Source organism: Lepisosteus oculatus, chromosome 3 (genome assembly GCF_040954835.1).
Source record: "Lepisosteus oculatus isolate fLepOcu1 chromosome 3, fLepOcu1.hap2, whole genome shotgun sequence".
Lineage (NCBI taxonomy): Eukaryota > Metazoa > Chordata > Actinopteri > Semionotiformes > Lepisosteidae > Lepisosteus > Lepisosteus oculatus.
Window position 1 is genome coordinate 22,349,715 of NC_090698.1, and position 121,896 is coordinate 22,471,610.

The 121,896-nt window shown below is 35.3% G+C and overlaps 3 protein-coding genes and 1 long non-coding RNA gene across 6 annotated transcripts; 1 reads left to right on the top strand and 3 right to left on the bottom strand.

The window, feature by feature from the left end:
- Positions 1-45,925: 45,925 nt before the first annotated feature.
- On the bottom strand, positions 45,926-50,080 carry dmrt2a (doublesex and mab-3 related transcription factor 2a). The gene is made up of 4 exons (XM_006627124.3): positions 49,824-50,080; positions 49,083-49,511; positions 48,324-48,426; positions 45,926-47,364 (listed from the first exon to the last, which is right to left on the bottom strand). The coding sequence occupies exons 2-4, from the start codon at positions 49,431-49,433 to the stop codon at positions 46,304-46,306; spliced, it is 1,515 nt and encodes a 504-aa protein (XP_006627187.2). The 5' UTR covers positions 49,434-49,511; positions 49,824-50,080; the 3' UTR covers positions 45,926-46,303.
- A 13,993-nt stretch (positions 50,081-64,073) lies between these two features.
- On the bottom strand, positions 64,074-69,976 carry dmrt3a (doublesex and mab-3 related transcription factor 3a). 2 transcript variants are annotated; one of them, XM_015339176.2, is made up of 3 exons: positions 69,800-69,976; positions 68,721-69,291; positions 64,074-65,429 (listed from the first exon to the last, which is right to left on the bottom strand). In XM_015339176.2, the coding sequence occupies exons 2-3, from the start codon at positions 69,112-69,114 to the stop codon at positions 64,465-64,467; spliced, it is 1,359 nt and encodes a 452-aa protein (XP_015194662.1). In that variant the 5' UTR covers positions 69,115-69,291; positions 69,800-69,976; the 3' UTR covers positions 64,074-64,464. The 2 variants fall into 2 exon arrangements, with proteins under 2 accessions (XP_015194662.1, XP_006627186.1); XM_006627123.3 differs by lacking the exon at positions 69,800-69,976 and having other exon boundaries at positions 68,721-69,791.
- A 9,117-nt stretch (positions 69,977-79,093) lies between these two features.
- On the bottom strand, positions 79,094-117,275 carry dmrt1 (doublesex and mab-3 related transcription factor 1). 2 transcript variants are annotated; one of them, XM_015338674.2, is made up of 5 exons: positions 116,805-117,275; positions 114,170-114,353; positions 106,987-107,201; positions 95,299-95,470; positions 79,094-80,971 (listed from the first exon to the last, which is right to left on the bottom strand). In XM_015338674.2, exons 1-5 carry the CDS (start codon positions 117,102-117,104, stop codon positions 80,820-80,822), a joined length of 1,023 nt encoding a protein of 340 aa, XP_015194160.2. In that variant the 5' UTR covers positions 117,105-117,275; the 3' UTR covers positions 79,094-80,819. The 2 variants fall into 2 exon arrangements, with proteins under 2 accessions (XP_015194160.2, XP_015194169.2); XM_015338683.2 differs by having other exon boundaries at positions 79,096-80,971; positions 107,041-107,201; positions 116,805-117,264.
- LOC138237711 (uncharacterized) lies at positions 116,952-119,462 on the top strand. Its single transcript, XR_011189058.1, has 3 exons — positions 116,952-117,081; positions 117,214-117,307; positions 118,997-119,462. It is a non-coding gene; the product is annotated as an uncharacterized lncRNA (long non-coding RNA).
- Positions 119,463-121,896: the final 2,434 nt, after the last annotated feature.

Consider the following 121,896-nt stretch of genomic DNA (forward strand, 5'->3'; position numbering starts at 1 on the left):
TCTCCTTTCTCAATGGCAAATGAGGCATGTTGCTTTTATAATGTCACTCAAACACCTACTGATGGGGCTCTGGGTGAGGTCAGTTGGAAGCAATTTAGGTTGATCTGCCCATTCACCTCTTTACAGCTTTTACAGATTAAACTTGCCTGCTGAAGAGATGGGTCTGGCTAAACACTTAAGTGCATGTTCCCTCATCTGCCTTCAGTTTGAATTAATTTTCATGTAGGTTGCAGAGCTGAATGCACTGAGTGTGAGCAGCTTAAAGGAAAGGAAAAACTAAACTGGCCACTAAACCAAGAAGAGAATATTTGAGAGAAATATCCTCAGTGTTCTGATATTTGGTTCTGACTGTAGAAAAACAACAAATTACATCAAAAGAGTCTGGAAATACTCCAAACCTCTTCAGACGTACAGTATATGTCTTTTTGACTCAACACTCTTTTGAATGTAAAAATGTTCAAAAAAGCATTTTAATCACAAACCATTACATTGCAGATGTAATCAAGACAGTGGAGAATGCCACATTTGGCAAGCCAGAAAAAATTTGGTGATGACCATCAGAAAGATCTCAGCAACAGAAGCTGGACTTTGGAAATACAATACAAAGTGCTCTCTCACTCTCACCTCTAGCACTGTCTAGCTACATGGGAAGGTAGTTGTGCTGCAAATCCAAATATAAGGAAAACACCATGTATAAGCAATTTGTTCAGTAAAACTCACAACTCTCCCAATTATCTGCTGTACATCCCAGTGTTCACGAATTACTGGAACCTAACGTATTTCTAGACATGACTTGAACCGGAACGTACAAGGTGAGGAGTTTTTAAAGTGGAATTTTTGGTAATCTGCCACCCAACATGCCATCCTACATGATTAATGAAGATTATTAAGTACAGAACTCAAAGGATTAAAAAATGAATGATAATGCTTTATGGGTCCTTAAAAGCTTGTGCTTAAAGTATTGTATTTCACAGACATGGCATCTGAAATCATTCAAATCCATTTGTTTATCCTCTTCCATTTTATTTTTCATGGCTATCCCATGTTGTACAGACTTTATAGCATGCCAAGACAAGCAATATATTGTGTGTTTTAGATAAAGCCTTCTTATAAATGATTTCTAAACTCTTTTGCAGTATGACTGTACTAAGATACTTGATAAGTGAAGAATATTGTGTTTGCTATCAGTTGGATGCTTGATTGTCTGATGTGAAATGTCAGAATAAAGTTAGGTAATAAGAGCATAAAAATAAGTAGCATATAAAACTCCAGAAATTGTCCACAAAATCAATTAAATGCAAAAATAGGTTATTCAAATAACTTCTCGAGATGTGAGTGACATATTGTTTCACTAATTATTAGCAACCTGACAACCTGGCATTACAGGTTTAGAAAAAATAATTAGAAAAATAAAATTAGAAAAAATAATTCTAAAATAACAATGTATCTGCTAGAAATATAACGAGTAGTCATAAAGATGTGAACTGGAACTTCAAAAAATAATGCCTTACTAACATTTATAGCCATGATATGGTAATGCTACCTCAGGATAATAACCCAACAAAACCTGATGAAAGATGTGAATTAACTGCTGTTTTAACTCAATGACTATTAACTATTAAAGTTTACTAGATGTGTTCCTTTCTATTCAAAGATAAAATAGTTTTAAAAAAATAATGTATGGTTTAAGTTAATAATTTGTGCATTATTTTAGATTTTTCTTGATATTAAAGTGCATAAACACGCTTTTATGTGGACAATGCAATCAGTATTCTACTTTATAGAGACTGGAGGATCAGTTACAAAGTACCAGGAGATATACATTTTTTTGTTTTTTGGATGTCTTGCTTGAATGGCCTGCTACAGATCACGCCACAGCATTTTAATGGAATTGAGATCAGGACTCTGACTTGGCCATTCTAAAATATGGAATTTATTCTGTTTGAGCCACTCTGTTGTTGATTTACTCCTGTGTTTTGGATCATTGTCATGTTGCATCACCCAACTTCTTTTGAGTTTCAGATCACAGACAGATGCCCTGACATTCTGCTGTAGACTTTCCTGATACAACTTGGAATTAATTGGTCCCTCACTGATTAAAAGCAGTCCAGGCCGTAAAGCAGCAAAGCAGCCCCACACCATCATACTCCCTCCACCATGCTTCATTGATGGGATGAGGTTTTGGTGTTGGTATGCAGTGTTTTGTTTTCTCCAAACATAACGCTGTGTACATTTACCAAAAAGTTCAACTTTTGTCTCATCTGTGCACAGAACAATGAATCAGTAGTGCTGTGGAACATCCAGGTGGTCTTTAGCAAACTTGAGAGGGGGAGCAACCTTTTTTGGAGAGCAGTGGTTTCCTACATGGTAACCTCCCATGAACCCCATGAACACTCTTGTTCAGGGTTTTTCTTATGGTAGACTCATGAACACAGACGTTATCAAGTGCAAGAGATGCCTGCAGATCCTTAGCTGTCACCCTAGGGTTCTTTGTCACCTGTTTGAGGATTGTACAGTGTGCCCTTGTACTGATTTCGTAGGACACCCACTCCTAGGGAGAGTAGTAACAGTGCTGAATTTCTTCCATTTGTAAACTATCTGCCTGACTGTGGACTGATGGAGGTCTTTAGAAATCCTTTTGTAACCCTTTCTAGTCTTATGAGCTTCAACAACTCTTCTTCTGAAATCCTCTAAAATCAATTTTGATCGAGCGATATTGCACTTCAACAGAATTCTGTTGTGAAGAGCAAGTAACCAAAGCTGTGTGATTTTTTATTTGGTGGGGCAGCTCAAACCCACACCTGAATTGATTGGAACACCTGACTCATTGATTGGAATACCTGACTCTAATTACCCTCTTTTCAAGATGTCATTATCCTGGAGGTTCACATACTTTTTCCATCAATGACCTTGATTGTTTAAACTATTTGTTCAATGAAGAAATGACAATATAAATAAGTCTTCATTTATTATTATGACTTAGATGAAGATCTGATCACATTTCTGGAGCCATTCATGCAGAAATCCAGATAATTCCAAAGGGTTCACAAACGTTTTCTCACAACTGTATATGTTTTTGCTTTGTATTTTGCTATTTGTAATACCTTAAAAACTATGATGGATTTATACAAACTCATCAGTAAATCTGTTCACTATTCAAATTAAGTTTCTTTAACATAAAATTAAATCATCTTTTTAAAAACAAATTATCTCTGTGCTAGTTTTGTAAAAGCATTAAATGACAAATAGAGTGAACCTTACTGATCCATTGAAGTTACGAGCAAAACACTGCTCATTTCTTTGTTGGTTAAAACATATCTTCTATGCTGAGAAAATAAGGTTCCAACAAAGCCTGTCAAATTACATTGTTCCATAAAACATCAATTATGAGCAATCAACAGCGTTTTCTACTGTAGCAGTTAAGAGTGGTCTTCTTCTACTTAAAAATTTTTCAAAACTTCTTTTAAGTTCCTAGAAGAGCTTTGAAGACCAGATGCTTGGAATTGCAATGGAAATTGAAGCACTCATCAAGTTCATCCATCTTGAAGGAAATCAAGGTGATAGCAGAGACAAGGATTATAAATATACTAAGGATATTTTCATCACAGCCTAGGAGTCAGATAGTCTATCATGTTTAATCTAGTCCAACAGTGACAACAGATGGTTACCAGTTTTAGCTTGATATTTTTTGGTTTCATTATTGCATTTTCACTAGTTCGCTTAATAGCCATGAATAGCATCTACATATTGAGGTATATTGCAAATATATGACAAAACGCCAAAAACTACAGAAAAATTAATGACAGCAAAAATAGTCTATATTGACATATAACATTATTATTTACTTTCTAATATTATTTACTCTCTAATCAAACATATTTTTATTATTGATTATTGTATTCGCTTCTCAAGCAACTATTCTATGTTATGGAGTACAGTATATAGAACAGGTTTAGTTAACTGTGAACTTAAAAACCATCCTCTATTGTCCATTCTCTTGATACTCGTGCTAGATATTAGAGGGTAATTGAGGTAAGCCAATCCAATGGGGCATAAGTAACAAAAGGCAGTAAAATAAAATAAAAAACAGGATCATACACAAAGACACTTATTTCTCTGGAATAAGTTCTAGTGTGGCTTGCAAGTGGAAAGATAAAATTGGTTATTTTATATGCAGTAATAGTATGTAAGCTATATAAGGTAGTATATAAAGTATTAAATAAGGGAGTAGTTGTTAGTCATACTGTGTATGTGTACAATAAGAAATACATAATAATAAGTTGATTTGGAAAACTGCCAAGACAAAAATAATGACTAATAATAAAAGGGATGACATGAACATGTTAACAGCAAGTGTAAGAGGCTTTGGTAATTATACAGAAATACAAGATGCTCAGGATGACCATAGTATGGAATTTTATTTTTAATATTAATTTGATTAAGCCATTAGCAAGCATATTTTGACAAATTATCTGTTTTTTTGGAAAGGCAATGAAATTTGCTTTGTTTTGCATCTCTGCAACCCTCAGAGTTGGGGAAGTTTTCGGTGGTGGAGGTTGTATAACAATAGATATAAAAAGAAAATGGTGAACTGCCACAACTTTCAGTGTTTTAAAATAAAAAAGTTGTCATGAAACATGTACAACTTAACATAAAACTCATATAGGCCTATACTACAAAGACATATTTCCTGCTATAAAATAACAGAAAAATGAAACAGATTTTGTGAGTTTGTGAAACAGCATGATAAAAGCAGCTGTCTTCATATTTTAATATAGAAACAAAAAATGATTAATAACATTAAGAAATCAAGGATTTGAAGTGCAGGCAAAACTAAGTAAAATTTAGATTAGATTAGATTCCCTTGTCTTTATGGGGGAAAATGTCAAGTAGCTTATGTGAGGTCTCTGTGCAACCACATGGTGGTTAATTGATGGTTTCTGATCATATATCCATAACTAGCACATGTGGTCAACTCTACCCATGACATCTAAAAAAGCAGTCTATCTGTCATTATATTAGAAAAATGGTTCTCTTCTTATGTTTCATATCGTACCTCTATAAATATAAGAACTGCGATTTGAAAAGATTTAGTTACTGAATAACACCCCTTATACTATTAGATCAAATTAATACATCTGTGAATTAATCACATATGGTTGGTAGTTTTACATTAGCTTTTGTTATCTTTGTGTAAAAGACTTTTTAAGACAGACAAACATGGGGACATTAAAACTGCAGAGCCCCAGCTCTCTGAAGCAACACCTCCGAGAGGAAAAAATAAACTTATCATACAGGCTTGCATCAAGGTTGTCTTCATTTAACCCTAGAGGAGCAATATCCTAAATTCTAGAGTGAGTATTCAATGAATGTTTACAGCTAATGGAAGTATTAAGGAAGATTATCCTTCCCCCGAATTCCCATGAAATTTGTAAATATTTCCTTCATTTGTTCTCCATCCGCAATTAGTTTTGGTCAGGCTGATCAAAGGTCTGATCGGCCTGTTGCATGTGAACCACCATTCCTCGCAATGACATCCACAAAGCAGAATGAAATATGAAATATCAAGTTTCCACGGATGTATGAACTTGTAAAAAATCTGAAAGAATAGGAGGATTTTCACACTGGGTAATGTGAAACATTTGGTGCGGATTGTAGGCCTCTGAAGAGGAAAAACGAGAGCCAAAATCCGCCTGGCAGTAAAACAGAAGCAGGCAAAAGTTAAAACAACAGCAGTCAGTGAAACCTATTGATTTAGATGTCATTATGGTCCCTGCTATACAAGATAGCTATTCCCTCTTGGGAGACTAATTTTGCTAACAGATTCACTAGCATGGCAAGTCTTACCATGGAAAAATGAAACAGATTTTCTTTCATTTATGAACTCTCCATTGATAAATTTACAAGCTTCACCAACAGATTACTACTTCATTTCAGTTCTTTCTCTTCATGTCACTTCATTTCAATTTCTTTCAGTCTCTTTCACACAAAGGATTTTTGACAACAGAGTTAGAGAAGCATAGGTTAAAAATAATCTTTTGTCTGAACAAACTAAATTCAGATTCTTGTCAGTTCCAAACGATTGGTATTGACTTACTTAAGATGTTGGTATGCCAGCAGTCCATTCATATGAAAAGATGATTTGATATAGTCTTAGTTATCAAATGAGTTCCCAAAGGTAATACTCTACATGATTCCGCTACAAGTAAATCTTGGCAAACTCTGATAATCAGAAGCAACAAAAATATTTGATTATCATAGAATAAACTAAAACAACAGATACAATATGAGCAAATTCAAAACTTTTGAAAGACACTTTTACTCTATTATAAGTAATTATAGAAATTTTCTCTCTGTATATATGTAAGTACTGTATATATTCAGCAATATATTTCATATTATTTCCAGAATTAAATTGCATCACAAAGTCCATATAATTAAGGCATTATCTGTTTTATTTGTTTAGTAACTTTTTGGAAAAGGGTAAAATAAAATGGCTGTTCTAAAAAGTACCACTAGTCAATGCAATGATATTCAATCATTGTGACAAAATCACAAAATGTTTGTATTTGAAATATTTTTTTACCTAAAAAATATGTTGTGTTATACAAACATACATGTTCCATGAAATGTGATCCTAAGAAATATGTCAGATGTGATCCTTGCCTAAAACATTGGACTTCAGTAGCTTAGTCTGTCTGTATAATACATACTACATTTAAGGTTTGTATTATGTATTTCTTCTGATCTGAACAAAGGGCTTAAAATTATAGAAGCACAGACTTCAGTTCAGCTGAATTAGTGTATCTGAACCAAATGGTTCACTTAATCATCCCGCTTAAATTGAAAGTAAATGTGGTGTAGGATTACTTAAGGTCTGCCTACTTCATCTTCTGTAAACAGCACACTAAACCAGACCAGTAAAAATGAACAGGCCTGATTTCACTCAGATGTTTGCTCTCCCAGCAAAATGAAGTAGCTGATGTTGTAGCAAACTGTGTTGACCAAGACAGGTGCTAGCAGTAATTAACCTCAATGACTGAATACTTGGGTCTTCAAAAGCTGTGTAAGCAAATAAATAGCTGTCAGTTAAAGTAGCAGGACACATAACACACAAGCTCAAGCAGCAATGTGTAACAGAAGCTGGGGTCTCTTTATCTCTTTTGCAGGCCACTCTTCGGGAGTGCAAAGCATCATTGACGAAAAGGCCTTTGTGAGTAATACAGTGTGTTTTAATTGCTTCCTATGTTTTCACCATCTGTTGCACTTCATCGGGGGAGGTGTGGAGGGGGTCATGAGTTTGAAGAATCAATGTGAAAGGAAAACTTTAAGACAGTTCAGTGGCTAACTTCACGGGACTCAGTCAGAACAGTTAATATTACAAAGAGTTTGCAAATCACTTCCTTTAACATCAGTCTTAAAGTTAAGAAAATATGATAAAGCCTCCATAAATTTTATGTCACTGTCATCTGTGCTAGGTGCATTTTCATCTTCTAATCATCCTTTAGGCTTTAGGCTTTTTGTTAGAAAATCATTGGGAAACAATTGCAATAAGCTGTTCAAAATTCATGAAATTATTGAAAAGAAACATTTTTGTACAGTTCATACAGCAGGCATAAGAATTAAGTCTTATTTCACATAATTTATTTAAAATGAATTAAAAGGCTATCTAATGAGGGGGATTCAGTTTCAATTGCATTATTTGACACTTTCCATGTGTTGGACTTATGTAAAAAATATATTTTGTTGATTTACAGTAAATCTGAAAAGCAAAACATGCATTTCTAAAAATCCACATTACATTACATTAAGTAATTCTGGACATGAAGAATTTCATTTGAAGTCAGGTGTGATTTTTAAAATTATTTTTCTTTATATTATGTGAATAAACCTGAATAATTACCAAATTACTACTTTTAAGCAAGAAATTCTGCCTATAATATGTAAACTATATATCTCTGACCCGCAGTGGCCTGGCAAAGAAACTGAAATAAAAATACCAATCAAGTGTTCGATTTACATCTGGAATTCCAAGTATTACTGCCAAGTGAGTTAAAATAGATAAAATTAGTTTCATGGCAGATCTTCAACATCTATAGTTTTTTTAACCACCTGTTCCTGGGGCATTTCTGGTTTCTTGGATAGCTGATATTAATGGACAGATGTTGAAGTGGACAAGTAAGAAAATAAAAGACACGGAACACTTTTCAAACCAGAAATATGTTCAGAGTGTCTATGGGAGAGAACAATAATATCAATCTTCTTATCATTGTAATGTAATAGTTCACTAACATTTTGAGATCTCTAAACTAACAAATATCAACTTTTTTTTAAATGATAAATTTATAAATGTTGTAAGAAGGTGAGACTGATATCTATTTAGGAATGCAAAATATCAATAAATCTGGGGATTATAGTGAAGAAAAAATGTGCAAAGGATTGTTTTTGTACTTCTTTCTCTTTACGAGGTGTACACAGACTTTTGTACACTATCAAGAATACATGTAGTGTTCCTGCTTCTTTTATTCATTTTATTCATTTTTTTTCATTGTTCATTTTAAGTTTCAGGTTTCAATTTTCAAGTAATTTTGTTATTTTTGATGAGTCAGAAGATGACTAGAGTACAGTATATTATATAGGGAAAAAAACATGGAACCTTGTTGTCATTATTGTGCCTTTTATTTCCACCTTCAATAAACGATGATTAAAGTATATCAGGTGTCCAGTCCATGACAATTAGTAATTGTTTTTAACTGAAAATTAGAGGCCATTTGGATATTGTGAGTGTGATATCTTGATTCTTTTCAGCAAGTATAAACATTTTCTTAATATTTTTTTCTGAGAGTTTTGGCAGTATCTCAGTACACTTCCAAACCATTAGTCAGCTCGGACATGTCTAAAAACCTTTTCACAGCACATAATTAAAAAAGTGAAACCTGACTCCTCTTCTGAAAACCAAAAACATAAAACACAATAGGGAATCAATATCCACATAATGCTTCACTAGGTGCAAGTTATGCCAAGAAACACTTAGTAAAATACAGCTACTGCCAGATTTTAAGTAAACTGCAGATCAAGGTTTGATTTGATATGAAGTCCTTTTTTTTCTTGAAGAAGTTGTTGCACCTCAAACAAGCAGACAGACCTTCTTTCAAATGCTTAATACAATTGCTACATGGTAGCCCAGGAGAAGAATGGAATCTTTTGGTTTTTGCTTATTGTTACATCCATTCATTTGACTTCATTGCCAACATAAAACAGCAATTGCTCATCCCAAGTCTTCAGTCAAATTGCAATTCTTTTCTTCATTAAAAATATTTAAGACTAAAGGCTCTTTAGCACATTCTTTTCTGGCACACTTCTGCTACTCACTCCTACCTGCTATTTTTCCCGAGACAATTTAATCTTATTTATTACCTCAAGGCTAAAACATCTAAAAAATAAACTGTCACTAGTTATGGCCATGAGAGAATTTATGAATCCTTATTTATTCCCTTATTTCTATAACAAGGTCTAGGACCATGCAGTCAATGTTTCCCTTCTGAAAGTTTACCATAGTAATTCTGAAGGTAATTTCATATTTTTATGCGGGTTGCCTCAGTATCTTACATAATACAACACAATACAACATATTATAAATCTATTATTGTTATTTACAGAAATAGGGTATGAAAATACCATGATTTATGTACTACACTAAGATGTACTGTAACTACTGAGAATTTGTTTTAAGGCAGTAAAATACAGTACTTTATTTCCTTAGTTAAAAACCCAAATGGTGGGTGACATAAATATATGACAGCATAAATATATTTGATTGCTTTGTTAAAACTTTTATTTGTATTGCAAGATACATATACATACTTGTACTGTGTATTATTGAGTGAAACTGGTAAAAACATTCTGATGCAAGTGATATGGAGTAGACAATTACCTTTCATAAAATCACTCATCTACCATTTTACTTCAGAATTAAATGGAAATGACCTTTCATGTACTACTTTTTACTGGTCAAATGTGTGACAATTATATGCATTAAACCAAAACATGATATTGTATATTCAAACCAGCTGTTTGCATGTTTCTACTTTATCCTCTGATGCATTTAATGGTACACTGGAAGCCTCTCAGAACAATTCTGTTTCATTGACATTAAGCTAAATTAAGTAAATGACTTATTTTAAAGTAATGTTGTATTACCTGATCTTATACGGTAAGATTTTAATTTTTACAAGTGTAGATACAGACAGGGAATCTGTCTTTTTGAAAATCATCTTGAATACTTCCTGTCCACTGTTTCCTTTTATAAAAAATAATTGCGACATACCTGCTGAAGTGCAAGCACTTTGCAAGTTCTGATAATACAAATCAAGCATGCAAACTCCCACTAATATCTTACAATGTTTTCAAGAATAACATAAAGAATAAGCCAGAAAAAGGCAGTCTATGATTATATCATAGTAGAATATCAGTATTTTTGGTGTTGTAGTTGAAAATGATGTGTCATCATAGACATATTTACTACAGAAGGTAAAGTTTCAAAGTTGGTCTGCAGTAACAATAATGAGAAGGACAGGCCCAAACACCCACCAGTCCCTACCACCAGGGTATACAGTATATACAGGCCTGTAGACCAATATTTCCTGGTATTCATCCTGCTAACCCCCCTCCACCATTTCCAGTGCAATACCCAGCACCTCTTCCTCTGTAGTCCTTGTTATATTGGGGAAAAAGAAATCTTCCAGCTTCCAGGGCCAGGTGGTCTTCCTTCAAATTGAGCAGAATTAAGCCAAAACATAGTGTAAGTAAAGTTCTGTCAACATGTGCTGTACTTGTCAATATGTACTGTAGTTCACCGAAGGCCTACAGTACCTGCTACTAAATCCACATTTTTCTACTGTGAACTATCATCTGTTTAATTCTTATAGACCATTAAAAATCTAAGAATTAGTATATACCAGTAAAATCACAATAACTTTTATATATTTTGTTCATTTATCTGTCTATTCTTGGCCTAACTATTATTTAAATACAGACCTTTTTCTATGGGTATCTCAAGTAATATAAATTAATATGTTAAATTATATAGCTAGAATTTAAGGCTGGATTTGTTTTAAAGTAATCCATCTTACAATATATGAGGAAAAATAGGAGGTCTCTCTGATTGTGATAACTATGAAAACCAATCTTTTTGTTCCCACTTCAATTTGTAGGCGATGCATGGATATCTGTTTATATGATCAGCTTGCTTCATGTCATTTCAGGTTGTGTATGAGGGCAGGTGGGTGGCACATTTAACCACAGGACTTTCAAGACACTCCCAGTAATTTCTCACACTCCATTTACAGTACAAAGATCATGATCTGTGGCAGGCTAACGTGTCCTTTACTGAATGCAGGAATCGGGCTTTTCCAATAGACTCTCAATGTAGTTTTCTGAATTACAATTCCATAGCTCAAGAATTTACCATACATTCATTTTAATGTAACATATACTGTAAATCTATTTGAAAAATGAAAATGGTTTAATAGACTGTCCTATATTACACAAAGAAATGATTCATATTGCATCCAGTTAGAAGAGCCACCAGCAACCTCTGATATCTCACATCCTTTGCTTGTAAATCAATAGGAAATAACTTGCTCCTCTGCACAGCTCAGGAATATTTTTTTATTAATGCTGATACTTAGCTTTAGCTTAGCTTACTGACTAGTAAACTTGTGCAATGTCATGTTCAAGAGTCCCTGAAGACAAGAAAACAAAGACAGGAATTTTCCAATCTATCTTGAAAAGCAACATTGTAAAACAATTTTATTAAATCTTGTTGTTGTTTTTTTTTAATTTCTTAAATCTGCTGTTTAATATATGCTGTTTATCAGTGCTACAGTTATTCAACTTTATTGGTATTTCATTAACATGACATCATCTATAGGGGATGTAGATGAATCTTGGAGAATCTTGTAGAATCTTGGAGAGAGAACATGATGACCTTAACTTGTACTAGTGCAATAACTGAGCATTTAACTATGCATATTTCTATGCTTACAAAGTTTATTGTTCCTCTGTTTGTGAGGAATTCTGTGGGATATGACTACACCTGCTCTGGAATGTTAATGAAAATCCTTAAAGATCTGAAAATCTCTCTTTTGTTACTGGGAAGAAGCAAAGCATTAAAATATGATGAAGCACTCTGATGATCCAAAATGAAGTATTCACCTATGTGAATATTAGAAACACTGCCAAATAAAAATATCCTTGAAGACAAATATATTTTGTTGCCACAGTAACTCAAGAACCTTTGGCTATGATTTAGCTGTAACATGCTGGACCTGGCTTGTCTTTAAATCTGCCTGATCCAAAACAGGCAGTGCTGTTGGCTTTTGAGTTTTCCCTAGTGTATAGTATTGGAAGAAGCAGTCTGTGAACAACTGCTTCAGCATTTGTCATCTTAAGCTTACAAACGAAACTGTAAAGAATTAATCTGTTTGTTGTAGTTTTCAGCATAAATCAGATGACTCATTCTAACAGGACTGTTTGTCATTGTTTGTGCTTAGCTGTTAACAAGGCTGGATAGTTATTTAATCTGTTTTTTTTGTACCAAAAATAAGTAAAAACAAAATTGGAATACCAGATACAATTCTGATACAATTATGATACAGTTAAGATACAATTAATCCCCCATTAAGGGAAACTCTAACAGAATGTAGAATACAATAATGTAAACTATACAGTAAATATCAAAGGAGCTGCAATGAACTCAACAAAGGAACCTATGAAGATGTTTATGTTTTTTTTTACATTAACTTATTAATTTCCTTCTAAGAGTAGTAATAAAGAAGGCAAAGAAAATGTATGGATGGGTAATAAAACATCCTAGGCTTTGAATTGGAATTAAGTTATGTTGAAATAAATTGATTTATCCATTGGTACATCTCCATCCATTTTAAAAACTCATTTTAATCAAGCTAAAAAGCTAAAACCTAACTAAAACCTTTCTTAAGATGTGGTCTCAGATCATTTGGGCTAAAGAAAACTGGTTCGGTTAGGGGTTTTTTTGTACAGTGTAAACTTGCTGCACTCTTTTGCAGAGGAACCATACTGGAAAATCAGGAAGTGGAGGTGCTCTTTAAATTATATGGAAAATACAAGAAGGAAACATACTAGAAAATGAGGAAGTGTAGGTGCTGTTTCACCTACATGGAAAATACAAGCAGGATATATGTAAGATGAAATGGCAGTAACACAGCTGTGCAACAGAGGAGGTCCTGGACATTGAGTAATCGCTTCCTTTAATGTAATGAAAAATGCCAAATATCAATTTCTAATGTCTAATTTGTTCTCTAATCAATTAACACAATCATAACTAATATGTTTGTACAGCCTCATACAAAATGCATTGACTTACATTGCTGGATTGCTACTGTATGTCCACCAGTATCCCAGGATGCATTGTTTGTTGTCATGTGATCTGACAAATGCCTTTCTAACTGCAACGTAAATTCAAAAGGAACTTAGTCCATAGAAATGTTGAACTGAACCAGAAAAAACATCTAAGTCCTCTTTGGAATGGACTGAGTTGTTTTACAACACTTATCTACACAGAATTCTGAAGTTTGAGAACGAATGACCTTACCATGATGCAGAAGCAGGTATACCAGCTAAGAGGCAGTGTGGATGGTCTCATTTCCATATTTTAAAAAGGGTAGATTTAGTCCCATTATTATGTAAAGTCTGTGATTTTTGACAGTAAGTAAACCAAACTCTGTCACTGGATACTGGCAAAAGAAAAGAAAAGAACAGCGATATCCAGTCTAATCAGTTGAACTCAGTAATCCTCAGCTAAGTTTGACTACTTTGGGGAAGGCTTCATTCAAACATTTTTTTTTTCATTTTTGTGGAAAATCCCAAACTATTACCCATAAGGAGAACTTAGATATCAGAATATTTATTGGCACATTTATTTTATAGTCACATGAGATTTCAGTATGAAGGAATTTGCAGTTTCATTTCTTCATTGTGACACATTGTTTAAATAGTATATAAATTGCCTGTATTATAACATTGCCATATGCCTGTCAAACATAGTCCATCTTTCATGCTACACTTTCATGTATTTTCCCACTAGATAGAATTATGAGGACAAGCAGATGCATTGGTCCAGAGGCACAAGGGATGTTCATTTTTTTTTCTTCAGCCAACACAAGAACATGGAATAAGGGCAGGGGTGGTGTTTGTGTAGCTAGAAACATGAGATCTACTTTTATGCTCAGTATTGTAACACAAGATTTTGGGAGACAGTGCAAGCTTTTACATGAGAGACATAAAATTAATTCCTTTTTCCTTGTTCCATTAACACTTTGTATCTGGATACGTTGTCTCAGATTCTATTTCTTAATTAACACATATCCAAGTGTTTTTTGCTTACCAAAACAATATTGAAAATTATCAGTCATCCACACACACTGGCACTACATACTACTTTTTTTTCTTTTTTTCTTTTATTTTCATTCCATATGCTTCACTGGTCTTTTTACTCTTTTGTACAGTAGTTAATCACATAACAAAACCCTTCTTATGCATCTGTAGTTACATTGTGTGGCCAACATTTGTTGAAACAGTTGAACAACAGTTGAGACTACACTATATATTCTGTAATTACAGGATAGGTGATTCCTCAGAACACAGGGTGCTATTTTCCCTGTTCATTTTTTCATACAGCATATACAGTGTATAGTATAGATTTCCGGTGATTATTAAAGGGGCTGTAGTCGGACTCTACCTACCATAGTGAAAACACCTCAAGATTAAAGAATAATTCAAAATGTGTACATGCCCAGTCTCTTTCGTCAAGCCTATCCAAAAGACTACAGGAGAAAAACGGAGAGGGAAAGTGTCAGAACTGTGACACAAATGCACTGTCAAGAATGCATGTACCATTAACTATGTAAAATAATTTGAAAGAAAGTTGATAACTCTTAGTATAAACAGGTTTTAAAATGTTTATCTCTGAAGCATTGACACATGGCAGTAAGATGTTATTTTGTTTGAAGCTTTTTTTTGTCCAAAACTGACATTATGGCTTTTGGACCAGGATTCTCTGCACATCTGTAAGCCAGCGGAAATACCAAAATCTTGCATGCTTCTTTGATTGTTACATTTAAGATATCATGTGTGCTACCAGCTCAGCTGCTGCAAAGCATTAAACTCAGTAACTCCGAGCTTGTAAAATACTCTTGGAAATACTATAGACAAGGAGAGCAGAAGATGAGGATTCCACATGGTTATCCTAGGAGATGATAAACAAAGGGATAAGGTGATACAGTTTAAGTGATATATTGACCACATGTGGGCTTGACAAAAAAGTGAAATCCTTTCTATTGATTTATTCTTAGCATTAAAGGCTAGTGTATCCAAGAACAAGTTTAGTTCAGTAGATCAAATCACCCAACATACTTTATAGATTTTTTTTAGTTATCAGAATAAAAACACTTGCTTGTTAAATACAATAGTGGATGGACAGAGGTCAACACAGTCTTTTTTTAAAGACTTCCAGAAACTAAGAATACCTCCAGCAGAGATTAATGCAGAAGTTTATATATTCCAATCTACATTCCAGACTCTGTCCAGTTTTATAGTCTTTAGAACATTCCTTTAGAATTGCAACCCCTTATGGAAATAGTTGCATCATTCTTGCCAGGTTAGCTTAAACTGTCCATATCTGAAGTAATTTGTTTAACTAAATAAGTGCCATATTATAGGTTTGAAAAGCACATTTAAATGTCTTAAATGTTAAATGTCTTTTAGTGACCAAAGGAAATAATGTGTATATGTCAGTTTTCATTTTATTAAGTTTATCTTTAACATTGTTCTGGGCTACAGATTTCTAAGTATACCAGTATATTCACTTCAAGCACTACAATCAAACATATTGCTATATAGAGACAATAATAGAATCTGCAGTATCCTCTATATTCTAGTTTGCATTGTCTGAGTGAACACAATTCTGGAAAATCCTCACTGGCACAATAGTTTAAAAACTGATCAAAGTGAATGGGAAAGAATAATGGGAGGTAATAAATCCTGGTACGCACAGTTTTTCAAGGTGTGGGAAATTAAGGTGAGTTTTTAGAGATATGTAATCTGGAAAATAAAATTAAAACAAAAGCATACTGAAAATCAGTGTGCTAGTTTTAACTTGCTGAGATCTTTTACTTGTTTATAGTGAAAGCAGCAACAAGCACCTCAAGATGTTGTGCTGGTTTACAAAATGATGCCCTCTCTTCGTTTTTTACTAATTAAGGCCACAAATCTAGGTGGTAATAACAAAAAAGGGTAGTAGTTACCAAGAAACCCACCTGAAATCAAAGTCAATTACTCTGTTCTGATATGGGCTCTTAGTGCTAATGCCAATCTGACCACATCGCTGAAACAAATGAATGAGTCAATGCTACCACAGTCCACCAAATGTACACTATAAGTCAGTATAACTGGATGACCTTGGAAAGCCACAGCTCTGATGTATTCCATGATGAGGATCTATAGCCATCATGAAATACAAAAGCAAATCCTTGACAAGTTTATGACTTTTGTTGGTGTCAGATTTCACCTTTACTTTTGTTATCATGGGCTCTAAGATCCTAAAATATATTTTAAACTTACTGTATTAAAATCAGCTCACAATCAACAATGTACTGTATATTTAACAAAATTATATATTAATTCTATATATATATATGAAGGCCATCCCTGCTGCTGTGTCTGGTGCTCATCATTTACATTTGTTCACAATATCATGGACCTGTGGGCCAAGACCTACAATGTATCACATACGAAGGAAGGCCTCTGACTGTGTGAGGAGGGCATCTCTCTTCTTCCTACAGAGTCCTCAGCAGTTTAACAACTTATACCCCACCAGGGGATACCACACCAAAAGGACAAACAAACTCAAGAGATACATTAGAAGAATCAAATGACTGTTTACAAGAGGAGCTGGACAGGACACTTTGTGTGGGAGGAACATACTGACATAGCACTGGAAAAACTGCAATATTAAACTTCTTTTTCATAGGCAGTCACTTCTTTGCAGAAGCGACAACTAAAGAGTAGTAATTTTCTTATGATTGTTTTTTAAACTAATAGTCATAGTGTTTCATGTCTTTAATAGGCCAACTCTGGAGGTTCTTTAACCCAAAACAAAATGCATCACAAGTGCCTCAGTGTTTAAATCACTGTTTTATGGACCGTTTTTTTAATTTAAAATATTCTTTTAACAAAGCTTGTGAAGCTTGCAACTATTTACCTCCATCTTTCCACCATTTCAGATATTTTCAGCAAGAAACAAAAGTTCATTGAGTTTTGGGACCATATCCTAGCAAAGTTAAATTCAGCAGGCTCGTTGACAAAAATCAGGTTATTTTTATTCCAAGTTCATTGCTATTACATACAATAAATTAAGCCAGGTGCATTTTTATTCTAGAATATATATATAACACAACACAGGCCATCAGTTGTGTTTACAGTACAAGACATACAGTAACAGTGTAGTTAAATATGGCTTTTTGTCTTCCAAATGAGGCTAAGACTCCAAAAAATACCTTTGAAGAGGGCAACATGATGAAATAATTCATCCAAAGACCTAACATAGCAGAATTATTTATTAATAAGAGGAGTCCAAAGAGCAGTGGTTCAGAATGTGTTATACTGTAGGTATAGTTAGATCAATAACTGTTGAACTGCCCCAAATAAACCTGTAATTAGTTAAAGTGGATTAATAAGAACTGAGTTGGAAAGAAAACTTGCAGACACAGCAGGACTGGAGATGGGCACCCCTAAAATGATTCCATCATCAAACATAAAGGTTAGAGATGTAAATGATGCAGAACAAAAATGGAGTGGTTGATAAAGAGCATACGTTTTGCTTTTCAATGATTTATCTGAGTATCATGTCAAGACTTGCATTTCCAATGATCTCAGGTTAATGTTAGGTGCATTATATTCCCATTTACATCACCTTCTTATGGAAAGGATTATCTGCTTTGGTCTATGGGGATTTAAGGTGCTTATAATGTTGTAAGTCTATACGGCAATGTACAGTTTTCTAAAGTTTAAATCTCCATGAATTGTGAGATATATAGTTTCATACAAAGACAGATATACAGTATTGCAGGATAGTTCTTTAATTTCATAAATGACACTCCAGTCAAATAACTCTAAATTTGTATAAAATCTGAGGTTTTTCTCTGTTGATAGATGAGGATATCATTTTAACAAATTTTACACTGAATACCATGAAGGAAAAAGACTATTTTTGCAAAGCAGTTGGAAGATATGCTATATAGAATTACACTTTACACAACAAAAAATAAATAAAAAATATATTTTACACATCACATTGAAATATTGTTTATCTGCTTGTGAAATGTTATTTTAAAATGCATTGCTATATTACTCAGTTTAATTACATATGTAAATCTTGCTGTTTTATTTAATTGTACTTGAAAGTCTTTTTCACAGAAAGTTAACACTGTGGATAAGTGCAATAATATTCAATTAATATTCAATGTATTTTGCACAGTAAGATCTTTTTGGGAGGGAAGCTTGTTTAAGATTTTATTATTGGCTTCAGGAAAACATTCTAAAACAAGATTCACATTGGTTACTCGCAACAAAAAAGAAAATTAATGCCATTGCTGGCTTTGCAATAAAAAAATATACAGCATAAATGCAGTACCTCTTGTATTGCAGTTTACAAATACCACGAAGTAGAAATAACACTATGATGTTAAAACCATGCAGTTATATGCATTGCATTTATACAGTATTTGTTGCACAATCTTTGTTATATATTACAGTATATATAACAAAGGGCGGAGTGGTGGCTTTGTGGTTAGGGATCTCCACCTGTGGCTGGAAGGTTGCTGGTTCAAATCCTGTGGCCAGCAGAGGAATCCTATTCTGTTGGCTCCTGTGCAAGGCCCTTAACCCCAACTGCTTCAGGGGTGCTGTACAATGGCTGACCCTGCACTCTGACCCCCAGCTTCTCTCCCTGTTAGTGTGTCTCATGGAGAGCAAGCTGGGGTATGTGAAAAGATGAATTCCTAATGCAAGAAAATTGTTTATGGCCAATAAAGTGATCTTAATATATAATTGGTGATATACTGTACACCTTTGTAAGAAGAAAAAAATGTGTTTTTACTTTTCTGCATGGAATCAACCTCTGCATGTTTCTTTGCAGCCCACAAATTTACACTTATCCCCATTCTAAACTCCATATCCATCCAAACATTTTATAAAACCTTTATTCAATAAAGAGTCATGGCTGATCTGGAGCCTATCCCGGTAAGCAATGGGTACAAGGCAGGACTGGACACCACTCCATCAAAGGGAACACACCCAAGAAACTGAACCCATGGAACCAGCGAGGCAGCAATGAGCTTCCGTGTTGTCCTTCTAACCTGTATAAGACATTATTATATACAGTATATATTCTTAACATACAATATTCACCTTCCTAGACAAACTAACTAGTACCTTCAAAGAGCTTGCAACATTAACGATACAGGGCTTTCCCATTTTTGTTATGGGGGTTGTTACTGTCAGCACAAATGGAGGTACAATATTGTATTGCTGTAATACATCTAAATAATGAAAAGGCAGTTACAAATCTGCATCACCAGCTCATCTTGAGATATCTTCCTCCAAAAAGGACAGGCATGCTAAGGAAGTTCCTCCACACCATACCACTGACGTCACCAAACATTATGAAGCTCTATAGCTCTGCCTGGACAGTGTAACAATGGTCACAAGGGTCACACGCCATTGGCCCATCACTCATGCAAAATAAAGGCAGGGAGATCTGGTTACAATTAGCCTCTTTCCAGGTGTGAAAGAAACTTTACAATGGCTTTTTAGATTATTTTGATGTCAGGCCCCTGCTGAGCTCAGGGGGTGTCCTACAGAAGTATGTCTGGCTGAGTGAAGGGAGGAGCCCTGGCCTTCTCTTCATGCCAGAGCAGTGCTCATCTCCAGCAATATTCACACTGTGGCCAAATACAGCAGCTGGTGTTAAATGTTAAAGTTAGCACAAAAGAATGAGAAGTTATCCTCCCCGTAAATAGAAATCACTCAAGGAATCCTAGAAAGGGCCCAGTTTTTATATTTTGTGTTGTTTTTGTGAAATACACTCTTTGAAGAGACCTTAAGTGAAGCATTCTATGATTAGGATTTTTAGAAGCAGAATTGACATTAATGCATATATCGTTCATAAAATATGTTAATGTGCATCATCTAACTCCCTCCTGCAGATCTTAATTGGAATGACTGACCAAAGAGGAAGGTGCCATGTGAGTTTGGCACTACGCCTGATGATGATGCAAACTTACGAGTTGTTGTTGCATATTATGTTCAGCTCATTGAGGACCTGGAAACTTTACAAAACACTACTCAGAACATAAGCAACAAAACTATCAGACCAGGAGAGCCTGAATAAAACACAATTGTTCCCAAAAGTCTTGCACTATTAGAGAAGTTTTGTGATACTCTCAAACTTTTTATTTTACCTGAACACTGAAATTAATCAGTAAGACATTTGTTATTGAAACTGTAATATGAGGCCATGTTCAGTGTAGCAGCTACAAGGTACAGGTAATCAGAATTGTTTATCCCAATCAATTCTAAACTACTGATTCCCAAGTCCTGACACCAGTCCAGTGGTAGACCTAACTTCAGTGAAATGAAAAGCAACAGAGCTTTTCCCTTTCCCTGCTCATCCTTTCCCTGGATGGCCTCTTGGCACAGTGCCCATTGAACCATTATTCATATTCTTCTTGAAAATTACTTCAAATGAATATATTCTTAGCACTGGGGGTGAGATGTATTTGCCTGACTGTGGCCAAATAAGCATAGGGTAAGAAACAGGTGATCTAAGGATATTTTTGATGATTTGCTCTGATAAATTAACTTTATGGTAAATCATTTGGACCACACTAATACAGAATAAACATTTAATAGTGACCAGATATTCTTAGAGGGACAGAGGGGAAAAACAAGAACAAGAGACAAAAAGAAGAGAATGAATTTTATCATTATCCATCATCTTTAGAATAGGGAAATTCTAATATTTCACATGGGTAAAAAGAGGAAGGTATCACTTAATTGCAACCACACGCTATGTATTTAATTTTAACCACAAAAAGAGAAGGGCAAGAAATCAAAAGTAATCATAAGCAGAGTTGTCTTCTGTGACAACCAAAAACAGTATCACTCACAACTCCCTGTTGCATATCCAGATTTAACCACAATTTGATACTAGAAGAAAACAAGATAAATTGGAACTTATCAAAATCAGAGTTGTCCTCTGTGGCAGCCAAATGGCATCATTCTATGCCGCAGGAACAGGATTCTCGTCCACACAGAGTGAATGATAATGAACAACATAGTTCAGAGATCGGCAACTTTTCAGGAGGGCGTGACACGAGTTAGTACATGCACTTGTTTTTGCAGATGTGTGTGCCATTGATTCTTTATTAATGTCACTAGTAACCCTACTTACATTTTGATTAATAAACATTTAAGATAAAAAATTCAGTAATATCTGAAATATAGATCATTGCCTTTGCTTTTCCTAATTTAAATCTCCAACCTTGGGCTCCTTGCTTGATAGTCTAAGCAGCATGCAAGCCTGTTAGTGTTCAGTTGTCAAGGGGCTATGGGAGGGACAAAGAACTGACTTCATGTGTGAAAATACCTGATTCAAATGTTGAGAGCAGTGAAAATGCTATTTTCTTCAAACAGTCAAATTTCACTGGCACTTCCATAAGGTCATGCAAAGTTTTCAATAGCCTCCAGAAGTGTATTTCACCAATCCCCAAACTTCGAGTCCCTTAAGTCTGAGCACAATTATTCAAATAGCTACATTTCAAAGTCATTGGAACATCCTGAAATCTTACAGAAAACTCTGATGCCACTTCTCACATGTACACTCCAAACTCAGCAACATGGATTGTGGAATGTTTTGAACGTTCTTCAAGATAGTGGAAATTGCAGAAAGTTGAGATATCAGTGTCCCAAGACAAGTGGCAAGTTTTGCAAAGAAATGCCTTCCAGGTGTGAAAGACAAACATTAGTTTTCCAACCCATTTTTCAACATGCATTTTGGGATAGTATTAACCTTTTACTGACAAAAAGATATCAATAGCATCAAGACAGTCCACAAAGCAAAGCCAAACCCTTCCCACAGCTTAGCCAACAAACACTGCTGGGAAGTGGAAATCCTTGTATGCTTCGTCCATCTCCTGAAGCAGATTTTGAAACTGTTTGTGTGTCTAGGCAGATTGAGCAACATGAAAATTCATTATTTTCACCACTGTAGTCTTCACATTATTCAAGAGGAAGTGTAATCCCAATTTTTTAGGCTGGTTATTAAATCTCAGTAACAAAATAAATTAACTGATTATGTAGAAAAAATGTACAAATTTTAAATAAACCACAAAGTGATGAACTTTGTGGAAGTACTGTAGGTCACTATTGGTCTCACAAACCAATGGTCACACCAGGGGTGAGAGTGAGAAGTCTTGCAAATTAAGGCGTGAAGCAGCCCTTCCTGCTCACTAGTCACTATAATGACTAATGTAATACAATTTACAAGTGAAGTAAAGGTAAAAGGCGACATTTCACCACAGAATGCTCCAATGTGGTCTGCATGGAGAGTTAACAAGTAGTATTTGTCGGCAATAAAGTCTCTAACAGCAATACACTTAATTGTGAAAAATGTTATCAATGGCATCCATTGCAAGTTTTTCTATGAAAACAACAGGTTAGCCCAACTTAAAAAAAATGCAACATATGAACAAAGTAAATCTATTTTTTTCCTATGCTGAAAAGTATACATTGTGTAGCATGCTCTGTGAACAGTGATAGAACAGTCAAGCAAAGATTTTATTTTGTTCTAACTAATATCTTTGTGGGTATTTTATTGCACATTCCACTTCCACTTCATATACCTTAAAAATCCCTTTAAAAATGTGTGCCAATAACAGTACATGTGCTGAAGGTCGTCTACCTCTAGCTTTGAGGCTTGAATGTTAGCAAACACTGTTTATCGCATCGCGAAAGAAAATCGCCATAAAAGAAGCGAAACTTGTCATTTTCGTTCCTAGTCAATAAGGAAATGGAGGGACCAGGATCCAGTGAAGAAGTATCCACTGGAGTTAGTGGGAAACATTATTATCTTCCAACCCCTCAGGCAGGCTGACACAGTCAGCTTTTACAGTAACATTTTCTTACCTCATTAAGCTTGTCTTGAAATTAGTTGACCAACAGGGGACAGTAGTGTCTCTAGAGCTCTCTGGTCAACATTTGTCCTACCCCGCCACAAATAATAATGTGTTGGGCAATGACAGCTTGCCTAATCACCAGTGTCAGCTGCTTCTGTAGAGACACTTATTTGGATGCTTCCTGAATGTAGCATCTAAGAAGTCTCTTTCTTTTTAGATGTCATATTAAGTTAAGGACTAATAAAGTGAAGGTTCTTTATGATGAAAATGCTGAAATCAAGTTAAATGGGATGTAAAAACAACCATTTCATCATATTATTACATAATTTTCAATAATCAACTATCATACCCAATTCAGGGTCATAGTGGCCTGTAGCCTATCCTGGGAAACATTTAGTGCAAGGCAGGGTACACCCTGGGTAGTCCATCAGAGTGTGCACATCTCATGATCTCAAATTGTCGTAGAATAAAGTATAGTTATGTGTCATTGTTAAAAACAATGCTGGCGGTGGTGGTTGAGTGCCGTCGAGTCAGTATTGATCCTATGGACAGTTCCACCGTCACTATCCATAGAGTTTTCAGGGCAAGATATGGAAGAAGATTGGCAGGCCTTTCTTCCACGCAGATACCACCAACACCACCACCCCCATACTGCAGCTGCCCAGTATGGGTTGTTAGAGAACCTTGCGCCCAACATGAACATGAACCCACTACCCTGAGACCTTGAGTAAAGAACATAATCAACGCTTTCACAAAGATGTGAGATTTACTGCAATTCATGTTAAAATATGAATAATTCCACTTTTTGGCTTTGCTGACATTTTTCTGTGAAATATTTGAATACCTTTTATTTTTCAGATGTAGTTGTTTTACTTAAAAAGAAGATTCTATCTCCTCAGGTTTATGCTTTCAATTATTCTGCCCTATACTCCTGATAAAAGATAAATCTTGTGTGGTAAAGAACAAACAGTTGGCTCTCAGTTAAGAATGCAATCTGAAAACATACCTGTAACAGCTAACTGTGGCCACTTTTAAACTCTTGTTTAGTTTAGTGATACTATTGCCCCGTGATGCCCTCTTACCTGTTTATCAAAACATTGTTTGTGATCATGCCATGGTAGCACCATCAGAAATATATTTATTGGCACTTTAGCACTAGTAGAACAGGTTGGTCTTGAAAACAATGTCAAAGGATGTCAATGTGAAGGGGATACGTAGTAGTAATCATGCTGATATTTCACTTTGAAAGAAGCTATCAGTATAGACCTGAATGGGGAGGAAAAGGTTTTATTATTTCCTTTGAAATCTTTATTCCAGTTTATAAGGATCCTGTGTGTGTGTCGTATACAATTCCCTTATACTATATACTAAATCTTTCAGGCAGAAGCTTTTAAAACTTCAAATGTACCAATATCTACTTACACACGACATGATATCCCACTACATGGCTCTTTCCTGTTTCCTCCCTTCCAGAAGATGTGGATTTCAAACAATTTTCCACAGATCCAACAAGGAACCTGCATACAGTAAAATTGTTTCCTGACTTTTCAATCTAGACAAGTGAAAATCCTGCTTTATAGGAAACTGTCAAATTTAAATACAATTTATTAGGTTCCCTTAGCTTTTTATTTTTGTTTAACAATTCTTAATGGCAATATTATTTTAAGTTTAAGTATAAGTTAAGAATGATAATTCAGTTTTTTTTATATGCTCACCCATTTTGGAATCATTAATCGTGTCTAATTATTTCTCAGGTCACAAGGTCCCCTGTACTCACATAAAGAAAAGCAGTAAAAGCAAACAAGCTCTTTTTACTCATTCACTCTTGGAACTGTTCATCTTTTGATTAACATGCTGCTAACTCTGTAGGAGAGACGTGTCCTTCACTGATATCACCCCAAGCTTGTAGGCAATGGGAAAGTCACAGGAGATGACAGCTCTAGTTGTCTAATTCCAACCAAACAGTATGAAGCCAAATCTCCACAGACATTTTGGGAATCCTGCTCACACTCTGCTAGTGACCAGACCGAGACTCAAACCCTGCACCTGAAGTGAGCACCCTTTATCAGTGAGATAGTGAAACATCTTTAACCACAAGTTTGATGCTGGTAGCCAAAAACCGTTATTCAGAAAAAAAGTGATTGCGTTAGTTTGCATGCACATGTTGTTTTAGACATTTTTAAGGTGTTTGCTGTATATCTTCATACATAAGAAGAGCAGAATAGCAAGGGAGGTGGCTACAAAGAATCTAAGACAACAATAAATACTATTGCATTCTGTCCCCCGGAAGTGAACTGCCAAAACCAATTTCCTAACATTTCCCCCCTCCCCCCATCTCTCCCCCTGTAAAAAGGGAGGTGGACAGCATGCCTCATGGAGTGAGTGCTATGTTCCATCTCACCCTCTGACTAGCACACACCTGTTAATGGTTAAAGGCAATAAACCCCTGTGAGCAATGTAACCCCTCTCCACTCCACCTATACACTCTGAGGGAAAAAGGGAGACTGCTAGGTTGGTGTCAGTGAAGCAGGATTGTCTTCGCCTACATCCAGAAGTCATGCATGGAAGAAGACATGAAGATGGACAAACTCCAGTATTGACGGTTAGTGGCAGAAGTGAAGCATGGGCAGGAGAAATGCCACCCACCTGAATGACAATAATAACAGAGTTCAGATAGTGTAACAGCGTAGTCTGGGCAGGATCTTCATCAAAAATGACAAAGGAGATATCCAGTAGGTTGGACAGAAAGAACCAGAGTGATTCGCTATCCTTTTCGCATCGAAATAATGCTGAGCACATATCGCCAGTCAGTGGGATGTGTCTGGCACAATTCCCACTTGAATATGGTGACACTAACTACAAAAGATTCCAGTAGGGGCTGAAGAGTCTTGAGCAAAGCAGGGAGCCTCGGGTAATGAGGACTCTCAGCTCGACATTACATCAGACAAGGTCTGTGGGAGACCTTAAGGGTCAGGTCTGAGCTGGCTGTGAGTCTGGAAGGCTGGCCAGCAGACGATAATGTCCAGCATGTGCTCCTGGAGCTTCCCCTTGCTTTGGAGGCAGGGGGAACACTCTGGGGCTGAGAAACTGGCTTGAATGCCACATCTGTTTTTTCTGGGTGAGAAGTTCAGAGTTTACGCAGCAGGCCTGTACCACCCTGTGCATACTCTCTACTCACGGTTTCCAAGGGAGACCTAGGAAGAGCTAACCACCCATCACTTTACCTTAAGTTCTGTCCCTCTTAGTCTAAGACATCATTTCTGGCTGTTTGCACCAGTTGGCCTGTAAGAGCACTTCAGAAAGTATGTGATGTGGAGGAAGTCTTCAGGGAGCCAGACTCCTGATGCATCCTGGCTACGAAGGCCCAAGTGTGCATCACTCTACATCCATGCACCTGTCCCTGCCTGCTATTTTCTCCACTCTGCAGACACTCTAAGAGAAAAAGGGAGATCACTTCAAATTTTAGAATCCAGTAGCATTTTTCAAGTTCTTTGTTTAGAATAACACAAAAAAGTGTGGAAGACAAACAAGCACAGAATAAACCTGAAAATAAATTAGCAATGATTGTCTGAAAGGTTTAAAACATTAATAAATGCTTTACTTCTGAGTATTTTCACTAATAAACAATGCTTAATATTTAGATCTTTCTTTACAAATTCAATATATGTTTTACATGATGTATAATGATCTGTAAGGATTTTTTTTTTCTATACAAGTTTATGATATACTGTATGTTCGTTGTGCTCTATTGTCCTGAGCTCTGTTGCAGCTCACAGTATATATGAGACAGTATTCTGATTGAAATTTAAATATATAGATCTTTTCTTTTCAAATAAACCTGGGGTTACACATGAGAAGTACAGTAATATAGAATACAAAAGTTACACTTTATATACACCACCATTTTTGATTTGTGGTGATTAAAATGAATCTTTGAAACAAAACTATCTCTGGCCCGGAAGTTGATTCATTCACGACACTTAATTGAATCCACATTGGTGAAGAAGTTGACCAACGTACTGTAACGATGTAACTAGCAACACATTTGGCTGGAAAAGTAAACATATGTTCTGGAAGTAATACTGTATAATAATATTGTATTTAACTACCACAGAGGGTTCAGAAAGGGGTTACCAGTGTTTCCTAGGGTTTGTTAAATTGTTCAACATGAAAAACTTCAGGGTGATTATTACCATAAATATATAACTTTAAGTATTTAATATAAAATATTCCCTTATGTCAGACTAATAATCACCCTTTCAGAAAGGTGCCTTGGAGGATCATATATTGTGCACAGAACATAAATCTTTCATTCCATTACTGTAATATGTACAGCTTTTCCTCTTAAATGAAGCCTTGTGCTACCCAGCCCAAAGCAGCTGAATAACACATGTTGGACCCCCTGCCGATTTTCAAAGAGCCTCTTGATAAATTTCTACAGCACAAGTATTTTATGAGACACTTAAATACAAAAACATATATTTTGAAACTGTGCAAAAATGCACACAAAATTGCTTTCTCTGTCCATGCAGCAAAGGTGTATCTTTGTAGTGTTTTAAAACATTGATGGTTTTTATACATCTTATTCACAGATTGGGAATATTTTATTACAAAGCACATCCTTGACTTCCTTTACTAGTCATGAACTACTTTCTTCATATAAAGGGGTAAGGGGTGAAGTACATAATGTATTCCAGCAATACGATAATATGATGAATTTGGTAGCAGACTACAAAGAACTGTCCCACAGGTGAAACTTTTTTCATGATTAGTTGCTTTTCCTAAATGGCTGTTGCAATAGAATTCGAATACCATATTTCACACAGCGTAACTTCTGTTAAACTTGTATCTCCCATTCTTTAAATAGCTAAAATATACAATTTTTACTAAACATCTTTTTTCATTTATCCATAAGCAGAAAGCCTCTTAGTCCTGACATGTTTCACAACTCGGAATGTGTCCCAGAAGCACAGCACGCAACATTAGATTAACACGAGGATGGGGTGCCAGTCCATCACAGGACCCCCACACGAGCACACGGGGAGAATTTAAAGACACCAGTTAACCCAGCCAGCATGCTTTTGTAATTTTGTGGAGCATACAACCTCCACTCATAGGTCTAGTCCAGGATCAAAACATTAAAGACCTGTGAGATAGTAATGCTACCCAACATGCCCTGTTTTTTTGTCAGTTTTCTTTCATTCAGAACCTATAGTGCTTGAATTTGATCACCAATGTAACAAGGTATGAAAATGTATTTTATCAAGGACACACCTTAAATCTACACCCATATACTACATACAGTAAAACTTTTTTTTTTCAATTTAGCATATCCAGTGGCCAAATGAAGAGAGAACTGAATTACTGTATTAGAGGGAAAATAATGAGCCTCGAAAGTATTATATGTTTTAGACACACATAATCTGAATGCAATTGTGTGTGAAATGTAAGTAATTTACTTTTTAAGGACTCAAGATGGAAAAGTAAAATCTAAATTCTTAGGACATAGAAAAGCAAAAGGTGCTGTTCTTATAAAAATGACAATAACAAACCTTTCTTTACAACATCATGACACCATCCTTTGCATGATAGCATCATATTTATACCAAGTAATATTAATAACAAAATTTGTTGTTTCAGATTTCACCTGATGACCACAACAACACAGGTGGTAGCAAATGCAGATGAAAGCTGATATTCATGTGAAAGTGCTGTCTCAGGTATTGTTCATATGTTACTTCAGTTAGCAGTTAGCATTTGGGCTAGAGTCTGCAAATATTTAGCTTGAGTTTATCATTGTAAAATTGTAAATGGTTTTTTAATAATATCAATGAAAAATGTCAACAAAGAGAGCAATGACTCCAGGCCAAGGTAATATTCATTCCCACAAAGTAGATCAACCCTTTTTAAAGCTTGAGGCATGTCTGTGAATATTTGCTATATTCTGTATATAATCCACACCAAACTGTGAAATGTTTATCTAATGTCAGAGTTTCATTAATATCCAAACACTAGGAAATTATGCTACAAAGACTAATAATTTGTCTTTGTTCAATTGAATAGATTTAGCGTGTTTGTAAAATCGGATTTATCAAAACATTTACAATGTACAATGTATGCTCACACCTGAAGAAGGCTCCATGGCTGAAACATTGTGTTTTCTTTCTTTTTTTCAGCATGGAATAAACCTATTACTTGTTCCTTTGTAGCCTACGCATTCTGATGCAGCTACCCACCTGAACATTTACCATGTATGCTTTACTTCAATAGTGCATCAAGTAATTATGGATAGAATTACTGAATAATCAAAATGAAATGGTAACTGCTTCAACTTACAGCTCACATTTACAGCCCGGACTCTAGTAAAAAATAGACAATACCAAGACATACAAGGGTCTGAAGGATTAAGCTCTAAAACTCTTCAGTCAAATATTTCAATTACAACACAATTCTCTGAAAAAGGCAAGAGGGAATACATTTAAAAAGCAATTTGGTTAAAAAATATTCCTCCATGAAATGTGAAAGCATTCGTGTTTTTGCACATTCTGGCATTCCTGTCTTTACAGCGATTGACTTGCACTTGTTTTATTTTTGATGACCCCAGTCTCTTTATCTATCACAGATAAAAAAATATCATATAGAGTTCAGGTATGCTTGTACAAAATATGAAGGCAACTGCTTGTACTGTAGGTATTTCATTTTGAGATAAATAGGTACATTATGTAAATATATTTAAAAAATAATAATGAGTGCATACGTAATTCCCATACTGTACAACACTGTATAAAGAACAAATAGCTAACAGTCCTGGAAAGTGAGTTAATACTCTTTGTAACTTCACCTCTTAGTGTCTAGGCTGTAATGAACCTCTCACATACTAAATATGTTTGTCATGGGCATTTGTAAGATTCTTCCATTCCAGGCATTCAAATTTAGGGTAACCTTTGAATGTTTTTTTAAATCATGTGGCATGCACTAATCTATTGCACAAACGTTCTCCATCAGCATGGCACTACTTGCTGGTTAACTGTCAGAAGAAATACCACCTGTAGGCAATGAGTAATGTATGGGTGACGGCTCTCTGCACTCTGTTTTTGGATATGGTATGGATTAGTTTAGTAACAGCCTTCTTCATATTGTTTGAGGCAGGTCTTTGTCCTAAGTTATATCGCATACAAAGTGACAGGGCATCACACCTAAGTCACTTTTTCATGCTGAAGCTTTCAGAAGATGAATTAGATACAGTTCACAAATCAAGATATTTATTGGTGAATGATACACCTTAAAAGATACAGAAATCCCATAGGGCTATGAAATATTTTATACATCTGCTTGAGTTTTACAAAGGCCCTAAAAGCCATCTGATTCATTTTACTGTGTATTATGTTGTTGGAACAGCTATCTTAATAACAGCAGAAATTGTGCTTTAGTCGATCAAATATGATGACTAATGCAAATAACTATGTTTTTAAATAATGACTACTCAGTAAATGTGGTTTTTAAATAATCAAAAATAGATTCAAAACTCGACTGTTGAACATTCCTGTATTTGAAGGGTTGAGACAAAAAATAAATGTACCAATTTTATAAATGCATTACTTTACCAGAAACTGGTTGCTGACATTAGATAACCTTAATAGACTGTTACTTGTTCCATAACCAAATAGACAAATTGTATTTTGCAGGTTAATAAATGTATGAAAGTTTGACACATTTGATATATTTCACATTCAATGTATGTATGGATCAAAAATCCATATATAACTTGTATATGAAAGATATCAGATTTTCAAATTCTGGAGAAAGTTAATCCAGTCCACTTCCGCCCTCCTACTGTAAGGAAACATACAACAGTTCTTGCTTCCTCAGTTGCTTGATTAAGTTCATGCCTAACCCTGAGTCCACCTCATCTTCCCATCTTGCAGCTCCCTGGCTCATTCTTCATCAAATGAGTTTCTGACAGCCCTATCCTTACAAACAGTTGTCATTTTCCTTTGCCAGTTCAGTTACACTTGTAAGGGTCACTGTTAAAATCCATACGTCTTCTCTGGTTTCATTACACTTTTGGCTGAACTACTGAAATTGTATTATAGACCTTATTTTAGAATTAATATGTGTATTTACTCACCTTTATGTAACCTAAGAAAAATAGATGCAATGAACAGAAGTCGAATGTTTTAAGCACTTCAATGTACAGTATACAGTGTATTGTGTCTTGTAAGGGTATCCGCCAAATATTTCCTTCTATATATTTTTTAATTACAAATACAGTATGCATATTTTTAAAGTGAATATTTTTTATTTAGTAATCTGCGACTGACTGAGAAAAAACAATCCGTTCTGGCATATGAATACTAATGTATCCATGATCAGTTTGTTAAGGTTTTGAATTATCTGCCAGACTCAGTGCTGAAATCATCAAGGGTCTCTTGCAGACACTGTAAGCAAGTAAGCTACAGTATTTCTAGCTATAGGCTTTTTAAAACTTACAGCAATGTAGTTTTTGTGCCTATTTTTTTCTCAATCCAAGAATGATACTTTGTCCTAAGCAATTCCACATGCGTTCGCAGGAGCACTCTTAAACAAGAGTCTATGTGGTATGATCTTTTATGGCATTGTCTGTCTTACATACTGTACCTGTGAAGAAGTCTGCCTCATTTTGGTGGTTTTAGCTAACATTAACCTGTTATCATAGACAGGTGTCAAAAATGCAGATGTCCCGGTCATGCAACATTCCTAACATCCATTTTATTCAATGTTATAATGTGTAAAACATTAAATGTTATTCTTTAATTCCTTGTGCTGACCAGTGAGGTCTTGGCTTTTCAGACTACTGTTTTCTGAATAGTTCTATAATGAATGTATAAAATTGAGATATATTTACACAAAGTTAATTGTTTAATTTCCATCTTATTCCTCAGAAATACTATAATGTGTTTAACCTTCATCTAAGAAGTTACCCTCAAAAACAAAGGAATATTTTCTGAAGAATGAGAAAACATCTTAATGTCTAACAACAAATAGACATACTTTGAGAGGAGAAGTTTGTAGCAATGAATGGCTTTAAACAGGAATAAACTGGATCCAAAGATCAACAGAAAAGTGCTCTCAGTTAAATCAGCAGTTTAACTGTTTATTGTCAACAGAGAAGTGGTCTCCATTAGAGTGGGATATTTCAGCAAGCTAAACTTTCTACTCACTTCAACTACTTTATTTTTGTTTTAGACAATGCTTGTGTTTTATATAACATGGAGGGGAAAAAATGAAAATTGAATCAATCCATCTTCTGTAGCAAAATGATGAATATAACAACAAATACACAGATATGCTATGAGAGAATTATTCTGTATTGATGATATCAACTTGAAATGTTCCAGAACTTTTCATTTCATCAGTGATTGGGCATTTTACCATGTAACTCAATGATCCTGGAACTCTTTTCCAAAGATTGTTAAGATTATTTGTACTGCAAGCCTATGTCACATTTGAAACTATTTTAACAAAAACAGTTATTGCTTTAAAATCTTCAGTATCCATATCAATTATTTTTTGTCTGTTAAAATATTAATTTAAATCATGTCTTCTTGTCCTGTTTTTATAAACTATATAAACTCTAGATTATTGTTCAATTATTATTGGACATTTTGGTAAAGAAAATCACGTCTTGGAGCAATTAGTCATTATGTGTGTCATTCCACCATTCATTTTGCAGGTTGTGTAGTTATTTTGTGGGATGTCTGCCCTGTCCATCTATCCTTTAGAACGCAGCACTCAGGCCTTGCAGTGTGACTCATTTGTACATCTGTATCTCATTTCCTTGAACAAAGGATCTCAAGTGTAAGTCCAATCTGCCCTCTTCTCACGCTATATTGCTATGTTGAGAAATCTGAGTTTTCTCAGAACCTCAGACTACCCCAATTTTTAATAATACAGAACTATTAATACTAGCTTAAAATATTAGATTTAATTTTTACAGTGTAAATATGCCTGTCTTCTGTGTTTATCTCTATGCTTACTTTAATTATTCTGTTTCACTTTTTTGGTATCAGGCATGCACTTAAGCCAGGATGTCACAGTGTTAGAGACACAAGACTGGATGGGCTGTATAATGTGATCAAGACGGACACAAGGGGTTTTTCATTATGGAAATAAAGGGTTTGTCTTAAAGTGGAAAGAGTTTTGGTATCAAGCTCTCACCAGGAGACACGTCTCCCATCATCTTTCTCCACCCCTTTCAAGGTGGTCTGTAAATGTTGAGCCAGGAGTGGGGTAATTTTCAGAGGAGGGTGAAATTTTTCAGTATTCAATTACTGTTTTGTACTTCGGTTCTACGGTTCAAACAACAATACAATAATTAGCAAACAATTCAATTCTATCAATTTTTGTCAGCTTTTCCACTGAGATTTGTCTGTACTTTAGCTGTCCATTTTTATCTCAGTCTTGACTAACTTAGCAGACCCTGCTGGTAAGAAACAGTACCATAATATGGTACTGCCACCACCATGCTTAACGGTAGGGATGGTGTTGACTAGGTATTGTGCACTATAGGGTTTGTGCCAGGCATAATATTTTTCATTTAAACCAAAACATTCCGATTTTGGTTTGTCTGACCACAGAAACGTTTCCCACTTGTTTGGAGTAACACTCAAATGCTTTGTTGAGTGACTGGGGTATTGTTGACTCACAATATTTTTTTCCCATCTCATTCACTGAACTTAAATAAAGTAAATCTTTCAAAGTTGCCAATCTATTTCCTAATTGTCTAGCTGTGCAGTGTGGAGGGGCAGCCTGATCTAAGCAGTGTCTAGGCAGTATAGCTTCCAATTATTTGATGATAATAATAATAATAATAATAATAATAATAATTGCTTACACTTATATAGCGCTATTCTGGACACTCCACTCAAAGCGCTTTACAGGTAATGGGAACTCCCCTCCACCACCACCAATGTGCAGCATCCACCTGGATGATCATCTTCACTGTGCTCAAAGACATTTTAACTGTCTTTGAACTTGTACATACTCTTCTCCTACTCTGTGCTTATCTACAGCTTTATTCTTGAATTGTCTTGAAAGCTGCTTAGTCTTCATGGTTAATTCTTTGCCTCAAGTGTATTACCTAATTGAGGATCCTTAAAGAGACAGGTAAATTTATTCTGAAATCATGTGAACCAATGTTATTGCCTTGTTATTAACAGTGGCTGTTCAACTAATGTTAGGAATTGTCAGCTGAACAAATTTAGGTTTGTCACTGTAAATGGGAGAAATAATTACACAACAAATACATTTTGTTTTTGATTTTTTCACTAGTTTTTACTGACATTTATCTTCACTTTTAAAAGTGTTCAAAAGTCTTCAAATTTTAATTAGCATATTCCCTTGTTATACATAATTTCCAATTCAACAAAACCGGACATAATGAGTAGGAGGTGAGTACTTTTGCAAAGCGTACATATAATTTTTACTCACACAATAACTTGAGTTACCTGTAAATCTCAGAAATACTTCTTTTTTGACAGTTTTAAATTTGACAAACAACTAGCTACACATTGCCTCAAGGCTTGACATTTTTATTTTTAACATTTTGCTAGACATAGATGAAGTTAGGTTTAAAGTTAGGCATTAGGTATTAAAAATTTTTCTAAACATTGATGAAGTAAAGCATGCTTTCAGCACAAGAGCTATCTTGCAAGTTGGTGCAGAAACCAAAGGGCATCGCTTTTGTACTTAATGTTCCAAATGATGCATCTGACATGTTAAAGAAACATGAGAAGATAAGTGAAAACCAGTTTAGTAAAATGTTATTGTACAGGAAACAATCTGTGTTTATGAGGATATGTGAGCAATAACAAAAGCTGAATTTACTAAACACAGCTTAAGTGTCACAGTGGAAACTGTCCAGTCTGGTTTCCTCCAAGGTCAAAACACTGTGGTTCGCTTTGCTGGATGTGAGCTGATATCTCTGGCTGTGAGTATATGGGGGCACACAGTACATAAACTTGTCACATATAAATAGATGGGTCAGTCTGGAAAAACACCTGTTTCTTTTGTATAACTGTTTTATGCTCATAACAATTAGGAAAATTGATTGCACTGCTTTTTTAGATGAATTTTTTATTTGTTGAACACACAAGTCATATTTCTGAATTCGCAGCATACTCATGGACCTGAGCAGCAACAATCGTCTTTTTATTCTGAAAGCAGCCTATTGTTTAGTTAGGTTTAAAGTAAGATCCAAAGTGGTCAATTAGAGTTCTGACAGTATAGCTCCAACAGCATGTATATTGCTAATTTGGCAAGTTTGTGAAAGGATAGAACATCTGACAAAACAATAGTACACTTACACATTGTGTGGACAAGATCAACAATCTCAGTTTTCAGGTTTGCAGCAATTGTTTGGCACACAATATGTATGAGTTGAGTTGTGAGCATACATGTTAGTATATATCAGCTTTCATGGCGATTAGTTAGTAAAGGTCTCACAAATATTTTTATACCAGAACTGGATTTCAGTCTTTAAAGGGGATTCCTGAATTACTAATGTCTCCCATACAACTCTGTATATGTGTCAAGTGCCAATTCAATTGACTAACTGTTTGTGTGAAACTGTGGAGCCAGCAGGTTTAACAGTAAATACTGCTAATTCATCCCTACTGTGTAGTTATATCACAGTACTGGAAAAATGATCTGCTGACACAACTCTCATAGGGTGGGAGGTTTAAGAGTATTTACCAATATTCTGGCAAATTGTCAAAAGCCATTTGGCAAAATTGTTCAATGCCATCTGAATCAATGGTCTTACTTAATCACTTATCACTCAACTTGGAATGTCATGGATCAGTCTTCTGATATACCTGTCAGTGACATTTGGCAATGTGCTGTCCATAATATCAAAACATAACCAGTTCACATTCCTCCCTCCAAAGACTTTTGCACAAGAAGATCCTGGTGTTTTCCTTTTCTTTCTCATTAACTGACATGTAATCCCTACTTCTCTCTTTTCTGCCTTCACCTGATCTGTCATCAAGGCACTGTTTTCTCTAGCTGCACTGGGAACACCACCATATTTCTCAGCAGGCCAGTCTGTGAAGGACAGGAGAAGAGATCAAAGAGCCACAAACAGAGCAGATGTCAAGTAGCCTCTCTAGGCCTATCCTTAACCCCTGACTGAGGGTTTTTGGCCACTGAAGAGAAATCAGCCAGCGGGAAGCAAGGAGCTCTTTGAAAAACGTTGCAGTGTTTACTTTTAAAATTCTGCTCTGTTCCGTAGCCAATTACTGCTTCTCTAACCATTAATTCCCTGAGTGATACCTGGGTCGTGACCCCAAATCCTACTTGACTTGTTAAAAAAAGTATGGTTGCCCTATACAGCCACTAGTATAAAATCTATGTTTTAATTTATCATTAATATTTATTTTGTTAGCAAACAGGGCTTTTGAAGATGAAAAGAAATAACATTTTGCCTAAAAGTGAGATTCAGATTTATAATATTGGAAAGATTTGATCTGGTCAGACTACCTTCCAATGTCTTCCACACAGATTTTCACTGCAGTTGTCTCTCTCTATACTTATCTCAACATAAAAGTATTCTGGACACAGTTTGCATAGCATTTTGCTATGGAATGGAAATGAATTTGGCCAAGATGTGGATAAACACAAAATTGTCATTGTAAATCAGGTCAGGTACAGCAGAGTACAGATGTCAAATCTCAAGTTTTACACAACCTTAAATACGTGTAAAATGTGAATCAATTCCTGTTTGTATTATAATTGAATCACTCTAATATAATAATATTATTATTATTATAAATAGCACAAATTTATGCAAAATACATAGTTAATTTTGTTATTCTATATTTCTGTTGCTTATTCTAAAATTAAGTTTGGAAAGCTCACATTATACAGAACCTTTTCTTGTTTCATAATTATCTACTGTATGTGAAACTGGGTTCACACAAACTTTCCATAAGATTTGCATGTTCTAGGTGAAAACCAAATATCATTAAATGCATCAGTGGCAACAAATGTTAGTTTTGTGTCCTGATTATGATGTGGTACTATCAAAAAAAAGAAAATGTTTCTCATCACATGTTTAAAATGTAAGATAATACTGAGATGACAGTTGGAGAACAAATTCAATTTTAAAATGTAATACAATTAAGGTTTCTGACAGAAAGTAAACTTCATCTGAATCTCAAATGCCATACCAAGGTCAAGAGCTTTTAAATATGTACAGGAAACACAAAGCCATCTAGATCTTTGTTGCAAAACATTTTACAAATATTTACATTGGCATTACCAATTGTTTCAAATGCTCTATCAAGGATATGGTAAAACATATTCAAATGTAAACAAAATTTATTTTATTAGTTAATTTAAAGAATGCAAATGGTTCATTTCTATCTATTCTTCTTTAATTATATTATGCAGTCCACTAGCATTTTTACAAACTGAATTTTTTTATGGAAATGAATGCAGTAGTGAAAATCTGGTTTAAAACTATGCGTACAGTATGTCATTTTCTTAAGAGGTACAAACTGGGAGTTGGGCAGTTATTTCCTTGTTTGCAATACAATTTCAATAAACCATGCAAACTCATTGCTTCTTATTCTTCACAATGGAGCGATATTGCCGGAAACACAATACAGGTGCTAATGACATAAACTTGTTCTGCTGACAATGTTTTGCTTCGCTGCTCACCAGTGAAACTGACAAGAATGGAGGCTTGAGAATTAGCACATTTGCAGATCAGGAAACCTAAAGGGTATTTGTAGGACCCTTATCAGTTAAATCATCTGTCAACTCAGCAAACGTGGTAATTAAATGCCATATGCCTGCCAAAAGATTCCATGCTACACATTTCTTATTATATTACAAGTTGTAGTTCAGGAATGTGTGCTTTGGCTTCTTTAAACATAAAAAAATGCTGGTTGGGAAGTCAAGCTCAACAAGCATAGCTGACTGAATGAATGGAAACCTTACCCTGTTTTCACACTTCATGATTTACCATTCTAAATACATATGAACCATTTGTTTAAGAGCCAAAATTATTTTTAACTTTTAAGCACGTTTTGGTCTGATACAGAACATACTGTATATGATAAACGTAAAACAAATTTCAATATTTTAAGTACTGTACAATTTCAATTAAAGAAATCCTTATATGGTACTCATAACTTCAGTGATCTTTGATAATTATTCTGCTTTAAATGCAGAATACCTTGACCTGCCCTCCCAGAACCAAGTGCAACCTCTCTATTACTTGAAAGACTTACTTGAAATAATTACCTAAACGACTAGTTTTTTCAAAACATGTTTGTTTTGAAAAAACCTAGTTGTGTAATTGGGAAAACTGATCAGAAACAAACCTAGAAAGACATTTTCTTCTCAATGGAGTCTGAATAACCCAGGGTTTTAAGTGTTGGCTATAAAACCAGAGAATATCAAAAACGCCTACCCCACGAAAATTATGTAAAAGTCAAAACTGGTACACGGGAATTTCTCTAGCAATGGATATTAGTTAATTCTGGTAATGGACAAACTGCTATTTGATTTTGAATATTTTTAATGAAATGTATTATTTAAAGTAAATATACATTTCAAACTAAAAAGAAGTCCTAATTTAGAGTGAACTAGTGTAATTATACCTGAGGATGATTTGCACATACAGGCGTGAAGTTAAAATATACAGAGAGTACAACACAGTAAGAAGGCTGATATTTGCCTTGGCAAACTAAAATATTCAGCTCTTATGTTACTAGTTTTAAATGTAAAACAACATGTTACAAAAAAACTGAAAACGTGGCTCTTGCCTCAGGTTGTTGAAACCTCATTGCTAAATACATCTACAAACCTCCAACATAATACTCTTTGACTGGATCAAATGAAAATTAGTGTTCCGCTTTATTTGGTGCATGCACTTTAATAATTCCAGAAAGTAGAAAAAGTTGGCACTAACTGTCTTCATTTTATCCTGAAATTATGATTCTCAACAACTCAGCTCAAAATTAGATTGTCAGTACAGATCATTGATAATGCTCACTGTGGGAAAGACAGGGTAGCAGGACTTGAACTTGCAATTACAGAACAGGTGAAGAGTTAAGAACTGCAGAGTATTGCAAAAATCTTCATCCTGCAGCATTGTTTCCATTATTCCAATTACCATAAACTGACAGCATATCAGATATCACTGTTTGCCTCAAGTAGGCATAGTAGCAGTGCGACAATTCAACGCAACCTCTTTTTAAATTTAGATGTGCATGTCTAAATTATGAAGGATCACATGAATTATGATCATGAAGGATCACATATACATGGATATATTATATAAACACGGAACACTTAGCAAATAAATAAAAATAATTTGGTTTGAGGTAAATAAATCATGAAAGGCAATATCCACAACATTACATGGTGAAGCTTTAATTTTTGTTAACATTTTAATCAGCACTGTCATTTTGGTTAATTTTGGTTAAAACATATTAAAATCGCATAACCTGTTTGTGGACCGGCTGGGGAAAGTCTTCAGGAAACCTGAATGACAGTTACAGCTAAGACAACTTAGTGAGCTTGAAACCTTCTGTGTAAAATCTGAAGCTAGTTGCCCACCTGTCTTCATGAGACATTTGTCACCAGCCCATTGCTTCACTGCCTTAAAAGCAGTGTTTTATTCATGTATGTTGAGTACTCTGCTAGATCCCTAGAACATATGCCTAGAACACCTAGAATTTAGGGATTGTAGCATTTCTAGTGGTGGCAGGTATTGCAGTAATAAAAACAAGAAAAACAGCAGAGTTATAAATACTCTTAGCAACAATAATCCCAAACTAAAAAAAGGTTTGTGGTATTATTTGTACAGTATTTATATATTTTTTAAGGCTAGCTGGGTTAGCACTTTTGCTAAGCTGTAATTTAAAATAATATAAGGTACATGTGTTGCTTCAAATCCAGACGGTTTTATTACTCAGTGTTACTAAGAATCAGAAAGCAGTCTACTTTTAACAGCAATTCATATAGTTATTCATGATAATTATTTTTAATATAGTTTGATAAAAAATATCAAAGGCAAACATGTCCAAGTATTGTACATACCTTTCATATATGTGATATTAACAAAGAACTAAACATATTCAGTAAATGAAATAATAAATCATTAATAACATCTGGGGGAAAGATCTCTATACTGCTTGTAGAGATATTAGGGGTAATATGACTATTCTGAGTCACTTTACAATACTTTCTGTCTAAAAAATGTTATAGAAGTGTACCGTTTTACCATCAATATCACTATGTATAATAATGGTGATGTTAAAGAAACACACATGGAGAAAAAAGTTAATATTAAATATTACTATAACATTTCTACCATCCATTTTCTGAATGTGTGGGAACTGATTGCCTGATGCAAAGAAAAGTCACTGGTTATGAGAGAAATTGCTAAATACTGATGATAAATTGTGCAATTCAGTACTCTTTGCAAACATGTTAAATCTGACACTTTGGGAATAGATGCTGTCTTTGCGCTGATGCGATCAGCAGATACTTATCAAATCCTCTGAACATTTACTCAGTTTCTACAAATCCTTCCATCATTTGTCCCTTGACCAAGTTTATAATATTTATCCTTTGTTCTAGATTATTTTTTTCTTTCAAACCATCAATCAATTAATTTTACATCAGCTGCATATAGTACAAAGTAATTTTAGAAGAGCTGAAGGCTAAATCATTTGTTTAACAATATGTAGGCTGGTCAACCAAAACCTATTTTAAAAAACAGACAAAAATAAAAACACTGTTGTAAAGCAGGTTCTAAAATATATATTTTTTTTATTTCATGAGGTATATGTAAAATTTGTCATTATATACTTACTGAGCTACATACATTTTTAAATAAAATTACTTGGTTACATAAATGAAAGTTTAAAAATATCGTTGCAACCTAAGTCTTATTTTGCCTCCATCATGGTATAAATATAAAACCTTCAATTGCTGTTACTACTTTATTTGCTGTAGGAAATTGGTTATTCTACAGCAAGTAAGATCACGTTTTGTTCCAATCAACTGACATACTGTATAGCACTTCCTTAAGAATACCTTTCTGTCATGGTTTGTAAGTCAACATGGAAATTTGGAAAAGTCATACCAACAAGCCTTTGATCCAATAAAACCTGAGTCCACTTCATACTGGAAGAGTAAATACAGAGTTAATAATAAAGGAACAAGTAATAGGTTTATTCCATGCTGAAAATAAGAAGAAAGAAAACACAACGTTTCGACCATTGAGCTTTCTTCAGGTGTGAGAAAGACAAGACGGTGAAGAAAGACATGGCAGCCTACACATGCTGACATAGCTACCCACCTGTAAATAATAAAGGAGAATGGGACTATGTGTAAAAATAATATTAAACCAGGGTTATTCAATGTGTAATGTTAAGGACTTTGTATATCCTCCCCATGTTTGAGGGAGTTTCCTCCAGGTGCTGGTTTCCTTCCACAGACCAAAGACATTCTGGTAAGTTAATTGGCTTCTGGGAAAACTGGCCCTGGTGTGAGTGTGTGTCTGTCTGTCTTTGTGTCTGTGGTCTGTCTGCACAATGATGGACTAGTATCCCATCCAGGGTGTACCCTGCATTGCGCCCATTGCTTGCCAGGATAGGCTCCAGTTCCTCCATGACCCTGAATTGGATGAAGCGGTTAGAATATGGATGGATGAAGAAATGGAAAGCTGGGTGTTGCAAACTTCATGCATGTAATTCTCTAAAGGGCATCTAGTCAAAGAATCTCCAGTTCCGGTTCTAGGGGTCCATAGTGTCTGCTTGTGTCTGTAAAGCACAAGCATTTGATGATGTGGGAGAAGTGTTGAATGGTCCATTTATGCCAATATGAGATGATTCAGGTTGTTAAGAGATGAGGTGGAAGGGAAATCAGAAGACACCAAGGAGAAGGAGAAGAATGGTGTTAAACTGTGTTAGTGTGTTCTGAGCTCTGTAATGTACAGTTTCTGAATCTTGGTCTCCATATCCCCAGTATTCACTAGGACTCATTCTAACTGAATTATCATTCACTTAACTTTAATATAATGACTAATATATGCTTTCTTCTAACAAATAATTTTCTGAATCAGACTTTTTCGTTCTTATCTACCAAAAACCATAGACGTCAAGAAACCTACAGAATTGTACAGGTGAAAACATTCAAAAAGGTCTAATGAAACAAGTTAATTTTTTAATTGCAGTAGTTGAGTAAATGAAAGCAGGAGATACTTGAGTTACAAAAACCAGGATAGACAACTCCAGGTCTAATAGTCTAATATAAATGTAAGATTTTAACCAATTATATAAAATACAGATGCATAAGAAAACATACTTAGCAAGTCTTGCGAGATCTAGCTGTTGATTCACATCATCAACAGGCTGGTTATGCTGACCATCTGTACTGTATATTTAAATTTTCTGGAAGTTGAATAATTCACGAATTCCATGGCATGTGTTAAAGAAGGTATGCAAGGAGTGAAAACAATGTGCTCAATGGATTCCAAACACAATGGCTCAGTACAGATACCTTCGGTGAATTGTGTATTGTGATACCAAAAATAACCCATGACATTTCAATTAGACTACAGCTGATCTTAAAGTTTTACTTCATGTTCCGTCCCCCCAAAAATTAATATCTGTATACAGTACATAATGTTTTTTTTAAATAAAAATGTTTACCGTTTCAGAAATATTATTATTCATAAGTCTTAAAATCACGTCTAATTTTATTTTGTGTACTGTGGTTTTAATCTATCGTAAAATGTTCGGAGATTATTGTTTTTAAATGTGCTTTATAAAATAGAACTTGGAGAACAAGTGCAATTGACATTGTAACGACTGGATCACATTTTTTACATTGACAGGTACATATCTTAAATTACCAATACAAATATTTTTTGCTGCTGTCGGCTTGTTTTCCCCATTTTCTTTTACATTTAATGTAAAAGCGAATCAATTGGTCTGCAGACTTTCAATCACTGAGAATTGCTCTGTAGATATTCTACTACAGTAACAAAGTATAATGCATAATGCATGTACTGTACATAAAAGTTTGCGTGGCGGAGCTACAAGGGTAAAAGGAGACAGCTCATAGCCATTTCTAAATCCAGTGTTTGGTAAATACTCAGTTCACAAAATGGACGGTTTCCAAGAACACCTGCCGTTGATTCTCAGTTAGGACCAATTCGATCTAGATTGGAATTAGGTAAGCAAACAAGGTGATGACAATACAAAGTAAAGAATATGAAGATTTAGATTAGTCTGAGAGCGAGCTACACTGACATCTACTTCTTAAAACCAAATTAGACCAGAACTCTTCTATTACTATCACTTTATTTCTGAAAACATGGAAATTGCTTATAAACATTTAATAACAATCTGATTGTTAAAGTGTTTTCAGGTACAGTAGGCATACTGCTTGTTAAAATAATAACTCCAACAGAACCAGATCAGAGTTAATCAGAGTTAGATCTCTCTGAGCGCAAATATTATCCGTAATCCGATGCACTCAGCATCAGTATGTGTAATATGATTTAGCATATGCGTCCCAAAATTTTTATTGTTTATCTTTTCCAGGTGTGGTGTTTATAAAGATTTCAAAATAGTTTTATGGTTTTAACTGGTAGATGCGTTTACCCGAATAACGTCTTTAAAAAAGTACAGCAGTTACAACCAAAGAGTAAAAGAAAGAACCGGATTACTTATAGAAAATGTATGTAGATACTCATATAAATTGCCACATATGTGACTCTGATGGTTCCCAGATATTTCTACTATATTTTGTATATTTTGTTTCATAATGAAGAATGTATCCTACAGTATGTGTCGTGGTACAGTAATTACTAAACAGAACAAAGTAATAAAATAACGTTGACTTTTACCATTTCATAAGTTCTAGGGTGTTTAATGTATTTTGTGTACCAAATCAATTTTCTTTCATTGTGACCGTTCCGAATAAATCACGCCATGAATTGCTTCATTAATTTCAACTTCATGCGTTGCATACTCGAATGCGATTCTATACATAAATACATTTCAGATTTCAGTCCAGAAGTATTTTCCTTCCCTTGATTTAAGTATTACTGGTTTTGGTTTTATTTTAACTCTGTTTCTATTGTTGTTGTTGTTGTTGTTGTTGTTGTTGTTGTTGTTGTTGTTGTTGTTGTAAAAACGATGCAACCATTTAGAAAACGTTTGCTTTCATAAAACAAATTTGCCAGAGCCAAATAAGCCGAATCGTGTAAAACGAGACACAGCAAGGACACAACACCAAAAAGTTTAATATGCATTTAACTATTATAACAGAAACAATATACTTGCTTTCATCTTTCACTTTTTATGAGATCTTTACTTTTCCATATATATTACTGTCGTTATTTAGCTGTTTAAAATACATTAGTTACGGATGCATATCTTCATATGCAAATATTTTTGTTTGTTATTTTGTTTGTTGTACTTGCTAAAGTATGAAAGGAAACACTTAACGTCTGCTTTTAAATCGGTGAGGTCACCTCTGTTAACAATTAGCAGTTGTTGATTTGATCGTATTACTCATCGTTTTCTGTGTTTATTTTTGGTTGCTTCTCTTTTAAACTTACCATTGGTCGATTCTGTTAGCACGTAAAAAACAGAGAATGTGCCAATTACGATTACAGAAGTGCTTAACATATCATCCACTAAGCTTTTGCCTCACCAGTCCCTCACATACAATTAAGAGATGATGATGCTTATTACTAATTCCATAAGGGGAAATCCCAACAGTATTATTCTGAACAGATTGTAGATTTATTTTACAATAATTACAAAATTAAAAATAATTGATATTAATAAAAAAGGCAGTAATTAATATGAAACCCCTCCTCTAGAGAGTAATGAATACACTTTGGTAAATTATGATCTAGTGAGCAAGTAATATCTGGTAATGGTCTGCTAATTGCCTTAGACAGAAAGCTTTGTTGTAAAATAAACATAAAAACCTGAACACTAGTTATAATGGAAAAAAAGTGGAATCTTGAATACTGTGTATGGTAAACAGTACTATCATATCCCATCCTGTATTAACTAAAATAGAAAGTACAGAAGTTATAAAACTAAAATATCTTTCTAGATAGTCACTGCTTGCTTCAAGAAATATCCATCATAAGAGGCAGGCAACCTTGGCATTTCCCTTTAAAGTCCTCATTTCAACCAATCCAGAATTAAGTAATCCTTAGCATAAGGTCAGTTAATTAATTCAACTGAAATAATTGAAATACTGTTTAAATAGAATGAAAAGAAATTGTATAGATTTGAAAGACCAAGGCAGCCTTTTTCTGTCCTAGATTACCTTCTGTCCTAGATCCGTGGCTTCTGTTGTACAGTATAGAATAATATTCGTTGTTTATACAGAGTTGAAGAAAAAACACTTCAAAACACCTGGAGTTTAAACTTCACATTATTTATGAATAATGCATTGTATTTTTGCTATTGATTAAATAATACCGGACTCTTCCTGTAAAATGTTTTACTGCAATAAAAATGCTTGCATTAAAAAAAAACTTTCTTATCCATGTATTCCACTCATATGAACATAACCACCAACATTGAAAATCATCACCATGAAAACATTAGTCATGGATGTATTTCATAATTAAAAAGTTTATTGTTACTTTATAATTGCATTGTAGGTCATGAAACATTACAATTTAAAGCAACATAAGTCATTATTACACTTAAATATACTCATTATGTTGAAGTCATAGTCAACATGCTTATATATTTACAGCACAATATTTACACCTCTGGTTTGGGGAAGCTGACAAGTTGATAAAAATGCAATTGATTTTCAAGTAAAATTGTACTTTAAAACAATGTATTATATACTTTTAATTTAGGTCAGCTAAATTTGCAACCTTGCTTTTGACATTGGCTTTTTAATCCAGTTTTTCCAACTACTGAAATGAATATATGTCTAAATGTGACCGTTCAATTGAAAACCACCTGAAATTAATGCATCAGCTACTGTGATGTGCGGTTTACTGCAGGTGAAGGCCTCTTCAGAATGGATTCAACCGAAAAGGACAGAGACTCACTGGATGAAAACTTTGAACCCACTTGTTTGGATGTCAAGTCTCTTGCATATCTGTCCACATTTTTGAAGCTCTGGTTTTCTTTGACTGCACTCTCCCTGCATTTCCTAGCAGCATCTTCAAAACGTTCTTTGTAGCAGGGAGCTTTTGACTCAGGGCCTGCCTTTTCACTGAGAGTTTGCTGAATCAGGGAGTGGAAGGAGTTTAATTTCATTGAGAGGGCATGCTTGGCACTGTCTTTGCTGAGTTTATTCAGGACGTGCTCTTGACTCGTGGATGACGAGCCGTTGGTGAACGCTTGTCCGAAGCTTCTCTTGGGGGGAGAGAATGCTGACTGCTCCCGAGAACCATGAGTGAGGCCCGGAAGTTCTGTCTGCAATCGCTGAAGATCACATGGCTCTGGTGCCACCCGGGAACCTTCCAGTTTGGCAGCTGCCAGAACTGGATCTGGTGAGTGGCTCTCAGATGCTGGCATCATTTTCGGATCCCAGACTGCACCCGGTTTCATGTTCTGGACGGCCGTCGCGTTTAGGAGGCACTGCTGGTAAAGCAGAGCGTCACTAATGTTGCTGCATTTCGGCCACATCATGAACCGCGGCGACAATGGATATTGCCTGTAGGTGGTTGCCACGCTGACATTGGATGAAATCAGCTCCACGTTTCCTGACCCGGTGTACTGCATTGACAGGTCAAGGCAATTGGGGAGATAACCGCAAATCTCTTTGGGCGGTGCCTCCACTTGCCCTGCGGCGAAGGCCGATTTGTAGGAGTTGTATTCTGCTGCGTGAACCATGGCGCTGGGCAGAAATAGAGACGCGGCCGTCGCCTGGCTGGACTCCATCAGCTCACGCTCTTTGTACTCCCGCTCCAGCATGATGGTCTCCAGCTCTTTGTCAGCAAAAGCCCTCCTCTTCCTCATTCGGTCACTGAGAGGAGGAGGCAGAGACGGGTTTCCTCCTAAAAAAGGGTCTGTTTGAACGGGACGGTAACCTGCCAGAGAAATGAACTCAAGTGAGAAACTTGACAACAGTTCTGATTGGCACACCAGATACAACAATTACAACAAATTGGGATTTGCAGGTTGCTTTGCACACTCAGTGTGACACCTGCCACATAATAGGTAAAAAGATTACATATTTCATTTCAGCACTGCTGTTTAACAGCCATCAATATCTACAAAGACAGATTTGTCATATAACGTACAAACTTGTCATGACCAATCCCTTTGAGTCTTATTTCTTACCAACCCAAATCCACAAACCATTTAGGATTTTTTTTCTAATTAAGCATTTGATAGTGTTTTAGTTCTAATTTTTTCTCAAATTTAAAATGTGTCCTTTATGTGTCAAAGGGTGTAAATAATTCAGCTATACATTTGTAATTGAAATACAATTGAAACCAAGCATCTAACTTATACAGATTAATATATTTTCATGAATTCATTTTCATATTAGTTTTAATGCTTTTCAAAACACATTTTTAGAACAGTACCAAAGCATTACAAATGATTCACTGATTAGACAGCGGAGCTCTGTATTTCAAGCAATGGTCTTTTTCGTTCATCTTAGAAACATGAACAGAAGTGTAGTGTGCTTACAGTTACATTGTCCAAAGAAGAACCATTTACAATTGTGACAGAAAGGGAGAGAGATCCCAGCAAAGCTATTGAAAGGAGACATAAGGGAAAACAGAATTAGAAAAGAATAGAAAAGTGAGAGTAAAGATGTCAAAGGTGTAGACCCATTTATAAACTGCTCCTCCTCTTAAAATACTCAAGGGGATTTGATAAGTTGAATTGAAAATACATTTTTCATCATACATAAAACAAGAATATACTGTACCACTACAGCAGTATGTCAATTATATACAAAGTATAACTAAATAAGTTACTGTATCCATGACTTGTGTAAATATGAGTATAAGGTGTATGCAATTTACAAGGCTCTTACCTTCTAGAATACTTTTGGCCAGCATGCTAGAAGGTCTAAGGTGTCTTTGATAAACAGCCCTGCATTCAGTTGGAATCTGTTTTCCTGCAATGCCTTTCTTGTCCTGTAATAATAAACACATTGCAATGTCTTGTATTAACAGCATGATTTTCAAAATTGTACAAATTGCTAAATTGAATAGATCTAATTAAAGCCGAGTTTATGCGCCTAAACTGTATTATGAAGGTTCAACGGATAAAAACAAGAAACATTTTGCGTTTATTTGTTCATAAAATAACATATCCATCGAACCATATCAAGTCATTTCTTATATGATATCACATTTCACACGTTCGACCCCCTTAATATCTTCAGAAACAAAAAAATGAGGTCGGGACCTTACATTTTGCAAGATTGTTAAATATTTAACATTGAAATTTGTCTTACATTGTGCAGCAGTCTGTTTTCGATGTTCGACTTTTTAAATAAAAGATTACAATTTTTAAAAAGCAGTGAACTTTGAAATCCATATCAGGTCGTCGTTTTTGAGCTTCAACAGGGGAATAAAAAACTATGATCTCCGATCACATAAAGTGATTGATTTTGATTATCAGCGAATTGTTGGGGGTAATCAAAATGTTCTTAGCCATTTACCTTTTTGGAAATTTAAATTTGGTAGTTTTGATCCAGAAAACTAAACAGACCAATAAGCTCCAACATATCCTATGGTCTATACACCAAAATTAATGAACTCGTATAGAGAAAAGCCAACACGCGTACCTCCGTCGCCTGTTGCCTCCTCAGTGCGACCTGCGCTGCCATGACTCGTTGTCTCTCCACAACCAGCAGGCAGTTGGCACACTGACAGTCCCGCCACCTACAGAACCTCTTGTGGCCCTTGAGACACGAAACCACTCCGTGATTCCTGCAGCGGGCACACTTCGGGGTCCGGCTGAGTTTCCTCTGATCGCCCGATGCTTGAGTTATCGGACTACATTTCTCGTTGTCTTTGCCGCTCTCTTCTTCGTCCCCTGCGCCGGACAAGGCGCAGCCAAATTCGGCTTGGTCGTCGCTTTCCGTTTCCAAACTCTCTACGTCTATCTCAAGTTCTGGAACCAGAAGGTCCGTCATGTCTACAGGGTTTTTTCTCCAAAAGCAGATGGCCCAAAGCCGTGGTCAGTCTGACAGCTGAGATGCGTTTCGTTTTGTCTATTAAAACAGAGCGTAGGAAACACTATCGGTCAGTAACAAATCAGTACCTGAATGCATATCACTTACAATGTATATTTTAAATACAGTACCGTTGCTATTTACAGTGTGAAGTTGCAAAGGATAAGTGCAGGTACAGTATGACATTTTGATGCGTATCACTTTGCTCAGCGCCTAAATTAAAACTATGGAAACGAAACAATCAGTTTGTTAAAACTGTGTCATCAAAATACTTATATGTTCATATGTTAATCTGAGTCACGTATTTAAGTTTAGTATTTCTAAATACACAAGATCAAAACATCAGCTTACCTTGAGGTGTCCAGGGGCTACGAAATTCCCGAGCTACGAAATCCAATTTATTTGCTTATTCAGTAGGTTCTCGGAAGTACAGATAACGAAGTAAAGGACATTAAATCATTTGCTAAGTACTTACAGAGAAGGTTATATTAATATGTCTTTTAGAACTGAACGGATTAACTCCATTAAGTCAAATTAACTTTGACAATTCGATCACCACTAGATGTTCAAAGATGTCATTTGGCAATCAACTGAAGTCTTCACTAGAATGAGCGACTAAGCACCACCTCTATTATCTACTCAGGAATACTCTAACTTTGTTATGATTGGCCGCCTTTCAATGTGTCCGCCCTGATTGGGTAAGTCGCTCTCATACTGTAGATAGAGTGAGGTTACAATTAAAAATACAAGGAAGTAATTAATTAACGCTTTATGTCATACCCCAGGACATTCTAGGGCAATGTTTGTATCTGGTTCATCGCATATAGCTTAAAACTAAATAAGTTATTAGTGTTGGCTAGTGGGAGGTATTATCATTAAAAATGTAAATGAGAAACCAGGAAACGTTTTTTTTTAAAAACTGGCAGAAATATATTACATTCAACCAAACTCTTAATTATTCAAGAACATGGAAATTTACTATTTTTTAATCTGTTAAATATTCTATAAGGAGCACAACCTTTTTTTAGTCTGCAACTATACATGAGAAGTGTTTTTCCTTGCTCTATTAACACTAATTTACTCTTCATTACACTAAAAAGAACTGTTTCCCACATTGAAAGACTATAATACTCTTATCTGCTGTATTTTAATAGCATGTAAGCATGTAAGCAGTCTACTTTAAGTAGACGTAGGTTTGGCTTATGCAGCCTTCATTTTTATTTTCACATTTTATCATAGTCATAGACCTACTTGTACGTGGCATGCAGCACGTGTTTTTTTTTTAAAAAAAGCATAATAATATAAAAACGAATTCGTATTCAAATCAGTGCCTACAGATGCAAACTTTTGTCAGGCTTTTCATGAGGATTCAAATTTCTTAAGCGACAGCGATGTTACAGGTGTAATTAATGCTACGCGGCTACATAAAGTACTTCGAGATAATTCTAAATAAAGCATGTTTGGTTTAACAAAATACCTATGTAAATAAAATGATTCAGGTTACTTCTGGCGAAACGTTTCTGCGCACTTATTTCTATTGTAAAAGAAAATATAAGTGCGGTATTGTGGAATACCGGTGATCTTAAACTTCGTAAATCGTAAATGGGTTACCGCGCCACAATAGCAGTGTTTTGTGATGGTTTATCCCATCTGTATTATTCTAAATCTGATTTTAGGCATAGTTAAATTGACTCCTGAAATATTGAAAGGGGGGCGGAGTGGCGCTACCGTGTAGTGAGCAAATAAATGTTTATAAAAAAAATTTCCTTCTGAAAATTGTTTTAATTTTGTGGTATTGATAGAATAATATCAAACAAAATATTAAGCGCACAAATTATACCTAGACTGATAATAAGAATTTAAATACAGGATAGTATTGACAATAAAGGCGCTAAATAATTTATCAGCAGCAAGTTCTCAAACTACATTACCACGAAAGATTTCTACAAAAATAAGATTGTGATTTCGAGGCGAAACATTGTTTTTCAAAGAAAGTTATAAAATAACTTTTAAAATACCATTATACCATCTAGAATATGTTGGTAGTAAAGTTTGGTAGATATAAAGGCCATTGGAATTGTTTATTATTGCTTCGCTTATCAGTGTTTATCCACAGTCAAGCGTACCTCTTTAAACTAAGGCATTTACAAAGTGTTTTAAAATAAAGATTGCATTCGCTTATCAAGTTTACACAACAAATGTGGTGATAAAAACACGGTCAGTATGTATGAGGGTATACTAAACAAAACTGTCAATTTGTCCTGCCTGACCTCGTGAGTGTAATACAGTATAAACAACGTCAAAATACAATGGGATTGCTAATACTGCCACACGGAGATTATGGGTCGCTAGCTCTTGTTTCAATTACAAGCATGACTAAAGGTGAATGCCCGCGGAATTTGAGCGTTTTCCCCTTGGGAAAATATTGGAAAGGGTGGGGCAAGGCCATGAAGATATTCTGTTGGGAAAAAGAAGTGCTCTCCGGGTTGTAAACTGACACCAAACAATAAGGAAAGACACAGTGTGCCACTGTGCCACTAGTAAATCACAAAACATATCAATTTTGTTTACTCTAACCCCGGGAATTATTTAGTTTATTAATCGATTTTGAATGTGTTAAAGGAACCTTTCAAAGCATTTTATCTTTTGACCAGATTGCCAATGTTTGTAAAAAGAAGGTGACTTTCTAGACAAGATCGACACCCTAATAAATGCAAACTTCAAACACCTTATTGGCATGGCCGATGAATTACAGTGTTGCCAAAGCAGTAACAATTAGCTACACACTTACATGCCTTTAGTACGTAGTATTACTGAGTGGCTCACTTTCTGTTCTTCAGACTGTGACAGGACATTACAGTTAAGCATATTTACAGATTCACAAGTGAATTTTAGAATTTAAAAAAAAAGCTGGGAATAAACCCACATAAAAAAATCGTTAGAGTATGATGAAACAAAATGATACTTTTCATTGTAGACAAAGGGATTTCAAAGCTCAGATTTCATAAACGAACGAAATGTACTATTGGGATGTCCAGCTCCGAAAAGATGGCCAATAGATATACAGTAACGCACAATACAAATACTGTAGAAGTCACCTTGACCTTCAGTATAACGCCGTTGGTTTTTTTTGCGCCACTCTTATTTGATGGTAGTGACCCTCTTTGCGAGACACCCATTGTATTTTAAGAGCATCCATTAAGCGTGCTAATTGGTTGCTGTACATTTTAATGTAATTCCCCTAGTTTCTGATTGTATGAGCGTTTTTGAATTAATACTTTCAAAACAAACATGGAATATCAGATTCTTGTAAGAAGAATGGATGGGACACCATAACTGTTATGTCAGTAATAAATGTATTGATACGTGTAACAGTTCTGTTATTAAACTTTTGTTTTCTCATTACCGTAAATGTTTTTATTTTTAATTTCACTGAAAACATTTGTTAAATTTACTTTTTTAAAACAAAAATAGAAGTTTTACTTACAGGTAAATGGTTACAAAAATAGGTCATTTTCTATATACTCCAAAACCACAATTCTGGCATTATTGACAAAATAATCTTCTATAACTCGATTAAACCACTCGAGAGGTAATGTAGTATAAGCCGATAAGAGCGGCAGACAGCACAGAAATGCAATAGCGCAATAAATGGACAATATTTAAACGATCACGTAGTCATTTTTTTAAAGTGGCACATCACAACAATTGGAAAAATGGCTATGGACCAGACACATACGAAAAAGAAAAAAAAATCTACATTCTACAACTTAATAAAATATTTAAAGTATTACTAAACCATTTTGTGTACTGCAGAGAATATTGTATTCTGCTTCAAACACCGTTCACTCAAGTGAAAAGCATAAGTTCAAATTTCCGAAAAGGGCCTTTAAAAATTGTGTACACAATATGTACCACCTTTAGAATGAGCAAGTACACGTCTATCATACGTTTAATGTTATTATAAATAAAAAAACCGTTGCTAAATGAAAAAGGTCAGTTGTGAATTACGTGCGTTCCATTGTCCTTTATTTGTGTATAAATCGCATTGTATGTGGGACCTGTTTTAGTGGTGTGTGTGTGTCTCTAACATGTGGTGAAGACTTCAAGTCTGCAGGTGCACGTTTGTCACTTTCTCTTCCTTGTTAATTTATTAGCATGGTTACGGCCACAGCTACCCAAAGTGCTATCCCGGGTGCAATTTCCAGATAAAGAATGCTTTGATCCTGCCCTGTTACTCCCTATCCAGAACAGATTAGATTGCCAAACAAGAGAGAACCGCGTGTCTCGGTTTGTGAGATGTAACCACTTGATAGAAAAAAAAAATCTTGTCTTCTTTAGTCAGAAAACAGCAGAACGTTGCTTAAAAACGCCAAGAGGTAAAATGTAATTAATATGTTTTGTGTAAAATGACTTCTTATATGTCAAATAAAAATACGTCTTCCACACATAAATCACGTATGATTTCCTGAAAAAACTTTACTACTACTACTACTACTACTACTACTACTACTACTACTATTATTATTATTATTATTATTATTATTATTATTATTATTATTATTGTTGTTGTTTGGATTTATGGTAATTTTCAGACAGGTTAATTGATCGTTTCTTTTTGTAAACGTCTGTTTTAAAAGGTTAATACCTCTTTATGAACTTGAGATGTTTTATGTTCTTTCATAGGATTCATGGGCTTTCGAAGGTTTCTAGATTTCAGATGTAATTTAATGTAAAGTTTGTCTTTCTTGCTTGTACGAGCTTTATTGTTTTTCTAATTGATCCTTTGAACATTTGAAAATCGTTGCTTGTTGTATAGCTACTGGATATTCTTATTTTGTTGTGTTTCCGTCATATGTGAGTCGTAATAATGAGTAATCCGATCTGTGCAATATTGGACATGATTTGTGGGACCTGTTATGTTAATTAGCAATAGAGACATGATGGACTGGTAACACGTGTACATTAACTGAGTGTTTATCCGCTCATAATTTGTTCCCCATTTGATACCCACAGACACCATGTGGTTTGTTGACTCAGAGGAAGACATTTAGGTGTAGTGTGAGAAACTGTGAAAAACAAGCACTGAAAATGCTAGGTTAATGAGTATCTTGTCTGTGTTACACTTTACTGAGTATAACTTTCATAAGCCCCAACAACGAATGTGGTATTCTATTACTAGTGTGTATATCACAATAATAATTAAATCATCGATAAATTGTACTACCAAATAAAAAGGTTTCTTTTTTTAAGAGTTATAGTACAATAATTTGGGAGGCGCGGACTCATTTTAATCAAATAGATTTTCCTTCCGCCAAAAAATATTACTATTTACTGGTGGAATTTGTATTTTAATTTCGAAAACCTACATTCCAGGTTTCGAAATGATTTTAATTTTGCGTTATTCCAACGGTATTTTCCATATATGATTTTAGTAGATAGGTTTCATTTCGATATATTGCATTTAATCTGAAAAAAAGGCGTGATTCAACCATTAGTGTTCATGCAGTATATATTATATTAAATCATTTTTCAGTGTAAGCATTAAAGCAGACAATGGTCATTACTGAATGATTTTCCGAGGGAATAGAATATACTGGATGGGTTGTTTTTTCAAAGTGTAAACAATATTAGTACGTCCGTACTGTAATATTGTATTATTACTCCTTTCATACTGTAAAGCTTTTACAAAGAGTAAATGATTTGTCTGACTTCTCATTGATAATTTGACGAAAACTGTCCAAAAAATCCAGGAGTAGCTATTTGTATCCTGTCCCAAATGGACCCGAAATCAAAACATTTGGATGGCGTTCAGATTTAAATCTGTCTAAAGATCTGTTTTAGCCACAGTGGACAGAGGAATGGAAAATGGATGTAGTCAGGTTTTGATTAACTTGCTCCTGTTGGATTCCACTCTAGAATGTTCCATCGTGGGCTCTGGGCCTTCCATGAAATAAACTGGCAAAAAAAAATGTTTTCAAGGTAGTAGCGTGCTGTTTATAAAGACTGTATTAGGAAGACAGAAATAAAGAATGGTTTCACTCTGATGTCTTATCAATGGACATAAAGTTGTGATCTTTTATGGTCGTCAGCATTTTATTTTCTCAGGAATTGCTATTATTATAACAATTGTGATGCTTGTTATATATCACACAAAATTGGTAGGACATCTGCATCTTATATGAAGTTATTTTTTGTCTCTCAGAAAACAGTTTTCATTTTAAGATTATGTTGATTATGATAAATACACACTACCTTCGTTAATCGTGAACTGTCATTTTGAAAAGACTTTAAGTGCTCATGAGTGTGTTTTGGTGCTATTTTTTTAAGTCTGGCTTGTCATTGGTCTTTGGTGTGGTACAAGTCCAAATAATACACGGATTTAAATGCATTCATAGTCCACAACGTTAATTGCTAGGAAAATTGTATGTTCATCAGTAAGTGTCTTTAAGAGACGTATGTGTATGAATGATAGTAACACATACAGTAAGTATTATAATGAGGCATGTCTGAAGTGTTAGTACAGTATCTATTACTATCATATTTTGAAGGAAGAAATCATTGTTATGAACAAACTCTTATCACAGACAAAATAGTACTGCTCTATTAATGTAACAATTTTTTTTCTTTTTTTACCACATTTAACTCAATGTTGGTAATCTGAGCTGCATTAAAATTCTGAAGACAACTTTTAAGGAACATCGCCTCTGTTGTAGGATTCTGGAGACTTGTTCAGCTGCCCTGACAGAAAGTTTTGTGAACATGTTTTAACAGTGCAAACACTGTGGACAGTAGGGCAGTGGTTCTCAGGCATGATTCTACAGGGATCACTGTGTCTGCTTGTTTTCTGTTCCAGCTGGGTTCTAAATCGTCAGTATTAATTGATGCCTCTAATTGCTCTGCTTGCTTGATTTGACATTTGGTTTTCCTCACTAAGTTCTTAGTTTCAATAATACCCAACTTTAAGCAATTTCAAGAACTTTGACAGTCTCTTCTCAATATACAGTCCTTATCCAATTGAACATCTGAATTGAAATTTAAAATTTCTCTCAAACAGAAATTTGAAATCAATTAGCCTGTAATTAAGATCTTGTCTGCATCAGGCAAAAGACAGATTGGTCTCCCAGGACTTGGGTTTGGAACACATTTAGAGTATATGACTTAAATTTTCACCATTGAAATAAAAAATAAGAGAGAAAAAACATTGTTCTGCATGTATTCTTCAGTAGAAGAACATTTTTACTTAAGCAGGGCTATCCAATCCTAGTCTTGCAGGACCAAAGCATCTGTAGAGCACCTAAATCACCTCATTACTGGCTTAATTGGACCAATTAAGTGACTTCTAGCTTTTCAAATATTGTAGCTTTAAATAGACCTTAAAACTCTGACACACCTGTGCTTTAGGACAAGTATTGAACAGCTCTGACCTACAACTTTACTTTCATTTTTTTTCATTTTAAAGAGATCTATAAAATCTGATGGACAGCAGCCATTGAGGATCAGAGTTGGGTACCTCTGCTGTATGTACTCTGTCATAATATTTTACATTTACATCAAAAGGACAATAACTGGAATGTTAAACCATCTGTCCTAATAGTTAGAATTCTAAAGTGTGTACAACTGTGTATTTTTGTTCATCTTTTTAACTTAAATAACCTCATTGCATATAGACAGCAACTTCTCTGACTGCATAGATTTAAGACACAATGGTTACTATGGAAAAACTAAAGAACCTGTAGTTGTAATAACACTTTTTCTGGTCTGCTTTTGAGAAAATAATACACAATATTGAAGTCAGGTACCTTTTCTCCATCACAAGTGACTGTGCAAAAAAAGATGCTTATTGCATTTCTGGCTTAAAAATGAATATTTTAACTAGTTAGAAGACTGTTTAAAGATGGTCAAATGTTGCATACGAATTGTGAGATTTTTTTCTTTTTAATGGCAAAATATCAGTTTCTGCTGTCAAAGATATGTCCTTAACCTGCATCAGCCTTTGAGCTTATTTTGTCTTAATTTAAAGTACATGTAATTTATGTTACATTTAATGTAACATTACATTACTATGTACTGGGCACATATTTGAATCTACCACTAGATGGGGCAATAAGATCATTTTTTCTTTCATCTCTATATGAAAAAAAGTCTTAATTTTGTTTTATTTTTATAATAATAATAATAATAATAATAATAATAATAATAATTGCTTACACTTATAAAGCGCTTTTCTGGACACTCCACTCAAAGCGCTTTACAGGTAATGGGGACTCCCCTCCACCACCACCAATGTGCAGCATCCACCTGGATGATGCGACAGCAGCCATAGTGTGCCAGAACGCTCACCACACATCAGCTATCAGTGTTGAGGAGAGCAGAGTAATGAAGCCAATTCATAGATGGAGATTATTAGGAGGCCATGATTGGTAAAGCCCAATGGGAAATTTGGCCAGGACGCTGGGGTTACACCCCTACTCTTTTCAAGAAACGCCCTGGGATTTTTAATGACCACAGAGAGTGTTACTGTATATGTATTTTTTTTCCTTGTACAGCACCTTGAGATTTACTTTAAAAGGTCCAAAATAATAATGAAAATGTAAATAGCAAGGCCTTTTGTTAAATCAGTTGTAATGTTTTCCTCATAATATAAGGTGAATTCTGAAAAATCCAGTTCAGTGACCTTGGAGTTAAAATGAATACTAGACCATGCTTCTGCATCAGTGGCCTTAAAGAGATTACTGTTATCAAAGAGAAGAGGGCTGAGGACCAGTCAATGGGAGACATTATAGGAGACTGAAAAAGAAATAGAACTTGTATTGTACATTGCCAGAAGATCATGGGAATTCATCTCTAACCCCAAGCAGCAAGTAATTTCAACAACTAAAACTAAAACAACATGTGAGACCTAAAACTTTACAGAAGAAAATCAGGTGTTATTGTAAGAAATTAAAATTAACTTTTGAAACAGACGTTTATGGGAAGTTCAAATTCTAATCTAGCTCCACTCTTCCACTCTTCTGTTTATCGCCTATCTCATTGCCTTTGCACATCTTTCTCATCCTGATCTTCACCCTGACATCATTAAAGTGAGGGGGTACGGTTCTTTCAGCCTCGTCAATACTCCCAGGCTGCTGTTCCCCCAGCCAGGCAACTTATTCCAAAGATTTTGTCTCTGCATCACATTAATTAGGATTTGACGAAATTACTGAAAAGCTAACTAGCTAAAAGGCATTCTGAGAGAGTTGTGAGGCTGGCCCGTACTTGTAGTTGGTGTTAGGATGAAATGTTTCATAACAGATGGGTAGAAGGATAGCTGATTTTTAGGAGAAATTAAAGAGTGTGGGTGCAAAAAACATCAGATTAGGGAGGTTAGAAGTGCCAAATGTATACTGGAACAATCAAAGTCTTTGAAGGATTAAATAAATCTGGAATTTACAGGAGCTCTTCATGGAGGAATGGATTGGGAACAACATAACCGGAATAGATTTTAATTTTAGAATGGAAACCCGGGAATGGAAAATGTAATGCAATCTGTTTTATCTTTGAATAAAGGTGGATGACAATACCAGTTACCAGTGAAATTCCTGCTGGAGGTGGGGAACTCTTTACCAGGGTTTAAGAAAGTAATTAGGGCACTGTTCTAGCACAGAAGTCCGTACAGTTCCCGTCTCTCATGCCCCTGCCATCCTCCTCTCTGCAACAGTTTTTAAAACACAGTCAAAGTCAAATAACACTCATTAACATCCACTATTGGTTTATGAAATATTATATACTCAATCCTTTGGTAGTGATTCTCAGATTTGAATTTCCAGGGTCACAGTACATTGTGGATTAGTCATATTAGTAAGCAGTACTGTAGTTTTCCTCATTAATAACATGGAAATGTAACTGTAGCTGAACTGGTCACCCGCTTGAAGAGGTTCTTACACAAGCTGCATGAGGAACAGTAAGTATATAAAGATCTCCACCTGCTGGATTTTCACAGCCAATCTTTTGAGCTAAGAAGAAAAACTATTTATTGTGATCTCCACGTTATTAGTCGTCCAGCCATTAGTCTTATAATTCTTGTTTTAGTATTGCTTAAATCTCATTATTTCACACTATGCACATGCGTTTCTTCCATTATTGGATGTATTGTCCACCTTCTCCTCCTCCTCCATTTTGGCTTCCTGCCCTCTTGTATCAGCTGATGAGGCTGGACAGATACACAACTCCTCTCAAATTCTGTTTTATCATAGCAATCCTCCTTGAACCAACTTTGTCAACACAAATTTATATGTTCCCATTATTGGAAGGAGGTCAACTTTTTTGGCAGCTATTTTGAGAGGTGATCTACTGTGATGACTGTTTTCAAATTCAAACTACCAGTACATTTTCACAGCTACAGTCGTTAGATCATTTTCATGTTGATGCAAAGCCTCTTGTCACTGCTAATCCCATTTTATATTGTATACAGTCCAGTATTCCACAACATATGGTAACAATAGACTTTTTTATTTTGCCTCACCCTCCGTCCCAAAAAAATAAACAGCATTAAAAAAATAAGTGTTTTGCATTTCCCCGACCAACTGCTACATAAACTATTGACTTTACAAATAAAATCCATATTAAAAGCGCATTGGGTGCATAGCCAGCCTTGACCCCTAGGGGACGCCATACGCACGTATTTCACAATTTAGCTGTGAAAAAAGGGCCAGACAGAAATTATTGTAAATTCTTAATCAAAAACTGCATTCATTAAATTTATCTGGTACAAATAAAGGAATTATTTTAACAAGAAATAAAACAGTGCTGCAGGCAGATTCTTTACCAGGGTTTGATAAAAAAGCACACTTGTTTACTTAAGGTGAAGAATCTAACACAGATATTTCATTCTTTAATTTCTTTAGAGAACAGCACTATTTTGTGTTTTTAGAGTCTTTAAGAAATTTAAGAAATCCTCCTGTAATTTTTTATAATTCCAACAGTGTTTACACATTATAATTAGAATATTAAGTATGCAAAGTATGATGAATCCTGGGCATTCAGTAATAGTTTGAATGTTTAACCAAAATAAAAGATATAACATTTTATGCAAATTGTTTCTGTTAGAAATTCTTATCAGGGTCTTCAGGACAAAAAAAATGTTCCTTCTCCCATTTTAATTCTGGTTTTAAAGAATACATGCTCCCTAGCACTGAACACTGTAGTTTAACCTTTCATATTGAGGAGGATTTATTTCAGAGGACCTAGGAGGCTAACTGGAAACCAGCCACTGCTACTGTGTCATACATGATGTAGAATTACTTTATCAGGATAAGATTCCAAAAGTTGTGTGATAAGGAAAACCAATATCAGCAGCAGGCTTGAAAAATTCAGCAGCCTATACAGTATGTATTCAGAATATATTTGATATTTACACAAAACAACTTACTAGCATCTACAGATCTACAGATGTTCTGACCATAATGTTTCCATTGCAGGATCTGATAGCTAGGAAACATCAATGAAGCATTATAAAGACAGTCCCCAAAGAGCAGTATAGGGAATTGAGTTAAATCATTTATTTCTCATCTGCAGCATGGATTAACTCACCTCTTACATACAAACTCATCTGACCAAAGAACATGCAGCTGATTCTGTTGCCTGTGTTGGGCTCATTTTTGTAGTTTGTTTGCATATAAGCAGGTTTGTTTCTCCAGGTTAACAGCCTTTAAATCTGCCTTTATTTTGCCATCTTCAGTCTGAAAAGGTGGTTCCATCTGCTTCCTAAAGCTGAAAAGGTAGCAGCACAGCTTAGACGTTGATTTTATATCAGACCCTTTTAAAGATAGGCTTAAAAATGTCCACCTTAATAGTCTGAATTGCATCAATTTGGAATTCAGTTTTTAATCATTTTATGGACTGAAATTTTGGTAAATTATTTGTGTAAGTAGGATCTGATCCTTACTAATAATTACATGCAAGTTTCACCAAAATTCGATTGTTAGCAGATTTTTTGTTATTTAAAATAAAAAAAAACATGTTTTTTACACTTTTGTTCCACATCAGAACTCAGAGGCAAGCTTTTTCCTGATCAGCACTAGGATAGGAAGAGCTTCAGCTGTTATACTGTTATATTTGTATTAAAAATCTATTTGGCATTGTTTGACAAGAGTAGGGATGTTAACCCCAGTGTCCTGGCTAAATTCCACTTCAGGTTTGCTCAGTTTGACCTACCTAAAGTTTTGCCTTGCAATTGGTAAATTACTTCTCACTTCTCAAATTGCTGGCACAGAATGGCTGCAATGCGACACAACAGAAATCACTCTTCCAATATTTAAAGAGCTTTAAGGTAAAAGAGAGCTTTGCAAACATAAATGATTATTAATTATCTTTATTATAACTGTTATCTATAAAGTGCAATTCATGAAACTCAAACTGTTAGCCAACTTTTCAACATGTAACAACTCAAAACAAAATTATATTCAGTTGTTCAAACTTCAAAGGTATTAACAAAGTTGACCATATGCACCTCTCCAGATTCAACAGTGAAATATGAATTAGAGGATACAACGAGAAGCTAATGGGATGTGTATTTCTGTCTGAGAGCTGGAGGTACTTCCTTACGCAAAGAGTTGTTGATGTCTGGAACAAGCTTCCCAGCCATGTCGTCAAAGCCGATACCATCAATGGCTGGATAAAATATTTGGATCAGTTAGGTACTATATCCCGAATAAGCTAGTTCAGAGAAATGACCTCATTTTGTTTTTTCTGTTCTTAAATAAGAAAACATTAAATAATTCAGTTCTCTAAACTAAAGTTTATTTTCACCACCCTGGTACTGTAAATTCCATGATCATTATGATTAGAAGAAACATGTTTGACACTTGGATAGTTTCCAAACTATATTCAGATACACTGTGGTTTTCTATGGAATTTAAGCAATGAAAGAAAGGCAATAAACTGTGAAAAAAGTATTAAAATGCATTGTGTTTTGTAAAATGAGTATAGCAATCAACAAAAGTGTTCATAGCCAGCAATAATTCTGCTGAACATTGGCATAAATTCCTTGCACATTTCATAATTAAAATGTCCATCACTTTATGGATTACAATAACAAATTGAATAGTATTTCTTGTAATAACAGATTGTGATTTCACTACCTCTAAGAACAGTACTTTTTTTGTTGGTGATCAGGTTTCAAAACAGGTCTACACATATTTCTCTGAAATATGTTGTTTTGTAATGCATGTCTCTAAAACTATTTAGCAAGCAAAAAATACTTCAGATAAACAATTGAACAGATTCATTATTTTTTAGCAATCAAAGAACCATCAATAAAAGCAAGGATAAAGCTTGCATTGTAACTTTTATGTGCTCCCATTCAATACTCAACAGCTTGATCACACAAAAAGACCAAACAAGTTTCTTAATGTTTTCATATTTGTATTTAAGGGATAAAATGGCAATTTAAGTAGCTAAAATGGATATTTTACATATGAAATAATTCATCTGTACCCCCTTTCACACTGGTGAATTGCTGGGTATGATTGTGGGGGGATTTTGCTGTAACATACTGTAGTGGCTTTTATCCATCCATTAATCCATCCTTCTGTCCAGTATTAGAATTCCATTTGTGCTGGTGATGATTGCTGCAATACAGAGCCTAACCAAGAAACATAAGGACACAAGGCAGAACTCAGACAATAAGACTACTCTTTTTGTGGGCAGAATACCAGAGCCACAGAGAAGAGGGACAATTTAGAACAGTCAATCAAACCTAGCTAGCAAGTCTATGGGAGGTGGGAGGAATTCAGAATACTTATGATAAACCCATGTAAACATCTGTAATTGCCTAAAGACTTAACCACAGGTTTGCATTGATCTCAGGACCCAAGACCTGTGAGGCAGCAGAGCTAACTCCTATTTCAATGTGCAGCATCGGCAGAATCTAATTTTCATTATTTCCCATACAAGGACTTAACAGGCTAGGCAATGCTTAGTTCCTAAAATGTGATATCAGCTTTGAGGAGCTACATGCATTGAAAGTTGTTTCAGAAGAATTTTTTAAGATTAAGGGGTCAACCTGTACCTGTTCTCTCAATATGAAAAGGCTATAATGAAATAAATAATGTATCATATAATGAAACACGTCCGTGCTAATTCAGTAGCTCATGAAGTCCAGATTTAGAATTTAAGAAACAATTATATTTCTTAAAAAGCTTTGCTGTTGGAGACAAATGCAGAATAACAATATTTGTCAACTTGAAATGTTGATTAAATACTCATGTTGGATTATATGGATATAAATAATTTTTGTGAACAGGGTAAGCATTCACCTAAATCATGTAATAAGAAAGTAAATGCATTTTCTATTTTGAAAAACCCATTTGGTTGAAAGTTACTACAATTCTAATCTTCAGCTAAATTTCACGGTACAGTCAGATGAGTTAAAGTGTCTTAAAATGAAAAAGAATCAACTGTTTTCTAGATTGTTTTTAAAGGAATCTTTAAGTTTCTTACATACTATACATACATTTAAATGCAAAAGGGAACTCAGTGGGGACAGCACATATTTTTATGTGCATTTGATTTTTTCCAGTTTTACACAAATGCAACAGGTATAAAAGAAAGACACAAAAGTAAATCATTACAGTGGTTTATTTGGTCTACTCTCGACATGCTACAATTTGGTCATTTCTACTTCTGGGGACATATTCACAGTAAATTTCATGCAGCCTGGTTATACATATTGACATCCACAGACATAATGTATTTTTTTTTCATTATCAGATGTTTATATCCATCTGGTATAATTGTCCAGTCAAGGAGAAGTAGGCTACTTACTACTGATGAACAAACACATTTGATCAATATGAAATACATTACCTTATGCTGAGATTTTTTTAAAAATTCACATTTTACAACAGAATCACCTTTCATGATTCTTTGTTTATTAAGGAATCCAAATAAATGCTATCTTTAGCACAATCTGGCACCTCAAGTGCCCATATTTGTAAGATTGACTGACTATTTAAGTTGAGGAATTTAAGATTCTAGAGTCTGAGGAGTCTGATCTTTCATCATAGTCCTCGTCTGCATAAATGGCCTGTTTAGGAACGACTGGGCAGGTGTCCTCCTGAATTGTAATCCTGTGGTCTTCAGAAGGGCGTGTGGGAAGAACTGGGGAACTTCTGAAGACGCTACCAGAAGCACTGGCGAACGGAGAGACGTACTGGGATCGGAGCTGGTACTGCTGCTGCAAAGTCATGGTATTCCACAAAGTCACGTCATTGTGAACGAAGGGATTGGCTTGGCTCCTGGTCAGAGAATTTCTCAGCATTAACGGATAGCGAGGTGGCTGAGGGAATGGGTGCTGAAGAGGCATGGCTAACGGGCTGGGAACCATATTGTTGGAGTCGGTGGAAAACCTTAAAGAATCTGGCACCCTAAACGCAGACCCCACGGACCACTTGGAAGACGACACAGGATAGGATCCCAACGTGTGTTCAAAGAGCTGCCCGTTAGAGGGTAAAACAAGAGCTTCAGGCGCTTCAGTGGAAGACCTTTCAGAGTTCGGTGTGGACCTACTGGAGAGAAGCACTTCTATGGCTCCCACCAAATCACCCCCACACCCTTTCAGAATCAACTCTAGAACTGCCGGCTTGTGACTAGGGAATATTTTCTTTAGTACTTCAATGGGGGGTCTGTTTGCCTTCAAATTGAAAGGGAGGGACACTGACCCAGACAAACCTTCAATCACGAGGTTTTGCTCTCCATGATATTTAGGACTGTCTGCTTTGGTTTCGGGATCATCGCTGCTTTTCTGTAAGGTGTAGTGGCTTTCATCCGGCACTGGGGTGACTTCTGGTGTTTCTGGTGTGTAGCGAGGGTTGGACTTGGGGATGTCAGGTGAACCTGTCTGGTCCTGGTCTTTGTCACTGCTGGTGCCCCCACTGTCTGCTTCAACCTGCTCACTTGGAAGCTCATCATCTGGATCTAGAAAACCAAAGAAAGTATGGATTGGTGAGATTCATTCATACGGCTAAAAGGAAAGAATCTGAATGATGAAAAAAAATATTATCACATAAAATCAGTAAATAAAAGTTCTGGCACTCAACACTGTCTCAGATAATTAAAAAAGAGCAAAGAAAAAACCTAAAGCAAAAAAACACAACAATATGTATGATAAAGGTGGTTAAGAATTATATAAAAGATGACAAGAAAAAATATATTAAAATATGTATAAAAATAAAGAGATTCCCAGTCCAAATTCAATTAACTAATTTATGTACCTCTTTTTATTGTATATATTGTAATAGTGTATGTGAATATGAGCTTATTCTGCCATCTTTATTTAAAGAAGGCAATTTGTAATTTGTTTCATACAGTAGTACACAAATAATGTAACTAGATAACCTTTCATACTAATGACTCAGCCTCACATTGATACTAACTTTGCAAAGGCACATACAGTACTGGAAAGGAAGCTCCTTTACATACGAGGTTAAAAGACTTTTGGAGTTATTTCTGTCAAACGGAAGGTAATTATTAATATCCATCAGAAACCAGGACAATGAGGCTAGCGCAGGAGTCAGGAGATAAACTTGAAGAAAAAAAGATGTGTTCATTGAGGCATGGATAATCTAGTAATTAAGCCTTAAGTTTGGAAATATTAGTCTAAAACAGAATTTCAAAACTATTTTAATTTTTGGACCAATATAATTTGAAGTAATACCATTATGATTTTAATTATGCAAGTACATGCTTGCCTTGTTTTCACAATTAAATACACAAGTATTCAGATTCTGTAAAAAATTCAGGAATAAAAAAGAAAGGAAAACTTGAACTTGATTCAAACTGTTATGGAGCACTATCATTTTATAAACAAATAGCACCTACAGATAACTACTGTACAGCTTTTGAGATACTTTATCTTCTATGAATTGTTCTCTATATGAAAAATTTATATTGGTTTGGAGTGCTGTACAGTTGTTATTTGTTTATCCTGACTTATAAAGTGTTAGAGCATTTAGACAATATCATAAAAAATAAAGCATGCCAAGTCTCCCACACTTTCGAACTGTATCTGGTAAGGCAAATCCATATAAATCTCTTCATTTCACTAGTGAAATGCAACATTCAAGCAATAGGTTATCAAACTGTCCAAGTACTCTTGATTTATGAAGATTTACTTATTTTTCTAAAAAGCTGTTAACAGAAAGTGCTGACTGGCTGGCAGTGAAGAATTTCTCATCAATGCATTTTGACCATATTTTGTAAACAGATTGCCTGTTGCTTGGTAACATTTCACTTGAGTTTGACCTTTCCCAAAAGTTATTGCTATTACATTCGATTTACACTGTCCGCCCTTGATTACTGTAATCTTTTAAACTATAAAGTTCATTCATCAGAATGAAATCAGTTTGATGGAAATTCAATATCAATTCCTTTTGGTACATTGTTTGGCCCTACCTGTCCCTCCCTATCAATACTTGTGGTTTATATAAATAAAACTAAGAATGTACACTTAAACCATAAACAATATTTTTGTGAGAATAAAAAAGGATGAACAGAAAACCCAAATGGTTTAGTATAGGCACAGTTTATTTGCAGGTTTAAATAATTACCTACAGTAATAATATTTTCTACAAGCTGTATTCTGCATTCAGAACATTTGTATATGTTTTAAACAAATATTTCAAACATTTTACTGAGCAATTATTATGGAGACATTTAAGCTTGCAGTAAATATACATAAATTCTGAAAATATGATCATGATCATGTATTTCCAAGCCCTGAAGTTCACATATTGCACAATACATGTGATATATTTAGAATATTCCCAAATTGAATGTAGTTAAAAAAAATAATCTTCCATTCCCATAACATTATTTTTGTCACTATATTTAATTATATCCAATTAAACTTAAAACGTGAATATATCGTGTATTATACTATTTTTCATATGTTGTGAAAACACACATAACGGACATCAATATTTAATTTTCAATTAATACTTTACTTTACATCTGCTATTATCAGGTACAATTAAAATGTTAAATGCCACACGAGACAAATATTAACGAATTGTATGGTACACGGCAAGCAAACGTGTATTAGCCGCAACATTCTTATCAACAAGGAACAATATTTCAACTAATACAGGGCTGGTTACACGTTTTGATTACTGTCCAAATTCATTCTTATACTAACAATAAACTGCATTTGTATTAAAACTTCCTGATACTATAAGTATTTTCTGTATAATGGAAGTGGACACAAGTCACATAAAACATAACTGAAATAAACACGCACTTTTTATTTCACTAATAACTTTATAAATATAGAGTGCATTAAAACATATTCTATAGAAAATGAAGCGCCTATTTATAAATAGATTCGGTTTTAAGCTAGCATGTTTTGTCGTTAATTTTTTTATTTTTCGAATGCCAATACAATTGAAAACCGGCAACCAAGAGCAACACAACAAATACAACAAAAGCCTTAGTTCTGTTCAAGTCATCGAATACACTTTTATCAATCGAAATCATTATGAAAATAGTAAGAAAATGCTAAAATTATTAAGTGTTATTAATTGTTGATTTAACAGTTATAAAGTTCACTCTTCATTTCTTTAGTTTACTTGAATAAAAAATATATTAAAGCCCATTTGACATATACAAACATAAAAATAATGTTTTAAACTAGAACTGGAAGCCTCGAGCTAAACGAAAGATATAAAATGATCCTACAAAGTGTGACAGCCTCACAATTTCAAATGTATTTTCTGTTAATTCTATGATCAGATAACAGGGGCATATAGAAACTGGATATTTTAAATTGAAGCGTTTACAGCTTTAGCTCAGTTGGACAGTAATACAGTTTATCGTCCCTTTCTAGGCCTACTGCATACAGTATATGGGCGTGCGTACTGTTTGCTTAACTGAAAATGACAGTTAGGATGGTATTAAAATGCCTGTGAAAATGCTCCAGCAATAACGGTAATATACTTTTTATATGACAGGCTAGTGCTTAACATTAAAACCAAATGTTAATTAAATGAAACACTAAAGAAAACATAACAAAGAGTCATATGAAAAGTCCTAAGACTTATTTTTTTTAAAAACCGTCATCACATTCATTAAAACAATAAAAAAACCTTTTAGACTACTAATTATAATAATAGCATTTTCGTTAAATGTCAGGGGAAATATAATTTCAAATATTTTTGGTGTATTTTTCTTGAAAGCGAAGATCCATAGTAAAATATCGTGCGGCAGTCTTACCAGCTGCAGGCTGCCCGTTCCCAGGTTGATCCGAAGTCCATCTTATGCCAATCTCCCCAGTTCTTGGCGGTGGCCCTTGGTTACTTTCCCCGGTGACAGGTGCGTTGAGTCCCGGTAGCGTTCTTAATGATTCTGGAATCAGACTTTCTAAACTCTCGTTCGCCTGCTGCCTTCTGAGGGCTACCTGTGCCGCCATCACCCGTTGCCTCTCGATGATCAGGATACATTTTTCACAGGTACAGTCTTTAAAGCGACAGTAGCGCTTGTGCCCCTTTAACCAGGACAGGACTCCATGGTTCCTGCATCGAGCGCACTTGGGAGTCCTTTGAAGAGGTGCTCTTGGCTGAGAGACTGGACCCCCCATGTAGAGGTAGGGTGAACCGTAGCCATTCATTTTTCTCACAAGGCAAATGTGGTTTTTTTGCCTTAAATTCTACGAGCGTAAGTGCATCTGATAAGCCGTCAGTAGATCGTAGCTGCTACTCGAAGATCAAGGTGCTATGCTGTTAAAAGAACGCCAGCTATACAGGGGATAAGAGGAGTTGACTCCCATATGAAGATCCACCTTTCCCTGGCAATAAAGATGTGCATCAAAGAAGATTGACATGCATTAATGGAAGCAATTAGCCAAATACTATCTCTCACACTACTGACAGTGATCCTGGGTAAAAGCACATTGTTATGGCACTTTTAAGCGCTCTTCTCGAAATTTTAGTGTATGTACACTATATAGTTCATTAAGTCAAATTGTTGACAGAAGTTTAAGGCTTTATCGTGCGAGTTTTCAAGTAATACAAGGAGTATTCAATAATAGGTTATGGCATTTTTTGCTCCACTGCTTAAAAAATCTTGCAGGTTAATGTACCGTTTCTCCATTTCTCTTGTTGTATTTTGTGTAATGGCACCTGCTCAACCATTACGTCTTAATGAAACCCTTTTTTGCCGCCCCCGGAGCGTTTACATTTTGCTCTTTTATAGAAAAAAAAAAACAGTTCTTTATAACGCCGCGCAAGACATAAACAGATTGATTAAAGCACAGCAAAAGAAAATTCCTCTGTGTGTTATGTCAGGTTACGTACCTCTGAAGGATGTTGCCGGTGAATGTTTTAGCATTCGATATTTTTACAGCAGAATTAATGAGCAAATTAAATCTTCTCTGCAGGTCTCAACAGAAGTGCAGTTTCAGGTGAACCTAAAGAAGGGGTTTGAATTGAGCATGCGTATTTGAACCAAGGCTGAATTGAAACTACTTTTTTTCTTACCTGTTATTCTAGCCAAGTCATGTGCAACAAACTTTGAAAAGGACCTGGAAACGGGTCTTTCAAGTGCAATTTATTTTCCTCTACAGAACTAAAAATTAGCTCATTCAAATGCATATTAAAGAGATTTTGACCACTGCTTGCTACCAAGGGGTAGAGGAAGTGTGCAAATTACATGAACTTTTGGAACATACTGTACACTGTACGCCTTAGTGTACTGTGCATTGCACTTCAGGTTGCGGAAAGACCACTCGTTTACTAATAATCCGAGCTAATTGATTTCTGACACTTGAGTAAAGAGAATTTTAGAAAACAATATACAGAAGTATCGAAATTATTAAACTTAGTCGACAATTACTATTTCATTCTTATGAATAATATCTGTTAATCCTTTTCATATATGTTTAAAGTCCATATGATTGTAAAATGTGTGTTCTTCTGCATTGCATGAATGCTCTCAAACACAGTTGGTCAATAACAAAATAATTTTTTAAATCATCTTTTCAGGTCTGATATGCTTCTGCAGATATTAGTCACGCTGAGACTAGCAAAGTGTATTTAATGTGCGTCTGTGTAAGAGATTGTGTCAGGGCATTTAGCTTAGCTAAATAATCAAATTTATGAAAAAACATGTATGCAATACCAATACTTTAATACCATCTACATAAGGATAATTTTTTACTTCTCTTCCTTTTTAAAACGCATATTTATTAACACAAATTTATATACTTCCATTAAAATATATTACTATTACAAATAAATGCACCTTCTATTAGAAGAGATTCCATTAGGTGGGATGCTTAAGACCGATCTTTAAAAACGTCAGTTTTTTCATAATTCCAAAAATGCGGATGGGTGAAAACTCGTCTGTGTTTCAGATACACTGTAGACTGCACCATCTCAGAAAGGAATTATACAAATCTGTTAGGCTTAGTACAGCATTTATACTAGATTTCTCTGATATCAATTAAACATTTCTTCTGAGGTATGCATAAGACCTCAATAAATTGAGTTCACATTTTATTATTTAACTTGTTCCCTTAATCTCTTAACTGCTTGATAGAAGGTTTCTGCCTCCTCTTCTATGTGACAGCATGTCTGTTCGAAACTCGGGTAAGTGGTTAGGATGCTAAAATGTCCCCTGCCTGAGTGCCCATTGAAACACAACACCGGACACCCCCGAGTCCCATTTCTACCCTTAAAAGGGTTTATTCAAGCAAATAATGGGATCCCAGCAGAAAGCCTTTCAGAACAGGGGGCCATGGTAAACTTCACCACATGAACTCCGTTTCCAGGGCTATTAAGCTTTTAATTGGAAAATAGCAGAGGAAATTTCAAGGTGACTATAATGCGCTTGCAGTTTGTGCAGAGCGAGTAAATTTGAAGATACTGGATGTGGGAGTCACTGGTGTATGTGTTCAGACCGGTAATGCATAATGAAATTATTTATGTTTTATGTCACTGTTTGTAGAGTGTATAAAAAACATACATAAAATTCTGTTCCCTGCGAAAGGTGACAGAACACTGTTGTACGATTTTTGCGACTATGTCTTAAATATTTACACTTGAGTAAAATTCCATTACTATTCACTCTTAAATGTGCTTGATTAAATATTTAATAAACTTAGAGGACAATGAAGCACCTCTGTTAAAAACATAATTTTGTTTTACCATTGAAATGATTATAAGGATGAATTATATTATAATACTTATTTACTGAGCAATTAAACCATTCTTTGACAGGGCAATCTTCGTTTTCTTAGTTCTTAAAAATAAAAATACTGTTTTCAGAATGCAACGTACTATTTTGTGACAAGTAACATATTGTAAATTATTTTTATTTTCCTCTCAGTTTTGTTTTTGTATTATGCAGTTATAATTTAGCAATTAGGTAGTAAAACCTGATAATTGGGCAGCCTCTGCTCACAAACCACCTGATGTGTACAAAAAATTACTAGATTATTAAGGCTTCAAAGGCAACTAATACTGAGTGAACACAGTCCTCAACAGAGGGAATGTGGCAATACAGGTGGTGACATCAGAATGGGTCTTGATCAGGAACACTGTTTTGTAGCAGAATGTAGAACATATTATTTTAAGGATATAAAATTTATATTTTAAAATTATAAAACGAACATTTTAAGGATTATAAGCATCATATCACATATACAATTAACGTCCTTAACATACTGTATGTTCATTTGCTTTATGTGGTAGAGTACAGTGTTTGTGGGCTCAGCTTTTTATATATTTTCAATATTTTGTAATATTTTAAATCATTCACTCTTGTATATACTGTATTGGATTATGTCAACATGCATTTGTGGAAAAAAAGACTAAAAAGATTAAAATAATTGTTTTTCAAGACAGAACCAATGAAACTTTGGCTCATGTTTGCACTTTCAGATAAGTGATGGAGAGAGTCATCAAAGTCTTGCCGTAAAGGCCATACCGACCATTACCTTAACATCTTGACAATGTTACTGGCTAATGATACTCAATATTGTACTGATGTCATTCTATTTGAAATAAACAATACAACGTATTGAAGTGTTCTTTATTTTGTTCTCCATTTTGTTGATAGCACTCTACACGATTTAACAATACTACTTTGCAAAATACAAGCTATTTAACCATAATAATAAATTATTAATTGTCCAGTTAAGATTTTACTGTAATTTAATTGAAAATCCCAGAGAAAAATAGTCTTGATTGTTCTCCATACAAACCAAGCAAAAAAAAAAACAACACCTTGTGCATATGGAGTCTGAATTCCACTGATGTTCAAGGTGCTTAACATCTAATTTGATATGTGTGGAGACCTATCAAATTTGGCTTTAAGCTGCAGGATGGTGTCAGAATTAAATGACCTAGAATTCCTGATCACATTGTAAAATGGTAAGGTTAAACAAAGAGCAATTATTAAAATCCCCACAGCAGTTCAATAACAGAACCCACATATTCTACTTTTCCATATATACATTTCTGCCTTTTTAAAAAAACAAAACTTGTACACCTGCAATATAAAATGAAATGAAACATGGTTTAAGGATCAATCTTATAGGCCCAGGTGGGCAAATAAGGGGGAAATCATTGTAGCATTTTATGTGGTGATAGCTGCCACTGCCTCCTCTGTGCTATATCATATTGGCAAACAAAGCCCTGATGCTATTAGTATACAGTAGCTGATGGTTACTTCAAAGAATATAATTGTACACTACATATTTGCTCAAGCACGTTTCTATTCTGTCTTTTGCTGCAAAACGTTTCCCCATCCTGAAAGGCAGAATCACCAGCCATAACCCCCATATTCCTCTGACTCAGAAGCAAGGTACTAACAAATGTGCAATGAGATACCCACGCTAAAAGCACAATGCTGTCATTGGTTATTTTCAGCATGATTCAAAAACATTTATGTAAGTACAAATCTATTAAACAATTTACTGCTGGTTTTCTGCTTTACTTCAGATAAGCAGAGGGTAATTTTGAACTCAGCAGATCAGAGTTCTCCAGGAATTTATGGTGCCTTTTATTACAGTAGGCAAAGAGTAAATGATCTCGAGATTATTTCAGGGATGTATTCTAATTAAAAAGTGTAATACTGTATTATTTTGAAATAGGAAAAGGTTGGCATTAAAATATATATTCACTAAATAAAACACATTTAATGCCACTAGGCAATTGTTGTGCCCTTTTATATTAATTAGAGTGAACATTACAGATTGAAATTTCAGTACTTTAAATTATTACTCAAAACATTTCTGGGTTTGGAAACTTAAATATATTAAAATTATGCAAGGCATCCGGTTGCAGGGTATATTTATAATTGTCAGAAAACAATCTGAATCAAAATGTGATTTTTTTTTATTATTGTGTTGGATGACCAGTAGACTGCCTTTATCCTCCCAAAGAAGGAGTTTTTAAAGGTATTTAATGATATCCTCAAAACATACTATAGAAAGAAAATTCATTTCATTTTCTGAATCTATTGGAGTCTTTGACATTCATATTAACGTAATATGTTAAAAAATACAATATGTGCAATAAAGTTCACAAAACTTGGAAAATACTGAATTTGAATAAATCCTTTCACACATTGAACAATGAAATATTTTGTTCTCTTTAATTTTCTGCTGCAATAAATAAGTATTTTGTTAGACTATGTGAGCATCATTAGATTTTTACAGAATTTCAGATGACTATCAGATCTACTCAACTCAATCAAAGAATTCAGTCAATCTTTTACAGGTCAGTCCAGTATATTGATCCTATTCTTCAGAAATTCTGTTGCTGATTTAGCAATGTGCTCTGGACTATTGCCATGCTGATTATGTAACTATATTTAATACTGTAAGTCTATGACTAATACAGATGAGGTTACATAGGTGCATAGATTCAGGTGCATATTTTGCAACGTTTCTACATTTGTTTTTGTAATAATCCAAAAGTTTCCAGGCTCTAAAGCACTAGAGATTTAAAATCATCCATCTTCATACTGAAAGAATATTGATGAAAAACCTATTGGACTATGTATATTTTGGCAAATTGTATCGACTTTGTTCACTGTTGTCTCATCAATAGGCTTTCATACCTATTGACATTCTCCAGTTTCCAAATATCTTTATAGTCTTTCTTATGCTTTTATTTATGCTATTAGTATTTTCATTTAGCAAATCTTCAACCATTTTTATTAACCAACAAATATAATATGATTTATAGTCTCCTAGATCCAGGGATTTATTTTCTTGTGCTTGCCAATAACTAATTCCCTGCCACATTGTACATGTTTGTCTTTGCTGTCGTATTGCAGTTTACATTATGCAGTCCATTACGTAATTTTTTTTCCTTCCATTTTTAAAACTGCTTGTTTAAAAACTGAGTAGTCACGTATCTTCATACTGGATATTCTGAGTCAGATAAATCTTTAAACATATGGCAAAACTGTGGATTATAAAAAGTGTCAACCAAGATGGAGGCCTGCTATCTTCATGCAAAACCTTTGTCATTTTTTTTTCTTTTTATGAACTGCTGCACCAATTAAATTGAATCTGGGTAGGCTTAATTTCACTTAGACATCCTTCAGAATTTAATCTCCAAATTGCAGCAATACTTTATACACCCACAATAGATCAGCAGTTGCTCTGTGAAGGGGGCCATACTTGTATAATTTAGCCAATTAACTGCAAATGTGGTACAGCAGTTATTCTAATCACAAGGGCAAAAACGTTGGTAAAATGAAGTTCCTACATAAACCAGGATGGCCAACTGTCTGTTATTTTGTCCTAAACTTGGTAAGTATGTACTTAACATATGATGATCCTGAATAAACCTCAACAACTGTCTGATCTTCATTTTGTTTCTAAAATTCGATCTATTATTGTCTCAAGAACTGAATCATCAATGACAATCTGAATTTTGACACTCATATCGACTTCAGAATCACACCTCACAAGTTGCAGCAATATTTTATACATCCATACTGGATCAACAAAACACTGCTCTTTTTTTAAAAAAAAAACATTGGCTCAATTAAATCCAAACTTTAGGAAGGTGTCATTGTAGTAACAGTACTATTAACATGGTGTCAATGGGACTCTTGCAGACACCAAAATACACCGAGAGCCATCTCACTGCTTCAAGCTTCCTCCATTTATTCTCAAAAGCCAAACTGCTGCTGTGATAGTTACAGACCATTGGGCCAATTTGATCTAATCTTCATATTATTAGTTTCAGCAATTCATTCACACTTACAGTATAAACTAAGTAGATAGGAATTTTCTTGAAGGCCTTCAAAACTGCATGCATTTTTCCTTTTATTTTATATTACTGTATAAAACTATACATATAAGCTTGATTTACAGTATGCATGATTTCCAAGAGAAAACAAAAGCTTTTGTGTTTGACTTGTTTGCTTTTAAATTAAATACCTATAGAAAAGCGTCTATAGCTTTCAGTGATTACAAGATCCAAGATTGATAATACCCAGTAAACAAAATTATTTTAAAAATTCCCCGAGAGGTGGTGCATAGCTTCTAAGAGTTCTGCTGAAGTTATGGTTGCCATGAGCTTGGCTCTTCCTGCGACTTCCTGGATGGCTTCAGACAGCAGATGATGGTAGCTGTCACGATATTAGTCCCCCCTCCTTAATAATAATAATAATAATAATAAACTTTATTTTATATAGCGCCTTTAAAGGTGGCTTCTCAAAGCGCTTTACAGGATGACAATAACAATAAATAAGAAGACTACAACAATAAATAAGAAAATTTCACAAGACAGGACATAATTATAATTACAACAATACAACAATAACAATAGAGGAGACCGTGGAAGATGGTATTAAGAAGAGCAGAGGGGTGAAGAATGGAACCAGTTAAGTAAAGGCTTTACTGAAGAAGAAAGTTTTGAGTCTGGATTTGACCCCTTAAGGGTGCTCCAGCCCTTTCTCTTAAGACTTCATTCTCTGCACCTGTTTCCCATTCCCTGCCCACCTTAAAAGCCAGGCGCTGACGCTCTTCCGGGCTCTGCGTCTGATTTCCATATCGTGCGAGTCCGGGACCTGGAAGCGCCTGGTCCCGTTAAGGTTTTAATCTCGGTTCCCGTACCCGTTCCCCGTCCGCCGGTTCCGACCCGGCCTGCGTAGTTTTTAATTCTCTGTTCTGATGGATCTCCTGGTTTTGGACTTACCCTTGCGTTTTGGATTTTCCCTAAGGACTACTCTTGGATTGTTCGCCTCGGCCACACCTCCACCGTGCACTAGCGCACCTTGGACACGCCCCCTCGTCTTCAGCCCCGTTTTCCTGCATGACGTTTCCCTAGTGTTTCCCCACTCCGTCGGACTGTGTCGTCCGCATAGGGTCCGGAAAGAACTGATCGTTACAGGTAGCGAGGGATACAGCACTCTTGCATTTGGCGCTTCCCTTCATGTAAAAAGGTGTGAAGCTTGCAGGAAGATTTTGCAATCTGCACTACTACCTTTTGGGGCTCAACGTGGAGCCGAAATCAGAACATTAGATCTGGAAGCACTGACAAAGACACTTCCCTGTTCAGAAGTTCTGTGCAAGTAACTGCTTTGTCAGATTTGCTCAAACCAGTTTATTTTCAGAGTACTGCACTCCAGACTACCCACAGTCACTGACTGGCTTTGATATATAAGACTTCCATCAGATCTTTCATATCCTCTCCTTCGTTCAATCTACTAACTACATCCTTCTTTACAGTATTAACTTTTAAATTCTGCATTTGTGTTATAGGGTCCCATTCACTTTGTTGAGGGTTATCCAAACTATCAGGTTATGGTCAGGTTTTCGTTCTGTCAGTCAGGTGAGTTAAACCAATAAATCAGCCTAATTCAAATTGCGTCTCTACTCCATCTACATTCAAATTTGACTGATCTGGTTATGGATGCCCTCATACTAAAATGATGTTGGTTGGTGCCTGAGCCACTGCTGTACAGCCACCTGGATCTCCTTGTCATCTGATTTAAATTCAAATGAGATCTGAGTTATAAGCCTGGTAAGGTAACTGTTCAAAGCCAAGCTCTTCCATGCACTGCTCTGTGACTTCTCATCTTACTTTTTCACATTGTAATAATAATGTCTCATACCACTATAAGCGACCTTCTTCCTAAGAGCAGGTTTATACAGAGAAGGAACATTCTGAGCTCTGGGCTGGCAATGAAATTCAGATTGTACCACAGGAATACGTCAATGGACAACCACCATTGTTTTATTACAAGGGCAGTATAACCTTATGAAACAGTGGCAGAAGTGTTCAGATGTGTAAGAGGACTACCGCAGCGTCCAGATTACTTTATTTCAAATTCCATCCAAAGTCTTACATTTATTATTACATACTGTACATACATTATTTCTTTGCCCATTTCTTAGTCTTTTTTAGATCATCTAAAAATACTGATCATCATGTATTGTCCTAATTTCATAATGGATGTTCACCAAATTAAACTAATTCCAAGAGATACGAAATGACTCAGAATACTTCACAGAAGATAGTAAGATAAGAAAAGTAATGTATCTATAGAGAGTGGGAATATTCAGACATAATCATAACATCAGCAACAGAAATGTAAAACGTTTTTTAAGCTTAGAGGAATTTGCATTTACAACATCACCTAGAGTGTCCATGTATATAGCAGGGCATTTCTATGAGCAATTTACTTTGTTCTCATGTCCTGGAATTTGAACCAATGACCCGCTGGCCCTAAGCCCAAACCTAGTTTTCCATGATTCTGTCCCCTTACACAATGCTCAGGAAATACACAGAAACTAAAAATTGACAAGTAAGCTGTCATGGATCTATGAACACAAAGGAAAATTACAGTGTTTTCAGTTTAAAATATCAAATCTAACTACAAAAATAGTCCTAAAATGGGATGTGATAATCCCTTACTGTAATGCACACTTTAACTTTATAGCATCGCCTTATACAGCTAACAAGGTTGTCCAACAAGCTTGAAGATGACAAAAACATCTCAAGGGTATATTTCAGCTCTAAAATGCTCAGGTAGGTTATTTGTAAATGTAAACACATCTCTGCTACAGACCAGTGAAGGACTGACTTTCAAAGCTGTGGAGGTCTGTGCAGCCAAACCAGGACACCACCATGTTTGTAAGGGTCCTGCTTTGTAGCTTTATGAGGGTGATTTTGTTCCCTTCTCTTGCCATTCAGTAACTGTCATTCATTGCCTTCCTGGAAGAACCTGAAGTCAAATACTATGGAGAGAAGAGCAACAGCCTTGGTACCTATCCTTGTGAGACTCAAATTTTACATTAGCCATCTAACCCATGCAGCTCCTCTTATTGATACCGCTGTAACCTCTACAGAAGCCAAATCAGAATCCAGCTCCTTGGAGCATTATTCATTCGCACACCCTTAGCTTTTAAAAATCAATGGCTACAGGTTACTTTGTCAAAATCTTTCTAAAAAATAATCAATCAATAATATTGTAAGCCCTACAGGTGTCATACATTTTTGAATATTCTCCAAACAATTAAAAGACATTTGTTCAGCAACACCTCTCACTATAGTGTTGATGATCTTTAGTTGGAGTATTAATAAACTGGAACTGTATCATGCTTATTGGTCCATAATTCTGGATTCCATCATTTTACATTATATACATGCTAAACCTTAAGAGACTTCACTATAATGATACTATACTTTCTACTTATATCTGCAGGATTCTACTCATTTTCATATTAATTGAATGCAAATAATCCCCAATAGATATATCCCTGATCAACATTTAGACAAAGATACAAAAAAAGTTCACACCTCTGAATTCTGGAATGCAATTGTTTATCATTACTGCACCAGCCTTGGCGAAGTCTGTTTTAACTATAACCCACAATCCATGATTCATAGTGTGATCGAGGAAAAAAAAAACCCACTGACACTTTCTTCTAGTCTTGTACAGAACACAGGAACAGCAACAGAAAGATGCAGCTCTGCAGCAGCAGCAGCAGCATGCTGACAACTGTGATAAAATGGTCTTCCTTAACTAAACTCGTAAAGCACAGGGCAATAAAACTCAATCTTCTGTAAAATCCAATTAAGTCATTATCTGACTGATTGTATCTTTAATTGAAAACAGAAGTGACAGTAAATTTCTGTGATATATCAGGATCAATCGATACTGCTGTACGATTCAGTCTCAAGAAGTGATTTATAATGTCAAACCTATATAGGTAACTCCACATTATTCTCTCTAAAACCACTGGTGGATGAAATTAAGAGTAAGTGCATTTAATAAAAAACAAGATGGTCAGGTTATTGATTACAACAGATGGGGCGAAATCAAATGGATGTTTTCAAAGCACAGAGCGAAGAAAATACAAGTAATTTTCTTTTTCTATTTCATACTGCACTCCCTAAACACATATAGTGAAATTCAGTCATCAATAACATTTTTATTTCCATAAACTTGGTAGCTACAATAAACAGATGAGTTTTCCAAATTACTTTTTACACTTCTTTATTAAAACATAACTATTAAACCAGTCTTGTAACACACAATCACATATTAATCATAGTAAAACACTTCCATTTGGAACTGCAATCACCTCTGCTTTATTCTGAATTCAACATAGAACAAAGAGAAATTCTGTTAAAATGTTTAATTAAAATAACATCCATATATTCAGGCTTACTGTCATAGCTTACATTTAAAACTGCTGAATTTATCATCAGAAAGGGTTGGGCTCAATTACCATACCATTCGATGAAAAACTAGGAAGGTATGATTATAAGGTTTGCACATCTGAATCACTCACAGCAGTTGGAAAAAGAACAGCAATATGAACAAAATATTCCCAATAATAAAGAACAGAAAATATACTAGCAAACAAATGAAAAAGGCCCATCTGACAATCGCATATATAGAAAACAAACTCAAAAGAAGATTTAAAAGGAATGCTATTTTTGTCTATTAAACTTGTAATTAAATGCAATTTCCATACACTGCCACAGTTCACAAATAGCTGAATTTCTCATTAAATGTGTTGAACCGAGTTTCCATACCTTCTTAATTAGGAACGTAATTTTAAAGGTTCACATCAGCAATAAACAGAACATTAGCAAAGTACAATAATGGAGACAATATCTACTTTCATGCATTCATCTGTCAAAGGCAGACCTAAACAAACAAGAGAACTCTCAAAAGGACTTCTGTACTGTAACAGGCAACAAGGCAACATGCTGAATGAAGTTTATTTAAACAACCTGCTACAATGATTTACGACTTTTCCAGATCAAAGAGATGAGGGTTCCAGATAACTCCAGTTCAGAACTGTGGTAGCTCTCCTGGCTACAACCTCACACATCACTTGCTGGCTCCCTCTAGGATGGAATCCGCTGTAAAGGCACCAGACTCTGAGCTGGTCTCACACTCTTGTTTGGCATTTTCAGAGCCCATCAGTGAGCTGTTGGACAGGTAGGTCAGCCCCATATCCTGGCTAGTGGATGGCAGAAAAACTTTCAAAAGAGAAAACAAACAAGGCAGATGTTTTAATTTGAAATGTTTTTTTTTTACAATCCAATTACAAAATCCCGTAATTTTGCTTGATTACTTTTTACATGACAACATATTAAAAATTAAATACAGGCGTTTTTTTAGCTGCATATTTCAGCATCAGCGTTTAGCTCAGTATTGATATGCAGATGAGAAACAAAAAAGGAAATGCAGTATCTTTAATGTAAATTGCTTACCATAAACCTTAAAATGACTAGGCAAAAAAAAAGAAACCTCTGCCTTACCTTTCATTAGGAAAATGGATCTTACCTTTCATTTACTCATTGCTATACTTTTGACCTTGACAATCAAACCATCTTAGAAAGTGGATGAGACCATGTATACTGTAAGCTACAACTAGTATTACTCACAAAGTAGTGACTATGCACACTGTATGAATGACTATCTCAACAAATGATGCAACTCTGGACCTTGTTAAATGCAAATACTGTGGATTTAACTGTATGAGTCACAACTGTTAAATAACGTTCTATGGAGTGAGACAGGTCTTTCTAAAGAGTGTTCCTGATCAAAAATAAGACTTTGAGGTAAAGATTCAGTTATTCAGTTAATCTAAGATGCTCTGATTGTTCTGTAGTACGAGTTGGAAATTAAAGCTTGAGTTAAAAGCATCCTTATATGCTCTTAGCAACACTGGTTTTCCTTCTGTCCTTCCTTCATCAGCTGTTTTCTAATCACTGTTGCAGATATAAAGAAAACAAATATTCCTTCCTCAATGCTGTCCGACATTCCAAATCTAGATGTCAGCAACCATCTACATACAGTAACTGGACGAGCAACTGCTGAAAAAGCACTAAAAATAACAAAAAAAGGCAAGATGAGTTCCAGAAAAAAAAATCATTTAAAGACACAGGAATACTCTGCATTGAGAAAATACAATTTTCAAATACAGGCTTCAATCAATGTGACTTGCTAGGTTACTGAATGTCAAATTTGTTAATTGAAAACTGAAAGCAGGCTTTACAATATGGTACAGGAAATACTGGCACAATATCAAAGTATAGGACCTAGACTACAAATATGACCCTAGGTGCAAATTTTGTCTGTAATAGTTAATTAACAGTCGGTGAAAACAAATTTCAGATAAATTTAATGCAGTTAACAGACAATTTTTAAATATTCATTGACAAGAAATCTTATAGATCTTATAGAAACTGTAACTACACAAATTATTCTACAAAATGATACTACTGTATATTCTAGTCAGTAGATGGAATACCAACTGAGCACAGGTTGATTAACTACTAACACTTAGTGTCTTGAAAAATAATTAAACTGGTGTTGTTCCACAGAACTCTGCTGCCACTAACACTGAACTATGAATAAAAAAACCTGAGGGAATTTAGAACTGTCAGGCTAGGTACAATATTACTGAAAATGATAACCTAGTACAGCTACTGTCTCATACTGTACGTGTACCATTATTGTGGATAAAAAGCCCATTTTAGAGACCTAAAATCTCTATAATTTTTTTAAAGAAAACAAGTTAAAAACAGTTATTCCTTTTAACAAAAATACAAAAAAATCACATGTTTGGTCAGAATCTTTCCTATGAGTAACTAAGTGAAGCAAAAAAACTTGTTAAATATAATTTGATCATACTAAAAGCTTTTTAGTCAAGTGCAGATTATTTCAAAGCATCTAGATTTTACAGGAGGGACTTTTCTGGTGGTAGTGGGTTTACCTGAAAAACTAAGCCTCATAAATACACGTAACATAAAAACAGAATTGTTTTAAATTTACAAATGGGAGTCACAACTGGATAACAAATGCAACCGTTTCAGGCTATCGTGAAAAATGTCAGCTCTTAAAACCTAGCAGCACAATTGCTTTGCAGAGAACCATTTTACAGTAAAAATCTATTTATTAAAAAGGCAATTCCTGCATCCCGTCAGTGCCTTTACCAGCTCAATTCATTATGGATATGAGAACAAAAAATATTACTGTGTTAAAATTGTCTATGAAGTTACAAGTCAAGGAAGATACATGAACCCAATTCCAAGGATCCTGGCCTTCGTGACCCTGAGCAAATATCAGCTGAGTTCAAATCCACCCACAGGCCCCTTTTGCTCCTGTCTGCCATGGATGTAATTAAGGAGCAACTGTGGTGGGTAATTTTTCTCCTCATTAACTTTCTGATTGGTTTCTGCCTCAGGATTCTGCCAGACTGCAGTTTGTCACCAATTCCAAATGGGCAATCGTTAATACTAATGTTTGTGTAACTAACTGTATGGGCTTTTCATGGCTTCTTGTACAGCAATAACAGTGAAAGACTAGATTAGCCATCCTGTGTTAATTCACACTGTATTCATCAAGAAGAAATCTATGATGCAATTAGCAAAATGCATTGGTAGCCATGTTGTTAAGTCATTTGTTGGAAGCTAAATCACAGCAGGCTGTATACTCTGCTGACATGTTAAGTGTCACTGCTTATTGTGTTTGATTATCTGCACTGTACAATTTAATACAGATTACTGTCAAGGGGTTCAATGGCATGAAAAATAGCATTTTCTTATGCTGTATTCTTTTTTCTGTGACATTCTGAACTTTCTGGACAGTGAAAGAAATCCTACACAAATCATAAAAGCTACATGTACTGTATGTGTAATCTGAAACTAGCATTTCTAGTAATATTCCTTGAAATACTAGAATGACTAAATTATGATATTATCACTTAATGTGATTGCAAGACAATTTTAGTTTATAAGGTTATTAAATGAAACTACAAAATATTTACAGAAACATTTAAATTATTTTTTTCCACTTATTTCCCCTTATCACAAAGTCTTATATAAATTTATAAGATACATTTCTGATTTTCAAAGACCATACTCAGTCTAATGTAAAGAAGTGATAGATGACAGAGAGATCGATCAGGAAATCTTTCATGTTGAAGTACAGAAAAGTATGAGACAAAGAAGCCTGCTAGCATGTTGAAGTGAGAACAATTCTTTGTGACCAATAGTTTAAATAATTATGTGTTTCTTATTAAAACACTACAGAAACAAGAGAAGGCTTTATTTTTGACATTCAAAAGAAGCAATTTCCACTGATGAACTTTTGCCCTTTTCACGTTATTCCGATTATCTTAAATTTCCAAACTATTAAACTGTCTTTGTGTGGTTTTCGGGGGGTGATGGGGGGTGGACAAGCCTCAATAATTTCTGGCATTATGAACAAGGAACAAAGGCACAGATGTGAAAGGAGATCGTAATTCAGCCTGATCTATTGTGGATTAGCTCTTTCTTGTTCAGTTCATACCTGCACTTCTAGTGACAAGGGGCTCAGGAGGGGTTTTAGATAACACTTTCCTTATGAAACAAATAAAATAATGTCAAAAGACACATGTATTGCACATATGTATACTAATACATGTGGATACATGAGACTGAAAGTACAAGTAGTTTTTTTCTTGTTTTAACAATATGAAAAACAAAAGCACTCCCTGCACACTGTATTACACAAAACTCAATTTACTGCTAAAAAGGCCAAAAGAATCAGCTTTCTGGTATAAAAAGTGAGTTTTATACTCCACAAAGTGCAGATGCCTTCTTTTTCACTTTGATATATTACTCCTACACGGAGTTTAATTAAGTGGGCAGATGTTATCGTTTTTGATTGTTTTAAAAATGTAAATGTGAAGTTGTAGACTTGTTACTATCAATTATTTTAATACGAGATTTCAGCTGTTTGCGGACATTGAGGTTAAACAGTCTGACAAAAAAAGCAATTCTAAAAGGAATTAAAAGAATTCATCAATGTTGGTGAATATACAAATATACTTTATATCAGAGTTGTTTTAACTACTTACCATTACTTAACCGAAGAACAGTCCTGGACCAATCAAGTGTTCACCAAGAATGACAATAATGTCTGCTTTAATCATTTCAACAGTGGCAGAGCTTAATGATGCAGAAAAATAAGTCATACAATGACAGAGACCAGTGCCTGAAACTGACTGAGACGATTGCCTTGTTGATGTTGTTAAAGCCAATGCATATTCAAACTATTTTTTAAACCAGCACTTTCTAGAGAGGATTTCTAAAGCATTTTTTTAACGGTTCAAATCAGTTAATTTAATGCTCCTGAGAAAGATTAAGCTCTATTAGATGTGACCAGTTGTATCTCAAAAAATTATTTGCAGCATTACACATGACTGATTAAAGTTTCTGGGTTAATTTTCAGTTTGTGTGAAACAGATTACAATTTTTAATTAAATCGCCAAATCTTTAAAATTATGACAACTATTAATTGCAGACATAAACAAACAATAAGCTGACAAGTTCAAGAAAGTATAAAAATAAGTGGTTACTTCAGAGAACCTGATTAGTAATCCTAGCCCCTAGGTTCAGGCTTGCCTATATTATTGTTAGGTAGTACATGCGTAAGCAAAATTAAAGCATATGAAGTCACGTGCTCATTACTGATTATATACAAGAAAGTTCTAGAATCTGAAATCAACAGACTTAATGTAATCTTCCCTGCAGCATTTCAAAACAGATTTTTATAGAATTTCCATGCAGCAGACTTGTATAATTTTCCTAGAGAGAAATGTGATTTGCTATGAACTGTTATGAAACACTGCTTAGGCACTTCTAAGGAGTAGAACTGGTAAATATAAGGTATATCATTAGCAATGTTTAGCAAAGTTCCTTTTGGAAACTGCATTGCAGTGCACTGCAGTGCTGAGGCTGCTAAGGAATACTACTCAGGGAAAGTCCAGTTCAATCTCAGTCAAAATTTGAGACATTGTTTTTGAGTACAGTGTCTCAGTTGTGAGTTATCTATATCTATAACACAACTTTTATAAAAATCTAATACTAGCGGAGTCCTAGGAGTTTAGAAGGAGACAAAATAAAGAGTATGAGGGTAAGAATACCAGTAGTCAGAAAAGGAAAATGGCTGAAAAAAAGCGTATAATACTAGAACTCCAAAAATGCTCTTCATACAAGGAGACACCCTGTCCTATCCTCCAAATTAAAACATTTGTCCCTGATAACCTTTTAACAAAGACCTAAATTTAAGGGCTCACCTGCCCATTTGGTAGGGATCAAACCCTAATGAACACTGAAATGGCAATTCAAAATCTATAAATCCTATTTGTGTAACAAGTACTCCCAAATGTATCTTCTAAAACTAATAGAATGTCCACAAAGTAACAGATTATAACACACTTGTAACTACTGCTAAATCCATCAGCTTAAATTGAAAGGATTCTGATGAAGAAAAATGTATGTTGCTTGAGTATGCTCCTTGTACATGTTTTTAGATATATTTTTAAACAGGATAAAGAAGTATCGGCTTCCTCCCATTGTATTCTTCACCTCTGGGTACAAGTCACTGCTCTTTAAATACAAGACAGGGGGCACTTATGTCCCTATTACAGTACCATTAGAGAGTGTGCCCAGTAGCCTGTGGTCAGTTGACAAGAAGAATCACAGAAAGGTCAGAGGGTAATTAAACAGCTAATGACCTCTGGTCCTTTATTGTTAGTTAATCTACCCAGAATGAAACTGAGTCATTCACAAGATTAGTGCTACCCCTTTAAATCAATACAACTAATAATGACCCCACAAATTCCCCCAAAAGTCTTATATTTTCTTCAATTTTGAAGATAGTTGAAAAATTACATGAATCAGATGCTGACCTGCGATAAATAACCAGATGTTAGTTGTTATTTTCAGAATTAAGAAAAGAACTGTCTCATCAATGCTGTATTGTGTTGAAGTGATCAAATTAAAAAAACATTATGTAACAAACATCACATATTTGGTCTTAATTTAAAAAACAAAACTCCTTTCCCTTCCACAGACTGGCGGTGGATACTTCCTATAAATAATTAGATATATTCCTGAACCTATAGGCGAGAAACAGACTTGAACCTCTGTTCTAGTCAATCACGTAGGAAGGATGACACTTTTACACAAGGAAAAGGTGAAGGTGCTGCAGTCATTAGATCGAATAAGTCATGAGCATAGGTCACAGCAACCCACAGTCTATCCCACAAACTTGCCGGGAGGCAGGACTACACCCTTCATGTGAGTAAGCCTATCACAAGTGCACACACATATACTTAGAGACACCAATTAGCCAAGCCAGCATGTCTTTGGAAAGTGGGAGGAAATCAAAGCACCCAAATGAAACAAAGATGAAAACAGGGTGAATCCGCAAATTTCACACAGAAGATACCCCAATCCAGGATAGAACTGAAGACCCAAGGATAGATAGATAAGACTTTATTGATCCCGAAGGGAAATTGATGTAAATAATGTAAATAATAAGGTAACAATACTAACCACCATTCCAATATGTTGTCCAGGAATAACATTCATTTCTCTAAATTGTGCAAAATGAAAAGAAGATAAATGCTCAGTTACAGGAGGAAAATGTTACAAATAAATGTAAGCGGTTAACTTGATAAACTCATTTCTTTCCTCTTTTCAATAATACATTTAATTATTTTTATTACAGTCCACCTCTAAATTTGGACATATTGGAGGTTGAGGACACACATAAAACACAAGCCCTTGTCTTGTTAATATCTTGCACAGCTGCAGGCAAAGCCTAATAGAGATGTTGTACAAGACATTACAAGAGAGCTTGTGCCTGCAGCAACCAATTATGCTGGTATTTAACCAATCTATAGCTGTAGTAGAAAGCACTTAAGTGTGGCAGTCAGGAGTGTAAGACAGGATGACACTGAGGAGCTACTTATCTGTCCCCTGCAGCTCTAGAAACATCTTTGTTAAGGTACAAATTAAGCAAGAGGCACCCCACAGGCTGTTTATGCTCTGGTGAGCCAAAGACAGCTGTTTATTCTCTTATCTTCAGCAACAGATTTACAATCAATTCACCAACCAAAACCTTGTGAGGGACCAGCAGCACAACATCAAGGGAACACTGTACAATGGCATGGTTTAAAATTTTTTTGTATGTATTTTGTGTATGTATATATGTTGAAATATAGCTGACTGCAGTCATCAGATTTCAAAAGTCTTAACCATCAGCAGAAGACATGATATTTTCTAGATTTCACAAATAAAAACACGATAATAAAGGAGTGCACAGATGTTTTGTCCCCATGTTTCAATATGGAATAGGCTTCAGGTTGCTGTAACCCTCACCAGTAGTAGCTCTGCATTCTTACAATGAATGGCTGGTTTTACTTTCAATTTCCAAATATCTTTCTCTTTTATATCCATTAAATTGAAATTGAAAGTGACTTTTCAAACCAATTTGCACCTAACACTTGAGGAACACATATACCAATATATATAAGGAATAAATAATACCTTATTTGTGACTTCTATTAATCCATTTTCTAACCACTTTATCCATTGAATCCTGGCCAGGTCTAGTGCAAGTGTTCACATTACTCCTATCCTGGAGTCCTTGCACTGGCTTCCTGTCAAATTCTGTGTAGACTTTAAAATCCTCATGCTCACCTATAAGGCTCTGCATGGGTTGGCACCTCAGTACCTGTCTGAACTATTATCACCCTACTCCCCACCTCGCAACCTTCGCTCTTCTTATTCTGCTCTCCTTACTGTCCCCCAAGGCTGTCTACATTGTATGGGTGACAGGGCCTTCTCCTGTTATGCCCCCAAGCTCTGGAACTCTCTCCCCAAGGATATCAGAGTCACCTTCTCTAAACACCTTCAAATCCAGACTCAAAACCCTCTTCTTCAGAAAAGCCTTTACTAAACTGGTTCCATTCTTCACCCCTCTGCTCTTCTTAGTACCACCATCCACGGTCTCATCTATATATTGTAATCGTGTTTTATCTTGTGTATTCTTCTTATTTATTGTTGTTGTCATCCTGTAAAGTGCTTTGAGAAGCCACCTTTAAAGGTTCTATAGAACTTAAAGTTTTTTATTATTATTATATTATTGACCCTGGACCGTAGTCCATTGCAGGGCACATACATACATCATAAGTGTGCACCTACTCACACCAGTGCCAATTTTTCCAGAAGCCAAATAACCCACCAATATTATTTTTTATCGTGGGAAGAAACCACAGCACCTGGAGGAAACCCATACAAACACATGGAGAACATACCAGCTCCATGCAGATAGCAGTCCAGGTCTGGAATTGAACCCAGAGCTACAAGGCAGGAATGCAAACCACTGTGCCACCATGCCACCTTTTGCACTACTTTAGTACAATAACAGTCTTATGCAGTAATGTTATAGAAGAGCAGCACCCCTGATGTACTATGTAATATTATACCATTTCCTTTTGGACTTAGGCAGTACAATGCTCAGGTGTGCTGTTAATTGCCTTGGAAGAAGAATGCCCAATTTGTTTCTTTCAATCCCATGAAGGCTGAACAGGTTCTTTATATATTGTAATTACTGTTCTTTAGAAGTGTTTATGATGCAAACCTCTATGTGTAAAGTACTACATTCAGTAACATGACCAAATAAAAAAAACAGGATCTCTGTAAACATACTTAAATTATTCAAATATGTTAAAAAAGGTTTAAGTGGTAATTATTTAATATATTGTGACTTAAGTAGAACAGGCAAAAAAGTTAAATATTTTATAAATGCACATCAGGAAGTTTAAAATCTTTTTTGTGCAGAAAACTGCACATTAATTGGACAAAATCTCACAAATAATGAGATTAACTTACCATTTTAAAAAGAGATTAACATTAGTCTTAAAATTAAATATATCTTTTGGTTTTGAAAGAAAAAATGCTTGTGGTCAAAAAATAAAGAGGGAACTGTTTTGAAAAGTTTTCAGAGCATAATGCAAATATATAATTCTAAAAGTAAAAGGCCCACTCACAAGGCCTGTAAATTATATTAAGGTAGTATTTGGGCCAATAACATTTTTCAGGATATTTTGAGCCACCTGATTCTCACTTTATATTCAGTTGTGGTCAAGAATGGACCCAAAAGCCTTGACATTCTGCACACTTAGGAGCAAAGCCAGGACCAGAAATTTACAGTTTGTTTGGAGTGAACCAACTGGTTCTGATGAAAGAAAACTAACTCTGAACACTCGCAAAAAACAAAGCTGTCTCATATAACACTAAAATTCCAACATAACTCAATCTGGGCATCTCATCTGGTGTGAACTGCACTCATTCCCAGTGTAAACCCTGGCGAGCTGCGCAGTGATATACTGTAATGTCACATCCCAATCTGGATTTACAGTAAAGGGCTGCTGACGAGCTTCAGAGCCGTAAACACTGCGGAGAGGTGTATTTCACACTGAGCTGGTTTTTATGAAGAACACTTCACCGCCCTGCCATGCTGCCACAATGATGGATGGTGAAAGACGCATGACAAGCTTCATCATTGTTTGTAAATCTTAACTGTTCCTGCTCACTAACTCCAGAGGCAATTTTCAAAGACAGCGGCCAACAGAAGGACAGCGTCGCACTCCTGAAGGTTATTTGCCCTGTATTTGGCCAACTGATGACTTGCAATGAGAAAAAATAAATGTGGCACGCCTTCAAAGCTAGGCAGCAGGAGACTTTAAAATGTTAACGGTTCTGCACCACAGAGGTACACTCCATCCTCATTACAGGAGTCACTGCTGTCTTCCAGTTAATATTCAATGTAATAGTAAGAATCACAGCAAAGACATTACCAGCAGCAAATCAGACATGTTTAAATAAATGAGTGTTGAAAAGCAGCATGACCATGGATATTCTAAACATGCAAATTATATTAGGGATTTTATATGCTCAAATCAAACAAGATGTACTGATAACTGCATCTATATAAAGCAAAAGGATATTGCAATTTTTGTTTGATTGAATTAAGCTGTGAAACAATTACTGTAAAATACTCGGCTGACACAAGAGGACGTAAGTCTTCCTCTAAAGAAGAGAGTATGATAAACTTGCATAGTGTATCACAAGTACTTAGGGATGTAGACACTGTACCTATGTACAGGATCTTCAATTGTTGTTAATATTTGTAATTAATTCATATCTCTTAGCAACAACATACATCGAATTACATTTGTTTGCTCTTGTTTCTTAAAAGTTTTCAATCTGCATTAAATATTGCAAAATGACAAGATTGTAATTTCCTATCACTCAAACTGGGCTTTACTAATAAAGTCAAAAACTGTTTTAACAGAAAACAAATAGCTGAGGCTTTAAAAAAATGGTGGATGCTCATATATATATTGATCATCAAATATTGTAAATCCTAAGTTTGTCTAGAACATCCGAGACAGAGACATGTGCACTGCAGTGCTTACAGGGGGTAGTTTTTAGAATTAACATATGCAATGCCAGTAGTCATAAAAATGTTTTACAGTTGTGTCACTGATCTTTGATTAGCATACCTAAAAATGACACAAAATACTAACATTTAATGAGAAACAAAAATGTGGTGGATATGGAAGAGGTGGCAGTGAAAGTTTAGATTTGTCCCAGAAATGTTTTACTGGTGCCAAGCCAAGTGATGTAGGAAGTATTGCAAAGCAGTGGGTATTATAAGCACAATCAATCCATATATCTTGTCTTGTTGGATGGTGAGTAAAACTTTATAACATTTACCTACAGCTTCAACATGCCAGATAAAAGAACTGTAAGTTTCACCTATCCCATACATGTGATTGACAGGACTAGTATTAACTATCACCTATTCTAATTTAAAAGAACATTACATGATTTAGCATGCTTATCCAGTGTCCAGTGCTCTTTAAAGTACCTCTTGTAATTTATTTGCCTTTTTAATCTTTCTTGCAACACTTCTTTGCAAAAGAGATACTGTATCAGATCAAACTTAAAATGTTACAAAAGCCTGTTTTTGTTCTTCCTAGCTTATCTTAAACAATCCAAAGAAAGAATATCCTTTATAGAAAATAGGAAGAATATCCTTTCAGACATTTAATCTTCGTTCTGATCTGGTAATTGGGCTTTTGAAATAAACCCAAAATAAAATTCTTTAAAACTCCTGCATTGAAAGTGAATTGTTCACCATTTTTAATTTAATCAATCAATTAAATTTAATCGATCAATAATTTGGATCCTAATCTCTTAGAGAAGTGGAAAAGTATAGTGGTTTGCGTATTTAGAAAGAATTTATGAAGAATGTCTGTCATCACTTCATAATTGTCTCCCTAATTGACAATTAGGGACAACTGTGTCAACGAACATTCATTTCTCAGTTTTATTAAGTTACAAACCAATATTCCAACATAAAAATTACTTTTACTAGAAGAAAATGCTTATGACAACTTTTTGGTGTCTTACTGCACTTTCTCCTGCTGCTGTCACACTGCCCATACTGCATGCCCACTCACCAAGCTAGACACTTGCATGTTCCAGGGCCAGAGGATTACTTTTACAAACAAACATTTCAAACAGGAACACTAAGTACAAACCTGCTGAAGAACATTGAAAAAAATGTACTGGAGTAAAACGACCATGACACTGAAATTTAGATCTGGATCGCAGGAGACCAGCAAGTATCAAGATAAAGGCTGTGTACTGGCAGTACACTATTAATCTGTATTTAGTATTATCAAATCCCTGACAATTGTTTAAACTAAAGAAATAGGAACCTTCTAAAAGAAACCTACAGTGCAAGTGAATTCTGAACTTCTATGTTCACTATTTTAATTTTAATCAATCAATATTTTTAATCTCTTGAAAGGAAAGGCCTTGTGGCTCTTGAAGGCCAAGAGTCTACAGGTTTCATTTAAACTCTGCTCTGAACCAAAATATATAACCCACATTAGCTTATTGCCTGCTTAATTGGAACAGTTTAAGAACTTCTCCCATTTCAGGTTTTGCTTTAAAAAGATATAGAAAACCTACAGATAAACTAAACCTTCAGGACCAGTATTCAAGCAGAACTGCTTAGGAAACTTCAAAAATTAAAGTGACAAAAACCTTGCAAGTATTTAACAATTACACAATTCTAATTCTGAAAAGTAGATTTCCTATTTCTGAAACGTTTTGTTAAATGTGGTTAGGCCTAACCTGGTGAAACTATCAAACTCACATTTACAGAATTAAATATTTATGAGAGTTTCTACAGTGTTTTTAAGTAATAAAATAATTATCTGTGGTTACATACACCATAGACAATCTGCAATATTAAAGTAATTATAGAAGATTACTTAATATAGAAGATTACTAAGTGTACACTGTAAACTTTAAAGCTTATGTTGAGTGTTTTTTACATCTACCCAATTTTATAACACACTGTAGCACATGAATAATGTGTTAATGTGTCCCAGAACTGTAATTTCAGGTTCACTGCCCTCCAAAAGAATTGGGACAAAAATCTAAAATAGTCTTTTTCAAGAAATTGAAATTCACATAAAACAAATAATTCTGAGTCAGAGTTGAGAAGGTCACCTTTTATTTTTAATTTATTTTTTGCAACCGAAAGATATGTTGTGCTCAGTCCAGTGTTCAGTGTTGTGGGACACTTAAACCAAATTAAAGAAGTGAAAATGTCAGTATTTTGATGCAAATCCTTTGCTTGCAATAACTGCATGAAGCCTCCATTACACTAACATCACCAGACTGTTTCTTCACTTGAGATGCTTTTGCCAGACTTTAACTGCAGCCTCTGTAAGTTGTTGTTTGTGGGTCAGGCTTTCTGCCTTCAGTCTCCTTTTGAACAAATGAAATGCATGCTCAATTGGATTCAGCTCTGGTGATTGACTTGGCAAGTTTAAAATATTCCACTTTTTCTGTCTGATGAACTCCTGCGTTAAGCGTGTGGTATGTTTTAGGTCATTGTCCGGCTGCATAATGAACTGCCGCCCAATAAATCTGGTGCCATTTTTTTCTTACAATTGCAGACAAGATCTTTGTGTATATCTCTGAATTCATCCTATTGCTGCCATCTTCAGTTAAGTCATCAATAAAGACCATTGAGCTTGTTGCAGAAGCAGCCATACATGGCCAAGCCATGATACTCCCTCCACCATGCTGTACTGAAGAACTGGTGTTCTTATTGGCTGTTCCTGTTTTTCTCCACACTTTAGCCTTTCCGTTACTTTGATAGATGTTTATTTTGGTCTCATCTGTCCATGAAACCTTGTTCCAGAACCCCTGTAGCTCACCTCGGTATTTTTTTGCAAATTCTAGTCAAGCCCTTCAGTTCTTGCTGCTGATGAGGGGCTTACACCTTGCAGTACAGCCTCTAAATTTTTCTTGGTGAAGCCTTCTGCAGATTATGGTACTTGAGATTTGCACCCCCATACCCTCAAAATACCCAAAAGTAAAAGAGGATATTCTCTGCTTTTGTCAAATTTCCTGAGCATACAGCTATGATGGGCTAATATGGACTTTTGGCCCAGTACTTTGGAGGACACTATATGTCTATTATTTCCTATAATATACATTGCAAATTCCTTAAATTCATGAACTGAAGCCAATCAAATAATCTCTTGCTCTTCGAATCGTACTGCCTGTACCTCTCTTGTTGAAAAAAGCTTGGCTCTTATTTTAACTATGGGGTGGGGGCATCCTTCCCAGAAAACAGCTTATCTCTGTTAGTGATAGGGTGTAGCTACACAAGGTCACTGCTTGCTTTACCCCTGTTAAAACGTTCCTCAGTACACAAAGATATTGTTGACAGCTGGAGAAAAGTATAGTGTAATACGTCAACCACCTTATTTTTGTTCAGAAAATATCTTTCTAAATTTGTTCTTATAATGATAGAATTTCAGGGGAGCAAGGACACGACCAAATATCTTCATACTGTAAGCACAATATGTGCAACAAACAAAACATGCAATTCTAATGCTACTCATTGCTGTGTTATTTGTTTGGTCACTGACAACATAATCTAATGCACTAGTCAATGCCAAGCTTATAAACTGCTTACGGAGTTCTGACTAGACCACCCTGTATTTGCGTATTTTCATGTTGTAATGATTCATGCCGAGCCGTCCTGACAAAGTGGGGGGTACCCTCATTGTGAAACAAAAGAAAATCAACAAGGGAAAATCATAAGCAGAGACCAGCAGGTGACAAGCTTCAAGTTCCAAAGAGTGTTCTCTCTATATAAAGGCACCAATGATGATAATTAAAAGCTGAATTAAGGTATTGTACCCAGTGGAACTTCTGCTATAAAATATTGTATAAGATATTAGTCAATTCTTCTTTAAATTCAGGAAGAGTAGTATAAATAGCATCAGTAATGTCTTATTTTTACAGCACCCATGAGTTTACTGTACAGCTCCTCCAGATGTACTCTCCTGTACTCTTGAGACAATCTTGATAAAAATTTATGGGCCTTTGAGAGCATCAATGTAAAGTGCAGCACTTACTGTTTGACTTTGGCTCTGAGATTGTAGAGTTCTCTTCCAGGGTGAAAACTGAAGGCACGCAGGCTGTGTTCCCAAATCCTTGGCTCAGGTAGGAAGCTGCTGAGTAATATGAGTGCATCCGATACTGGGGACCCATGTTATGACTGGGAAGGCGATTCTCGCCATTTTGCATCTGTACAGAAAACCAGGAGACAAAGGCAAATCCTTAGTTAAATTCTGAACAATGCTCTGTGAACATGCTTTGAACTAGGTCAGATACATGCCCTCTGCCTTCAATCACTTTCACTCACAGACAAAATGCTGTACTTGAGGGATCTGTGAATTTTAAACTGGGCATTAATGCAGGGGGCATTAAGTGGGATTTTAATTTGAATCAGACACCTCAACATCATTGATTATTTATCACAAATACCATTACCACTACTTCAGACAGTCTTATAATCAGTCTTGAGCTTCAAACAATTTATACAATATATAAAATACTAAAGAAGTAAAAAAAGATGTTTTGGGGTAAATGGGTGAAATGGTTTCCAAGATGAAAATCTTGAAACTGTGGTGAATCACCACCAACTGTGGTGAAACATCAAAGTGTATTCATTTTAAATATTTTTAGGGTCAGGTCTGTTGGATGCATGTAATAAATGAGAGATTACTAACTTACCTTAAGTCAAATGTTGCATGCGACTTTCCTTGGCTTGTGTTATGGCATATTCTTAAAACAGTGTACTCCATTTAAAAGGTCTAAAGTGAACATACCCCGAATAATATTTAAATAAATAGCCACAAACACTTGTAGTACGACTTCTATAATCCTTAGAAAAAAATTCAAACAAACCACTTATATAGCACAACTGGAGATAGACATTTTTAGACCTTGACTTACATAGTACTAATAACAGAAAAATCTCAAAATGATCCAAAATGATTTTAAAATTAAAATACATTTAAATTATTGTTATCCAAGACAACCATTAAAAAGTAATTTGCTTAACTACCTCAGTCTTTGTTTTTTTATTTTGATATGTGAAATTAAAATTGTTAAGATTCCTCTAAATGCATTTCAATTTATCTTAAAATAATTTTCAGATATATTTAAATTGATGTAAAACATATTATTAACTAGACTTAAAGATATCAATATCTCACATTTATTTCTAGATGACTTCAACACATCTTGAAGAGATAAAATAGATATCTCAACATCAACTAATGACATCTCAGATTCATTTTGCAACATCACAAAATAACTTTCTCTTCATTTACAGTGCTCTCAAAATGTCTTTCTTTCTATTCTGACAGTTTCAATGGACCTATGGGTCAAAGTAACCTGTTTCAAAGACCACAGATATTCACAGATATTTCTTACAGATATATAGAAAGATGAACTGACAAGTTTTACTATGTAGATGCACTTAGAACTAAAATATATTTTGGTATTGTTATTATCTAGAAAATATATCCTGTGTTTAAACGTATTAGTTCTTAATCCATTACACAACCTTATGTATCAAGATTATGTATCAAGCTGTTTACTAGCACACATGTACTGTAGAATATAATTTTTTAGATGGACCCTCTGTGGAGTTTTTCAGATGGTTGAGATATCTCTGTAGTATCTGAGATTATAAAATTTTGAATTTTTAAAGTAGCACACAATACTAATAACTGAATTAAAATTAATAACTGAAAAAAAAACTTTCACTGCTCTACTTCCTACCTACCTGAAGGTTTCTTATCTGGCACCATCAACTGTCTGGATAATGTACGCCACCCTTATATTTTCATTTTCTACCTGCATTACACCAGGTTTCTTCCAATGTATTCTAAGTCTAAAGATGCATGCTTAGATAAACGTAAACCAGTAGACACGCATATTCAGCATATCACCGTCAATTTGTGCTCCCTTTTACTAATTAAAAAAATGAACTGCTTATAAAGAATGGGGTCATTTAACTAATACTCCAACTGTCCTCTCCAAAAAAATCTGAATTATGTCACTTAATAAAAGAATGAAGTATTGCCCCACTAAGAGATAACAGAATAGAAAACAGACTAAAAATGTTTCAACACAAAATAGGTTTGCACATCTCTGAAAAAAAGCCCTGGTTCATACAGAAAAAATTGTTTCTTTTCCTTTGAATGTGGAATAATAAAGTATTTTTTTGCTTTTGTTTTGTAATTAATTCACCTCACTCAGTGTAACACTACAACTATGAATATTAAACATAACATCTGCAAATGACACGCCTTGGACCAAAGTGTTAGAACGGGGTAGAAAGTCACTTTACATAAGACGTCTGTAATGGTTTAGTTCCAAGTTATCACACCCCACGCCTGTAGTAACTATGAGGGTAGCTGACTCTGTTTGAGATGCCTTTCCAGGATGTCACAACAAGTTAAGAGACGGTGCTGAATAGGATAATCTATAGATAATTCTCTTCTGGCAGCATATGGGAAGGACACATCTATATTTGAAAATGAATGTGACAACAAGGCAGCAAGAAAATTCTTATTTATGTGGCTACTCTTTCAGTCTGTGCTAGCCTCCTTGTCATTTGACTATGCCCACACTCAAGCTTGTTCTAAATAGTAATAATGCCCATTACTTATCATGGGACAACACCAAGGAAGCTAACAACATTCTTGATTATCTTGTGAGTCTTACTGTGAGCACTGGATGATCTGAGAGGGTCAGGAACAAACACTTGACTGCATCCATTGCAACAGTCATCTGTGCCAATAAAACCATGCATCTTTGTTGTTGTTTAGAAGAGAAAGACAGGTTAGTGTAAGGACACTTAAAAGGAGTCTAACAATTAGTTATTGTTAGAGTAGACATGCGTTTTACATGGTAGTTAGGATCCTGACATAACCTGTGTACTCAGAATTGTGTATAATCAAAACACCCAACTTAGTCCGTCCTATTCCCCTCCCTTAAACAAGTAAAATCAATTATAAGTGTATGTATGCAGTCCAAACTGTTATGAAGACAGTTATGTAACAAATACATTACTGCACAGTGTACAAAACAGATTAAATAAACTTCAATAATAAAAAGCAGGGAACACAGCACAGGCATAGCTCTCATGAATAGCCTTCCCTCTATCTCTAATTGCATGAATACAAGATTCATTCTTGTCATACATCTGCGCCAAACTGGTTACTATCATCCCACCCCTTAACTTCCCAAAATCTCAATTTTTAAATCAAAGTCACACACTTTTCTGGACTTGCCTTTCCCCTTCATACTTCTTTCTTTCACCTTCACACTTGTTTTCAGTTTACAAGCCTGCCTGCATTATTTGATTTTTCATTTATCATTTCCTTACTAACTGTGCACGCACAAATTTGCGTAAATATATTTTGCCAAGGAGACAAGTCTACTGTATTATTTTTTTTCTGGGCCATATGCACTGTGGGACTAACTTACGAATTGAGACACACTGAAAAAATTCATCAATGCAGAGAAACACAATTCATTTCAAAACAAAGAAATCAAGCTCTTCCGATATTAACTTCAGGGTATTTTAATTTTTTTTCAGCTGATTAAAAGTCTAGATTGATCATGGTCGTGTGTTCCATGTTTATAAAAGTTGAAACCCGGTTCTAAAGAATGAGACATCATCATGTAAAAGTGCCTAGATTATGATGAGAATTATTAATAATTATAAATTACTAATAATAAGAACAACAATACTTTTTAACCCTGCTCCTCTATTTGAGTCTGTACATATGACCACCAAACCTTACAGTACAAAATCCATACAAATTGTGTATGCGGAAAGATAAATGTTAAAGGGAAAATTCTAGGACCTCTGTATTTGCGAAACAAGTAAAGACATTGAAAAAAGGTGTTTCTTCATGTGGAGATGGACATGGAAAAGCATGACAAGAAAAGAAAAGGGTGAGACAATAATAACTACAGTACCTTCTTTGTTTTTTGCAAGGAAAAGCACCAACTTTTAGTTTGGATTTGCTTATTTGAACAGAAAGTTACAGGAGTTTTATAGTTTATGTTATAGTAGTTACTGTTCACAGTCATGCCAATAAAATATGACCATAGCTGTAGTTTTTTTACCTTTCTAGATAATAGTTTTTTAGCAAAAGACAATATAATTTGATGATATTTTTGGTAGATGTGTGTTCAGTTTTAAGTTCCCTCACCATTGCTAACACATTTAAAGCAGCTGGTGCTTCACCAGTTTTGTCATGATGGCTTTAGTGATTTCGAGTTGCTTTAAGGACAAACTCCAAACTCCAAAACATAAGATAACTGCAGTGAAATCTGGTTTACGTTTTTTTTCCTCATTTTACAAAGGTTAAAATAAAATAACCCGGTTGAGAAAAACATGATAAACAACATAGGTTAAAACATAAAAAGATATGCAATTCTGCTAATACTAATTGTAACAAACCACAACACATATATACATGGTAAATTATGTCCTCTTTGGAATGTTTGAAATATTTGTAGACAAATCATTTTGTAAAGTTATCATTTGAAATCATACTTCATTCTTTTCTATACTAAAAAATCATATACTAGTGATATCAAGTATTTAGCTGAGAGCTGCAATAAAAATAGTGTGCAATTAAAACTAAATAAACGACTAATTATGTGACTAGGGAGGCATTGTACCTTTTCCCCCCAAGAAATTATCTTATAATTTGCAAAAGAAAAACCATAAATTCTTACTCAATACCCCATTCTGTGTCTATGGCTCAAACTGGCTGTATCTTTTTAGTAGACATACAGTAGCTAGACATTTTTTCACAGGCTTCCGTCTCTCCCTGCTGTTGCCACTTTGTATCATCACATAGCCAGAATCTGAGTTATGAGCTTTGCACCATGATATATCACACTGCACTCAATGGACTCAAAGATCTTTCACATGCAATTTCTTACAGTGCATTAAGTTAAAGACATTTTTTGTAGTTGCCCCCGAAGTTGTACAGTATTTTTCCACCTGACCATGCGTCTAGGAACCCGCAGTCTGTCCCCAAAACAGGTATTGCAGACATACACTAAAGGGAAAACCAGAGGCATTTCCATTTTGCTGAAATCAAAAATAAAGCATCGCCATCTTAACACTCTCACTGGGAAATATATCATCGTATTTTTTGTGTTATTTTGGTTTTTCGTCTATCTATTTTCTAACCAATTCGTCAAATTCAGGTTACAGGGGAGACCGAGCCTATCCCAGCAAGCAACGGGCACAGGCAGGGTACATCCCGGGCAGGACGCCAGTCCTTTACAGGGTAGACGGGCGCAATAACAGACATGAACACACCCACACCAGAGCCAACTTTCCTAGAAGCCAATTAACCTACCAGTGTGTTTTAAGATTTGGGAGGAAACCCGAGCACCTGGAGGTAACCTAAACAACCACGGCAAGAACACAGTATCTCAACGCAGATAGCACCCTAGGTCCAGAAGGGAACACAGAGCCTCAATGCTAACTAAAATGTTACCAAGCCACCCCTGTATTAGTTCAAGTAGGTAGCTGCATCCGCATGCGTAGGTTGTAAAGGAACAAGTAAAGGTTTATTCCAAGCTGAAAAGAGAAGATAAGAAACACAACGTTTTGGCTGTGGAGCCTTCTTCAGTTGACAGAGAGTGTGGATACTGCTCCTCTCCTGCTCCCACCTCCTCTCCATTCCCAGCTTTTGTTCTCCCATGCTTTACCAACCTCCGGTTTTCCTCTTTCACACGCACCTGAAGAAGGCTCCACAGCCGGAACATAGTGTTTCTTTTCCTCTCTTTTCAGCATGGAATAAAATGTAACTTGTTCCTTTGCATCCCTGTATTATATTATTGTATAATATTTACTTAAACAGGTAGCCACGCACAATGGCTCATCAGGCCAGTGATCATTCAGAGTTCTTGGGAGGAAGTGGATCAGAGAGCACATTCCTCTCAGCCCAGATAGAATATCAGTCCATTACTGGGTCCACCTCCAGCAATGCTAATTCCCGTTTATACCTACAGCTGGGTGTGGACCTCCAGGATTTACTGGAGCAAGTGGGGTAAAGTACCTTACTCAAGGTACAACAGTGTCTACAGCAAGGGCTTGGACCCACAACTCATTAGCTAAGTCCAGAGATTTACAATACTCACTACACTATGTTGCTCCTGTGTAATTAAATAATATAATGTATACCTCATGTACATTATACAGTATATGACTACTACCAGCCTTTTAATATGCTGCCTATATTTTATATTGTTCTTAATTAACACACTTCAGAAAATACTCCTATGCATTTATATTAGCTAATTTTGTAAGAGTTTCTACTTTGCTCTACATAAACAATGTGTGTAGTGGCTCCTAAGGCAGCATTAGCTTAAGAAGTTTAAGATGAAAATGGTGATCATGCATCAACCTCATTTTCTGCAGGAAACAAGTTTTGAAGAACAGCTGTTAAGAGTTATTGGGCATGTTTCACCAAGTAGTTGGTGACCCACTGTGGAAGTTAAACATAGGTCCATCCTGTGGGGTGCAAGTCTGAAGGATGTCTGATTTTAAGTCAGTTGGTGCTGTGGTTCAGAAGACAATGGTACTTTGAATTTTGCAAACAAAATGATGGTCAGCCAGCCATTGAGAGTTTTGCCACACAGGAATTATACTGTCCTAGTTTACACTCAAAGAATGAAACATGCCAAGTTTGGGTTCAAGAACAAAACAGTTCTTGAACAAGAGCAGTATATGTGAGAAGCCATTTCACCAAGCTGATAATGACTCAGTTAGAATCATTGTTTAAATGAGTGTTCATTGCTAATTGGTAAACTCAAGTGAATGTAACTGTTACGTAAGCACTAAATCGCCCCATTAGTGAGAAAATTGATTGGGCACATGAGATCTGATTATTTAACCTGTTGTCAAGCCTGGTGAAAATCATGAATGGGAAAACACAACAAATAAAGAATACTTATCAAGAGAAAGACACCTTCGTGTCGTGCCATCAGTATCTTGAAAGCAGTTCAGTGATCACTTTAACATTGTATAAAAGATGTGAAATTTGTAATAAAATATTGATTGTTTAAAAAATAACATTCAGAAAGTACAGGAAAGACTGTAGCAACTTTTATCATAAAGTGCCAGGACTTTCACCAGAGAATATTCACTTAATTACAGAACCATTACTATTTTGGAAGAATGCACATAAACAGAATTTCTGTTAAATATAATATTTTGCAGGACTGCAAACATATGGGTACTGTACATTAAATATTATCACAAAATGTTTTGACACATCCCTGCTGATGCTTCAGTTATCAAGCATTTATTTAAGGAGTATGTGCTCCTCAATTCTTTAAAGCATTTCCTACTGAATAAGATACAGTACTTCAAAATGTTAACACTTACAGTACTACTCCATCTTTAGCTGAATTCTGTGTAGCAAATGTATTGAAATTCAGTTCAAATCTATTAACGTGCTGCAATAATGTAAAAACAGTTCTTATTAAAATCCCAAATATTGAGCATTTAGACAGATTTCAAATGTCCTTCAGTAGTAACACTATGACAGTTTTGGGCTGTACCATCATAGACTTTTATACACTATGTTTGGATTTTTAGCCGATTATATTTACCTGGATTTACACTTCACTAAGCTCTGTGTTAAAGTTCTGCTTTCTCCAATATAACAATGAGATGCTTTCACTGTGCCCTGCTTGATAGACAATATAATTAACCTTTGCAATTCTGTTCCAACCTGCTGTTGCTTGACAGAAGCAGTGACCCCAGAACAATATGTTACCATCAGAATCTCAACTGCGCTGACACCATGAGATATAGCCCTATCAGCACTATCGCAAAATAAAACACTCAGATTAGATCCTTGAAGAAATATAGATTTAATTTGTTTCACACTTGAGTTCTCTGATACAACGAGAAACTTTTTAACATAAATCTAAAAAATTAATGTTCAGAGGAATGTGGAAATTTCCCAAAGTATAAACCCCTTCACTAAGATGAAATTCTTTCTCCTTCTCTCACAACATACATAAACTATGACAGATTTAAATTCAGGTATGGCATGTGAATACATATATTAGTACTCATGATAAATTAGGGGTGATGAAAATAAATGTAAAATGCCAATAGACCAAAAATAACCTGCAAGATTGGAGACGTATTTTTTAATGTTTTTATTAATTCTTCAAACTAATTTTATAAAAATAGAGATAATATGCAAATCAAGCAAATTTTATGTGGCATTTAAGATCTACCTTTGCACCATATTCTAAACAAGGTCTTACTAGTGCATTACATAATTTCTACATACAGTCACTGCCCTTGATGTATATTCTATGCTTTTAACTATATACTAACATTTTGTTTGCCTTTCTTATTGTTTCCCTTTATTGTCTGGAACATGTAAATGATGTGTGAACATAAACACCTAAGTCATTTTCATATAGTAGGCAGCATCTTCCAGTGTAGCTTTTCCAATTTTGTAAGCATAGTTTGTTTTTGCAACCTGAATGTAATACTCTGGCCTTGTTTACATTAAGTGTCATCTGCCAGCTGTTGACGGAAAGGCACTACATTAGACATTTCCTGTCTTGAGCGACTGTTGGAGTCATGTCACTGGCTTTTGTATATTATATATAAAACGGGTGGCACGGGGACTCATAGCTGAGCATTGCTGCCTCACAGTGCTGCGGTCCTGGGTTCTGGGCTATCTGTGTGGAGTTTGTATGTTCTCCCTGTGTTTGTGTGGGTTTCCTCTGTGTGCTCCAGTTTCCTCCCACAGGCCAAACATATACAGGTAGATTAATTGCCTTCTGGGAAAAGTGTCTTGTGTGAGTGTGCACCTGTTTCTGTCTGTCTGCCCTGTGATGGACTGGCATCCTGTCCTGGGTGTATCCTGCCTTGTGCCCATTGCTTGTCAGTATAGGTGTTGGCTCCCCCTACCACCCTGGATTGGAAAAAGTGGTTAACAAATGGTTGGATAGATTACGTATAATATGACCTGACTACATATAACATGAAAGATTCACAGACTCTTGATTCTTCTAGGGTTAGTTCCTGAGCCTGTATACTCTTTTTGATATACAACAAAGAGCTACACCTCCCCCTCTTTTATCTCTCCAGAACAGAGTGTGTCCACTAATGTTACATCCATCTCCAACATTTTCGGTTAGCCTTGTTCCTCTAAAACATGATTCCAATAACATCTTAATTGCCGGCTAATGTGGTAGATTCTACTTCATGTAATTTATTTCAAATAACCCTGGCATTTATGTATAAAGACTTAATTACCTGGTCATTTATTTTATTTTGCTTTATCCTTGGGTCTCCCTTTGTCTTTGCTCCCTCATAAGGTACACTGAGGCATCATTAGACCAAAACAGTCTGTTGCCTAACATAGCATAATTTACTATTATTTAACTTGAAATTGTACTGTTTTGAACTACATAAAGGGCACCAAAAACACATACTATTTCTTTTCACGTCAATATCATTAAAAGACTGCTACACATTGAGACTGACCAGTATATAAATATTGTAATTTAATATTGCTTAAATTTGATTTGCACCTTATAAAGGACCGATAATTATTTATCTACTAATTTCCATTGCTCCTAAAATTCTTAACCCCCCCTTAATTCTTAATTGTTATGAAAGGAACTGTGGAAGAAAAACTTAATTTTGTTTGCTGTAAAACTAGTTGATAGATGCTCCTGTAGAATATGAAGTGCACAAAATATAAAATATAAAGAATTCCACATTTCCAAGCATGATATATTTCTCCCCTCACCGTTTAATTACCAGATGTAAATACGATAACCTTGCTTTCACGTCAAATGCACACAGAATGCCTGCACACTCATAATACTCATGTTAAACATACGGCAGCACTGTGGTCTAGGAGACTATAATGGATATGATGGCTGTTCAACAGTGTGTGCTAATTACCTCATTTGGATAAGGGTTAAAGAACTCCCAGTGGCAGAATAAGTTGCAGTTTCGCCCGAGGGAATCCGGAAAATGTAAACACTGTGCAGAGGGGTACCACACCATGAAGGCAGCACACCTTTCTGCTGTGCTTGCCCAGTCAGTCGGAACGGTGGCGTAACTGCCATCACGGTGCATTACCATTCTCTGAAAGAGAATGTGACCTCGCCAGCAAGCAGCTCCTGCCAACTCAAACACAGATTTGGTGGACTGACAGGAACCACCATCAACATCACGGTCTCGGTAAGACGGACCTGTGTGTGACCCATCGCTGTCCTCTTGCTACTTTGCATGACTACTCTTGCACGTCGCAGCTTGTTCTCAACAACAGTTTACTATCAAGACCAACATCGTTCTCCTGTACTGTGTTTCTTTAATAAGCCATTTCCAGGCCCACTTTTCTTGTGTGGCCTGGTTTCTGTCCTCCTGCATGAACAGGCTATCACTTCATAGCTAGAAAAAAAAGAGAACTAAAAAGAGAATCTGACTGCTAATACTGATTTGGCTAGACACGTCCTGCAAGCCTTAATACTTAACAATTGCTTATAGGCAATATAAAAAAATGTCTCCTTGCAATGTAAATAAATGAAATTTATTTAATGATAGATCATGACACACTCTCTTGGTTCTCCACTCACACTTGCTTCCTCATTCAACATTTCTGTATTTTGTGTAGTTTTGTTTTTAATGAAACTGTTAATTTAGCAATTGTGTATATAGACTGGCTATTTACAGTCCTGTGTAAAACGTTACACGTTATACTGTGCCTGAGTAACAATTTTTATTTCTTCTCAATCAGAAACTCAGTTTTATTATAAAAAGAACAAGGAAGGTTTTAACACAGGCTTTTGTTCACTTTCTATCCCTCTACCACTCTCTCTACAATGACCTCTCATGAGCTCCCCATTTTTTCTTGGCAACTATAAAACTCCACACTTCAAACACAAACAATAGAGTCCCAAATTAGAGTCCTACACTTTCAATAGACAGGATTGGTTCCTTTGAATATTAACACAATGTGTTCCTAGGACAACACTCCTCCTAACGTCTAATGCACTCTTCAACTTTGGTTGGAATCACTACTATAACATTAGCTTAATCATTGAAGAAACCAAAAACACTGCTTTGAGAATGGTGTCCCAGTTTGAAAATGATCAATAATTACGTACTTACAAGACTTCCTTATTCCTTATTCTCCTTAGATTAACAGTGCATTCAACTTTTGTTGTGTGTGATGTTCTCTGTCCACATTGCTCAAGATTCCTCAAGATAGTAACTTCATTATAATATACAAAATAATACAAAACTTATGGAAATTTCTAAGAAAAGCTACCAATATATGAAACCTTCTCTCCTAAACCGAAGTTCCTGAAGTTTAATTATCCCAACAATTTCTTAATCTTACTCGCAAGCTGTAAAAAGTTTTAACAGAACAACTTGTAACACTTTCAACCTAACTATTTTCACAAATACAGTATTCTTACTGTACATCAGGGTTATTTCCAAGAACAAATCCATTGGAACATTTTATCAATTGAACTCTAGTTTTTTGAAGAACGGGTGACATTTTTGTATAAAATACTGTCCAGTACCTACTGTATTCTTCTATTTTAATGATGCTGCTAAAGCAAACTGCAGCTAATTATCAATAAAATACAACCGTTCTCCTGCCTTTAATTATGCAAAACTATGGTTCTGCCTAATGCGTGGAGAGCGGCCCCACCTGGTTTACGTCACACATGAGAGGCCGCAGGAACAAATTATGAGCCTTGAGCACCTGGTACTGCTGGTAGTTGTATAGGTTGCTGTAGTACGCAGGGTAGAGAGGTGGCTGGTAGAAGTTGCTGTAGTAGGATGCATCTACAATCATGTCAGAAGTGCCCTCTGCATACCCTCTGCTGGCCGCAGACGGACTGTCCTGCTGACTGGAACGGCTCCCTGCAAATCAAAAGAGATCACTTGGACAGCAGCTCAGCACTCAATACAAACACCAACTTGTGTGAACCGGGCCAGCTGTAATAATTGTTTCAAGAGAAGGTTCATTTGAAACAGTTTCACAATTGCCAGCATTCGTTTGAAGAAAGCCGGCCAGCTGAGCCACATTTTGTGGATACGAAACCCCATGTATGAAGGGTCAAACATTGTATACCGACGAAATCACTACATTACTGAACTTCTTTGTTTCAAGAAGGCTTCCTTAGGTTTTGAGGCACAGCAGCTCTGAGCTTCAACTAATTTAATTTTTAATGCAGACATAATGTTCAGCTTGCTATGTCTTTCACTAGTGTTTAAAGTAAAGGAACAGTACTAACTGATTATGAGTTTTTTGTCAACATAAGACGTATTACAGACAAACTGCACTAAAACAATAGGTGAGAATTTAGTGAAAAATCAAGACAAACATTTTAAAATATTCACAGAAGCAGATTTTTTTTGCATTACCTTAAACTACAAACTTTTGACTCTCATCATCTTCTTTGCCAGTAACCATTAAAAATGTTAGCAACTGTATTTGAAACGATTAAGACTCCTGCAGTGTTTGCATTACGTGAGTTAGTAAATCACACCGAGGAATCAACAAATGAGGCCCTTGTTACCATCTGCAGTGAAGCATTTTCTAATGTATCAATGTACACATCAACCGGAAAGTGGTATACTTTCTCTGTGTACTTCAGTTTATGAATTAATTAATGTTTTGAAATTGCTAGTGAATTAATTCATGTTTCTGGAGTAGAGATACAGTTCTGGGGATGAGAAACCCAAATGAAGATGAATCTGCAAGCCTCTGATTTCTCAGCAGATGTGTGCTGTTTTACCAGCTTCTGAACAAATGGTGAGGTGTGACAACAGACAGCATTATGCTTCCCTTCCCACCTGTCAGAGGTCTTAGCCATATTGTGCAGGCAGCAGCTCGCCTCCCCCATGTCAAGTCATCAGATCACAACACCAGGCAACCAGGCAGCTACATCAGCCACCCAACTTTCGCCTCCTATATTACAGGATCCAACAGCTTCCAAATGACTCTTTTTAACATTCCTTGGCACGATCAATTAGTGGAAGATCAAATTGATCAACCGCTGAAACTGAAAAGCTGCATCTACTAAAACAATGTGTGGCTACAAAATATATTGGCTTAAACTGAACAAAAACCCTGGGCCACTTTTCTCAAATTTGAAAGTGGTCCTTCAGTATAACATACTGTATATACACTGTATACCGTACATATGTGTGTGTGTGAATGTACAGTCAAACCCGGACTGTCTTCTCGTGTCATATTACTGGTATGAATATTTACTGTAGGTAACAACTCCCAAACTCTCCAGCAAATGAAAAATGTAAACAAAGGCAATAGTGTTCTTGTAAAGTAAACAGTCCTTTAATCTGGCTCAGAAGTTTAACACATTTCTTTAAATAAGAATAACACTGAACAAGCTAATTACTATTGTGTTTAGCAATAACAAGGAAGTTCACTTTTAAGAATTTAAAAAATTCAAAATAAATTAGTGTTTTTAGTTGGTGTCATTTTAAACTGGAGTGAATGTGTCTGACCAATAGTTCTGGTCAGACATTTGTGGTATTAAAACTGAATAAAAGGCTGACCTGCATGTTCTATCATCAACTATTGCTGCACAATGTAGAAATCCAGACTGTTGAAAGCCATCTACAACTACACAGGGATGTCCAGACCAAAACTGTATGCAGACTAAAACTTGTGGTGGTACTTGCAATATTTCTGTCTCTAACAAGTTTAATTTGTGTGAGTCAAAAGAGCATTTAATGTAATCTGACACATACTAGTTTTGTGTCTGTTTCTAGTGATACTCGATGGCATCAAATATTTTCAAAGAAACAATTTAGAAATAATTGCACTTCTACAAAGTTTGAAAGAAAAATAATTGAGTAATCCACATTTATTACATCTCCAAGCCCCGTCAAAGTACATGAAAAATACAAAGACTTTTAAACAATGGTACTAGATATAGTACCAACAATTTTAAAAGGCATAATATAGACATCTTGTTAACATTTCTATATCTCACCTTTTATAAATCACTATTTGTATTAACATCACATCAATGTTTCCAAAAAGCAATTTGCACAAATTTAAGCTGGTCTTTCTGTCACAAATTTGAATGCACTAGGATACCTTAAATATCAAATATACTTTTTGTGGATTAAACAATTCTTAGCTTTCATTTAGACTTTTATATTTTGAAGAGAGAGTATGCACTACTTCAGAAATTACTTGTAAACTATTAAAACATATTCCAATTGTTTCCCTGGGATATGACAAATATATGACAATGATATATTATTGTAACCTTCTGCACTATAGAGTAATGGAATTTGATACACACAGTATACAAATGGGACCATGGATAGAGGAAATCCTACAGAACACCATACCAGCTCAACGTGTCCACCATTATTTCCTGCTTATTTCATGATGGCTTGCGAGAAACACATGGTTATAGTAATTCTCCATGATGTTATCAATGATAGTTTTCAGAAAACATGTATGTATAAAGATAAATATGCTGAGTATCAAAAGGAACATATCACTTACAACTGCAACAAATCAAAAGGTATATGGAAAATGACAACAATTATTTTTTGCGTATGAGTGGTGATATTATATTTAACAGAGATGACATAGGTTAAATCATTATGCTGATTAATATTCGTTTTCAACTGAAATTACCATCAGGGGATTTACTTTGAAAGTCTCAGGATAATAATGTAATGCCCCGGCGTAAAAAATAAAGTGTAAGGCCACTGCTGGAAGCAATATAAGATAGACGAATATAATGAATGCTTTTCACTAGGTCACATTCTTTTGGGATTCTGAACCATTCTGCATGTGCTGCCATAGAACAGAATGATTCAATAGTCACACTTTTTTAAAGACGTTGCTTTCCTTGTGTCTTAATGAGCATGTACAACTGACGTTCGCCATCTGGTGGTGACAAGTATAAAATGCATATTACAAAACTTAATTCAAGTACTGAATCAAATTTGAAGATGAGAGCCATCAAAACTTTCTCATTCTTATACTGTATTGAAAATAAACATCTGAATATGTTAATACATTTAATACACTGATGCGTACTTAGCGATATTATCAAAATTAAGAAAAACTGCCTTTTTTATTGTGCATACAGAGGTAGGCAGTATAAATGTCTAAACAAAGAATTATGGAGAATTCCTGACCACATGACACATTTTGAAAACAAGATTTTTGACTGTATCTCCCTATGGTATTAAATCAATGTAGATATATTCTGAAATACAAATGAGAATGCATTTTCCTATGCATTATAGTCTTGTGTTATCTGTTGCGGTATATAATCAATGGAAATGGATGGCTCCACACTTAATGTTCATAAGAAGAAAGATTTATACCTCACATAGTTCCATGTTAGAGAAGAAGAGAACTGTATTACTTTCATACAATTGACATTGAGAATTGAATTAACAATAATTACATTTTTAACAGCAACTGAAAAAGATCTATCACTGGGCACATGCTTTAGGCCTTTATCAGCAAATATCCAGTCAACTCCTTTTGTACCTGTCACCAGTCCAGCATTTCTTACTGCTTCATCAGTGAATTTCCCTGTGATCTGGGAAAGAGCCTTGACCCAAGTGGTATTCCAACTCCTGAAAGCACTATCAGAGCAACTAGAACAGCATGTTTCTCCCACAAGCCATTACCAAAGGAAGTGATGGAAAGATGGCATTGCTTGGCACAAGACAATCACTCCTATGTTGATTCACAGACACTAAAATAATAGCATGCTGTATAGGCTTCATTTTCCACATAACTAATGAACCACAGCTTTTCATTACCTCTATATAAAGCAACCTAATAGTTTAAACTGTCCCATTTTACTAATCCCTTGTGCTACATATTGGTGACCTCGGGTCCTGTTTCATCTGCAGGAATTAGCCCAGGAGAAACCACAAATGCTTAATAACTCAAAGTCTCAAACTTTGTTTTTATGTCCTATGGGGGCATTAGGGAGTAATCAACATAACAATATGACGTAACATCCACCACCAACAAAAAGGTCAGGACAAACAATATATCAGCAATATATAATCCTATAGTCTACGTTTATTGGATCCAGCATGCCATCCACCATCCAGAAAAAAGAGTGTCACAATTTACCTTAATTAACCTCCCATTTTTCATAAGACAGCTGTGCCTGAACAAATGCGTGCAGTTTTATGTGGAGAACTAAATAAGACCTATATTGTATAAAAGCTGTGCTAGCAGTTAGAGGACTGTATATAAACAAAAATTAGGTTGTGGATATTGTAAGTGCATGAAACTTTAGAGTTGATTGAGCACAATGTTCTACAACATTATTACAGCAACAATTGCATAGATATTTTAGTCAGAAAGGCTGTACAGTATGTACTTAATGTGAAGCAATTTAATGCAGCTATCAACTGGGCTCTGTATTAGATTTACAGTCTGATAAAAGTAGCCAAACTACTAAAAAGAATTTAAACACAGGTGGTTAATATGGTATTTATTTAGTAAGACAAAGTTGAAAGGGCTTTTGATAACAATACATGAAAGACAACAGAGAGAATGAGAGAAAAGGAAAAGCCAAAATAGCTCTTGCAGCTTTTGGTCTTCATAAACCACTGTTTCTTATATGTTAGCTTTTTGATAAACATGAATTAATCACATACAGTATATGATGTGTAATCTGTTAAAATGTTCTGAAACTGCTTAAAATAATAGTTGTGGAGTTGCTAAAAAAAACTACTTCAACAACAAAAAACTCACCAAATTATGTTTTTGAAAAAACAGTTACAGCACTGCAAATATTTTCTGTAAATTGGTCATTTTTTATTTTAAATGCCACCTTCTTCATCCAAGTACAAAGTGTACACACAAATGAATGCCAGACCTTAAATTACTCATTGTGATGCAGATTTGACAGCAGAATACAAGACTTGTGTCTGCATCTTAACTCACCAAATGAAATTAACAGAAAGAAAACATCTCACTCCCAGATTTGTGCTGTCACACTGCCTGATAGCTCCTCAAACCAGGGACCCGTAATGAACAGTTCTCTTGTTGTTAGCCTGTATCCTAACACTACTTATCAAAGAACCTTTCAGACTAAACTCCTACTTTAGGAACATTTCATTCAGATAAAAATGCAATTTAATTAAACCACTATTTTTATATAACAGATGAGGAATTACATTAAAAATGTGAAATTTAACACTTTAAGATCATTTAATGAGGAAGTGTTCTTAATTCCATTTCTTTTGTTGTGCGGCCTTTACAACAAATTAGGTTTGGATTATACTGTATTTAAAATTTGTCATTTCAGATCCAGTTTGACAAAGACTAGAAAATGCCTCTTTTATCTTAGCTTTCACTTTACTTTCTCATTGCCAAATCTTGTGATAACATGACAATGGCAGTTTCATACCTTAAATGCTCCTTCTACAGCCACATGTCTAGCATTTAATTTCACTCTTTGCAAACAGTCATTCTTTTGTTTCCCAATAAAGCAAGCCTGTTTTCAAATGTGCAGTAAACTGCATCTTCTTACAGAATCACTTTATAAAGGTACAGTACACAACTGATGGAGTTGTTTTTACTCGCCAGACTTTGCTCTTTTATTTTGGAAAAATCACGGATTATACTGGTGTAATGGCTCACTTACAGGAACTTAGATGTGACTTAATATTAATTCCTTACACGTATATAGCGCTTTTCTGGACACTCCACTCACAGCGCTTTACAGGTAATGGGGACTCCCCTCCACCACCAATATACAGCATCCACCTGGATGATGCAATGGCAACCAGAGAGTGCCAGTACGCTCACTATATATCAGCAAAAGAACAAAGCAATTAAGCCAATACATAGATACAAATTATTAGGAGGGCATGTTTGGTAAAAGCTAGGGGCTTCAAAACTTGGCCTGGATACCAGGGTTAACATCCCTACTCTTTTTGAAAAACACATTGGGATGTTATTGACCATGGAGAGTCAGGACCTCAATTACGTCTCATCCCAAGGACCAAGGCTCTTTTTACAGTATAGTGTCCCCATCACTATACTGGGACATTAAGACGCACAAGGCTGCAGGGTGAGCGCCCCATACTGCTCCCACTAACACCACTTCCAGCAGCAACCTTAGCTTTCCCAGGAGGAGACCCATCCAGGTACCGACCAGGCTCACACCTGCTGAACTTCAGTGGTTGCTGCTTATCCACCTTTGTTTATGCCTTATTTGTTAGGGAATAATAACCTTTGTTTCTTGGCATTTTTTCAGCAGGGCACTTGCTCTAAGATGGGAAGATGGGAGAGGATCAATGGCATGAACTTAAGACAGGTAGCTACATGCTACCTGAAGTGGGCATACTGTAGGCAGTCCAGACTCAAGAATGCTACCCAAGTCACTGTATTATTCGTTTTCCTTAACAGGGATTTTGTTTTGTATGATGTTATTTTCAATGCTGATTAGGTGAGGTGTCTCATAAAATGTTTAGTTCCAACACTACCAAAAACATGGAACAAAGAACTTCACTCAGGTAAATTAACACCAGACAATGTGCAACAGAACTTGTAGTGTAAGATATTATGGTAATGTCTCAAATGCTGAATTCCTGCATTTTGGGCTTCAAAGTAACTAGCTTTTGGTTTAGCGGGGCTAACACTTCGCTGGGCTATGGAGAATATGAGGTCAGAGACGTGCCTGAGACAGCAGCTCGCATACAGGATCTATCTGCTACAGATCCATAGTATTGGTACCTCAAAGAAATTGAGGTTGCTGTAGAATTTAGACTTAAAGCAATCAAGAGTGTGTGGGTTCTCAGTTCTCACAGTGTAAGGCAAGCTCTAGACTCCCAAAACAAGTATTTTGTACCTGTGGCAGGTGGGGTTGTTGCTCGGCTGGATGTGGATGAAGGAGGTGACTTTCCCCGGGCAGAAAAAAGGCAAGCTCTGTCTCCAGAGGCCTCATTCTTGATAACAACATCTGGGTTGGGGAAAGGAACCAGGCTGCAGATTCCCATCTCTTCTTCTTGTGCCTGCTGCCGGCGAAGAGCAACCTGAAACGGTTCAGTAAGATATGGTAAGTCAGGCTCCTACAGCAAGCCAGTCAGCAGCTCCAGTGTCCACGCTATGAAGTGGACAGGCACATTCCCTCTGGATGTGACATTACACAACCCTGATGTGGAGCTCAATCACACAAGGGAGTGGACTAAAGTGATCAGGGTCAAACCACCTTCCTCCAGGACACAAGCTATGGCACAAGTGGAGAAGACTTGACTCCTCCAGTCAGGGATCCTGAGTCTATGCCATTACCCTATGCTGCCCACTCCCCACTGATATATATACATCTTACACATCTTTCACAAAGAAGGAAAACTGGAGCTGTGCTGGGTTATCAATTTTAGCCACACCACATGAGTATATGTACTGCATACTGTATATACTTTATGACATAGTGGTATATATACCACTACATATACAAATATCATTAAAACTTCCAATTAAGTGCTTATTCATAAATTCACCCATATTTTCATGAACAGACTTTGTAAATAGACATGATTGAGTACATGCTATACTCTTTAGCAAGATTTGTTACACGTTCTGGAACATGTTTAAAATCCATTATTAAAAGACTGCTTTATTTGAAACAACAAGCCATTCATGAAATTTATAACATCAAATTTTGTTTAGAGGTATTTTGACAGAACCCTATCCATATAGTGCACTAGGTGATGCAAAAATAACCTTCTGTATCAAAACAGGTAGAAAGAAGATAAGATATTATTAGTAATAAGCAATATGTTTTAAATTCTATGACTTGAAGATGGACAAGTGTTCCATTAAAAGGAAACATTTGACATATACAGTACACGCATGTCATTGTGGACGGCAGCATTACCATTTTCTAGCCTGCTCTTATCAGATCTTAAAAGCTAAGCATAGCTGGGCCTGGCCAGTACTGGGATCAGAGAGCTCTATAGAAAAACTGAGGCGCTGCTGTAAAAAGTGAGTAGGTAGGATGTTTCCCTGTGGAGTAGAATTTCTTAAACCATTGCAACAGTATAGTGACAGGGGTCACTGTACTGTATATGCTTTAGGACACCGTAATTCGGATAAGACATTAAACCTAGGTCCTGATTACTTAGGACAACTCCAGTGTCTGTGCTATATTCTACTATGGCCTTGTACATCCTGAAGTTCCCCTATAAATCAAATAGTGAAGCAATTTCCCACATCTCTATGTGATCAGCTGTGTAGTGGGGCTGCTTCTATGTTCCATAATGGATTCTGCACATCACCCTGGTGCAAGAAATAGGTCCTATCCTACATGTTGTACAGTGCTTTGCTTTTATTACATTTCTCTGCTAACTGGGAGTACTAGATATGATTTCCAGTAGTCAAAGTAATCTAAACACACAGGGTGTGAATAATCATTCACATTTGAAGACTTCAATTGAGTTGCAGACATAGGCATATAAAACATAATTGCCAAAAGTACTTTTTGCAAACAATATCTACTAAATCAACTAACAACAATATAAGGATGGAAAGTGGCAAAACGTTGTGAACAATATTGTACACATAGGCTATAAATTTACATCTTGTTTATTTGAATTTACATTCTCCCCTTTTTATACAGATTGAGGAAATTTAAGGTTTAAACATTTATTATTGTTTTTAGATGCACAGTGCAAATACTTGCTGCTAACTGTACCACAAAAGGCCGTTTAAACGTGCAAGTAAACGTTCACTATTTAAAGAAATTTAAATATGATAATATCAATGTCTTCAGATTTTAGAACGTCTAGCTATGTTTGGTGGAAGAAAACAAGGCTATGGGTAAAGTTAATTGGTTATTAAATGTTTGCACGTATATGGCTGCCTACTCGTATACGCAACAGAACATGCCAAGTTAATGAAAACTGTAGTTTGTAACCTCGTTGAACAACAAACACCAACAGTGGAATTCGTTACTTCCCTCAGGAAAACATTTTAACTAGTTAAGATATTATTTGCATAATTTCACAAGTAGCAAATAACTGGTAGCTCGAGGTTTAAAAGCTTACGGTCTGAATAACGCCACACAGTTATTTTAATTTTCTGATCCAGAAAAAGTTCTGATCCATCTTTGAAAAATTAGGAATCTCAAGTTTGTAGACGGACCACGGACCACGTGGCGACATGCCATATAGTAGCCACTAACAAAATTCAATTTGGGATTCAATGCAGTTAATCTTTCATTAATAAAACTTGAGTGTGCATGTGTACATAGAACAAGATATCGTTTTCTTTTTGTAAGTGCCCATCCATAAACACATATCTCGCAAACACTTTTTCTACTTGGACAGGGCACGTGCATGCTGAACTCTTACGTTAAAGGCCGACATCTCTACATGGTATGGGTACAATAAAACCAAATTAAAAACAACAATACGTCGTGGAAACTTTTTGTATTGTGCAAATTAAAAGACCGCGATCAGGACAAAAAAAGTACGATTTCGTACCTGAGCCGCCATGACCCTCTGTCGTTCAGCAATAAGTTTACACTTCTCACACTGGCAGTCCCTCCAGTTGCAAAATCGTTTGTGGCCTTTCAAGGGTGACTCATAGCCGTGATTCCTACAGCGAGAGCATTTGGGTTTACGGGGCGATTTCTTGCCAGGGTGAGAAGGAGAGATAGGCCCGGCACACTCCAACAGCTGCTGGTTCGATTGCTCGTCGTCGCTCATAGCTGAGGCTACGCTGGACTGAAAGGCGCTGTCAAACGTTCCTGTCGTTGGGGTATTCATGGGAGCCAAGTTCATTCTTTTTATATCGAGGCAAAACAAATCGCAGTTTCGGTGACTTGCTTTGATGCTTTCAATACTGCAATGCTCTGTTGCAATATTAAAAATGAAACAAACTATCTTTCAGCTAGCCAGCGGCCAGAAGTAAGGCTCTATCTACAAAGACTTGGCTCGATCGACCTACACGTCCCAAACCGTGAAATCATGAGGACCGTTGAGAGGTAATCCCTCCTCCATCCAACAAGCCAGACAGCGTGTTAAGGAGGAGCCGGCGTGATTTCTTCCACATTCGTCATCTACTACCTGACTTTAAAGTAATCTTCTTTAAAAGCACTATTGAATCTAATAGTTTTGTTGAGTGCTTCTAGGTAGAGGAAATCACAAACTCTACAAAAAAAAACCTATTTAATCTAAGTTTCGTTGAGTACTTCTAGGTAGGGGAAATCACCAACTCTACAAAAAAAACAACCTAACTGCTACTGTTTAAACTTTTTATTTTTAAAAGTTGAATCATTTAAACACTTGTTCTAACTGCTTATAAGCATTGCACTTTTTTAAGGTTATATAAATCATCATGATACATTTTCCACTACAGCTATAGTTTATTATAAATGTATAAGTATGTGTAAAATATATATTGATCGAAATACAAATACACAACTCACACATTTCGTCCTTGCTATCTTTTAGCATCTGTCGATAGAATGTCAATGGGATAAAAACCATGCAAGAATTTGAAGAGACTACCCACATAATAATAATAACATAATACATTACTTTGAGTAATTGGGTAAATTACATTTAGTTTGACACTCAACAAACTGCGGTACTGAGGAAAATGTAATCTTTTTTTATGCTACTATCAACCAACCACCATATTTTAGTTCATCTGAAACTTTTGGGGTTTCATTATTGTTCATATATTTAACCTAGCCATTGCAGACGAGCATGCATTTGTAACATTTCACGTTTATCAACTAAATGCTAAGGCAGGCTACATAAAAGAGAAACATTATCACCTGATAATCACGATAAAATATTTATATTCTAATGCTTCATAAATGCGTACCAGAGTACCTTGAACAAGTACTCAAAGTCGGTAACTATTATAAGAAGTTCTGTTCTAGATTTAAAAAACTATTTTGGTGAGTTAGGAACTGTTTTGGCCACCTTTTCTGTGAAACAACAGATAATTTCAGAATAATACTAATAACATTAGTATGCCAGATATCCCCCAGAAGAACCTTTAATATTGATTTATTTTCCATAACTGTACAACATAATTAATGTATAATTAATGTATTAACGTATTTTAATTAATGTATGATAATTATTATTTAATTTACTCAGTATAATTAAATATTATTTCCCCTATGTGCTTTATTTCAAACTCTATCCAACAATTCTTAAATTAAAACAGAAAGAAATTCAACTTGGAAATAAATGTTGCCTACCGATTATTAATGTTTACATAAATAATGTGAAGATATGTGTAAATAAATGGTTGCTTTATATATATTAAAGTGTTTTTACTGGAATACACAAATTGTATTCCAATTTATTTTTATGGATGTTACTATTTTAAAAACTGCAAAGGGGAAAAAATGGAAATGAGGCACTTTTTTAAAACAAAGTTTTGATTGAATTGTTTTATAAATTTGTATTTGGATACATAGATATTAGAAGAATTACATAGGAAATTGTATTTTAAGGTTTTATAACATGTTTCATCTTCATCAGTATTCTTTTATATCTCTTCAATCTTCATGATAAACCATAATTATTCCTAGTTAGCAAAGCAGTATTTTAAAGTCTGTTAAAATCTTTTAAAGAATTCTCTCTGAAAATGGTTTGTTTTTTAATAATGTTTTTTTTATTATTATTACCACTGTTGTTTCATTCAATTTCAGTAGGACGTCCAGCTGTAACAGAACACTAGAATGTGGAGGCAGGAAGGCTATTGGAGAACATTTGCACCAACATTTTTAATGCTGTATCAATCATTTGCCTTGAGTTGCCCTAAATATGACTGGTGTGAATGTTTTTACTGATTCATAAGTTGTTTTGATATCTAAATGTTTTGCACAATGTAAAATGTGACATAGTGATTTTGGTGAAAATTTTAATCAATTTAAATGTAGACACAACTGTTATTCAGTAAATTTTTCACATTAATAAGATAAAAAGGAAAAAAATAAACACAGGAAACATTTCTTTTACATTATTTGCCTAGAATGGCCTCCTCTTACTTTTGAGACCAAAATGTTTTGCCCGCGTAGCTGTCCCAGTATGGTTTGATCTTAGGCAATTCTTGTCAATGGAGTCTAAGGCTGGTGGATTAATGGATTCTGAGTAGCCTACTAATTTAATGTTATAGAGTGCCCAACAGCAGTATTCCCAAATCACAATGTCTGTAACAAGTTCACATTGATGAATTAGTAATTAGGAGTTGAGACATTGTGATTGGCAGATTGGTGTTTTTGTTGTTTTCACTTAATTACAGTATTGTTCTCACATAAAATGAGTGTTTTCTTTTCCTTCAGCAATCTAACTTAATTAACTATATCTAATTTTAAAAAAGTATCCCACTGTTCTATAACATACAGTATATATACATATGCATCTATACCATGTAGGAATTTCCAGGGGAAGTCTAACATACTATAAGCCTAGATTTAAAAATGTGAATAGATTAAAGGAATTTCCCATTTCAACCCAGTACCTAAATATGGGGTTGTTTTTAATAGAAGCAAGAACTTGTGCCAAACAAAAACTCATCAACAAATCCTGATTTTGCATCTTATAGCTGGGAGATTAGTCACAGTGTTGATTAATATCTCCAGGCCAAGAACAGTCTTTGAAATTTGAAATGTATAAACCAAAGTTTAAAAATGTTATTTTGCTATTCATTGGATCCTTTGGCCTTGTGTGTCTGTCATAATCTTTTGGATGGTACAACTCTTACCAGGAATGATTGTCTTTCAACTACTTTATAAATCTTATGATTGGGCATTCATGTAATGACAGACAATAGTCTGTGAAATGCCAGTGAAATAATGAAAATATACCAGAGCAACCTAGATCAGGTGGAATAGGGAATTGAGCTTATACGCTGTGGAAAAATAAGACTGCTCTTCCAGGTGACACAAGATGGCAGTGTTTCCACAGCTGTTGCAGAGATATAAATGCAACCATGGCCTTAAATTAGTATACAGTATGGGTTCCAATTAAGTAATACTTCACTAGCCCTAAGGGGCTACAATAAAAACAGCACAGAATTTTTAAACTAGGTGCCAAATGGTGTAATGTCTAATAAAAGGCAAAGAACAATAGCACAAGAGTCAGCACATATTATGATCTTTAAATAATTGCTCTGTGCAGAAGACCTTGGCACATGTTCAGGTATATATAATAGCATGATATACAACCAGAAAAATGTAGTATGGAGTTTGTCTAAGAGCAAGGGAAGACACAACACAAGATTGAAAGCTGCATATAATAATGCAACAAGCTAAGCTTTGAAACATCTATCTTTTACATGTTTGCAGGTTAATATGTTTATAGCAAGTGGATGATAGTGAAAACAGTCTTCATCTTGTCAAAATTCTAATACTACTATAAATAGTAGACATATATCAAAAGGCGGCTTTACAATATTATACGTCGTTTTATTTAAGGTCTGGAACCCCCCAAAAAATGAAGCCTGGTTCTATATCTGTGGGACAAATACACTACAGAGCTAGACATAAACTTGCCAAGTTCCAATGCTGTACCACACTTCTCAGCACTGAAATGAAATCACAGCTTAATAGAAGAAATGGACTTGCAAAAATGTTTATCAAAGCTGCTTTGCACCTTGAGGCTAAAAGAAGAATTACTCTATATCATTTATATTTTTTACCTTTTCAGTGTAATGTTCTGTTCATTCTAAATAACCAATTTCACTGCATTCTTCTGACAGTGTGTACAGTATAGGATGCCAGTGTTATCTGGAACTGCCAATACAGTGTTGCATACTTTGTACATGCAATTGTTAAACAGATTAGTGCACAGGTATGCTAGGCTGTAAGGGGCAAGTAGAGAAATGTTCTATGGTTTATCCCAAACAGGAAGTCTAGATTTTCTAACACTTAGGATCAGACAGCATTCTTCTCAGAAAACATAACATCTAATGTCTACCCACTTGTTTCATGTTTCTTGAGAGTAAGGGTGGAGCTGGCAGATATTTTTAACATGTCAACCATTGCCTGCAAATTCTGGAGGACTGCATTGACATGAGCCAGGTCTGCTGTTGCCATCAGTGATGCACCAGAACACAATATACAGTACAGTACAATAACATATCCATAATAAGATTTCTTCTCCTTAAAAGCATAATAGAGGGAAAGGCTGCTACTTTATGGTCTTTGAGAAAATTGGGATTAGTACAGATCATGATACTGCAACCTATAATATAATGAATGTAAATATGGCGGGTTCGGGTCTGTAAGAGCATAAGTTTTAAATTGGGATAATGAATGGAATTAATGGAATAAAGCTAGGTTTATCATAAGTTAGACTAAGTGTGTGTTTTGCTTGTAGGTACAGTAACCATGTACCAGTACAGAGGTTCCTGTTTATCCTGTTTAAGTCCAGGTTAGATTCCGAAATAATGCAACTTGTACTGAAATGACTTGGAAAGGGCAATTAATATCTGTAAGGAATAATGTTTGAGATACATTCTCAAGACACAATTCAGACAAAGGTATATACGCTTACTGTACCTATAAACTCATAAAAAACAAATATAGTTTGTGTCACCAAATTCTTT

Excerpts from the sequence above, each read along its gene's own strand:
- dmrt3a (XM_015339176.2), bottom strand. The coding sequence starts at position 69,114 with ATGAATGGCTACGGTTCACCCTACCTCTACATGGGGGGTCCAGTCTCT. Across the intron at positions 65,430-68,720 it reads GAACGGGCAGCCTGCAGCTG|ATCCAGATGATGAGCTTCCA; the intron begins GTAAGACTGCCG and ends TTGGTTTTCTAG.
- dmrt2a (XM_006627124.3), bottom strand. The coding sequence starts at position 49,433 with ATGACGGACCTTCTGGTTCCAGAACTTGAGATAGACGTAGAGAGTTTG. Across the intron at positions 48,427-49,082 it reads GGAGGCAACAGGCGACGGAG|GACAAGAAAGGCATTGCAGG; the intron begins GTACGCGTGTTG and ends TTATTATTACAG. Across the intron at positions 47,365-48,323 it reads GGCCAAAAGTATTCTAGAAG|GTTACCGTCCCGTTCAAACA; the intron begins GTAAGAGCCTTG and ends TTTCTCTGGCAG.
- dmrt1 (XM_015338674.2), bottom strand. The coding sequence starts at position 117,104 with ATGAACTTGGCTCCCATGAATACCCCAACGACAGGAACGTTTGACAGC. Across the intron at positions 107,202-114,169 it reads AACAACCCCACCTGCCACAG|GGAGCCGTTCCAGTCAGCAG; the intron begins GTACAAAATACT and ends TTTGATTTGCAG. Across the intron at positions 80,972-95,298 it reads CTCAGAGCCAAAGTCAAACA|TTTTTCTGCCATCCACTAGC; the intron begins GTAAGTGCTGCA and ends CTCTTTTGAAAG.